Raw genomic sequence first — 109,269 nt, 5'->3', positions numbered from 1 at the left:
AGGAAGCTGGTCCTGAAGTCAGGTGCGGCCGCTCACCGCTTGGAAATAAATAATAGTCATGTAAACCAGTATAACTAAAACTAATATAATACTGCATGTTAACTATACTGGAATTAAAAGAAAAGAAAAAAAATCAATACTCGAAAGACGAGTCGATGGTGCTTTATTCAGGAAGCTGGCAACCTGGGAAGACGGCACAGGAAAAGGGAGGGGAGCTGAGTGCAGGAGAAGCAGGTGCCCAAGTGGTTAGTCATGGACCTGATACATGACCCTGAACAGACTGGCTGGCATCCACGGCAGCTGTCTTCGAATGGAGTCCCGCCTCTCTTCTGGGAAAGTCTGGTCCTTCACTCCTCAAGGCCAGTGAGCTGCAAACCTCAAAGAAAGCAAGCTAGTTCTGGTACAGATAAAGGGTCTGAAGTCAGCAAGCAAGGAGTGCATAAGCTTGAAGCAAGTTCACCCTTCCAGCAGGTCGGAGTGTTGTTACAATCCCACCTGGCCAGCCCCTCCGGAGAGTCAGAGCCTCGGGACCCTCATGGAGGTGCCCTCCTCGGGATGGGTCTCAGGCTAGCCTACATAGTGTCAGAGGTATGAAAGAGTCCTCATCTGGACAAGTAACACACACCCTCACTTATATCGTTCATTCATTCATTCACTCACAAACTATCATAGAAATAAAAAAAAGGACAGATTTGAATCAGTCCTGACCCTCGACTAGTTCAAGCAGTGGGAGAAGACAGACAAGCTTGAGCTTTATCTGAAGGCAATGGGGAGCCATGGAAGGTTCTTGAGCAGGAAAGGGGCAGGATCATATAGTAATCAACATGATCCCTCTGAGGCCAGTGTAGGGAAGAGCCGGAAGGGAGAGGCTGGAGGCCAAAAGGTCAGAGAGGAAACTGTTGTGACTTTGGGGAAAAGGAAAACCCAAGCCCACGTGGAGACAGCAGCCTTGGTAATGGAAGCAAGAGTGATTTAAGACACTTTCAGGAACTGAAAATGAAAGATAGGTGCGGTGGGTGGGGGAGGGACTACTGGAGTGACTCCCGGAGCCCCACCCCAACTTCACCCTGACTTGGAGCTCTGAGACCCCACCTCTGCCCTGAGCAGCAGAAACTCCACTTGCATCACTGCCCCAGAGCAGAGTCTTTCTTCCCTACCTGCGCCATTTCCTACCAGGGCCCAACAGCGAGATTCTTATCAATATTTGGACCAGAGAATGACAACATGTTCTAATTCAATGGTGGGAAGGGGCTGGTTTTAATCCTTTGTTTGGATCCACAGAGGGGTGGTGAGGGGAGGCTGTCCGTGGGCTTTCTTCTCCTTCCTGAAGCCAGGTCTCTGGTCAGGCATCAGGTCACATAGGCCCTCGGGGACCCAGGTGTCCTGACCAGCAACAGTAGTAGGTGCTGAGCCAGGTGGTGGCTGGAGCTTAGCTAAGCGAGATACTAAGTAGGCAATTGAAGCAACAATGAGTCGAAATGAAAGGTAACAACAAGGCCTTTAATCACACACTGCGATGGTATACTGTACAAGCAAGAAGCTAAATCGGAGAAAGCACCCCCGCTTTCCATTTCCTCCCCCCCAGAGAAAGGTGGTTGGGGGCTAAAGGGAAAAAAATATGATTGTCAAGGAAAAAATTATTTGTGACACTTATTAAGGAAAGGTAAAGACTGTATTTGGGGCCACAGGAACCACCACAATGGGGTGTGGCAGGAGGGGAGAGAGGCCAGTACTCCACTCTGAACACAGTAAGGAAAAGTGGGAATTTATCACCAAGGAGTAGGGGGTGGGTCAGTGGAAGGAGAATTACTGAGAGGAAATGACTGCAAGGGATGGGGGTGGGGAGCTAGGGGTAGCAAGTGCAGAGTCTGGGTGGGGAAAGTGTCTTCAAGTTTTCCTCCTCCTTCCCCCATCAGGAGGCCTCAGTGGAGGCACCTGAAGAACCCAGATAAAGAGAGGTAGGAATGAAGGCAGCTGGCCTAGGGTGCAAAGCATATGACCAGCCAGAGATGTCTGAGTCCTTGACGGGAGGAACTCCCTTCTGGGATTTTGATGCACTGGCTGTCACCAAGTCTGGAGTGGGGAGGGCAGCTTCCCAGCCCCCCACCCCCACCCGCAGGGGTCTGCCCTCCAGGGAAAGCCTTCATATTTGCCTATGATCAGGCCTGGAAAATCACATACATGCTTTAACCATGGGCTGACCTTCTCAGATGGTTCTGTCCATCACAGACCTAGGGAGGTCACCTGATGTGTAGTGCTGGGGTTGTGATCTTGGGATCTGAAGACATGAATGAGTACTCAGGGGTGGGGGTCTTGGGGTCTGGGGAGGAGAGAAGCATCCTCTTACGCAAGCTCCTGGCAAAGCGCTAATTATATTCCGAATTGACTCTGCACTACATGTTAGAAGGGTGTAGACTTGGGGCATCTGGTACAAGCTGGAGAAGATGAAAAGACTCAGACCCTGGAGTGTGATCCTGGGTACAACCTCTACAGTGTCCTCTCCTTCTATGAGCCTCAGGGCTCTGTACATCTTCCCCACCCTCTAGATAAGGAGATGAGTTCCCATCTCTGGGGTTCTTTCCTGGGGAGTTTTGGCTGTTTGTCATGTTCAGAGACAGTCTCATATATTGGAAGCCATATTTCTCTATCCTTTCCTTTTTTTTTTTTTTTTCAGTAATCTCTACACAGGGGTGGCTGGGTGGCTCAGTCAGTTAAGCATCTGACTCTTAATTTCCGCTCAGGTCATGATCTCACAGTTCATGAGTTCCAACCCCCTCATTGGGCTCCTCACTAAGAGTGCGGATTAAAGAAGTAATCTCTACACCCAACATAGGGCTCAAACCCACAATCCCGAGATCAAGAGTTGTATGCTCCACTAACTGAGCCAGCCAGGCGCCCCCATATTTCTGTATCCTAAACTATTTCCACTCGTCTGAATTTGGGGAAATCTGATGCTCAGAGACCAACTGGGGGCCCCTCCAAGAGGAGGTTCTCACTTTTTGGTTTTGATAGGGTCTGTGGCCAGAGAAGGATTATGATGTTTTTCGGATCTGAAGGTGGGTGTGGATGGGTCAAAGTCAGTCCAGAATGGGATAGGAGGCACAGGCCTCCTTCACTGTCACTGATGGAAGGATACAAATCATACTTACACCATCCTCCGGGGACCATGGTAGCAAGCAGAGTGTCTGACCACAGCCCCACTCAGACCTCTTCCTCAGACCTCTCTTGCCCTCACAGTTGTGGCCACCACAGCAGCATTGGCATCTCTGGGATGCAGAGAATAGTCTAGATAGATTCCCTTAACACTTTATGATTATCCTCTCCCAGCTTGGAGGGGGAGGCATCTGAGGGATGGTAGAAGGGGGGGATGTTTTCTGGATTCAATGAATGGTTTCTGTCCCCAGCTTCTCCCTTCAACAGGGAGACCTCTCTCTCCCTCAGGCCACTGCAGAGGAAGTGAAAGTGGAGCCCTTAACTCTCTGAACCACATTGTGTGTGTTGGGGGGGGGGGGGCAGGGGGTTTCCTTCCTCCTGTGCCCCAGAACCCTGCCTCTCAACTTCTGAAGACCAGTCCACTTCCTTCAAGAGAGATGTGGAGTTTAAATGTCTGTTTTCCCCAGATAGGTTTCTGGGAGACCCTCTTTTTTTTTTTTTAATGTTTAGTTTTGAAAGAGAGAGAGCTTGAACAGGATAGAGAGAGGGAGACAGAGGATCTGAAGCAGGCTCTATGCTGCCAGCAGAGAGCCTGATGTGGGGTTCAAACCCACAGATAATGAGATCATGACCTGAGCTGAAGTCAGACGCTTAACCGACTGAGCCTTCCAGGCACCCCTCTTGGAGACTCTCTTATGAAGATGGAGGAACAGAACACCAAGACACTCCTGGGAACAAATCCTCTCCATGTCAGACCCACCCTGGAGACCTCAGGAAGTACTGGCTGAACTGCTGAATTCGTCTGCAGGGATAGAGGTTGGGACTGAGCCTGGAGCCCTGACTCCAGCTCCAGACTTGAATCTGTAGCCTGGGTTCAGGGTGAGGTAGAACTTGTGACTGGGTCTTTACCTCTTCTCACATTTCCCTTGAGCTCTGCACATACAGAATCTCTCTCCCCCTTTCCCCCACACTCTTCCAGGTGCCACAATTCCTCTCCTCCATGGAGGCTCACTTAGCTTCCCAGTCTCCCATGGACAGTGCTCCATCTCTGAGGTCACAGAACTCTTCCCAATCTAAGCAAGGTCCCACATGTGCCTAAACACTTTGAATGTCTTCCTTGGCTCCCAAAGACAATGCCTCAGTCAGCTCCTGATATTCCATTCCTTCATTTATCTGACAGACACAGAGGCATATTTTTAAACCGTCTTTCAGGATTTGGGACACAGCTAGAATCAGGAAAGGGTGGTGAGTCTTGTTCTCAGTCCTCCAGAGCTCCATTTGGGTATTGGCCAGAGACTGAGCGAGAGAGAGAGAGAGAGAGAGAGAGAGAAGAAGAAGAAGAATAAGGAGGAGGAGGAGGAGGAGGAAAGAGGGGCACGTGGAGAGGAAGAGGGAGAGAGAGACAGGAGGGGGGAGGGAAAGAGAAGGGGGGAGGGGAAGGGGGAGGAAGAGATCAGCTTATTGGGGAGAGAATCCCTTCCTGTCTGTAAGAGGTGAGGAAGAGAATAAAGGTTTATCCCAGACAAGGAGGGATCTCTGAAGAGATTGGGGGTCGAGTTGGCCCCTAGAGGCAAGAAACCAAGGGCATGTGAGCAGTCCCACACGAAGGGTATGACTGACCCTAAGGCCCTAATTTTCTGGCGGTGGCAAGGAGTCTAGGAAGGGCAAAGCTAGACTGGAGCGGGGGTGGTGGGCACCTATCCCGTTCAAATCCGTCCGCAAGCCTCTCTCAATTCTCCCAGCACCTGCCCACCGGGGAGCGCGCTCTCCCGCCCAGACAAAGCTGGATGTGGCGCTGTCCGTGGTGCTGAAGCAGGATTCGGTCCCGAGTTCAGGAATATCTCTGGGCGGTGTGGAAGGGTCTCAGTCCAGGAAAGCTGCTGAGTCAGGACTGGGCCCACCTAGGAGTGAGAAAACCAGGGAGGAACCGGCCCCTCTCCCTCCTCCTTATTTGCCCCGGAGAATGTCTGGTGGGCTCTGCCAAGCCGCTGAAATCGAAGCTCCTAGCAGCCCACCTCTAGACATCGTGTTCTGTGAGAAAAATAAAGGCCCCTTGGGGCACCTGGGTGGCTCAGTCGGTTAATCGGCCAACTTTGGCTCAGGGCATGATCTCAGGATTCATGGGTCCGAGCCCCGCGTCTCGCTCTGTGCTGATAGCTCGGAGCCTGCTTCAGATTCTGTGTCTCTCTCTCTCTCTTCCCCTCCCCTGTTCATCTCCCCGCCCCCCCTCAAAAATAAATAAACATAAAAAAAGAAAGAAAGAAAGAAAGAAAGAAAGAAAGAAAGAAAGAAAGAAAGAAAAATAAAACCCTATTTATTAAGGTTCCTGAAAGTCTGCCTCGTAATTTAGAGCAAAATGCATTCCTCATTGATACATTATGTGGAAAGTGGAGATGATTCTTCCAATTCTATTTGAAGCCAACATGACATTTTCCAATGCATTTAAATCTGCAGACACCCCATAAGAGTGCCTGGTATGATGGACTTTTTTTCACTTTTGCTAATTCAAGATTAGAAAAGTAGTTTTATATTTATATTTTCTTTATTTTGCATTGGTGTGATTATAAACAACTTTTCCCATCCGTTTCTTTTTTTAATTTTTTTATGTTTATTTATTTTTGAGAGAGACGGAGAGAGACAGAGCACGAGCAGGAGAGGGCAGAGAGAAGGAGACACAGCATCTGAAACAGGCTCCAGGCTCTGAGCTGTCAGCACAGAGCCTGACGCAGGGCTCAAACTCACAAACTATGAGATCATGACCTGAGCTGAAGTTGGACGCTTAACCAACTGAGCCACCCAGGCGCACCGCCCCACCCCCCGCCATAGACTATTTTTTAGAACAGTTTTCATTTTACAGAAAATTGAGCAGATAGTACAGAGAGTTCCCATATATACCCACTTCTCATCACAGTCTCCCCTTTATTAACATCTTGCATTAGCATAATACATTTATTACAATTAAGGACTCAATATTGATACATCATTATCAACTAAAGTCCATAGTTCAAACTAAGGTTCTGTTAGTGTATTGTACAGTCTTATGGGTTTGGACAAAAGCATAATATCATGTATCCACCATTACCCTATCTTACATACATGTTATCATATATGCATGACATATACTCATCATATATAACATGCAAATATATTTGTGTATAATAAATACATTTTGTATAGTGTATTTATATATAGTACCCAGGTTTTAATGAGTTTTGATAAATGTATTCACCCCCCCCCCCAATCAAGATGTAGAATATTTTCATCACTACACACATTTCCATCATACTGCTCCCTCCCTGAGGCAGCCTTTACGGATTTCTATCGCCGTAGCTTAGTTTGGGTCACACTAGGACTTCATAAGATGGATTCATATTGTAGACTCTTTTACATCTGGCTTCTTGTGATGCCTGCATGCTATCGTATACATCAGTGGGTCACTTGTTTTATTGCTGAGTAGTATCTCAGGAGCAGGGAACCCAGAATCTACTGCTTCCTATGTCTGCCCTCAAGTTTTAGAGAACTGTTCCTGGAGCTTCTGCATACCTTGTACAGTCCATCCTGCTCCTCTGGGGCCTCAGCAGGCATGTCCTTTGGGCTTTATCTCTCAGTCTCTCTTGCTGACAACTCCACTTCCCCCAGGCTGGGTGAGCATCTGGTGGCTCCCATCAGAGCTGCTGGGAAGAGTCTGGCTGGGGTGTGAAGAGACCTGCAGCCTCGGTGATGTGGTCTGACCTGGGGGTTCTGCAGAGACACCAAAAAGTCCTGGAGAGGCAATACCCATATGGTCTCCACGTAAAATTTCCGGGCACCCTTAGGTAAAGGTCATTGTGCTAGACGGTGAGAGTAGTCAAGGCTCAAACTCAGAAAAATCAAACTCTACTACTAAGAAAAAGAAAGAAAAAAGAAAGAAAATACCAGGAGATTTGGACTAAGCTTAATGAAATTTATGATGATGACGAGTGTTGTGATGTAGTAACTCAGGCTAAGGAGGCAGCTCAATGAGACAACAATCAAGAGGGGCTTCCCGGAGGAAGAGGGACTTAAGCAGAGTAAGATGGACAAGTAGAAGTGTATATCTGATGATTTTGGAGTAGAAAAGCATGCTAGGAAGAAGGAAGAGCAGAGCAAAGACAGCTGTGGATCGAAATGGCCTTGGATTTTCAGGTTGTGGAAATTAATCCTGTAAGGCAAGAGGGAAGGAGTGTGTGTGGAAATGTGGAGGGCAGAGGTGAAAAGAGGAAAACTTGGCAGGATATAAATATAAGCATAAATATAAATATGTGTGTTTATACACACATACATTGTGTATTATATATACATTATATATAATCTCAGAGTTGGGAATGACAGCATTAGAAGTTGACTTATAAACTAAACTACAGGGGTAACTGGGGGGCTCAGTCAGTTAAGCATTCAACTGTTGATTTCAGCTCATGTCATGATCTCACAGTTAGTGGGTTTGAGCCCCACGTCGGGTTCTGTGCTGACAGCTCAGAGCCTGGAACCTGCTTCGGATTCTGTGTCTCCCTTTCTCTGCCCCTCGCCTGCTCACACTCTGTCTCAATCTCTCAAAAATAAATAAACATTAAAAAAAATTCAACAAGTCTTTCTTGGGGGCCTCCTGGCTCACTCAGTCGGTGGAGCGTGCAACTCTTGATCTTGGGGTTGTGAGGTCTAGCACCATGTTGGGTGTAGAGATTACTTAAAAATAAAATCCTTCATTTTTTTTCCTTGGGCACATGATAGGAACCTAATATTTGTTGAATGAATGAAATAGAATATTTTTCTCCAGTGACAGCTCATTCTTATTACGTAAAAGCACTGTTTCGAACATTTTGAATACGATCATTGTAGAGGCTGCTTTTAGGCAACAGCAACGGAATAGAGAAAGGGCCCACAGAGACCAACAGAGCATCAACTGAAAACAACCAGGCCCATCAGGGTGATGGGGTTTGGCAGTGGTGGTGGGGGTCCGGAGCTGATGGCCAAGAAAGAATTCTTGAGACGTCCTTGGTGCAAAAAGGTGACTTATTAAAGGACAGGACCCTTGGGCAGAAAGAGCCACACTGGGATTATGAAGAGTGACTGATTATATACTATGGAATTGGGGGAGGGAAGACAAAAGGGAGGCCTCCAGGACTTTCATGTGCTAAAGAGGACTCCTAAGATAAGGGAGGCCTTGCTATTGTTAAGCTAAGGTTGTTTTCCCTCCTGTAGGACATTAACTTTTGGACAGTAGGGGGTTCCTGGAGAAATGTTCTACTCTGTATTTGCCTCAAGTATTTGTCAATGGGCTGTAGGTTATGAGGAAATCTAATTTTACCTCCCATTTCCTTCTTGCCTTTGTTCCCCACATCACTATGGAGAGGAGGGTGATGTTGGGGCTCCAGGGAACTGAGTCTATGGGTTTCTGGAAGATTGCCTTTTTCTTGTAATTTACTAAGACATAGGTAAACTGATGGAGACTCCTGTCCTGCATGACTGTGCTCTCTATCAGTTAACCATTCATTTCCCCCTTTCCTTTGTTCTTGGGCAGCCGGGAGTCCCTGAGGGATATCACACATATCCCACCTGGCAGGGTGTTTGTGGGGTGAAGGCTTGCCTTCTGCTCCCACATCAAGGTGACCCACCTCAAAATATCCATAGGCCCTAACTAATCAATGGGTTACTTACAACCAGGCACAGTTACCAAATACCAAAAGGGGCTTCCCCCTTAAAATTCTTTTTTAATGTTTATTATTTTTGAGAGACAGAGAGCAAGCAGGGGAGGGGCAGAGAGAGAGAGGGAGACACGGAATCGGAAGCAGGCTCCAGGCTCTGAATTGCCAGCACAGAGCCTGATGCAGGGCTCGAACTCACAGACTGCTAGATCATTACCTGAGCCTCTCAACCGACTGAGCCACCCAGACGCCACACTTACCCCTTTAAATACAGCCCCCACCCACTACCTCCCTGCAGCCAGTGTCTCCCTCACTGTTTTTCCCCAGTTCCCTTCTAGTGTATTCATTAAACTTCTATTTCCTTTGTTCTGCCTTGGGTGGATTCTTTCACTACCCATGCCACCACGCGGCTTTCACACAAATCCGGTTAGGTACCCTGCCAAAAGCACAACTTTATGAAACAAGAAACTGAAGAACAGAGGGGTTAACTAACTTGCCCAAATCTGAACAGCTGGCTTCAAACGCAGGGAGTCCAGCTCCAGAATCTTTGTACTGGATTATTATACATACATTATACATAATACATAAATGATGTGGAAATATTGGGGTTTGGAGCTGATCACCAAGAATTCTTAAGATGTCTTTGGGGCACAAAAGGGTTTTTATATTAAAGCACGGGGACAGGACCCAAGGGCAGAAAGAGCTGCATTGGGGTTGTGAGGAGTGACTGATTACATACTTGGGAATTGGGAGAAGTAAAGATTGGGAAAGTTTCCAAAAGGATTTTCATATGCTAAAGAAGATGTTCGGGATCCCGGAAGTCTTAGCTACCGCAAGCTAAGATTGTTTTTCCCTCTAGCAAAGCAGTAACATTAAAACAGTCGGGAGTTCCTAGAGGAACATCCTACTCACCTGTCTCAAGTATCTGTCAATGGGCTGCAGGTTATAAGGAAATTTAATTTTATCTACTTTTCCTTCTGCCTTTGTTCCCCACAACAGCAAATGCCTACAGAACTTTGTAAATAAATAATTAGACAATGGGGACTGAGAAACAGAAAGAGAGGAATTACTTCTGAACACTAGGTCTGGCTTTGTCTCTCTCTTTCTGTCTCTACCATTTTCTTACCACAGCTGCAGCACACTGGGGAATGGCTCCTCTCTATCAGTCCTGAAGGGCCAGTCCCTGTGTTTGGTCTCCGTGATTGTCAGCAACTCCTGCCAGACTAAGCTGGACCCTTGAGAAGCAAGCCCCCAGCCTACCCAGTCCTCAGAGCCTGGGGTCCCAGCTGCCTCCAGGGGAATCTGGTGATGGATGGAGAGTTTGAGTGCCAGACTCAACACCCTCTGGGATCCCGTTTGCCTCTCACCATTAGCATCTCTGTTGCAGGGTGAGTTGTGGTAGGGAAGAGGGAGCAGAACACCTGGATTTTGAGCATTTATTTATTTTTCATTTTTTAAAGCTTTCTTTAAAATTGTTTATTTCTTAAGATTTTATTTTTAAGTAAACTCTACACCCAGTGCGGGACTCCAACTCACAACCCAGAGATCAAGAGTCGCATGCTCCACCGACTGAGCCAGCCAGGCACCTCCTGAGTGTGGAGTTTTAAATCAGTGTGAAAATACAAAGAAAAGGTATTTTTCGGGATATACAATGCCAGTGTCTCCTAGAAATACATATGCAAACAAGTAAGTAATACATCTGCCAAGGTGGGATGGATCCCAAGACTTGGTGAGGTTGCAAACGCCCTCCCTGGCTGTACGGAATGGAAGTCTTTGGAAAATGGCGGCCTCCGGTATCATAATCCTCATGGACGCGGCCATGTCCTTCCCTTGACAACCGCTGTAAGAAGATGAACCGCCGAATAGACTGTAGTGCGCCATGATAACTACTGGCAGGGCGTGGCCTCACGGCTTCTACTAAGCCTGCGCACCATTCAATCGCCGGAGCGCCAAGAAACGCCCACGGGAATCGAACCCAGGCCGGAAGTGGCCCAGCGCGGCCATTTCGCTTAGGTTGTTAACTGGGTCTAACCTGTCCGTCGCCTGCGTGGGACGCTGCGGTGATTTAGGATGTCAGCAGTGGACGTCCTGTGGGGCCAATGAGGGGAACTCGGCTCTGCGGTGAGTGTGACGGGCTCGGGGGACGAGTGGCGAGGGTCTGCGAGTGATGGGGTCTTTAGTGACGGGAGCTGTGGGGTAGGCGGCGGCTGCTAATCTGAGTTGGGTGATTGGCTCGGTCATTGTCAGTCTTTGCGTGTTTTCCGTGTGTGTAAGTATTTGGGGGGAACTTAAATTCCAAGTGTGGTTTAATACCAACTTTTATACTGTTGGTCCTTGACAGTCGTTCATTTGAGGACGGCGAACTGGCTTCTTGGACGGGCCTCAGGTGGCACTGGGGACGCTGGGGGAGTGACTCCCTGGAGGCAGTGATTGATGCAGGGGCAAGCGGCTTCAGGGATTGGGGGACTTGGAGGGCCCCATTGTAACATCGGGGACTAGTGTACTTGGGGACCTATAGAAATCAGTAGAGTGGGGCGCTGAGGGTAGCTTATGGGAGCCCATCGACTGGAGGCCTAGGGGATCTGTTGTGGGGGTTTCCAAGGCCTCTCCTTAGGTCCCTGTGGACGTGATAAGGGTCAGAAATTGACAGTGGAACAGATGGATGAGGATCTCCTATTGGGTTGCATTAATTGGAAGCCGGTGTTGGGGATTATTCCGGGTCCTGTGCAACTCAGTCCCTGGGAGAGAGACATTTCTTGGCAGCCTGTGGAGCCTGGCTGTGACCGTGTTGTGTCGGGGGAGGCATTAGGCGACCTTCTGGCCATCCTGTGGTTCACTCTTCGGGGATTTCTGGAGGCCCTTGCTGTCATGACTGCATTTGGGTGCGGCGTTGGAAGGCAATTTATTATGTATTGTCAAGACATGGTAGGTGATGGGGTCCTGATGCATGTCTGCAGGTTTGGGGGTGAAGGTAGGGGTTAAGTGCAGTAAACTTACTTTATTTTGGGAGGGAGAGGTAGAGAGCAAGCAGGGGAGGGGCGGAGAGAGAATCCCAAGCAGGCTCGGCTCGGTCAGCGTGTAGCTGGATGCTGGGCTCGAACGCAAAAACATTGAGATCATGACCTGAACCGAAACCAAGAGTCAGGCGCTTAACCGCCTGAGCCACGCAGGCGCCCCATAAGTACAGTAAATTTAAGTTTTATCTTTGTTAGAAAAGTCCGGGCTGTCTAGGGTGTTGTGGATGGGCACGGAAATGTCCAGAAGCTTAGACACACCACCGTGGCCGGCTCAAAGCCTCAGCTCTCTGAAGACAATGGGAGAAAGAGATGGTGTTTATGGAAGCTGACCGGGTAGGGGACCACGTGGGATAGAGGCAGCTGTGTGCAATTTAGGAGGCACACCTGGGGCGCTCAGTCGGTTAAGCATCTGACTTCGGCTCGGGTCATTATCTCACGGTTGGTGAGTTTGAGCCCCGAGTCGGCCTCTGTGTTGACAGCTCGGAGCCTGCTTCGGATTCTGTGTCTCGCTCTCTCTCTCTCTCTCTGCCCCCTTCCCCGCTCACTCTCTGCCTCCCTCTCTCTCGCTCAAATATAAATAAACATTGAAAAATAATGTTTAAAAAAAAAAAAAGGCAGAGGAAGGTCTGGTTCTCTTTCCTTCCTTCTGAGTGACCGCAAGGCAAATTATGTAACAGCACTCAGCTTCAGTTTCCTCATCCACAAAATGGGTAGAATCGTGATGGTAATGTTTAGTTGACAGGGTTACGTGCAAATAGAACCAGGTACCTGATAACCTTACTTAACTTGCTGATTTTTATCCAGCGTTCACCGCGTGCCGCGCAGGTGCTGGAGGCGTCGTAAGCCTCATCAGCACGCACCAGTTTCCCGTCGCCTGTGATAAAAACTTGCATTTCCATTTTGGAAACTGCAGTTAAACTAATATCTTCATATTCTCACAGCTAAAAGGTGGCAGAGCTGCAATTCAACCGTCCTCTAGAGCAAACTCTTACTGTGATTAGGATCTTGGGGCGCCTGGGTGGCTCAGTGGGTTGAGTCTCCGACTTCGGCTCAGGTCACCATCTCGCGGTCCGTGAATTCGAGCCCCGCGTCGGGCTCTGTGCTGACGGCTCAGAGCCTGGAGCCTGCTTCAGATTCTGTGTCTCCCTCTCTCTCTGACCCTCCCCCCAGTCGTGCTCTGTCTCCCTCTGTCTCAAAAATAAACGTTAAAAAAAAAGTTAAAAGAAAAAAACCTAAAAAAAAAAACTGGGATCTTCTGAGCTTTTATTCCATAGCAGTGGGGTTTTGGAGTGGTGGTGGGGGTTCAGAGCTGACGGCCAAGAAATCTTCAGGGGCGCCTGCGTGGCTCATTTGGTTGAGCGTCTGACTTCGGCTCAGGTCATGGTCTCGCGGTTTCTGGATTCGAACCCCGCGTCAGGCTCAGTGCTGACAGCTCAGAGCCAGCAGCCTGCTGCGGATTCTGTGTCTCCCTCTTTCTCTCTCTCTCTGCCCCTCCCCCGCTGGTGCGTGCATGCACGTGTTCTCTCTCTCTCTCTCTCTCTCTCTCTCTCTCAAAAATAAACATTAAAAAAAAAAATCTTGAGACAGAGGTCTTTGATACACAATGGTGATTTTATTAAAGCATGGGAACAGGACCCGTGGGCAGAAAGAGCCGCACTGGGGCTGTGACAGGTGACTGATTATATACTATGGAGTTGGGGGAGGGAAAGGCAAAAGGGAGGTTTCCAAAAACGATTTTCATGCGCTAAAGAAAAGAAGACTCATAAGATACTAGAAGCCTAGCTGTTGTTAAGCTAAAGTTGTTTTTTTTCTAGCAAAGCATTAAGACTGTAGGGAGTTCTGGGAGGAATGTTTCACTCTGGCCTCCATGCACTGCAGGTTATAAGGAAATTTAATCTTATTTACCGTTTCCTTCTTGCCTTTGTTCCCCACATCTTTATGCAGGGGAGGGTGATGTTAAGGCTCCAGGAGACTGAGTCTGGGTTTCTGGAGGTTAGGCTATTGATAAGATTGTCTTTTTCTTGTAATTTACCAAGACTTACGTAAACACGTAAACCCACGGGATTCCTGTCCTGCTTGACTGTGACCTCGGTCAGTTAACCATTCGTTTTCCCTTTTCCTTTGTTCTTGGGCAGCCACAGGTGCCTGAGGGATATCACATGTATCCCACCTGGTGGGGGTGGGGGTTGCGGATGTTAGCTTGCCTTATGATTCCACATCAATAGTATCTAGCATAGGGGCACCTGGGTGGCTCAGTCAGTTAAGCGTGGCTCAGGTCATGATCCCAGGGTCGTGGGATCAAGCCCCGCATCAGGCTCTGTGCTGACAGCTTGGAGCCTGCTTGGGATTCTGTTTCCCTCTCTTTCTCAAAATAAATAAATAAATAAACATTTAAAAAAAATTATGTCTAGCACAGTGGCCTTCCCCGAAGGACTCTCGAAAATACTTGCATGGAGCAAATGTTCGATGAATGACTGTGTGGGTGTTCCCTTTCCAGGACTTACCGGTGGCTCTGCAGAGCCCCCGGATCAGACCACACCAATGACGCTGCCGGTCTCCTTAGAAGCCCAGCCAGACTCTCCCCCGCAGCTCTGACTGAAGCCTCCAGATGCCCACCCAGCTTTGGGCTCCCGGGAAGAAAGGACTTGCCCACAAGAGAGACCGAGAAGTGAAGCCTAGAGGAGACATGACTGCTGGCGAGAATTTGCCCCAGAGGTCCCAGGCCCTGGGTTCAGAGGAGCAGGATGGACCATGCGAGGTAAGCAGGAGCCACTCCAGGGACAGTTTCCAGAAATTGAGGGCAGATACAGAAAGCAGCAGATTCTGGACTTTGTGTCGCTCAGACCATGTGCATCCGCCTGCTGAGGGCGGGCCACGGGGGCTGATGTCCCCTCGTTCACAGGCCATCTGTATTGTAGAGGAAACCAAACCGGGCTGATGGAGGGGAGGGTTGGCCCTGGGGCAGAGGAAGAGGAAAAGGTAGCTCCTGATCCAGGTGAGAAGCCCCAGCCACTGGCAGGGAAATGCGAAACTTCATCCACCACTGGGTGTGTCCGCGTGTTCTCAGCCGCTTGCCCCCTACCTGACTTCTCTTTACCTGCTGGCAGGGGTTTGCTTGGTTTCCCGTCTCCGCATGGTTTACAGGAACATAGCATACTAGAGCAAGAACTGCCTTCTAAGGACACGTGTGGGTTTTCCTGTTTTCACGATGAATAAAAATGCCAGAGAATAGTGTTTCTAAGTTGCCCCCAGATATTAATATTTAATATATGGAAATAAGAAAGAAAGATTCTTGGGTATACTCAAGACTTCCTAAATTACAAGTTAGTCTGTATTTAAAGACATTGTGTGTTGTTGTTTTTTTTTAATTTTTTTTTTTTTTAACGTTTATTTATTTTTGAGACAGAGAGAGACAGAGCATGAACGGGGGAGGGTCAGAGAGAGGGAGACACAGAATCCGAAACAGGCTCCAGGCTCTGAGCGGTCAGCACAGAGCCCGACGCGGGGCTCGAACTCACGGGCTGTGAGATCACGACCTGAGCCGAAGTCGGACGCTTAACCGACTGAGCCACCCAGGAGCCCCAAGACATTGTGTGTTTTAAAACAGTAATGGATGGCCATAATAATAAACCGTGTGTCACTGCCTTGTGATGGGTTTATAATCAGTTACAGAGAGATGTCCTGTTTTTTAAGTATAGTAAATGCATGGGTTATTACCACTGTGAACCAACATACTGTGAGAAGATTATATATTTCAATTATGTTTAAAATCCACTCCACCTGACAGAAACATTTGATAATAGAAAACATCAAAGAACATTAAAACTATTAAAAATAAATGCCGAGTAAAAATCATTTAAAAATTAAAAGATATTGCCGCAGATACTTAAAAGTCATTCTTTTTTAAAAAATGTTTATTTTGGGGGCGCCTGGGTGGCTCAGTCGGTTAAGCGGCCGACTTCGGCTCAGGTCATGATCTCGCGGTCTGTGAGTTCGAGCCCCGCGTCGGGCTCTGTGCTGACAGCTCAGAGCCTGGAGCCTGTTTCAGATTCTGTGTCTCCCTCTCTCTGACCCTCCCCTGTTCATGCTCTGTCTCTGTGTCAAAAATAAATAAACGTTAAAAAAAAAAAAAAGTTTATTTTTTGGGGCGCCTGGGTGGCTCCCTCGGTTAAATGTCTGACTTCGACTGAGGTCATGATTTCAGGGTTCGAGGGTTTGAGCCCCTCATCGGGCTGTGTGCTGACAGCTCAGAGCCTGGAGCCTGCTTCCGATTCTTTGGCTCTCTCTCTGCTCTCTCTCTGCCCCTCCCGTTTGCACTGTCTCCTCTCTCAAATACATAAATAAAAACTTAAAATGTTTATTTCTTTTTGAGAGTGAGAGTGTGAGCAGGGAAGGGGCAGAGAGAGGAAGACAGAGAATCCCAAGCAGGCTCTGCACTGTCCACACAGAGAGCCTGATGTGGGGCTTGAACTCCGAAACCATGAAGTCATGACCTAAAATCAGGAGTCAGACGCTTAACCTACTGAGCCACCCAGGTGCCCCCTAAAAGGCATGCCAAAAATGAAAAGGTAAAACACCCAAATTTCACCCAGAACTGTCCAAGATCTTTGTTGTGTGACTGTTAGTTTGCTCGGGCTGCCGTCACGAAGTGCTACAGCCTGGGTGGCATAAACAACAGAAATGTATTTTCTCATGATTCCAGGGGCTGGAAATGCAAAGTCAAGATGTCATCAGGGTTCTTCCTTCTGAGGCCTCTCTCCCTGGCTTGTAGATGGATGGCTTCTGACTGTCCTCGTGTGATCTTCCCTCTGTGGGGGTCTGTGTCTCATTTCCTTTCCTTTTTTTTTTCTTCTTTTTTTCCCTTAATGTTTACTTATTTATTTTGAGAGAGGGAGAGAGGATCCAAAGCAGGCTCCTCACTGGGGAGGAGCTCGATTTCATGAACTGAGATCGAGACCTGAGCTGAAATCAAGTCAGCTGCTAAACTAGCAGCTTAACCAGCTGAGCCACCCAGGTGCCCCTTAATCTTTTATCAGGACCCCCAGTCATACAGGATCAGAGCCCACTCTACTGACCTCATTTTAACTTGGTTACCTCTTTTATTTATTTTTTTGAACGTTTCTTTATTTTTGAGAGAGAGGTAGAGACAGTGCCAGCGGAGAAGGGTGGGGCAGAGAGAGAGAGACACACACACACGTACACAGAATCCGTAGCAGGTTCTAGGCTCTGAACCCACAAACCACGAGATCATGACCTGAGCCAAAGTCAGACAGACAATCAACTGAGACACCCAGGCTTTTAAAAGACCATGTCTCCATGGTACTGGGGGTTAGGACTTCGCCATAAGAATTTTCTTGGGTGCGGGGAGCTTGGAGGGGAGACACAGTTGAGCCCATAAACGGTGACAAACAGTACATCGTACGTAAATGCCTTTCCTTTTGCCTTGATATGTGTTGAACTGTTAAGAGCAGGATTGAAAGCGTGTTCAAGTGGGTGTTATGATACATGTTAGTTACTTCATATCGGCTCATTTCCTTTTAGATGATGAAAATAATTTTGCCGGCTTGCCCTGGTTTTCGTTTTGCCGTTTCAGTAGATCCTCCCGTTGCTAATTCAGATTTTCACTCAGCTTCTCTGTTCGTGTTAGGCTATTTGCCACCAACATTCGCATAGTCTTTTCATCGTGGTCTTCCCTCGGCTTCTGCCAATATTGTGTTGTTATTCTCTACTTTTTAAGCCTGTTAATCTGATCAAAAATAAATAGATGCCACGACTGCTTTAATTTGTATTTTTTACGTTGTTGTTGCTTTATTGGTCTTTTTAAATTGGAGTATAGGGGCGCCTGGGTGGCTCAGTGGGTTGAGTCTCCGACTTCGGCTCAGGTCACGATCTCGCGGTCCGTGAGTTCGAGCCCCGCGTTGGGCTCTGGCTGATGGCTCAGAGCCTGGAGCCTGCTTCCGATTCTGTGTCTCCCTCTCTCTCTGCCCCTCCCCTGTTCATGCTCTGTCTCTCTCTGTCTCAAAAAATAAATGTTAAAAAAAAAAAAAAAATTTTTTTTTAAATTGGAGTATAGTGACACAATGGTACATTGGTAACAAGTGTACAACATATTAAATTGACAAGTGCTGTCATCTGTCACCACAAGTGTTCCCCACGCTGTATCTTTTATCCTTGAGACTCACTGGTTCCATAGCTGGAAGCCTGTACTCCCCACTCCCCACCTTTGCCCATCTCCCCATCCTCCTCCCCTTCGGCAGCCACTAGTTCTCTGTGTTTATGGGTCTGTTTCTACTTTGCTTGTTCATTCGTTTTGTTTTTTAGATTCCACATACAGGTGAAATCATACGGTATTTGTCTCTGACTTATTTCACTTAGCGCAAGACCCTCCCGGTCTATACACGGTATATACACACACGTATGTCTAGCATTTATACGCACACCACATCTTCTTTATCCATTCACCTGTTGATAGATACTTAGGTTGCTTCCATATCTTGGCTGGTGTAAATAATGTTGCAATAAACAGAGATTACCTCTTAAAAGACTGTGTCTCCAAATACAGGCACACTCTGAGGTACTGGGGGTTAGGACTTCGACAAGTCCTAACCTTTTCAAGTCAGTGTTTCCATTTTCTTTGGGTAAATATCCAGTAGTGGAAATACTAGATTGTGTGGTATTTCTATTTTTAATTTTTAGGGGACCCTTCGTGCTGTTTACCACAGTGGCTGCACCCATTTACGTTTCCACCCACAGTGCATGAAGGTCCTTTGGTCTCCACATCCTTGCCAACACTTGTTACTGTCTTTTTGTTTTTTTGTTTTGTTTTTGTCTTTTTATATGAAAGTTGTCAAATTGGTTTCCATACAACACCCAGTGCTCATCCCAAAAGGTGCCCTCCTCAATACCCATCCCCCACCCTCCCCTCCCTCCCACCCCCCATCAACCCTCAGTTTGTTCTCAGTTTTTAACAGTCTCTTATGCTTTGGCTCTCTCCCACTCTAACCTCTTTTTTTTTTTTTCCTTCCCCTCCCCCATGGGTTTCTGTTACGTTTCTCAGGATCCACATAAGAGTGAAACCATATGGTATCTGTCTTTGTCTATATGACTTATTTCACTTAGCATCACACTCTCCAGTTCCATCCACGTTGCTACAAAGGGCCAGATTTCATTCTTTCTTATTGCCAAGTAATATTCCATTGTATATATAAACCACATCTTCTTTATCGATTCGTCAGTTGATGGACATTTAGGCTCTTTCTATAATTTGGCTATTGTTGAGAGTGCTGCTATAAACATTGGGGTACAAGTGCCCTTATGCATCAGCACTCCTGTATCCCTTGGGTAAATCCCTAGCAGTGCTATCGCTGGGTCATAGGGTAGATCTATTTTTAACATTTTCAGGAACCTCCACACTGTTTTCCAGAGTGGCTGCACCAGTTTGCATTCCCACCAACAGTGCAAGAGGGTTCCCGTTTCTCTACATCCTTGCCAGCATCTATAGTCTCCTGATTTGTTCATTTTAGCCACTCTGACCGGCATGAGGTGGTATCTCAGTGTGGTTTTGATTTGTATTTCCCTGATGAGGAGCGACGTTGAGCATCTTTTCGTGTGCCTGTTGGCCATCCGGATGTCTTCTTTAGAGAAGTATCTATTCATGTCTTCTGCCCATTTCTTCACTGGATTATTTGTTTTTCAGGTGTGGAGTTTGGTGAGTTCTTTATAAGTTTTGGGTACTAGCCCTTTGTCCGATATGTCATTTGCAAATGTCTTTTCCCATTCCATCGGTTGCCTTTTAGTTTTGTTGATTGTTTCCTTTCCTGTGCAGAAGCTTTTTATCTTCATGAGGTCCCAATAGTTCATTTTTACTTTTAATTCCCTTGCCTTTGGGGATGTGTCAAGTAAGAAATTGCTGTGGCTGAGGTCAGAGAGGTTTTTTCCTGCTTTCTCCTCTAGGGTTTTGATGGTTTCCTGTCTCACATTCAGGTCCTTTATCCATTTTAAGTTTATTTCTTTGTGAATGGTTTAAGAAAGTGGTCTAGTTTCAACCTTCTGCACGTTGCTGTCCAGTTCTCCCAGCACCATTTGTTAAAGAGACTGTCTTTTTTCCATGGGATGTTCTTTCCTGCTTTGTCAAAGATTATTTGGCCCTACTTTTGTGGGTCTAGTTCTGGGGTTTCTATTCTATTCCATTGGTCTATGTGTCTGTTTTTGTGCCAATACCATGCTGTCTTGATTACAGCTTTGTAGTAGAGGCTAAAGTCTGGGATTGTGATGCCTCCTGCTTTGGTCTTCTTCAAAATTACTTTGGCTATTCGGGGTCTTTTGTGGTTCCATACAAATGTTAGGATTGCTTGTTCTAGCTTTGAGAAGAATGCTGGTGCAGTTTTATTGGGATTGCATTGAATGTGTAGATAGCTTTGGCTAGTATTGACATTTTGACAATATTTATGCTTCCAACCCATGAGCACGGAATGCTTTTCCATTTTTTTGTATCTTCTTCAGTTTCCTTCATAAGTTTTCTATAGTTTTCAGCATACAGATCTTTTACGTCTTAGGTTAATTCCTAGGTATTTTATGATTCTTGGTGCAATTGTGGATGGGATCAGTTTCTTTGTCTTTCTGTTGCTTCATTATTAGTGTATAAGAATGTAACTGATTTCTGTACATTGATTTTGTATCCTGCGACTGTGCTGAATTCATGTATCAGTTCTAGCAGACTTCTGGTGGAGTCTGTCGGGTTTTCCATGTATAATATCGTGTCATCTGCAAAAAGTGAAAGCTTAACTTCATCTTTCCCAATTATGATGCCTTTGATTTCCTTTTGTTGTCTGATTGCTGATGCCAGAACTTCCAACACTATGTTAAACAACAGCGGTGAGAGTGGACATCCCTGTCGTGTTCCTGATCTCAGGAAGAAAGCTCTGAGTTTTTCTCCATTGAGGATGGTATTAGCTGAGGGCTTTTCATAAATGGCTTTTATGATGTTTAAGTATGTTCCTTTTATCCCGACTTTCTCAAGGGTTTTTATTAAGAAAGGATGCTGAATTTTGTCAAATGCTTTTTCTGCATCGATTGATGGGATCATATGGTTCTTTTCTTTTGTTAATGTAATGTATCACATTGATTTGTGAATGTTGAACCAGCCTTGTAGCCCAGGAATGAATCCCACTTGATCATGGTGAATAATTCTTTTTATATGCTGTTGAACTCAATTTGCTAGTATCTTGTTGAGAATTTTTGCATCCATATTCATCAGGGATATTGGCCTGTAGTTCTCTTTTTTTGCTGGGTCTCTGGTTTGGGAATCAAAGTAATGCTGGTTTCATGGATTGAGTCTGTAAGTTTTCCTTCCCTTTCTATTTTTTGGAACAGCTTGAGAAGGATAGGTATTATCTCTGCTTTAAATGTCTGGTAGAATTCCCCAGGGAAACCATCTGGTTGGTTATTGGGAGACAACCATCTCTTATTTGTGGGAGATTTTTGATAACTGATTCAATTCCTTCGCTGGTTATGGGTCTGTTCAAGCTTTCTATTTCCTCCTGATTGAGTTTTGGAAGTGTGTGGGTGTTTAGGAATTTGTCCTTTTCTTCCAGGTTGTCCAGTTTGTTGCCATATAATTTTTCATAATATTCCCTGATAATTGCTTGTATCTCTGAGGGATTGGTTGTAATAATTCCATTTTCATTCATGATTTTATCTATTTGGTTCATCTCCCTTTTCTTTTTGAGAAGCCTGGTTAGAGGTTTATCAATTTTGTTTATTTTTTCAAAAAGCCAACTCTTGGTTTCATTGATCTGCTCTACAGTTTTTTTAAATTCTATATTGTTTATTTTTGCTTTGATCTTTATTATTTCTCTTCTGCTGGGTTTGGGGTGTCTTTGGTGTTCTGCTTCTATTTCCCTTAGGTGTGCTGTTAGATTTTGTATTTAGGATTTTTCTTGTTGCTTGAGATAGGCCTGGATTGCAATGTATTTTCCTCTCAGGACTGCCTTCACTGCATCCCAAAGCATTTGGATTGTTGTATTTTCATTTTTGTTTGTTTCCATATATTTTTTTAATTTCTTCTCTAATTGCCTGGTTGACCCACTCATTCTTTAGTAGGGTGTTCTTTAACCTCCATGCTTTTGGAGGTTTTCTAGACATTTTCCTGAAGTTGATTTCAAGTTTCATAGCATTGTGGTCTGAAAGTATGCATGGTATGACCTCAATTCTTTTACACTTATGAAGGGCTGTTTTGTGACCCAGTGTGTGATCTTGGAGAATGTCCCATATGCACTCGAGAAGAAACTGTATTCTGTTGCTTTGGGATACAGAGTTCTAAATGTATCTGTCAAGTCCATCTGGTCCAATGTATCGTTCAGGGCCCTTGTTTCTTTATTGATCCTGTGTCTAGATGATCTATCCATTGTCGTAAGTGGGGTATTAAAGTCCCCTGCAATTACTACACTCTTATCAATAAACTTGCATATGTTTGTGATTAATTGTTTTATATATTTGAAGGCTCCTGTATTCAGTGCATAGAACTTTAATTGTTAGCTCTTCCTGATGGATAGACCCTGTAATTATTATATAATGCCCTTCTTCATCTCTTGTTACAGCCTTTCATTTAAAGTCTAGTTTGTCTGATATAAGTATGCCTACTCCAACTTTCTTTTGACTTCCAGTAGCATGATAGATAGTTCTCCATCCCCTCACTTTCAATCTGAAGGTGTCCTCAGGTCTAAAATGAGTCTCTTGTAAACAGCAATTAGATGGGTCTTATTTTTTTTTACCCATTCTGACACCCTGTGTCTTTTGGTTGGAGCATTTAGTCCATTTACAATCCAGTGTTATTATTGAAAGATAGGGGTTTAGAGTCATTGTGATGTCTGTAGGTTTCATGCTTGTAGTGATGTCTCTGGTCCTTTGTGGTCCTTGCAACATTTCACTCACAGAGTCCCCCTTAGGATCTCTTGTAGGGCTGGTTTAGTGGTGATGAATTCCTTCAGTTTTTGTTTGGGAAAACCTTTATTTTTCCTTGTGTTCTGAATGACAGACTTGCTGGGTAAAGGATTCTCGGCTGCAAATTTTTCCTGTTCATCACATTGAAGATTTCCTGCCATTCCTTTCTGGCCTGCCAAGTTTCAGTAGATAGGTCTGCCACTAGTCTTACGGGTCTCCCTTTATAAGTTAGAGCGTGTTTATCCCTAGCTGCTTTCAGAATTTTCTCTTTATCCTTGTATTTTTCCAGTTTCACTATATGTCGTGCAGAAGATCGATTGAAATCACGTTTGAAGGGAGTTCTCTGCGCCTCTTGGATTTCAATGCCTTTTTCCTTCCCCAGATCAGGGAAGTTCTCAGCTATGATTTGTTCAAGTACACCTTCAGCCCCTTCTCTCTCTTCTTCTTCTGGAATTCCTATGATATGGATATTGTTCCATTTGATTGCATCACTTAGTTCTCTAATTCTCCCCTCATACTCCTGGATTTTTTTAATCTTTTTCTCAGCTTCCTCTTTTTCCATAATTTTGTCTTCTAATTCACCTATTCTCTCCTCTGCCTCTTCATTCCGTGCTATGGCCGCCTCCATTTTATTTTTCACCTCATTTATAGCATTGTTTAGCTCCTTGTGACTATTTCTTAGTCCCTTGATCTCTGTAGCAATAGATTCTCTGCTGTCCTCTATGCTTTTTTTCAAGCCCAGTGATTAATTTTATGACTATTATTCTAAATTCTTGTTCCGTCGTATTGCTGAAATCGTTTTTGATCAATTCGTTAGCTGTCGCTACTTCCTGGAGTTTCTTTTGAGGAGAATTCTTGTTTCGTCATTTTGGGTAGTCCCTGTGGTGGCTCCAAACTGCAGGGCACTTCCCCTGTGCTGTGTGGAGTAACTTGTGTTGGTGGGCGGGGCTGCAGTGAGACCTGATGTCTGCCCCCAGCCCACTGCTGGGGCTACAGTCAGCCTGGTGTGTACCTTATCTCCCCCTCTCCCAGGGGCAGGACTCACTGTGGAGTGGTGTGGCCCCTGTCTGGGCTACTTGCACACTGCCAGGCTTGTGGTGCTGCTTCGATGGGATCTGGCGTATTAGCCGGAGTGGATCCGCAAGGTGCACAGGGGCGGGAGAGGCAGGCTCAGCGCGCTTTGCCTTCGGTGGTCCGCTTCGGGAGGGAGGCAGACCTGTCGGAGGGATGGATCCCCAGAAGCACAGCGTTGGGTGTTTGCGTGGTGCAAGCAAGTTCGGTGAGGGGAACAGGTTCCCTCTGGGATTTTGGCCGAGGGATGGGAGAGGGATGGCGTTTGCCAGGGCCTTTGTTCCCCACCATGCTGGGCTCTGTCCTCCGGGGCTCAACAACTCTCCCTCCCGGTGTCCTTGCCCTCCCCACTCTCCGAGAGCAGACCTGTTGACTTTTAACATTCCAGATGTTAAGTCCCGCTGGCTGTCAGAACACACTCGGTCCGGCCCCTCCACTTTTGCAAGCCAGACTCAGGGGCTCTGCCTTGCGGGGCGGACTGCCCCCCCACCACCCCAGCTCCCTTCTGCCAGTCCGTGTAGCGCGCACCGCCTCTCCACCCTTCCTACCCTCTTCCATGGGCCTCTCCTCTACACTTGGCTCCGGAGAGTCCGTTCTGCTCGTCTTCTGGCGGTTTTGTGGGTTATTTAGGCAGGTGTGAGTGGAATCTACGCGATCGGCAGGACGAGGTGAGCCCAGCGTCCTCCTACGCCACCATCTTCCTGTTACTGTGTTCTTGATACTAGCCATCCTGACAGGTGTCAGGCATATTTTTTGGGTGTGAATTAACTTTTTTCTTGCCGTTTGATTTATATTCTATGTTTATATTTTATATTTTTGTTTGTCTCGGCCTCTGGTTTTCAAATATATTTTATACTCATCACGCATATATGTACATTTCTAAGACATTTGGTACTTTTTCCTTTGCAGGTGGTTTTGGTTTTATTTGTACATAGAAAAGATTGTTTTGCTAGGCTTGTAAATAATAACAGCTGTCTTTGCAAGCACCACTGTGTGGCAGATGATGGAAATTGTGTGACACAGTATAAGCTTCCTCTCCTGGAAGGTCTGTCCTGTTCCACTTACCTCTCCTCCCAAAGACCAGCTGTTACATAGGCTTACACAGTGTTCCAGCTTAAAACAAACAAACAGCTGTCAGCATTGTCTCTTCTCCTTAGAGGCAATGAACTTTTACCCTATTAACTAAATATTTTGGTATTTACTTCCTGATCTTTTAATGACACTCTTACACAGCTGTGTGATACTGAGATTCAGGAGAAACGAGATATTTGGTCTTCATTCATGGTTCCTGGCTCACAGCCCCCCAGATCCTTGGAATTTTCCTGAGCCCTAAGCAGCAGGGGCATCTTCTGTCATAATGTTTGGTCTTGTCTTCAGTTCCTGGCAAAAAAGCCAAACCCTTTAGAGCCACAACCCTGGTGTGTGTCAGCCCCTGTCCACCACTATTGGGTTTATACAAGTAAGGGGAATTTTGGAAATCCCCTAAGGATGGTGGTTGCCAAGGGAACCAGCCCTGTGATTGGAGGGTCGGGGCTTCCAGCCCCACCTCTTCACCTCCAGAGATGGGGGAGGGGCTGCAGGTGGAATCAGTGACCCAAGGCCAAGTCAATCACAGCTATGTAATAAAGCTTCCAGAAACACCCAAGAGGGTGGGGTTTGGGAGCCGCCAGGTGGGGTGGAGGTGCCCCGAGAGTGGCTCACTGGAGGGGAGCATGGGAGCTTTAGCCCCCTTCCCGCACACCCCCTGCCCAGGGCATGTCTTCACCTGGCTGTTAATTCATATCTTTTACTATCTTTATAGTGAGTGATCCAATGGAGTAAATGGGTTTCCTTAATTCCTCGAGCTGCTCTAGCATGGTTTTTTGTTTTGCTTTTTTTTAATGTTTGCTTATTTTTGAGAGAGAGAGAGACAGCATGAATAGGGGAGGGGTAGAGAGAGAGGGAGACACAGAATCCGAAGGAGCTTCCAGGCTCCAGGCTCCAAGCTGTCAGCACAGAGCCCGATGTGGGGCTCGAACTCACAAACCATGAGCTCATGACCTGAGCCAAAGTCGGACACCTAACCCACTGAGCCACCCAGGCGCCCCTTCTCTAGCATGTTAATTGAGCCCAAGAAGGGGGTCATGGGAACCTCTAATTCCAGCCCCCCACCCCCTTGCTGATCAGAAGCACGGGTGATAGCCGGGGCTTCCAGGAGAGTGCCCTCACCTGTGGGATGTGACGCCACCTCCAGGTAGATGGCGTCAGAATTAAGTTGAGCTGTAGGCCACCCCACTGTAGGGATCCCGCCTGGTGGTGTGAGGGGATCCCCCTTCCTCCACCCATATGGTGGAACTTGGTCCAGAAAAAAAAAAAAAAAAAACACTACCTCAGAGTCTGCTTGGGTTGCCATTGAGCATCTTTATTTTATTTTTTTGATTAAAAAAAAAGTTTAATGTTTATTTTTGAGAGAGAGTGAGTGGGGGTGGGGCGCAGACACACACACACACACACACACACACACACACACACACACAATCCAAAGCAGGCCTTAGGCTCCAGGCTGGGTGCCATCAGCACAGAGCCCAATGTGGGGCTCGAACCCATGAACCTGAGATCATGACTTGAGCTGAAGTTAGAGGCTTAACTGCCTGAGCCACCCAGGCACCTGGCATCTTTCGCGTTCTTCCACCCGCAGCACTCACGTGCATGCCTTCATGCCTACTCTTCCTAGAGGGCAGCTTCTGCTCAGAGTAGTATTCCCGGTTTTGTTTTGTTTGGAAGTTTGTTTATTTTTGAGAGAGACAGACTCCCAGGCAGGCTCTGCATGGCAGCTCGGAGCCTGACGCGGGGCTCGAACTCATGAACTGTGACGCTCAACTGACTGAGCCACCCAGGCGCCCTCACAGTCCCTGTTGTAAAGGGAAATCGCTTCTCCTGCGTGGCTCCTTTACCCACACAGAACACGGCACCTCTGCCTCTCCTGGTCACCAAATGCGTGGAGATTCTTCCCCACAGCCGCTCATTTCCCTGGGATACCAGCTGGGTGTCCTCCAGTTTGTCAGTAGAAACTCCTGGGATGCCACGATTTGGTCACAGGCGAGGGGAAGCTTTGCTGCCACGATATGCAGACTGGGGAGACCACAGCCTTCGGCTGTGAACGGAAAGCCCACTCCAGAGGGGAAGGTTTAGGCTTAAATAGGCAAAACCCGCAAGTTTGTCCCCTTGTCGAGGGTGGTCAGACCCCAGACTTCAACCTCAGGAGCAGACGACAAGCAGGACCCAGCCCTCCGTTTCCGGCAGTGGCTCCAGGGTGTGGCGGCTGAGGAGGAGCACGATACCGTGTGTCTTCCCATGAATTTTGCTGAATTTTGTGCAGGCCCATGGCCACAGGCCATGCTGACTTTTATTCTTCAGGGTCATCTGGCCTGGTGAAAATTTCTGTTTTCTCTCCCTTGCCATGAGGGAACCCATCTTGTCCTTTAGCTGTTGCTGTCTGATTATTGGGGTCTTTTGTTCTCAGTGTTAAAAAAAAGTTTTTTTCTTGGGGCGCCTGGGTGGCTCAGTCGGTTGAGTGTCTGACTTCGGCTCAGGTCATGATCTCGCAGTTCATGAGTTCAAGCCCCACGTCGGGCTCCGTACTGACAGCTCAGAGCCTGGAGCCTGCTTCAGATCTGTGTCTCCCTCTCTCTCTGCCCCTTCCCCACTCATGTTCTGTCTCTGTCTCTCAAAAATGAATAAACGTTAAAAAAATTTCTTTTTTTCTTTAAGTGTATTTATTTTGAGAGAGAGCAAGCATGAGCAAGAGGGAGGGCGGAGAGAGAGAGGCAGAGAGAATCCTAAGCAGGCTCTGTGCTGTGAGCACAGAGCCTGGCGCGGGGCTCAAACTCATGAATTGGGAGATCGTGACCTGAGTAGAAATCAAGAGTCGGACGCTTAATCAACTGAGCCACCCAGGTGCCCCTTTTGTTATCATATTGAACTCCATTCTGGCACTGTCTAACCATAGATAGGGTCAGATCCCACAGGGTAAGGGCTCAGCCTACAAGACAGCCCCTCTTCCCCAACTTCAGATGCCAACCAAAACACCAGGGGCCTTCGGAGGTTCCCAGGATCCCCGCCTTGGGTTTAGTTAATTTTCAGGAGTAGCCCCCAGAATCCAGGAAACCATTATTACGATACCCATTTGCTGCAAAGGATATTAAGTAATAAGAATCAACAGCCAGATGAAGAGATCCATCAGGTGAGATTCCAAAGGAGCTTCTGTCCCCAGTCAGAGGCCCCGCAGGGTGCCCTGGGGACTGGATCTGGTTCTGCAGTCGGGAAGCTGTCCAGACCCCGCCCTTGTGGGTGTTTATGGAGGCTTCATGACACAGGCAGGGTGCACAAAATCATCGGCCATTGGCCATTGTCCACCTCCAGCCCCTCCCCCCTCCCTGGAGGTTGGGGGTCAGTTCTAACCCTCTAGTCACTGCTCTGGTTCCCCTGGCAACCAGCCCCCCATTCCTAAAACTCAACTCATCAACATAATAAGAGGACACCTTTATCACTCTTCCTCACTTAAGAAATTTCAAGGGTTTGGGGCACATGGGTGGCTCAGTCACTTGAGTAGCAAACTTTTGCTCAGGTCATGATCTCACAGCTCATGGGTTCGACCCTGCATCGGGCTTTGTGCTGACAGCTCAGACCCTGGAGCCTCCTTCGGATTCTGTGTTTCCCTGTCTCCTTGCCCTGCCCCTGCTTGCACTCTCTTTCTTTCTATCAAAAATAAAATCAACATTAAAAAAAGTTAAAAAGTTTTCAAGGTTTTTTGTTTTTGTTTTTGTTTTTAATTTACATCCAAATTAGTTAGCATATAGTGCAACAATGATTTCAGGAGTAGATTCCTTACTGCCTCTTACCCATTTAGCCTCCCACAACCCCTCCAGTAACCCTCAGTTTGTTCTCCATATTTATGAGTCTCTTCTGTTTTGTCCCCCTCCCTGTTTTTATATTTTTGCTTGCCTTCCCTTCATCTGTTCTGTCTTAAATTCCCCATATGAGTGAAGTCATATTTATCTTGCTCTAATTTCGCTTAGCATAATACCCTCCAGTTCCATCCATGTAGTTGCAAATGGCAAGATTTCATTCTTTTTGATTGCCGGGTAATACTCCATTGTATATATATACCACATTTTCTTTATCCATTCATCTGTCGATGGCCATTTGGGCTCTTTCCATACTTTGGCTATTGTTGATAGAGCTGCTATAAACATGGGGTGCATGTGTCCCTTCGAAACAGCACACCTGTATCCCGTGGATAAATGCCTAGTAGTGCAATTGCTGGGTCGTAGGGTAGTTCTATTTTTAATTTTTTGAGGAACCTCCATACTGTTTTCCTGAGTGGCTGCACTAGTTTGCATTCTCACCAGCAGTGCAAAAGAGGTCCTCTTTCTCCCTGTCCTTGCCAACATCTGTTGTTGCCTGAGTTGTTAATGTTAGCCATTCTGACAGGTGTGAGGTGGTATCTTTTTTTTTTTACAATTTTTTTAAATATATGAAATTTATTGTCAAATTGGTTTTCATACAACACCCAGTGCTCATCCCAAAAGATGCCCTCCTCAATACCCATCACCCCCCCTCCCCTCCCTCCCACCCCCATCAGCCCTCAGTTTGTCCTCATTTTTTAAGTCTCTTATGCTTTGGCTCTCTTCCACTCTAACCTCTCTTTTGTTTTTTTTCTTCCCCTCCCCCATGGGTTCCTGTTAAGTTTCTCAGGATCCACATAAGAGTGAAACCATATGGTATCTGTCTTTCTCTGTATGGCTCATTTCACTTAGCATCACACTCTCCAGTTCCATCCACGTTGCTACAAAAGGCCATATTTCATTCTTTCTCATTGCCACATAGTACTCCATTGTGTATATAAACCACAATTTCTTTATCCATTCATCAATTGATGGACATTTAGGCTCTTTCCACAATTTGGCTATTGTTGAGAGTGCTGCTATAAACATTGGGGCACAGGTGCCCCTATGCATCAGTACTCCTGTATCCCTTGGGTAAATTCCTAGCAGTGCTACTGCTAGGTCATAGCGTAGGCCTATTTCTAATTTTTTGAGGAACCTCCACACTGTTTTCCAGAGTGGCTGCACCAGTTTGCATTCCCACCAACAGTGCAAGAGGGTTCCCGTTTCTTCACATCCTCTCCAGCATCTATAGTCTCCTGATTTGTTCATTTTGGCCACTCTGACTGGTGTGAGGTGATATCCGAGTGTGGTTTTGATTTGTATTTCCCTGATGAGGAGCGACGTTGAACATCTTTTCATGTGCCTGTTGGCCATCCGGATGTCTTCTTTAGAGAGGTGTCTATTCACGTCTTCTGCCCATTTCTTCACTGGATTATTTGTTTTTCGGGTGTGGAATTTGGTGAGCTCTTTATAGATTTTGGATACTAGCCCTTTGTCCGATATGTCATTTGCAAATATCTTTTCCCATTCCGTTGGTTGCCTTTTAGTTTTGTTAATTGTTTCCTTTGCTGTGCAGAAGCTTTTTATCTTCATGAGGTCCCAATAGTTCATTTTTGCTTTTAATTCCCTGGCCTTTCGGGATGTGTCAAGTAAGAAATTGCTACAGCTGAGGTCAGAGAGGTCTCTTCCTGTTTTCTCCTCTAGGGTTTTGATGGTTTCCTGTCTCACATTCAGGTCCTTTATCCATTTTGAGTTTATTTTTGTGAATGGTGTGAGAAAGTGGTCTAGTTTCAACCTTCTGCACGTTGCTGTCCAGTTCTCCCAGCACCATTTGTTAAAGAGACTGTCTTTTTTCCATTGGATGTTCTTTCCTGCTTTGTCAAAGATTAGTTGGCCATACTTTTGTGGGTCTAGTTCTGGGGTTTCTATTCTATTCCATTGGTCTATGTGTCTGTTTTTGTGCCAATACCATGCTGTCTTGATGATTACAGCTTTGTAGTAGAGGCTAAAGTCTGGGATTGTGATGCCTCCTGCTTTGGTCTTCTTCAAAATTACTTTGGCTATTTGGGGCCTTTTGTGGTTCCATATGAATTTTAGGATTGCTTGTTCTAGCTTCGAGAAGAATGCTGGTGCAAGTTTGATTGGGAGTGCATTGAATGTGTAGATAGCTTTGGGTAGTACTGACATTTTGACAATATTTATTCTTCCAACCCATGAGCATGGAATGTTTTTCCATTTCTTTATATCTTCAGTTTCCTTCATAAGCTTTCTATAGTTTTCAGCATACAGATCTTGTACATCTTTGGTTAGATTTATTCCTAGGTATTTTATGCTTCTTGGTGCAATTGTGAATGGGATCAGTTTCTTTGTCTTTCTGTTGCTTCATTATTAGTGTATAAGAATGCAGCTGATATCTGTACATTGATTTTGTATCCTGCAACTTTGCTGAATTCATGTATCAGTTTTAGCAGACTTAGGGTGGAGTCTGTTGGATTTTCCATGTATACTATCATGTCATCTGCAAAAAGTGAAAGCTTAACTTCATCTTTCCCAATTTTGATGCCTTTGATTTCCTTTTGTTGTCTGACTGCTGATGCTAGAACTTCCAACACTATGTTAAACAACAGCAGTGAGAGTGGACATCCCTGTCGTGTTCCTGATCTCAGGGAAAAAGCTCTCAGTTTTTCCCCATTGAGGATGATGTTAGCTGTGGGCTTTTCATAAATGACTTTTATGATGTTTAAGTATGTTCCTTCTATCCCGACTTTCTCGAGGGTTTTTATTAAGAAAGGATGCTGAATTTTGTCACATGCTTTTTCTGCATTGATTGACAGGATCATATGGTTCTTTTCTTTTATTAATGTGATGTATCATGTTGATTGATTTGTGAATGTTGAACCAGCCCTGCAGTCCAGGAATGAATTCCGCTTGACCATGGTGAATAATTCTTTTTATATGCTGTTGAATTCGATTTACTAGTATCTTATTGAGAGTTTTTGCATCCATATTCATCAGGGATATTGGCCTGTAGTTCTCTTTTTTTACTGGGTCTGTCTGGTTTAGGAATCAAAGTAATACTGGCTTCATAGAATGAGTCTGGAAGTTTTCCTTCCCTTTCTATTTTTTGGAATAGCTTGAGAAGGATAGGTATTATCTCTGCTTTAAACGTCTGGTAGAAATCCCCTGGGAAGCCATCTGGTCCTGGACTCTTATTTGTTGGGAGATTTTTGATAACTGATTCAGTTTCTTCGCTGGTTATGGGTCTGTTCAAGCTTTCTGTTTCCTCCTGATTGAGTTTTGAAAGTGTGTGGGTGCTTAGGAATTTGTCCATTTCTTCCAGGTTGTCCAGTTTGTTGCCATATAATTTTTCATAATATTCCCTGATAATTGCTTGTATCTCTGAGGGATTGGTTGTAATAATTCCATTTTCATTCATGATTTTATCTATTTGGGCCATCTCCCTTTTCTTTTTGAGAAGCCTAGCTAGAGGTTTATCTATCAATTTTGTTTATTTTTTCAAAAAACCAACTCTTGGTTTCATTGATCTGCTCTACAGTTTTTTTTAGATTCTTTATTGTTTATTTCTGCTCTGATCTTTATTATTTCTCTTCTTCTGCTGGGTTTATGGTGTCTTTGCTGTTCTGCTTCTATTTCTTTTAGGTATTCTGTTAGATTTTGTATTTGGGATTTTTCTTGTTGCTTGAGATAGGCCTGGATTGCAATGTATTTTCCTCTCAGGACTGCCTTCGCTGCATCCCAAAGCGTTTGGATTGTTGTATTTTCATTTTCGTTTGTTTCCATATATTTTTTAAATTTCTTCTCTAATTGCCTGGTTGACCCATTCATTCTTTAGTAGGGTGTTCTTTAACCTCCATATTTTTGGAGGTTTTCCAGACTTTTTCCTGTGGTTGATTTCAAGCTTCATAGCATTGTGGTCTGAAAGTATGCATGGTACGATCTCAATTCTTGTATACTTCTGAAGGGCTGTTTTGTGACCCAGTATGTGATCTATCTTGGAGAATGTTCCGTGTGCACTTGAGAAGAAAGTATATTCTGTTGCTTTGGGATGCAGAGTTCTAAATATATCTGTCAAGTCCATCTGATCCAATGTATCATTCAGGGCCCTTGTTTCTTTATTGACCGTGTGTCTAGATGATCCATTTCTGTAAGTGGAGTGTTAAAGTCCCCTGCAATTACCACATTCTTATCAATAAGGTTGCTTATGTTTGTGAGTAATTGTTACATATTTGGGGCTCCCATATTCGGTGCATAGACATTTATAATTGTTAGCTCTTCCTGATGGATAGACCCTGTAATTAATATATAATGCCCTTTTTCATCTCTTGTTACAGCCTTTCATTTAAAGTCTAGTTTGTCTGATGTAAGTATGGCTACTCCAACTTTCTTTTGACTTCCAGTTGCATGATAGATAGTTCTCCATACCCTCACTTTCAATCTGAAGGTGTCCTCAGGTCTAAAATGAGTCTCTTGTAGACAGCAAATAGATGGGTCTTGTTTTTTTATCCATTCTGACACCCTGTGTCTTTTGGTTGGAGCATTTAGTCCATTTACAATTCAGTGTTATTATTGAAAGATAGGGGTTTAGAGTCATTGTGATGTCTGTAGGTTTCATGCTTGTAGCAGTGTCTCTGGTACTTTGTCTCATAGGATCCCCCCTTAGGATCTCTTGTAAGGCTGGTTTAGTGGTGATGAATTCCTTCAGTTTTTGTTTGTTTGGGAAGACCTTTATCTCTCCTATTCTAAATGACAGGTTTGCTGGATAAAGGATTCTTGGGTGCATATTTTTTTTCTGTTCATCACATTGAAGATTTCCTGCCATTCCTTTCTGGCCTGCCAAGTTTCAGTAGAGAGATCTGTCACGAGTCTTATCGGTCTCCCTGTATATGTTAGAGCACGTTTATCCCTAGCTGCTTTCAGAATTTTCTTTATCCTTGTATTTTGCCAATTTCACTATGATATGTCGCGCAGAAGATCAATTCAAGTTACGTCTGAACGGAATTCTCTGTCCCTCTTGGATTTCAATGCCTTTTTCCTTCCCCAGATCAGGGAAGTTCTCAGCTATTATTTCTTCAAGTACACCTTCAGCACCTTTCCCTCTCTCTTCCTCCTCTGGAATGCCAATTATGCATAGATTATTTCTCTTTAGTGCATCACTTAGTTCTCTAATTTTCCACTCATACTCCTGGATTTTTTTATCTCTCTTTTTCTCAGCTTCCTCTTTTTCCATAATTTTATCTTCTAGTTCACCTATTCTCTCCTCTGCCTCTTCAATCCGACCTGTGGTTGTCTCCATTTTATTTTGCAGCTATTTATAGCATTTTTAAAAGCTCCTCCTGGCTGTTCCTTATTCCCTTGATCTCTGTAGCAATAGATTCTCTGCTGTCCTCTATACTGTTTTCAAGCCCAGCGATTAATTTTATGACTATTATTCTAAATTCACTTTCTGTTATATTGTTTAAATCCTTTTTGATCAGTTCATTAGCTGTCGTTATTTCCTGGAGATTCTTTTGAGGGGAATTCATCCGTTTCATTTTGGATAGTCCCTGGAGTGGTGCGGGACTGCAGGGCACTTCCCCTGTGCTGTCTTGAATAACTTGCGTTGGTGGGCGGGGCCGCAGTCTGACCTGATGTCTGCCCCCAGCCCACCGCTGGGGCCACAGACTGGTGTGTGCCTTCTCTTCCCCTCTCCTAGGGGCAGGATTCACTGTGGGGTGGCGTGGCCCGTCTGGGCCACTTGCACACTGCCAGGCTTGTGGTGCTGGGGATCTGGCTTATTAGCTGGGGTTGATCGGCAAGGTGCACGGGGGCAGGAGGGGCAGGCTCAGCTCACTTTTCCTTTGGTGATCCGCTTCAGGAGGGGCCCTGCAGCACTGGGAGGGAATCAGACCCGCCACCGGAGGGATGGATCCGCAGAAGCACAGCGTTGGATGTTTGCGCGGTGCAAGCAAGTTCCCTGGCAGGAACTGGTTCCCTTTGGGATTTTGGCTGGGGGATGGGCGAGGGAGATGGCACTGGCGAGCTCCTTTGTTCCCCGGCAGACTGAGCTCTGTCGTCCGGGGCTCAACAACTCTCCCTCCCGTTGTCCTTCTCCAAGCAGAGCTGTTAGCGTATAACCTTCCAGATGTTAAGTCCCGCTTGCTGTCCGAACACACTCCATCCAGCCCCTCTGTTTTTGCAAGCCAGACTCAGGGTCTCTGCTTGGCCGGCGGGCTGCCCCTCTGCCCCGGCTCCCTCCCCCCAGTCCGTGTAGTGTACACCGCCTCTCCGCCCTTCCTACCCTCTTCCGTGGGCCTCTCATCTACACTTGGCTCCGGAGAATCCGTTCTGCTAGTCTTCTGGTGGTTTTCTGGGTTATTTAGGCAGGTGTGGGTGGAATCTAAGTGTTCAGCAGGACGCAGTGAGCCCGGCGTCCTCCTACGCCATCATCTTCTTCCTCAAGCCTTTATCGTGAGGTGGTATCTCATTGTGGTTTTGATCTGTATTTCCCTGATGATGAGTGATGTTGAGCATTTTTTCATGTGTCGGTTGGCCATCTGGATGTCGTCTTTGGAGAAGTGTCTATTCATGTCTTTTGCCCATTTCTTCACTGGATTATGTTTTGGGTGTTGAGTTTGATAAGTTCTTTATAGATTTTGGATACTAACCCTTTATCTGATATGTTGTTTGCAAATCTCTTCTCCCATTCTGTCGGTTGCCTTTTAGTTTTGTTGATTGTTTCCTTTGCTGTGCAGAAGCGTTTTGTTTTGACGAGGTCCCAGTAGTTGATTTTTGCTTTCGTTTCCCTTGCCTCCGGAGACGTGTTGAGTAAGAGGTTGCTGTGGCCAAGATCAAAGAGGTTTTTGCCCGCTTTCTCCTCGAGGATTTTGATGGCTTCCTGTCTTACATTTAAGTCTTTCCTCCATTTTGAGTTTGTTTTTGTGTATGGTGTAAGAAAGTGGTCCGGGTTCGTTCTTCTGCAGGTCACTGTCCAGTTTTCCCAGCACCACTTGCTGAGGAGACTGTATTCCATTGGATATTCTTTCCGGCTTTGTCAAGGATGAGTTGGCCATATGTTTGTGGGTCCATTTCTGGGTTCTCTATTCTGTTGCATTGATCTGAATGTCTTTTTTTTTTCAAGTGTTTTAAGAGCTCTGTGCCAGACAGCTGGAGCTAACCACAATATCACGAGTATGTAGTCAGATTGCAGGGTATTTCTAAAAAGTTTTAATCCCCCAAAATACAACATGCAGTGGGTGGTTAGTGGAGAGCCATGTACATCATGGGGAAAAATCATTAAGAACAGGTCTGCAGGTGACCTCTTTCCAATAAGGAGTAATTTCGCATTGACCTGGGGTTTGATGTTACAGGTATCGGTGTCATTTGAGGATGTGACCATGGACTTCAGCAGGGAGGAGTGGGAGCAGCTGGGCCCTGCCCAGAGATGCCTGTACTGGGACGTGATGCTGGAGATCTGCAGCCACCTCCTCTCCCTGGGTGAGCACCCCTCCCCCCCCCCCCCCCCCCCGCCAGAATCTCAGACAGACCTCGTCGAGATTTCCCTCCTTGTTGTGGGACGCAGTAGGGCAAATGAAGTATGTAATCTGTTTGCCTTTGATTTGTCCCCGTCTGGTTGTTCCTTTAGGGCCCTTTCGAATAGTACTTAGTTCCTAAGTAAAAGATGTTGACTTTTCCGAGGAGCCGATGCAGAGCTTCACTGAATGGCCTGTAAAGCCCAAGACCACATCCAAATCCGATATTCTTTCTCATGAACAGGGTACCCCATTCCCAGGCCAGAGATGATTTTCAGGATGGAAAAGGAAGAGGAGCCATGGATAAGGGAGGCTCAGCTCCCACATCAGTGGCGTCCAGGTGAGTGACTGTTTGTTACCTGGCAGATGCGTGGACATCTCTGGGCGGGGGGGGGGGCATTATTCAACCTGCCACGCTACCCATCCCCCGGTGGGTAGACCGCATGTCCCGTGCTCTCCCGGTTTCTACAACTAACGCTGTGATGGCCGTGGGGGCAGGCGTAAGAATTTCTCAGAGGTGACTACACAGGAGCAGGTTTCCCTGATCCCTGGACACAAGCGTACTTAGTGTGACTAAGTAAACCATAGACTCTTCTGATGGGCTACAGAATCCGTGCTCTGGCGTGAGAAGGCTCAAGGACCCACCCTTGTACGCCTCGCTTGCCAGCGTGGCCTTTATCAGGTTTCTCCTGGCCCATGTGATAGGCCATTGGGCTGTTTCTTGTTTTAACGTTTTTAGCTAATACCGAGTTAGAGTATCTCCTCATATCCATCATGATCGGGCTTTCCGTCTGTACGTTGCTTCTACATCTTGTTCGGTCCTTTTGTGTCCATGGAGTTTTCGTAAGGCCCTTTTTCTTTTTTATTTGCCCCCTGAATTCACTGGTTTGTCTTTTCTATGGTAGATATTCTTCCTTTTCCCCTAGTTGTGGCTCCTCCCCCTCAGAGCCCCAGGCTTACCCTCTGGTCATCCCTTCATGGTAATTCCCTTGAAGGGCCCTTCTCTTCACCACACCAAGCCTCAGGGTTTTTTTTCTGGTGATCTCTAGATCAACCCCTCCAGTTCCTGTGCCTAAACCCTTCTCTTACCTTATTCAGCGGTGTGGTGGACAATTCCTGCGGGATGGCTCACTTTTCTTATTTGCTGGAGATGAGAAATTGGAATCCTTACCAAATCAAACATTTTTCTCAGCCTTTTACATTTTGTCAGATTCTTTTTTTTTTTTTTAAGTTTATTAGAGCAGGTCACGTGGGTGGCTCAGGCAGTTAAGCGTCTGACTTCAGCTCAGGTCATGATCTCATGCTCATGAGTTCGAGCCCCACATCGGGCTCTGTGCTGAGAGCTCAGAGCCTGGAGCCTGCTTAGGATTCTGTGTCTCCTCTCTCTCTGCCCTTCCCCCGCTCACACTCTGTCTCTCTCTCTCAAAAATAAATGAAAGCATTAAAAAAGATAATAAAGTCAGACACTCAACTGACTGAGCCAGCCACCCAGGCACTTCACGTATTTCTACATTCAGATGTATCCAGAGAGTTTCATCGCTTGTGCTGTACCCAGTGTTCCTGTTTCCTTCCGTGTCTACTACAGAGATGGATATACATCAGTATAGACAGTATATACTGTCTGTAGGATGATCCTGTCTGCGTGGTCTGATTGATGTCTACTTTCCCTACTTAATCTTCGTTACATCAGTATCGAGCATGAGGAAACCATTCAGGATATAGAAATTACTGAATTTCTGAAGATGGGCAAAAAATAATACTTTTTTCTATTTTGGAAGGAAACAAAATACCTGCTGAGGTAAATTCAAAGACACCAAGATTGGGGCACCTGTGTGGCTCAGTCGGTGAAACGTCTGACTTCGACTCCCTCTCCTTTGCCCCTTCCCTGTTTGTTCTCTCTCTCTCTCTCCTGTGTCTCAAAAACAAAGACACCGAGATCATCATTAGACAGAGTGGGTAACAACATGAGATGTTAAAACCATCAGCCTTTTGGCATTAATGTTGTCTGTTTAATGGAGGCCAACTCAAAAAATACATATCAGGATGAAGGGTGTAGGGAGTGACTGCTTATGAAGGTCCAAGGCGATGGCATCAGCCCAGAGGAGTGGCATTGGGGTAACGTGAAGGACACGGTACTTGTAACTGCTCTGCATGGCAGCTGTGAGCTCTAAAGCTAAATTGGGGTAGAAGAGGTGAGAGTATGCTTGGATTTGGGAATAAGTTAGACTTTTTTTGGAAACAGCTTTGTGGGGTTTTTTTTGTTTTGCTTTAATATTTGAGGGAGAAAGACAGAGAATCCAACTGGTGGAGGGTTAGAGAGAGAGGGAGACACAGGATCTGAAGCAGGCTTCAGGTTCCGAGCTGTCAGCACAGAGCCCGACGTGGGGCTCAAACCCACAAACCATGAGATCATGAGATCACGACTTGAGCCGAAGTCGGACGCTTAACCGACTGAGCCACCCAAGTGTTCCTATTTGTTTTTTAAATGTTTATTTATTTTTGAGAGAGAGTGACCAGGAGAGGGGCAGAGTGGGGGGACAGAGGACCCAAAGTGGGCTCTGTGCAGAGAGCCTGATCCAGAGCCCTAACTCACAAACTTTGATTCTGTCACTTGAGCCCAAGTTGGGTGCTTAACCGACTGAGCCACCCAGGCGCCCCGGAACGGCATTATTAACGGTAAGCTGTCTTGGAGAATTATGGACAAGCTTTTCCGCATAGTGCTGATATTTTACATTGAGCATCTTCAGTAGTGATGTACATTTCATTGGGTTCTCCAAGAGTTTTATGATCTGAATGAACCGTTCAAAATGTTCAAATCACTCTCTGGGAACTCAAAGTAGAATGTCTTCAGAAAACGTGAAAGCCAGTGTTTAGGTAAAATTGCTATATAAGAACGCAAAATGGAAGAAAAAACCAAATAGCCTGATATAAAAAGTCAGGGACTCGAGTAGACGTTCCTCCAGAGGTGACATATGAGTGGCCAACAAGTATATGAAAAGATGCTCAGTATTAGGGTGAGGCAAAGCAAAACCACAGTGGTAACCAACTCACCCGCTAGACTGGCTACTGTTAAAAAATCAAAATAGTAAGTATTGGCAAGGATGTGACCCTCACACTGTTGTTGAGAATGTAAAATGATGCAGCCACTATGGAAGACGGTACGGTGATTCCTCAGAAAACTAAGCCTGGGGGAGCCTGGGTGGCTCAGTGGGTTAAGCGTCCGACTTCGGCTCAGCTCATGATCTCATGGTTCATGGGTTCGAGCCCTGCGTCAGACTCTGTGCTGACAGCTCAGCACCTGGAGCCTGCTTCAGATCCTGTGTCCCCTTCTCTCTCTGCCCCTCCCCTACTCGCAGTCTGTCTCAAAAATAAATACACATTAAAAAAAAATTAAGCATAGAATGACCATATGATGCAGCCAGCAATTAATTCCACTTCTGTATATATATCCGGGAGAATTGAAAGGATCTTGAAGAGAGATTTGCACACCTGTGTTCACAGTAGCTGAGAAGTGGGTGCAACCCAGTTGTCCATTGATGGGTGAATGGATTAAGAAAATGTGTGTACACACCATGCAATGTGATTCAGCCTTAAAAAGAAAGGTAAATCTGACCTATAATATGATATGGGTGATTCTTGAGGATATTATATGTGACAAACAGAGAAATACTATCTGATTCCAGTCACAATAGGAGGTTAGGAGGTGTCTAGAGAGAGTCCTGTTCACAGAGACAGAAGGCAGGATGGTGGTTTCCAGAGGGGGGAGGGGGAACTGCCATTTCAGTGGCATCGCGTCTGTCGCAAAACAAAAGCTGTGGAGGGGCGCCTGGGTGGCTCAGTCAGTTAAGCATCCGACTTCAGCTCAGGTCTTGATCTCTCGGTCCATAGTTCATAGTTGGAGCCCTGCATCGTGCTCCGTGCTGACAGCTCAGAGCCTGGAGCCTGCTTTGGATTCTGTGACTCCTTCTCTCTCTGCCCCTCCGCCTCTCATGCTGTGTCTCTGTCTCTCTCTCAAAAATAAATAAACATTAAAAAAAAAAAAAAATTTAAATAAAAGTTGTGGAGAGATGGGTTACACAACAGTGTGAACATGCCTGACACTGTTGCACTTAGAAAGGCTGAAGGGGTAAATTTTACACTATGCATTTTTTTTAACCACAGTTTTTTTTAACAGTTAACGCTAAAGACAAAAAGCATTCTCATTTTTTAAAAAAGTGAATGATGAGTGAGGTTTGGGGACAGGACAAAGGTCTGAGATACAGTTTCTCCAGGGGACTGACAGAAGAAATAAGATACGATGTTCTCTTCACAGTCGGTATTTAAATCTCAGGGCAGATGAAGGAATAATAAAATGCCGTCACTCTTTTTTTATTTCTTTTTTTAAAAATTTTTGATGTTTATTTTTGAGAGAGAGAGAGAGAGCACGAGTAGGGAAGGGGCAGAGAGAGAGGGAGACACAGAATCTGAAACAGGCTCCAGGTTCTGAGCTGTCAGCACAGAGCCCGACGCGGGGCTCGAACTCACAAACCATGAGATCATGACCTGAGCCGAAGTTGGACACGGAAGTGACTGAGCCACCCAGGCGCTCCTTCCTTTTCTGTTCAGCATCTCTTGCGTCTTGTGTTCTGTACTAGTCAACTGGATGAGCGATGACTCCTGTTCTTGGTGGATAAAAAACGGTACATTAGGTTAGCGTAAGGCTGAAAGTTCTACAAAGAGACCAAGGTTCAGTATAGTAATTTCTAGAATACGTTTCTCTCCTGTAAAAAGTTCAAAAGGCAGATGAGCAGGAAGCCTCACTTCTTGTATTCTCTGGGTGTCTAAGGTTTTCCCTCGCTGTTGCACTGTGCTTTATGACACTGTCCATCTGCGTGACTGGTGGAGTCTTTTGGGTTTTCCACGTAGTGTCCTGTCATCCGTGAAGAGTGCAAGTTTGACTTCTTTGCCAAGTTGGATGCCTAACATTTCGTCTTGTTGTCTGATTGCTGAGGCTCAGACTTCCAACGCTATGTTAAACAGCAGCAGTGAGAGTGGACATCCCTGTCGTGTCCCTGATCTCGGGGAAAGCTCTCAGTTTTTCTTTTTTTTTTTTTTTTTTAATTTTTTTTTTTTTAACGTTTATTTATTTTTGAGACACAGAGAGACAGAGCATGAACGGGGGAGGGTCAGAGAGAGGGAGACACAGAATCCGAAACAGGCTCCAGGCTCTGAGCTGTCAGCCCAGAGCCCGACACGGGGCTTGAATTCACTGACCGCGAGATCATGACCTGAGCTGAAGTCGGCCGCTCAACCGACTGAGCCACCCAGGTGCCCCAAGCTCTCAGTTTTTCTGTCGATGTGCGCGACTGAATGTGCACTGCATCCCAAGGCAGGTTCTGTGAGGCAGAAGGGGGGTGCGGGGTATTGAGAAGCTGTGGTCTTTCCCCCCGGGGCCGGAATTGGTGCATCACGTCGTATGCGTATTCCATCAGCCAAAACCATCTGCCAGTCACATCTCATCACAAAGGACATTGAGAACTGTTACGTAGCTTGGCAGGCATGTACCTGGTCATGGCTAACTTCTATGAAAGACAGTGACACAGATTTCGGGGGACAGCTTGTCCACTCTTCCAGTGTTCCTTTCCTGGGTTGTAAGTTCATTTCTAGGTTCAAGCAAACAGATTTCAGCTTCCTGGAGAGTTGCCTTTGGGCAGCGGTACCCTCTTGCTGCTTGGCCATGTCAGGGCTGGTGCCGTCTCCGTTTTCCAGACGACATGCAGGGCGGGTGGACTCACCAAATCCACCTTGCTTCTGACAAGCGGGGGGAGACAGGGGATGAGTCACGACTTAGATCCGAAAGCTAATGAGCTGGCCGCCGAGCCCCTCCGGCCTGCCCCGGCCGTTGCCCCGTGCTGCCCATGTCTGTGTTTCCTGGAGTCGTCCATAGGTGTGCGTATCTGTGGGTCTCTGGACCGTCTGCCTGCGGAAGTGGAGCCAGGCTGCCCTTGTTCGAATCTGACTCCCGCCAGAGCTCAGCGAGGTGACTGTGGTCGGTTCCTTATGCTGCACCTCCTCCTCCGTGAGACAGGGGTAGTAAGTGCCGTTACGCATGGAGGGGTGTGAGGGTTGAAGGAGTTTCTGTGGCACGATGTCGCACGGTCTGGCACGCGGTCGTGCCGTCCGCAGACAGGCTGACACGCAGTAAAGTCTGTGGCTGTTTCCTCGTCATCACCAGCCTCGCCCCCGTCATTATCCTGCGACTTGCAGTTTCTGTGTTCGGTCTCCATCCGCTCTCTGACGTGTCCTTCCTCTGTTAACTTGTGCCTACCTCTTCATCTTTTTCTCCTTCTAGAAGGGGAGTTTGGACTCAAAACCTCCCGACAGAAAATTTTTGAAAAAGCTTCGTTTTGCGACGGTAAGGAACTTGCGGCCCCGGGAGGCGGGTCACGGTGCTTCATCTTGGGAGATGTGAACCCCACAACGAGGGGTCCGCAGAAGCAAGGGAAACCTTCGCGGCACGGGGCTCTCCTCAGCAGGGAAACCCCGGATACAGAGAGAGACCTCGGGTGTAAAGACCCGGGAAAAATCGCTCCTGTGAGGCCCCATCTTGTTTCTAAACGTCGCTCATTTGCGAAAAGTTTGAAGCCCAACCTAGAAGGAAATCCTCAAAAGCAATGCGATGGCACAGAACACCTCGATGGGACTGTCGGCTCTGGCCGGCTACTCCCCCATAGCCCTTCCGGTCCTGGCTGCAAGAATGTTCGTCCAGGAGAGAACCCGTGTGAAGGGAATCCACATACGAAAGTCGGCAGCCGTAAGCCGCCACACGCAGAACATCGAGTTCATACCTGGGAGAAACCCGATAAATGTGCCGAATGTGGCAGGGGCTTCGGCCAGAAGCCACCCCTCGAGCAACAGAGATTCCACAGCGTGGAAAACCTCCAGGAGAGCGGGAGATGCACGACGAGCCTTGCTCCGCGGCCAGACCTCGGCGCGTATCTGCCCGCTCACGCAGGACACGTTCCGTACATATGTAAGGAGTGCGGGAAAGTCTTCGCTCAGAGGTCGGAACTGACGACACACCAGAAAAGCCACGCTAGACAGAAGCCCCACAAATGCCAGGAATGCGGAAAAGCCTTTTTCCAGGCCTTATCTCTCTTCAGACACCGGAGAACCCACACTCGAGGGAAGCTCTACGAGTGCGGCGAGTGTGGGAAAGGCTTCTCCCAGAAGTCCACCCTGGCCATCCATCGGAAGATCCACGCCGGCGAGCGGCAGTATGCGTGCGGCGAGTGTGGGAAGGCCTTCACCCAGAAGTCCGCGCTCGGCCTGCACCGGAGGATCCACTCGGGGGAGAAGGCCTACGCGTGCCTCGCGTGCGGCCAGGCCTTCGTGCAGAAGGCCCACCTGACCGTGCATCAGAGAAGCCACTCCGGAGAGAAGCCCTACAAGTGCAGCGACTGCGGCAGAGCCTTCGTCTGCAAGTCGCAGCTCGACATACATCGCCGCATCCACACCGGGGAGAGGCCGTACGAGTGCCGTGACTGCGCAAAAGCCTTCACGCAGAAGTCACACCTCAACGTGCACCGGAAGATCCACACGGGAGACAGACCGCACGTGTGCCGTGACTGCGGCCAGGCCTTCACGCAGAAGTCCCTCCTCAACACGCACCGGCGCACCCACACCGGAGAGAAGCCCTACAAGTGCAGCGACTGCGGCAGAGCCTTCGCCTCCAGGCCACAGTTCAGAGAGCACCAGCGGGTCCACACGGGCGAGAAACCCTACGTGTGCGCCGAGTGTGGGAAGGCTTTCAACGGCAGGTCCAATTTCCACAGACATCAGATGACTCACACGAGAGGGAAGACCTTTGCCTGCCACACGTGCGGGACCGCCTTTGGCCAGAAATCAGAGCTGACGGCACATCGGCGGACTCACGTCGGACAGAGGCCTCACGAATGCGGGGACTGTGGCAAATCCTTCAGTAAGAAACCACACCTCCAAGTGCGCCGGCGAATTCACACGGGAGAGACGCCCCATGCGTGTTCTCAGTGTGGGAAGGCCTTCAACGGCAGATCCAATTTTAATAAACACCAGACAACTCCTACCAGAGACAGACCTTATGAGAGCCGTTACCGCATGAAAGGCATTACCCAGACATCCGTTCCTAGTATGCATCGGCAATAACATAAAGTGAAACAAAGTCTAAATTTCTCGAAGGAAAAAAAAATCTCCCGAGAGTCTGATTCGATTGTATGTTACAGAATCCACGATTCAGAAGAACCCCCGGAATGCACTGCATTGTTGCAAAGGTACACCTTGTTTTATATGAAGGAAATCACTTAGACAGGAACATTTAAGAATGAGGGGAAGTGTCCATATTCGTACTAACCTCGTTAAGGATTATAAAACTCTTTTGGGAAGAAACCCGGACTAACCTTGAGAAAAGTGTCTCTGTAGAAAGTAGTACAAGAGGGGCGGGGCGCCTGGGTGGCTCAGTCGGTTAAGCGTCCGACTTCGGCTCAGGTCACGATCTCACGGTCCGTGAGTTCGAGCCCCTTGTCGGGCTCTGGGCTGACAGCTCAGAGCCTGGAGCCTGCTTCGGATTCTGTGTCTCCCTCTCTCTCTGACCCTCCCCTGTTCATGCTCTGTCTCTGTCTCAAAAATAAATAAACGTTAAAAAAAAAAAAAAAAAGCAGTACAAGATAAAATTTTGCCAGATTTTTGGATAAATGCATAAATGTGATTTTGTGATGTATACTGGTCTTCACGGGGCACCTCTTCTCTTACACGACTAGCCCAGCTCTCCCCTCCCCACTTCTTTCCACCCCCACCGCTTCTGGCGAGCATCTCCGTAAATAACCAGCGTCAACCTTTCGGTGTGGACTTTTTCCCATTTTTATACAGCCTCCTGGTCACTTCCCCCGAGTCAGCAAACTGGCCATCGGCCAAAGCGGGTTACCCACCCGGGTTTTTTGAATAAAAATTTTACCGGACACGGCCACGTTCATCTGTTTGTGTATGGCGGGCGTGAGTAACCCGTGGTGGAGCCCACGTGGCCCACAAAGCCGAGAATAGTTACCTCCGGCCCTTACAGGAGATTGCCAGCACCTGGTGTCCGCACACACTCATCCCTGTGCTCATAATCCTACACCTGTGTCGGAGCTCTGTCCTTGGTTCTGTCAGTATCGGATCCCGTCACAGGCGTGTGTGCCTCGTTCTTCTCGAGCTGCGACACGTCCGTTCGGTGGCTGCACCATATGCTGTAGGGTGAACACGGGCTCTAACATATTCAACCAGCCTCACAGGTTTTACTCTCTTCCCCACTTTTTTTTTTTTTTTTTTTTGCTACAAGAAAGAATAGCATAGTGTTGTCGGACACAGGCCCAGGAGCCAGGCACCTGTATCTGATCCTACGTCAGTTGGGCAAGTGTTTAATTCCTGGGTTTCAGAAGGACGATGCCAACCGTCCTTTTGTGAGAAGTAAACGGGTAGGTCCGTGTTAAGCACTTGGAACCAACAGATGCGTGGAAGTGAAAGGCGGGGGATTAAGGCTGGTGGGGAGAAGTGAGTAAAATCAGCTGTCCTTTAGTAAGAAACCAGGTGGGAGCTCTGGTCCCGGGGTTCTGTTCCAGCCTCCAGCAAACCCTCGGCTTGGCACTGGGGCTCCTAGGGCTGTGAAGTTGATGTCCGTGGGGAGGCTGGTGTGGACGGGCTGTAGCTCCTTGGAGAGCAGCCTGGAGCCCTAGGAGTTCATGCCATCTGCAGCTGACTGGGGCCAAAAAGCCAGGATGGGGGGAGGGGCAGCCACACGAGCCCAGGACCTAAGGACCGCCCAAGACAGAATATTCTATCTCCAGCCCCAGTTTACCTCTGGCGGCTCTGCTCCTGGCAGGGGTCCCGGCCCTCCGGCAAACAGGTGGTGGCTGGAGAACAGACAGGATGGTAAGAGGAGCGTCTTTGCAGCCTTACAGAGGGGAGGGCAGGGAGGCCAGGTGGCCTGCGCCCCCCACACCGTGGAGGGACCTGTGGCTCCCTGTGGGCTCCTCAAGCAGTACCCCCCTCCCGGGCAGCCATGTCCTCATCCTCATGATCCCAGCCCCGGTGGGAGTTGGGGAAGCCGTTTGTCCTCAGGTAGCGAATGGGGCACGGGGCAGACATGCCTCCAAGGAAGCCACAGTAGGGGAGCCTGGAGAGGCAGAGAGAGCTGGAAGCCGGGAGTTTCAGGCAACAGGGCCCTGGCCCTGACTTTCTATCCCTAAGCTTTATTTCTGCGTTCCCCCTTCTCCACTCACCCTGGTGATAACCTCTCCCCTGACCCTTCGGGTGTCCCCTTCCCTGATCTTGCGGTCGCCCTTCCTCTGCCTCTTCAGACGGGTCCTTGACCCCTGGGATATGCCCTCCTCTAAATCCTCTGACAGGCCCACCTGATGACCACTTGATGGCCCTTTCTCCCCAGATCCCTAAGAACACCCTTTCCTGCCCCCTGGCCAGCCCCTCCTTTCATACATTCCTCTTCTCTGGCTTTTGTCATGACCCCCTCTGTCTACCACTGGACCCCTGTGACACCTGCATCCAAAAGGAAGGTTCTTCCCTACCAGGATTTTCCCCGCCCCATCGTCCCAGAGTCGGCCCCAGGGATCAGGGCCTGGACCTTACAGATGGGCAGGGCGGCGTCCAGGGAAGTGCAGGGTCTGGCCAACCATCCCCCACAGGCGGCCCCCTCCCTCCATCCACTCATAGCTGGACTTGTCTATACCAACAGACACAAGGGTGGGGAAGATGTCACAGATGTAGAGGTCGCTGTCATCCTCTGGGAGGAGGTTCACATGGTGGAAGCAGGCAGTCTTATTCCTCTGTGCGGCCTCCCAGAAGCCCACACTGTGCAGCCTGCCCAGCGCTGAAGGCGGTATTGTGTACCTGGGATGGACGGAGATGCTCAATGCTTCCTCACCAGCAGGCAGGAGCGTGCCCCCACCTGCCAGGCCCCTCTTCTCCCCTTTCCAAGTACCATTCTCTTGCCTGGACTCTATTCCCACCAGAGCTGGCAAACCCAGACCCGTCCACAAGGGCACAGTTCAAAGGTTCCCTCCCATGGAAAACTTTCCTTGGATTCCCACCCCCATCCTGGGCAGGGTCACGATCTTTAGCCTCCCAGCTCTGCCTCCTTGGCCATGTTCAGGGTTCTCAAGGATGATCCCCTGCAAGAGATCATCTGAGGGAGGCAGAGATTAGGGTGAGCAGGGACCACCTACATTTAAGTTTGTTTGAGAGAGAGAGAGAGAGAACGCACAAGTGGGACAGGGGCAGAGAGAAAATCCCAAGCAGGCCCCACGCTGTCAGCATAGAACCTGACTCGGGGCTCAGTCCCACAAACCGTGACATCATGACCTGAGCCGAAATCAAGATTCAGACGCTTAGCCAACTGAGCCGCCAGGCGCCCCCACCATGACCACCTTAATCATTACCATCACCGTCATGTTCATCATCAGCGCTAATTAGCACTGTCAGCACTCTCTTCATCATCTCCAACACCATCGACACATCCCCTCCCTCCATCACTATTACCATCACCATCCTCACCGCCGACAGCAGCAGCATCTCAATCATCACCAACGGAATCACCATGATCATTAGCACTATCGTTACTGAGCACCTACCATGGGCCAGGCCTTGGCCTCGCAGCTTTGCAATGTCATTAACTCAACGAATCCCTCCTGCAGCCCAGTGATGGAGGTGTTATTATCATCCTTGTCTCATGAATGAGAAAACCGTGGTGCAGAGAAGTTCCCCAAGTTCATACATGATTATACTAAGTGACAATGTGATGGGTGGATGATGGATGGGTGGACAGACGGATGGACGGACAGATGGACGGACGGACAGATGACTGGTCCCACACTCTGACCACACAAGTAGTAATGGGCAAGGCTGGGATTCAAACAAACATCTAAGGGACTCCAAACCCAGTGCTTTAAGTGACCACTTGGCTTCACTGCCCAACCTGGCCCAGCCCTGGTCTCAGGGAGACTCAGACTCGGCAGGACTAAGCCTTTCAGAGAGTCATTTAAGCTGATCCCGCACTCGGCCAGTCTATAGCTCAGGCTCTGACTTCCCCCAGTTCAAGTTCTTCTTGGCTCATAAATCCAGCCCCACAGGCACTCTCTGGCCCACACGCTGTCAGCCCAGAGACTGAAGACTTCAGTGTTGACTCCACAGCCATGTTCAGACCCATCTTCTCACCTCCGGCCCTCCCCTTTCCGACTGCACCTGATTCACCATGTGTATGGCACTCTGTGGGAAGGGGTGCGGGTGGAAGGGCAGGTGCTGCTGGTGCCGGACTTGCCCGTAGTAGGGCACCGCAACTGTGTGCGGCCACGTCCAGCAACCAAGTGGCCAGTACTGGCCTCCCAGTTCCACCAGCAGGTTCTTTCCCACCACCTCCATCGTCACCTCCACCATCAGGTTCTCTGGGATCGTCCCCTTCAAGGGGCCATCTGAGAGAGGCAGGGATGGTCAGGGCCCTGTCCCACAACCCCCACAACCTAGCTGGGTTCAATCATGTCCCCCCAAAACCATGTCCACCAGAGCTTCGGAATGTGACCTTATTTGGAAACCGGGTCTACACAGATGTAGACATTAAAATGCGGAAGTATCGGATTGGGGTGGACCCTAAATGCAACGACTAGTGTCCTCATAAGAAGGCCATGTGAAGACCCGGAGAGAAGACGGCCATGGAGGCAGAAATTAAAGTGATGAGCATACAAGCCAAGGAAAGCCAACAGCCATCAGAAGCTAGGGGAGGGACATAGGACGGTTTCTCTCTGAGCATCCAGAAGGAACACCCTGCTGACATCTTGACCTTGGACTTCTGGCCTCCAGAACTGTGGGAGAGTAACTTTTTTTTTTTAAGGTTTATTTATGATAGAGCAAGTGCAAATGGGGGAGGGGCACAGAGAGGGGGACAGAGGATCTGAAGGGGGCTCTGCACCGATAGCAGCGAGCTCGATGCGGGGCTTGAACTCACGAATTGTGAGATCATGACCCAAGCCAAAGTCAGACGCTTAATCGACTGAGTCACCCAGGCACCCCAACTTTCTATTGTTTTAAGGATGCCTCCCCTGGGATGGTTCTCAGACCACCCACTCTCCCTACACTTAGACTGCCCTCCTCGGTTCCCTTTCACTGAGGGGGTTCGAGGGGTGACCCACCCAGCCCCCCACTGTGGCTCCTCCCCCTCTCCCTAGCAGCTGGTATTTTTGCCAAAGACGCCACACCAGTATCTCCTAGCCAAAATGCCCTTCTTACAGCTGGACCCTTCCCGAAACTCCCGACCCAGATACAAGTTGAGAGCTGATGACTGTTTAAAGACCCTAAGTTCTGGGGTGCCTGGGTGGCTCAGCCAGTTGTGCATCCAACTTTGGCTCAGGTCATGATCTCATGGTTCGCGAGTTCGAACCCCACGCTGGGTTATGCGCTGACAGCGCAGAGCCTGCTTCGGATCCTCTGTCCCCCTCTCTCTCTACCCCTCCCCCACTCTCCCTCTCTCAAAAATAAATCAATACAATTTTTTAAAAATAAATTTAAATTTTGTTTTTAATTACAAAAAAAAGACACTAAGTTCTGGGGTGGGTGGTTCTGATGCAGCAACACATGATCAGCAAAAACTCTCCATCACCTCTGGGGCCACCAGCCCTGTAACTTCTGCTTCCAGGTCCTGCCCTGCTCCCCAGGGAGTCCTGCCAGCCAGAGGCAGGGCTGGGGAGTGTGGGACGCCCCAACAAGCTTACTGATGTAGGGTGGGATGAGGGGGCAGCTGGGCAGGTCCTCCTTACTGGTGTCCACAGGGCGGGATCTGGCTGTGGATTCTCTCTCCTGCTTGCTCTCTCTCTGCACCCCACTTCAAAATAGACTTTAAAAAAAAAAAGGGGGTGGAGGAGGAAACGGATCAAGAGTAAAGGAACAGAGACTAACTCTGGGCGGTAACACTTAAATGGAGCCCTGGAGGACGAGGAGGAGGTGGAAAGGTCCAGAGGTGGGCAGGGGGAGGGTCAAGGGGCATTGAATGGTCACACACAGGCTGGTGTCCTTGTCAGTCAGTCCACAAGCACGCTTTTAGATGAAGCAAAACGTTATCTCATTGGATCTCAAATGTGGGGCAAGACACGAATGTCATCAGGGACAGAAAATCCTTAAAATTTTGGAGCCCTGAAACGAGAGTCCAATTTCAGCTGCAAACTCTCTGTTGTGGGACAGGCAGAAAGAGCTACCCACTGGCAGAATTTCTCTTCAGCTTTTCAGCTGGAAAGACAGCTTACAAAGGAGCGTTGCTGATAGAAAACCACTGCTGGATTCGGACACCCCTCCTTTCAGCAAAGCGAGAAGAAACAAAACCCCCAAACATGGCGGAAAAGCATCCCATTCACACATAGAAGACAACGGATCATCAAGTGCCTCTCGGGAACCTCAGCTGGATTTGGTGCTGCCCTTTGGGACCAAAACCAGTGTCTGAAGCATCCTGGTAGACTTGCCCCAGCAGCCATTTATGAATGTATTTGCTGGGCTCAAAACAGCAGGGCTCACCTAATGCCTGTTTCCCAGCTGGGAATGCTGCGGGTGTGGACGGTGCCGTAGTCCAGCCATGCTGGCTGGTGTCCAGCTGCTATGTAAACCGAGCAGGTGCCAACAGAGACTTGAAGGTGACTGCTTCCCCTTTCTAGGCAGGGGGTCAGCGGACTTGTAGGAACGAGGAGTTTTCCACGGTATATGTGCTCTTGGGAGCATGATTATTATTATTTTTTTTAATGTTTATTTATTTTTGAGAGAGAGACAAAGAGCAAAAGTAGGGGAGGGGCAGAGAGAGAGGGAGACACAGAATCCAAAGCAGGTTCCAGGCTCTGAGCTGTCAGCAACAGAGCCCGATGCGGGGCTCGAACTCACAAACCGTGAGATCATGACCCGAGCCGAAGTCGGACGCTTAACCGACTGAGCCACCCAGGCACCCCATTATTATTTTTTTTAATGTTTGTTTATTTTTGAGAGAGAGAGAGCACAAGTGGGGGAGGAGCAGAGAGAGAGAGTGGGGGTGGACACAGGATCCGAAGCAGGCTTTGCGCTGACAGCAAGCTTGATGCAGGGATTGAACTCACCAACCGTGAGATCACGACCTGAGCCTAAGCTGGATGCTCAACCGACTGAGCCACCCAGGCGCCCCAGACGTGATTCTTCACACAGGATTCGGCTGCATCTGGTGGTTTCTGTGGAGCCCGCAACTAAGCAAGCGTGGATACGTACCATCTGGTGTCAGAACACCCAGACCCACGTTTCCACACTTCCTCCTCCTCCTGCGGGACAGGAAAGGCTGCTGTCGGAAGTGTGGTTTGTCTCCTGGAGTGCCCAGTAAACATAACCCCTCCCTCTCCACAGGCACTGTAGAGCCTGCGAGTTTTGTAGACTATGAGCCATCATTTTCTCATTCCTCGTTTTATCACAAATCCCTATTGCAAGTACAGAGGTTATGACTTAGGACAGGGTATTACTGTTATTTGGGCTCTTGGTGGCAAAAATTTAATTGTGAACAATGATTTCTTTTATTTTTATTTTGAGAGAAAGAGAGAGACACAGAGAGGGAGGAAGAGAGAGAATCCCAAGCAGGCTTCATGCTCAGCAGAGTCCGACTCGGGGCTCGATCTCACGACCGTGAGATCATGACCTGAGCAAAAATCAAGAGTCAGACGCGTAAACAACTGAGCCACCCAGGCGCCCCAACTATGAGCAATTATTTTTTTAATGTTTATTTTTGAGAGAGACAGAGACAGAGACAGGGACAGAGTGTCAGCTGGGGAAGGGCAGAGACAGGGAGACACAGAATCCAAAAGAAGCCTCCAGGCTCTGAGCTGTCAGCACAGAGCACGACTCGGGGCTTGAACTCAGGAACCATTGAGATCATGACCTGAGCCGAAGTCAGATGCTTAACCAAGTGAGCCACCTAGGTGCCCCTGAACAATTATTTTTTTAAAAAAAGAACTTGGCAGCATAATTGTGTGACTATAGGTATGAAAGCCTAAGAGTGTGTTCCTGTTACTTCTTCAAAAAACAGAAAAGGATCCATTCCACTAGTGTTGAAAGGTGAACCAGCTAGGATAAAATCAATTGCATATGGTTTCCCAAAGTTACGTAAGATTTCAAGAAAAAAAGTCTGACGTCTTAAACAGCAACCTTCACGCATGTTATGTGACTCAAATTAGCACACCCACATTTTCCAAGTGACAGGTTTCCAAGTTTCATTTAATAAAGTGTATGTGCGTTTGGAGAAAGCAGGCTCTGTCTGGCTGCCATGTTGTGTCTGTACATCCCTTAAGAGCCTATTATGACCCAGGAGACCCAGAGTCTCCCCCAAGGAGTCTGGACTCTCTGGTTCCGCCCAGGAAGTAGTCCCTTCCTCCTGGAGGGTTCCTAACATACTCCCCGCCCCCAGCTCTGTTTTTGGAGTCAGGCTGAGGGTGGCTGTGGTTTGAGGATGACAATGCCTAGCGTTCTCTCTGCCCCAACCCACGTTCATCAGGTCCCTCTTTCACGAAAAGGGAGAGGGCCTCTGGCTGACCTGTCACACACACTACTGACCCTCCCAGGCCCACACTCTCCAGAAAACACATGGCCAACCAGAGGGAGGATGCTGAAACCAAGCCATCCGGAAGCCCCTCATTCCCAAGAAACTCTAACATTAGAAATGTGGTTCTTCTGTAAGAATGAAATCTATTTTCTTCTTCATGGGGAAGTTCTCTTTCGGGCTGGATCTGATAGGCTCAGACATACATGCCCCAGACCAGACTGTGTGTTCGCTCTAAAGCAACCCCTGAGCTTCCTGACGTACATGCAAGAAGGTGGGAAACGTATCTGTATGTACAGACCCTGTTTTGTCTAAAAGAGGTCTTCAGAGTGGGGGGTATACACAACTCCCCACACAGGACTGTACGTCTACTCTACTCCTCGAAGGTGACTCCTGGTCCATGTCGGGACATCCTGTATTCAGAACAACCAAAGCATTACAGCTTAGAGGAGCTAATTTAAAAAAAAAAAAAAAAAATTAACTGGAATGTTTTCAGGGACAAAGTTTTCAAGTGACACCGAATAAAACATTCAGGTAAAAAACTAATGATCCCCATTAGACATGGTGTGCATTTTTCTCTTAGGTACTTAAAGCTTATGTGAATCATGTCATAAAATAGTCATTCTATTAACAAACAATCCCCATCTCCTGTCACCTCATACAATGTATAATGACTTCTGGCTCTGAGTGACAAGAAAAAAATTTAGTGTTGAAAAATGTCAGATGTCAATTTAAATTTTTAAAAATATTTGTTTATCTATTCATTTATTTTATTCTATTTTTTAATACATTTATTTATTTTTGAGACAGAGAGAGATGGAGCATGAACGGGGAAGGGTCAGAGAGAGAGGGAGACACAGAATCTGAAACAGGCTCCAGGCTCTGAGCTGTCAGCACAGAGCCCGACGCGGGGCTCAAACTCACGGACCGCGAGATCATGACCTGAGCTGAAATCGGCCGCTTAACCGACTGAGCCACCCAGGCGCCCCTCTATTCATTTATTTTAAAAGAGAGAGAGAAAGAGTGCATGCATGTGCAGGGGTCGGGCAGAGAGAATTCCAAGCAGGCTCTGTGCTGTCAGCGCAGAGCCAGATGCGGGGCTCGATCCCACAACCCTGGGATCACGACTTGAGCTGAAATCAAGAGTCGGACATTCAACTGCCTGAGCCACCCAGGCACCCCAACAATTTCCCCTAATCTAAACCAACACTAAGCTTTTAGGGTTTATAAACTAATGTAATCCACAAAGGGAGTCCTGACCTTAACTGAACACTAACCCAGTGTGGATCCATTTCATCTTCAAAGTCACCCTTTGACTTCACAGATAAGGTCACTGAGGTCTAAAGTCACTCAGATGTAAGAAAAGAGCATGAATCTGAGTCTAGGACTGTGTGTGATTCCAAAGTTCTTTCCACTGCCTGGTTGAGGGTGTCTTGGGGGCTGAAGGTGACAGAGGTCAAGAAAGGCTTCCCCAAAGAGGTAGCATTCTGGGTAGTTCCAGAAGGGTAAGTAGGCATTCAACACCAATGCCAAGTGATGGAAAGGCACTCTAGGCAGAGGGAGAAGGAGTCACCAGAGAGCTTGGCACACGTAAGTAGCGGAGGTGATGGCAGCCAGACCTACGGAGCACTTACTGTGGCCCAAGAGCTGTTACAAGTATTCATTAAGTGTGCCCTCTTCTCAACCTCAGAACTACTGACATTTTGGGCATGTTAGTTCTTTGCTATTGGGGCTGTCCTGTGTGTTTGAGATTTATAACACTGCTGGATGCCAGTATGCCTCAACCCCAGGTGTGACAACCAAAACTGTCCCTGCCAAATGTCCTCTGGGGGCCAAAATCATCTCAGATTGAGAACCACTGCTCTCATCATGTGAAGGCTGTACCATTATTATTTCTACCTTACAGGTGAGAATATGTAAGCTGTCCACAGTTACACAACCAGGTTGGTAATCCCACGATCGGAACCAAGCTGTTCTGTCTTTAACCACAATACCACGTGGCAAGTTTCCTGCCTGGGCTTCATGCTCACTGGGGTACAGATCACAGTAGGGGACAAGAAAGGAGAGGTAAGCCAGCAACAGCTCAGCAAAGGCCTTGAGTACCTTGCCTGTTCTGTATGAGGCCTTGTGCCTAGACGCTGGGACCCAGATGCAAATCCAACTGAAGCCCTCTTTCAAGGAGCTCCCAACCCAAAGAGACACTGAAACAGTCACAGTCACAGCCCAAGGTGATGGGGCCTCTGACAAAGTGAGCCTAGAGGTGGCTTGTTAACGCAGTGCAAGGTAGGATGGGTCCCGTAGTCTACCTGGAAAAAGTACATCCACATGGCTACTCGGATGACAAACAGGAATCAGTGTGGTGGGGAGGAGGGGTGAGGGAGGGAGGGAGGGAGGGTCTTCAGGAAGAGAGGACAAAACGTGCAAACACCTGGCAGAAAAGTTACTTCGCTGGCGATTGTGGGGGACCTGCCAGAATCTCAGGGATGGGAGAGGCTAAAAAGTCACCAAGGGCATGGTTGCAAACACCAGGCTGAGGGATTCGACCTTACCCTGCAGGTGATGAGAGCTAGTCATCTGCCCTCTCCAGAAACCCCCAACACCAACTTACAGTCTTTTCCACTGGAATATTAATTAACATGTTGCAGCAAACAAAACATAAAAATGTTTGCAAAACATCCGTGAGGAATCTCTGCCCAAACTGTGCCAGCTTGCTGGTGAATGTGGCCACTAAGGACTACAGGGACTGGTCCCATTCTCAACACTCCCAACCACTGCCACCCCAGGGAAGTGACATAAGGGACCAGCACACCCCCACCCCAAACACTTATTAAGCACCAAGCACTGACCTTCATGCTTTATATGATGTTTTTAAATATACTTTTTAATGTTTATTTACTTCTGAGAGAGAGAAAAGGAGAGACAGAGCACAAGTGGGGCAGGGGCAGAGAGAGAGAGGGAGGGAGACACAGAATCTGAAGCAGGCTCCAGGCTCTGAGCTGTCAGCACAGAGCCTGACGCGGAGCTCGCACTCATGAATCGCAAGATCATGACTTGAGCCGAAATCGGTCGCTTAACCGACTGAGCCACCCAGGCACTCCCAAGCTTTACATGTTAACTCATTTACCTCTTTATCCCAACAACTGCTTTATCACCCCCACAGAGGACACTGAGGCACAGAAAGGTTCAAGGTCGCATGACTAAGCAAGTGGCGCAGGCTGGCTTTCACATCCTCTTGTTGCCAATGACATCTAGCCTTGAGGGTAATCCTTGTTATTAACTTCGCACTCAAAAGTATACAGGTGGTGTTGAGATCTACTCAAACATTTAATTAGAGAAACTTGCAAAGTAGGAGACTAAAACCAACACAGAAACACCTGAATTTGTATACTAGTTTTGGGGCAGAAAAGTGAATGTACATCACAGAAGAACACCACTCAGGCCAGCGTTCCTCGGCTTTGGCACTATCGTTTCAAACTGGATATTCTTTGCAGTGAGAGGCCAGCCTGTGCACACTGTATTCAGCACCACCCTTGGCCTCTACCTACCAAACACCAGTCCCACCCCTGCCCTGGTCCGTGGTTGTGACAACCAAACACGTCTCCAGATAGTGCCAAATGTTCCCTGGGGCACAAAACCACCCCAAACTGAGGACTGGCTTAAAAACTGTCCGTTTTGAAACTTCATCTCCTTTCTTGAAAAGAACTATTAGGCTTGGTCCCCAAAGAGAAGCCGACCTTGATTAGGAGAATTAAATGGGAGGAGAATAATGAAAGTTTACTGTTTGGCGCATACACACGTGCCATATTAACGCATTTATGTTCACAAACAGCCTGTGGGGCAGCCTCTGTTGTTAGGCGCACTTTACAGAGGAGGAATATGAGACGGTACGTGCCGAGCACATGCTACTTGCTCAGCGAGCGCAGTTCTTTCCCCCATGTCCTGGCTAGCGGCATTTGTAACCTCTGGGTTCCCGCAGCCCCTGACATCTGGTCCCTCCACATCAAGCTTCATCACCCTCAACTCCCCACCCAGGCATGACACTCCTGTGTCCCCGAGGGCAGGACCCGGCACACAGGAAACCTCAGGAAATCACTAACGTAGGAGCCCGATAACCAGGGTTCAACCCTCGCGACCGCCTCAGGTACTCAAATGTGCCCCAGCACCCGGGAGAGTGCTCGGTTTTTTGCTTTCGGAGGCTTGTGCCCTCGGAAACCCTCCGTGTCTTGGGGCTCACCTGTCCTCCATCTCGAGCTCTGCCTTCAACTCCACAAGGCTGGAGGTGCGCGCACTCGTCCGTGCGCTACACCTGAGCGTAGCCGCCCACTGGGTTCCGCCCCCAGCCCGGTACCCGCGTGGGGAACCGCAAACCGCCCGTTGTCGGCTCCGCGGACGCAAGGCGCCCCCAGCCCGCACCGCCGCGGCTCTGGGAACCCGCGCGCACCCACTCCCACGCCTGCGGGCGGAGCGCATAAAAGCCCACTTCGTGCACCGTGCGCCGCGCGCTGCAGCCCAAGCCTTGCAATGTGCGGTTGCACGCGCGGCCTCTCCCTTGCGTGCCCTTATCCCTCTCTTCCCCCCACCCCGACAACTCTCCAGTCGCACCATAAATTCTATCATACTTCCATAAGAGCAGAAAATCTGGAAAGCATTCATTCCTTCTCTAGCATAAAGTGCACAGTGTACGGCGGCACACAGAAATCAGACGGCCCACCTGTTTTTGCGCAGGCGCAGACGGGAGACGTGCCGACCGGGCCGGGAGCACTCTGGGAGACTTGGGCGGAGAGCGTGACGTCACGGAGAGGTTGGCAGCGTGTGCGCCCAGCTGGTCTCGCAGCTGAAGGCGATGAGGGCCAAGCCGCCGCGCCGGGACCTGGGAGTCGTAGGCGGGTAAACCCAAAGCCTTCTGGGAATCGTAGTCCCTCCACAGGCTTCCGCGTTTTCTCGGAGCCTGGACTTCCCAGCGCGGGTTCTACTCACGTGAGTTTCCCCTCCTCAGCAGGCCGATCTCGGCTCTTTGTCGTGCTGCCGTGTAGGAGTTGAGGGTCTCCATCTTACCTTCCCACGCATTCCGGTAGGCATCCCTGGAGAGATGGCACCGCTCTCCGCGAACCTCCAACGCCTGTGTCCGGTGCCCCTGCTGACCCGCTTTGGAGCCTGTCTAGGTTCTGATTCCTAGCTTCCACCCTCAACCTGAGGGCGGTTCGAACGCAGCCTCCTCTGCCTTGGTTACAATTTAGAGTGATCAGGGCTGGCCTGGGGGGTGTCAGGCGGCCCTGAGAGCCCAGAGGAGGCGCCAGACCCAGCTCAGGTTTCAGGAAAGACTTCAGAGCAAACAAAGGACCTCCAAATTACCATGCCCAAACAAAGTTACAGATTCTCTGGACTAAACCTACACCTCTCGCAATATTTCCCTATTCTTCCCTCTTTCCCACGTCCTCCCCATGAAATGGTCCCACTATCCTTGCAAGTGCTGAAGGCAGAACCTTGAAGTCGTCAGTCCTCTGTTTCTCTCATCTATTGCCTCGTTCAACCAAGTCTCGTGTGAGTTCAACCTACTCTATTTCCAGAAGGGATCCAGAATCTGACCACTTCTCTCCACTTCCACTTTCTCTACTCAGCCCTTAGCCACATTACGGCTCATGTGGACCATTCTAGGAGCCTCCTCCTGGTCTACCGGTGTCTGCCCTCGCCACTCTCCACTCTCTGTTCCCACGCAGCAGCCTGGGGCATCCTGTCAAAATATAAATCACATCCTATCACTCCACAGCTTCCAACCATCTAACGGTTCTCAGCTCATTCAGAATAAAATCCAACCTTTTCACCCTGCCAACCTCCAAGCCCCCGATCTTCCCTTGTCCTCACCTATAACTCACTTTCCAAACAACTGAATATAGGCCCTTCCCTTCAGGTCCTTTGCCTTTGCTATTAACTATCTGGAACATTCTTCCCACCCTGATCAAATTGCATGACTCCTTCTCATCCTTCTGGCCCCAGCTCAGAGGATAATTCCCTCATATTACTCCTTATATTTGTAAAGTGTCTTGGTTATTTACTTATCATGGGTTGGCTCCTCCCCTAGAACGTCGTGCCTGCAACCTTTCCTATTTTGTTCACTGCTGTTCCAGTATCGAACGCATTTTGGGTAGATGGGAGGCAATGAATGGATACCTGTTGAATGAAGGAATGAATGATGAAAAGCTTACGCTGAGACTTGAAGGTGCCAATCCTGCACATGTGCTGGGAGAGGGTTCCAGGCAATGGGTATATGCACTCTGGGCGCTATCCAGGCAGGCTTCCCGGAGGCATCGACCCCGCAATCCGGAATCCGCACGTAACCTGCCTCCCCTCTCTCCCTGTCCAGGGGCAGCCAACTCCTCCCCGCCCGCCCGGAACCCGCGATGCCCGCCCCGCAGTGCGCCTCCTGCCACGCGGCGCGCGCCGCCCTCCGCCGCCCGCGCTCCGGCCAAGCGCTGTGCGGCGCCTGCTTCTGCGCCGCCTTCGAGGCCGAGGTGCTGCACACGGTGCTGGCGGGCCGCCTGCTGCCGCCCGGCGCCGTGGTGGCCGTGGGCGCCTCCGGCGGCAAGGACTCCACGGTGCTGGCGCACGTGCTGCGCGAGCTGGCGCCGCGCCTGGGCGTCTCGCTGCGCCTGGTGGCCGTGGACGAGGGCATCGGCGGCTACCGGGACGCGGCGCTGGCGGCCGTGCGGCGCCAGGCGGCGCGCTGGGACCTCCCGCTCACCGTCGTGGCCTACGCCGACCTCTTCGGGGGCTGGACGATGGACGCCGTGGCCCGCAGCACGGCCGGCTCCGGCCGCAGCCGCGCCTGCTGCACCTTCTGCGGGGTCCTGCGGCGCCGCGCGCTGGAGGAAGGGGCGCGCCTCGTGGGAGCCACGCACATCGTGACGGGTGAGCGCGGGCGCCGCAGCCGAGGGGCGCGGGGCGGGCGCTGCAAGGGGGCTGGGCGCGTGCCCAGCAAGGGGTGAAGGAGACGCCGGGGGTGCCCGAAGTGGGGGATCTCCACGAGAAGGGGGTGCGCACGCCCGCTGAAGGTGCGTGGGCAGAGTGTGTGCGCGCCGGGGCTGGGCGCGGCAAGCTTTGAGTCACTGCCTTCGCTTTGGCCACGGAGGGGTGCAGGGGTGCTCTCCGGGGGCTGGGGCTGTGTTCCCTGCAGTTTCCAAAATGACATTCTCTGTGTCCCTTCACAAAAGGAGGCGAGTGAAGTGACACCACCCATCAGAAGCCATCTGTAGTCTGAAACGCAACTCTTTAGACCCCCCTTCTCTGTCGGCCTCTTCTCTCTGAGAACTTGAGAACTTACTCTCTCCCAACCGTTGCTTCAACACGTGATTGTTGACCATCTCCTCTGTACCAGACGCTCTGTAGCCTCGAGCAATACCTAACCTCGGTTACCTCATCTGTAAAACGGGGTTATTAATAATATCGAGGTCCCAGGGTCGTTGGGAATAAAGTGAGTTCTGTGTGAGGCACTTAGACCAGAGACTGGCAAACAGCAGACCTTACAGAGATGTTTGCCTCCTGATGCTGCCCAAGGCAGCCTCTGCCCCTGCCCTCCCGACATGTCCATAATTATAACCCGGTAAGTGCCGCTAAGGAAAAATCACACAGACTTTGCCAGTTTATAACAGGAGGACCCAGTGAAGGGGGAAGCCTGGAGTTAGGAAGTGGTTCCTGAGTGAGCCTGATCTGAAGGCCGCCTGAGTAACCAGTGAAGGGCAGACCCAGTTGTTGGGGTCTGAGCAGAGGAGGAGGCTGGTGCAAAGGCCCTGAGGAGGGGAAGTGTGGCCAACTGGAGAAGCCCCAAGAGGACCAGTGTCTGTCGGACCAGACAGACTCAAGTATAAGACGACAAGATGCAGAATAGGTAGACGTTTAGGTGACGTTTATGGTGACTGTTGAGGAAATACCGAAGCTCTCGCTGGCCTTCCTGCACGCGGTGACCCGCATTCCCTGCACTGGGACAGCAACACCTCCACTGACCGTTAGAGGCCGCTTTGACTTCTCCGGTGCCGGTGCCGTGTGACGCACACCTTCAACTGAGACTGACCCTCCTGAAAAAGCAACTGGCACAGGGCCTGGTTGGCGATAAGTGGGTGGCAAATGAGGGCACCCCGGGTTGCCTCCTGGAGGCCTGTGTGTCCCCTCTCGTTTCTCACTGTGCCCACCGCCCACCTCCACCGGCTGTCGCGCGGTGCCCAGGGGTCTCCATGGCCCTGTCCGGCCCTCCCTGCTGTTCTCCACGCACACCCCCCCCCCCCCCCGCCCCCATCTCTCTCCTGGTCCTGGCGTCCTGCAGTGTCTGGGGGTGGGGTGGGGGTCTCCAGCCCGGGTCGCCCACTCTGGGCCGCTCTCCAGGGCCCCTCCCCGTCCGTCTGGGTCCCTGCTGCCCCACGGCGGCGCCCGCATCTCACCGGCTCCCCGTCTCTCTCCCCCAGGCCACAACGCCGACGACATGGCGGAGACCGTGCTCATGAACTTCCTGCGGGGCGACGCGGGGCGGCTGGCCCGGGGCGGGGGCCTGGGCTCGCGGGGCGAGGGGGGCGCGCTGCCGCGCTGCCGCCCCCTGCAGCTGGCCTCGCAGAAGGAGGTGGTGCTGTACGCGCACTTCCGCCGCCTCGACTACTTCTCGGAGGAGTGCGTCTACGCGCCCGAGGCCTTCCGCGGCCACGCGCGCCACCTGCTCAAGCTCCTGGAGGCGGCGCGGCCGTCGGCGGCGCTGGACCTGGTGCACTCGGCCGAGCGCCTGGCCTTGGCCCCGGCCGCGCGGCCCCCGCCCCCCGGCGCCTGCTCCCGCTGCGGGGCGCTGGCCAGCCGCGCGCTCTGCCAGGCCTGCGCCCTCCTGGACGGGCTGCAGCGCGGCCGGCCCCGCCTGGCCATCGGCAAGGGCCGCGGGGGGCGCGACGAGGAGGGGTCGTCGGGGCCGCCACCCCCGCCTCCCAGCGACCCCGGCTCTGCGCAGGGCCCCGCCGCCGGGGGGTGCGGGGCTGCCTGTAAAGAGCGCTGCGAATAAACCCAAGGGACCTCCGCCCGGGCTTCGGTGCGAGGCTGGGAGGGGGACGGACGGGACCGGTCGCCGCCGACCCCGCAGAAGCTGGGGGCCGGGACTCCTGGGTCTGAGGGAGGAGGGGCTGGGGGCCTGAACTGGGTCTGAGGGAGGAGGGGTTGGGGGCCGGGACTTCCGGGTCTGAGGGAGGAGGGGGCTGGGGCAGGACTCCTGGGTCTGAGGGAGGAGGGGCTGGGGGCCTGAACTGGGTCTGAGGGAGGAGGGGTTGGGGGCCGGGACCCCTGGGTCTGAAGGAGGAGGGGCTGGGGATCAGGACTCCTGGGTCTGAGGGAGGAAAGACAGGGGCCAGGACTCCAGGGTCTGAGGGAGGAGGGGGCTGGAGGCTTGGACTCCTGGGTCTGAGGGAGGAGGGGGCTAGAGGCCTGGACTCCTGGGTCTGAGGGAGGAGGGCCTGTGGGGTCAGACTCCTGGGTCTGAGGGAGGAAGAACAGGGGCCAGGACTCCAGGGTCTGAGGGAGGAGCGGCTGGGGGTCAGGACTCCAGGGTCTGAGGGAGGAGGGGGCTGGGGCAGGACTCCTGGGTCTGAGGGAGGAGGGGGCTGGGGACCTGGACTCCTGGGTCTGAGGGAGGAGGGCCTGTGGGGTCAGACTCCTGAGTCTGAGGGAGGAAGGACAAGGGCCAGGACTCCAGGGTCTGAGGGAGGAGGGGCTGGGGGCCGGGACTCATGGGTCTGAGGGAGGAGGGGCTAGGGGCCGAGACCCCTGGGTCTGAGGGAGGAGGGGCTGGGGGCCTGGAGAAGGGGCTGGAGGGGCCAGTACTCCTGGGTCTCAGAGCCGGTAGGAATTAGGGGGCTGCTTGCCTCATACTCTGCCAGGTTCTGGGCATGCTCAGGAGAGTCCTAACGCTTCTGTAGGACCTACTATGTGTCATGTCTGCCTGTTGCACCATAAGCAAAACCGCTTCACTTGAGGGACTCTCATTTCCAGTAACCTTGATGTTTACCTTTGAGCAAAGGTGGGGGGGGGGGGGGCGGGTGGGCAAAAAACCCTCATTCCCGGCACCTGGTTGGCTCAGTCAGAAGAGCATTCGACTCTTGATCTCGGGGTCGTGAGTTCGATCTCACGTTGGGTGCAGAGATTACTGGAAGAAAAAAAAAAAAAAGAAAAGAAAACTTAAAAAAGAACTCTCCAAGGTGCCTGGGTGGCTCAGTTGAGCAACAGACTCTTGATTTCGGCTCAGGTCATGATCCATGAGCAAGGAGCCTGCTTGGGATTCTCTCTCCCTCTGTGCCCTTCTCCTCTGCTTTCACGCATGCGCGCTCTCTCTCTCAAATAAAAAACACAAAAAACCCAACTATCAGCTGTGGAACTTCTAGTATTGTGGGAGAGAGGCATAGACAAATCAGTATGCAATCTGACCTCTGATGATGTGAGCTATGTATGAATAACAAAGAGCTTAATGCAAAATGTGAAGGGGGCGCTGTTGCAGTTTGGGAGGTCAGGGCCTTTTTGAGAAAGTGACTCAGGAGAAGACCAAAATAAAGCAAGGGAGGTTTCCAGCCACGACAGAGTATATCATGCCAGAACATTTCCACTGGCCAACTGGAAAAGCAGCCAGGATCCCACAGAAAAGAGGCTCATTCTGCTGGAAGGGCCAGAAGCGGAAGCAGGCAGAAAACAGGGTAAAGAGGCTGGGGATCTGAGCAGAACTTTCAACGGTGTCATGGGACCAGACACAGAATTGGAGTGCAGAGCTACGTGGGCAGGGACTGGAAGGGCCAAAATCTGGGGGGAGGGAACAGTGTTGAGTCAGCCCGACACCTGCTCTTGTCCCCTGGGCAGCCTCATGAAACAGGATAAACACAGTCTGAAGTTCAGGGTCTCCTAAAAAGTAGAGGCCCAGTAAGCACCCGTTAGGACCCAAGTAGGGTTACAAATTAGAAGGGTCACCCGGAAGTAGGCCCGTCCACAAAAACACCAGAACCCAGCTTCAAACACACTCAATCCCAGAGCGGATTAAGAAGATTCCCGACTCCGAGAGCGCCTGGGTGACTCAGTCGGTTAAGCGGCCGACTCTTGATTTCAACTCAGGTCATGATCTCACTGTGAGTTCAAGCCCCACATCAGGCTCTGTGCTGACAGCTCAGGGCCTGCTTGGGATTCTCTCTCTCCCTCCTTTTCTCTGCCCCTCCCTCCCCTCTCAAAAATAAATAAATAAACGTAAAAAAGTGCAACAGCAAATATCAACCCGCTGGAAAGTGAGGAGAGGGAGGGTTTTCTGGACAGGGTGAGGGCAGAGTCAGCCCTGAGGAGCAAGGCACCCAGTGTTCTGTGAGAAATGCATTGTGTCTCTGAAGCTGAGTCCCCAGGATGAGTGGATTTTCAGAGGGTGACTAAGGAGAAGCTTGGACGTGCTCTGGCCAGCATCTCTGTCCCCTAGGACAGAATATCACGCCAGTCAATCCGCCGACTTCTGATCTCTGCATCTGAGGCAAGTCAGGGAACTACCTCCAGGGGGCGCTCCGCCCATCCTGCCAGACCTGGGGACCTCCCAGCCCAAGGGTTGGTGCTGTCCATGGTTCTGGAGCAAAGCTGGGTGAGTTCAGGAAACCCCAACTCTGCCAAGGACCCCAATCCATAGGTGCAAGGTCCCGAGCTCTAGGCCAGCAGGGCACCTAGGTCGCAGCAACTTCTGAAAGTCCGGGGCCTTCTTAGGAAGGAGAAGGCAGAAGAAGGGGTGGAGTGGACTGGGCTCATCTCTGTGCTTTTCCCCTCAACCCTCTTGTTGCCTTAACATGCTTTTCACCTTGTGGTGCCTGCCTGGCGAAGGAACAAGGAGGGACAAGGTCTTCTCTGAGGTTCCAGGTTATGTCATGCTGCTGGCCCTTGGACCACACTTTAAGAAGCACCCCTGTGCCCGGATCTCCCTCCAAGCAGAGGATTAGGAAAGAGATGGAGATTCACTGGAGGTCCTCACGTGCTGACTCAGGGTTGTACCTTTCTACATATTGCCCCGTTGAACCCTCACAACCAATCCTAGAGAACACTGGCTAACAATTCTCCTCATCCAGTGGGAAACTGAGACTTGATGTGATAAGCAACCTTTGCAGGGTCTCGCATCACTGATGTGCGTTTGGGGGCTGGGGTTGTGATCCACACAAATCTGACACCATAGATAGTGACTCCTGAACCCACTGTACCCTGGTCCCAGGAAAGCAGATGATGCACACTGGGAAGGTGTTTTATTTATAAGGGATGGAGACCATCAGACAATAGTCCGGGACAGATGGTGACAGCAGACAGCAGAAGGAGAGACCACCATGGGGTGGGGGGAATCTAAAGGTATCAAGATCGTGTCTTCAAGGACCAGTCCCCATGTCATCTTCTAACAATTTCGGGAGACTCTGCCCTAGTGGACATGCAACATGCTCGCTATTAGTGACAGAGTGGATTTCACTTAGCATTTGCCAGTGGAATGTCCCTAGAAGAGGAAGTTCTCCTGTGAACTTCATATTTTCGAGAAGCTACCAAGCTTGTCAGGCCTCCACTAAGAATTAAGATCTCAGTGTGATCTATAGAGAGGGTAGTCTTTGAGAATGTTAAGTCAGCTATGACGGAGCAAGGAACTGGGGAAGAAGCCGGGCATAATGGGGAAGAATGTGCAGAGATTTAAAACAAAACAAAAACCGGGCACCTGACTGGCTCAGCTGGTGGAGCATGAGGTTCTTGATCTTGGGGTTGTGAGTTCAAGCTTCGTGTTGGGTGTAGAGATTACTTTAAAATCTTTTTTAAAAACCCACACACATCATCTTACACCTGTCAGAATGGCTAAAATCAAAAGCAAGAGGGGTGCCTGGTTGGCTCAGTCATAAGAGCATGTGACTCTAGATCCCAGTGTCTTGAATTTGAGCCCCACGTTGGGTGTAGAGATTATTTAAAACAAGATAAACGTCAGAAAAAAAACAGGGGTGCCTGGGTGGCTCAGTTACTTAAGTGTCCAACTCTTGATTTCGGCTCAGGTCATGATCTCACTCTTGTGAGATCAAGCCCCATGTCGGGTTCGACACTAGGCATGCAGCCTGCTTGGGATTCTCTCTTTCCCTCTCTCTCTGCCCATCCCCCACTTGCATTGTCATTCTCTCTCTCTCAAAAAAAAAAAACCCAAAAAACAAAAACACAAGAAAGAACAAATGTTGGTGAGGCTGTGGAGAAAAAGGAACCCTCATGAGCTGTTGGTGGGAATGCAAACTGGCACAGCCATGGTGAGAAGACAGTATGTAGGTTCCTTAAAAAAATTAAAAATAGAACTACCATATGATCCAGTAATTCTACTGAGTATTTGCCCAAAGAATACAAAAACCACTATTATTTACAATAGCCAAATTATGGAAGAGAGAAGTGTTCATCCAGAGATGCGTGGGTAAGAAAGACGTGGTATACATGCACAATGGAATATTGCTCAGCCATAAACAAGAATGAAATCTTGTAATTTACAACAACATGGATGGATCTAGACGGAATAAAGCTAAGCGAAGTAAGTCAGCCAGAGAAAGACAAATACCATATGATTTCACTCATATGTGGAATTGAAGAAACAAAACAAATGAACAAAGAAGAAAAGAGACAAATTGAAAAACAGACTCTTAACTCTAGAGAACAAACAGATGGTTACCAGAGGGGAGGTGGGGGAGATGGGGGAAATAGGTGATGGGGATTAAGAGTACACTTATCCTCATGATGAGCACTGAGTAAGATATAGAACTGTTGAGTCACCACATTGTACCGGCTGAAATTAATATAACATTGTATGTTAACTATACTGGAATTAAGCTAAAAACTAAAGTAAAATAAAATAAAATATAAAGGAAAGGAAAAGAAAAGAAAAGACAAAATAGAAAAGAAAACCCACAGGCCCAAAATGGCATCACTTAAGTTAACACATACCTAACTGCAGTTTCAACCTCATATAACCAAGGCACAGAGTCACAAGTGCACCTGCTCCGAGGATCCCAAACAGACTGGGTTGGCCACTTGCTGCTGACAAAACGCGAAGGCAGAGACATAAGCGGAGGGGGAACAAGAAAGGGACTTACTCCAGTGAGGCCAACCCCGGGGAAGACGCAGGACTAACATCTCACTCTGTCTCCAGAGTGCTGAAAATATTCATAGGTTTATATAAGGAAAATGTGGGATGAAGGGCAGTGGGGACATGTGGTTGGGCAGTAAAGGTCAGGTTGATCACGGTCTTGGGATTAGTCATGCTGGGTCTTGCTGGCCCAGGGCAGTCTTTTTATTGCTTGAGGGAGTAGTTTCAGTTCCCAACGAGGGATGCTTTGCCTGCAAGGTCTTTTGCCTGAATGAAGAAATATGCTGGAAAGAAGAACTTAATTAGAAAGTAAGACCAAGGTCAAAGTGGAGATGATTAAAGTCCTTGTTCTCTCCCAGAAATACAGTCTTAACCTCATTTGTTCAGAGAGCTCCTCCTTCTACTTTCCCCCTTATGGGGCCAAACCGCCCCGCAGATTCTTCTGGGGCTTCGCTGTAAATGTTCACGTCTTTTCAGTGACACCCGCCCCTTCAGGGGGTTAGTGGTCTGGATCCTAAAGCATTGTCTTCAGTCTCACTAGATGCAGCAACGTATGAAACGCAATTATGTGCTTGTCGATCTTATATTCTTCCAGCTTGCTAAGCTCTCTTGTTCGTTCTCATCATTTGTATGTAGACATTGAACTATTTTATAGTCAGGAATTTTTTTAATCATTTATTTTTTTAAATTTACATCCAAGTTAGTTAGCATATAGCGCACTAATAATATCAGGAGTAGAATGCAGTGGTTCATCCCCTGCATATAACACCCAGTGCTCGTCCCAACAAGTGTCTTCCTTAATGCCCCTTGCCAATTTAGCCCATCCGCCCTCCCACAACCCCTCCAGCAACCCTCAGTATGTTCTCTGTATTTAAGAGTCTCTTATGTTTTGTCGCCCTTCCCATTTTTGTATTATTTTTGCTTCCCTTCCCTTATGTTCATCTGTTTTATATCTTTTCCTTATGTGAGTGAAGTCATATGGTATTTGTCTTTTTTTGACTAATTTCACTTAGCATAATACCCTCTAGTTCCATTCACATTGTTGCAAATGGCAAGATTTCATTCCTTTTGATTTTGCCAAGTAATACTCCGGTGTGTGTGTGTGTGTGTGTGTGTGTGTGTGTGTGTATACACACACACGCTATATATATATATATATATATATATATATATATATATATCTTCTTTATCCATTTATCCGTCAATGGACATTTGGGCTCTTTCTATACTTTGGCTATTGACAATCAGTGCCAATGAGTTGGCCACAAGGACCTCTCCATCCCCTAAATGAAGATGAGGTCACCTGCACAAGAAGACCCCTTATCTTTACCCCACACACAGGAGGAGAGCAGTCTTGCCTGAAACAATCCTTTCCTGTAGCTGATAACTTTTTTGCTCCCCTCCTTCTAGAAAAACTTTTCTTTTGTACGGCAATCAAAAGCATAGTGTCAGGCAGTTGGGATCAGAAAAGCTTGTTGAAGGCACCCGGGTGGCTCAGTTGGTTAAGCATCCAACTCTTGACTTCAGCTCGGGTCATGATCTCACAGGTCGAGCCCCGCATCTGGCTCTCAGCGTAGAGCCCGCTTTGAATCCTCTGCCCCTCCCTCACTCGCACACTCTCTCAAAAATAAATAAACATTTTTGAAAAAGAATAAAAACTCAACCAAGGAAATCTGGGCATGTAATTGGCTCTATTCAAAGGCTCATGAGTTTGGCAGTGTCCCTTCCAGTAAGGAGATGGGTGCCCTGAGGAGTTGTAAGTAGCAGAAGGTGTTTAAAGGCAGGAGGGTGTCATGAGGAAGTATTCTCAAAAGAAAGGAAGGATTTTTCCCCCCCAGATCGGGCCATCTTTTTGGGGGAAGATCTTACCCTGCAGGTGACCTCACCAGTGCTGATCAGGAAATTTTGGACTGACTGTTTAAAGGTCACATTTCTGGGAGAGGTTGAAACCACAGTGAGTCTTGGGTTTGCTGTTGTGGGGGCAAGTGCCTCCACTCGGAGCCCATTGTTTCTTTTCCAACAGTAGATAGCAGGGGTTGGGGGGGGTGGGGTTGGTGGACTTCAAATGCCAGGGGTGGGGAAGGATGTTTGTGATGTATTGTCTAAGCCTAGGGAGCCTTGAATGGGTTTGTGGAGGAGACTCAGGGTCAGCTCCCTGGCTGTTGGACGGATCCCTGTGGGGCCCATAAATGAGACAGGGAAGGGACTGGAGGTCAGGAGGTGATGGAATGTGCTGGAAGAATGGACAGATACAAGTGGGACGCGGAGAAGACCCCACAGAGATGATAAGATGCTGTATCGTGAAACCAAAATCCAGGCTGAGGGGCTGGTCTTTCCCTGGGGAGGCTTTGAAGGAGAATGACACCAGCCGGTTTCTACTGTGTGCCGGGACGGTCACCCTCAGCCCCAGGGTAACTTTCCAGCAGGACCTTTCTGTCCAAAGAAGACAGATCAGTAGGCACTGAGCCCCGTGGTGCGATAGGACCTCTGTTGGCTGATTTCTCTGTGTTAATTTCTTTACTGTTCACAACCACCTTTAAGGCAGAAGGCATGATCTCTGATTTACGGAACGGGAAACTGAAGCACGCAGAGATGAAGTGACTTGCTTGACAGGCTACGTTTGAGCCCAAATCTGCTCTACCCGGGGACACCCGGACAGTCCCGCTCTTTTATATTGCCACAGGGCTCCACGCGCTTCATCAGTTGGCGCCTGACTTCTCCTCTCCCCGCAGGGGCTGGGATTCCTGGCTCCAGGCGGCCCTCACTTGCTCATCCTGATCTCCGAGTACTCACTGGTGCTGGTGGCCTCCTGGTCCTGAGGTTCCCTCATCTTTATCTCTTGAAAGCTGAACGAGGCGTAATGGAGCTCCTGCTGCTCCCCCGAGGGAGGGGCATCCCCGGCAGGGGTCGTTTGATCTGGGGGGCTGTCTGGCCAGGGCTTCTTCCTGGAACCCTGAGTGAAAGAGAAACGAGAGAGTCGGAGAAGGAATGAGGCAGACGTGGTCCCCCTCAAGGGAGGTTGGGCTAATGGGACATTTGTTCATTCATCCTCCTATTCACACACATTTCCTACGAACCCAATGATTCACTCATCCATTTATTTTTTTAAGTTTACTTATTTATTTTGAGAGAGAGAGAGAGAGAGAGAGAGAGAGAGAGAGAGCAGGGGAGGGCCAGAGGGAGTGAGAGAGAGGGAGAGAGAGAACCCCAAGCTGATAGTGTGGAGCCTGATGCTGGGCTCAAACTCACGAGCCGTGAGATCATGACCTGACCCGACCTGAAGTCAAGAGACACCTACCCGACTGAACTACCCAGGTGCCCTTCACTCATCCATTTAAAATTCTGTAACGCTATGACTGATTAGGCCATACTGAAGGCTTACTAATTACATTTAATTCACACACACACACACACATACACACACACAGTATGAATGATACTTATTATTCCCATTTTACAGACATGGTAGACTGAGGTGGGAGGCCCAAGATTACTCATCTAGTAACAGACAGAGCCAGGAACCAAACTCAGGCCTGTTGTGTTATTGGAAATAAAAAGAGGAGAAAATATGTGAACAAAAATAGTGGCGATAAAATTGAATTCAAGAGAGGTAAACCATTCCAGCTGAAAGGGCCCACAAGCACAAGAAAAAAGACCAGGGAAACCTCACACCCCAATACAGTATAGTAAATTTTAAGAATATCAAAACCAGGGCGCCTGGGTGACTCAGTCAGTTAAGTGTCCGACTCTTGGTTTTGGCTCAGGTCACGATCTCATGGTTCGCGAGTTTGATCCCCGCATCAGGCTCAGCGCTGCTGGATGGAGAGCCTGCTTGGGATTCTCTCTCTGCCCCTCTCCTGCTCTCCCTCAAAATAAATAAATAAACTTAAAAAAAAAAAAGCTTTAAGAAGAAAAAAAAGAATATCAGAACCAAAGGGAAAGTGTAATGTGTTTTCAGTTTGGGTTTTCTTGTATTAAGACTTCTGAGGACTCGTGGGTTTGAGAACATTTATTTAATGCTCTGATCAACCGAGCTCCACCAACCGAGCCAGCCAGGCACCCCAACCTAGGATCCTTTACAAATTTTTTAAATTTTAACTTATTTTATTTTTTATTTTTTAAAATTTACATCCAGGGGCGCCTGGGTGGCTCAGTCAGTTGGGCGTCTGACTTCGGCTCAGGTCACGATCTCGCGGTCTGTGAGTTCGAGCCCCGCGTCAGGCTCTGGGCTGATGGCTCAGAGCCTGGAGACTGCTTCCGATTCTGTGTCTCCCTCTCTCTGACCCTCCCCCGTTCATGCTCTGTCTCTCTCTGTCTCAAAAATAAATGAACGTTAAAAAAAATTTTTTTTAATAAAAAAAAATAAAATAAAATAAAAATTTACATCCAAATTAGTTAGCATATAGTGCAACAATGATTTCAGGAGTAGGTTCCTTAGTGCCCCTTCCCCATTTAGCCCATCCCCCCCCCCCACAACCCCCCTTTTTAATTTTTTAAGTAGGTTCCACACCCAACGTGGGGGCTGGAACTCACCACCCCAAGATCAAGAGTCACATGGTCTTCCAACTGAACCAGCCAGGCACCCCTGCGATATTTGTTAAATCAAAAAAAAAAAAAAAAAAAACCCTGTTAAAAATAGTTCAATGTCTACATACAAATGATGAGAACGAACAAGAGAGCTTAGCAAGCTGGAAGAATATAAGATCGACAAGCACGTAATTGCGTTTCATACGTTGCTGCATCTAGTGAGAGACTGAAGACAACGCTTAGGATCCAGACCACTAACCCCCTGAAGGAGCGGGTGTCACTGAAAAGACGTGAACATTTACAGCGAAGCCCCAGAAGAATTCTGCAGGGCAGTTTGGCCCCATAAGGGGGAAAGTAGAAGGAGGAGCTGTCTGAACAAACGAAGGAACTGGCTGGTGTTCAGTCTTTAGTCACTTACTGCCCACAATCCGTGTTCCACAGACCTCTGTTTACCAGAGGCCAGAGTCTGAGTGTGCTTACTTCCCCCATCATTGATTCAGGGGAGTGAGTCATTTGTTGAAATATGGAATCTTGGGGCGCCGGGGTGGCTCAGTCGGTTAAGCGTCCAACTCTTGATTTCAGCTCAGGTCGTGATCTCACGGTTCACGGGATGGAGCCCCACATCGGGTTCTGCACGGACATGCGGAGCCTGCTTGGGATTCTCTCTCTCTCTCTCTCTCTCTCTGACCTTCCCCGACTCATGCTGTTGCATGTTCTCTCTCAAAATAAATAAACATGAAAAAAGAAAGATTCTCTCTCTCTCTCCCCCTCTCCCTCACTTCTCTCTCTCTCTGCCTCACTTGTGCGTGTGCGCTGTCTCTCTCTCTCAAGTTAAAAAAAAAGAAATCTCTTAGAAGAAAAATACATCCGCAGAGAATGCATGAGATCAGGTGTTTCTTCTTATGTATCTAAAGTCTAAAAGGATGAGTTGATTTTTGAAGGAAATGACACTATATTTGCATGAAATCAGCTGCTTTGATTCAGCAGCCATGGCAATGCTTTTAATTTTTAGTTTTTTTAATGTTTTACTTATTTTTGACAGAGAGAAAGACAGACTACGGGCAGGGGACGGGCAGAGAGGGAGCCACAGAATCCCAAGCAGGTTCCAGGCTCTGAGCTGTCAGCACAGAGCCTGACGCGGGGTTCGAACTCATGAGCTGCGAGATCATGACCTGAGCCGAAGTGGACGCTTAACCGACTGAGCCACCAGGCGCCCCAAAGCCATGACAATTTAAACCAAGAATATCACAAACTTTTCAGACAGTATCCATATCTCTGTAAAAGAATGGTTCAGCAGGCTTATGAATCATATCTAAGAATGCTCCAGCTACCAAACCAGCAAGACTCTAAATGACATCTAAGACCAATCTGTAATTTTTTTTTAATGTTTTCATTCCGCATATCAGTGATAAGTGATCAGAAAATGCACTTTTAAAAAGATGGCATTTATAACAGTAACAAAACTAGTATTAAGGAAGAAAACCGACAAAAGGTTCACAAGATGTGTTGAAGAATTTCTACATCTTTCTTGGGGAAAAAAAAACTTAAACTAATAGATAACCTGTTTTTGCAGACAAGGAGACTTGAGTTTATACATAAGTATATTCTTCCCAAGTTGATCTACAGATGCAATGTCATTCCAGCCAAAACACTAACAGGAGTGTTTTTTGGAACTTGATAAACCGATTCTAATATTTAATAGAACAGCAAAAGTCCAGGTATAGCCAAGACACTATTTAAAAGAAGATTAAGGAGAGGATCCTGCTCTATTAGATAGTAGGACTTAGTTTTGGGTCTGTAGATTCTATTGCCTCTATAGACAGTTCTGACTCGGGGACAGTAAAATCGACCACTGGAACAGAATAGAAGGCCACAGACAGAGGCCACGCATGTATAGACTTCTGATGTCTGACAGAGTAGATGGCACATCAGCAGAGACGAGAGAGAGACATTATTCCACACGTCGAGGAGGAACATACATAGATCAAAACTGCACACCACACACAAATCAACTCCGGGTAGATTAAGGCTTCACGTGTCCAAAGGAATACGTAAAACTTTTAGTAGAAACTATACTTGAATATCATTCTAATCTTAGGAGAAGAGAGACTTTTTTTAGGGGCACTCGGGTGGCTCAGTCGGTTAAACGTCCGACTCTTGATTTCTGCTCAGGTCATGATCTCGAGGTTCCTGAGTTGGAGCCCCGCGTTAAGCTCCGCGCTGACAGTGCGGCCCCTCCCCTGCTCATGCTCGCGTGCTCTCTCTCTCTCTCTCTCTCTCTCAAAATAAATAAACTTTAACAAATAGTTAAAAAAAATTAAAATTAAAAAAGAAAGATTGTCTTAAATGAAACCCAAAAGGCATTCAACAGAAAAGAGAAGATCAGGGGCACCCAGGTGGCTCAGTTGGTTAAGCCACCAACTCTTGATTTTGGCTCAGGTCATGATCTCATGGTTTGTGAGTTCGAGGCCCACATCGGGCTCTGTGCTGACAGGGAAGAACCTGCTTGGGATTCTCCCTCTCCCTCTCTCTCTGCCCCTCCCCTGCTCTCTCTCTCTCTCTCTCTATTTCAAAATAAACAAATAAAAACTTAAAAAAAAAAAGAAAGCTATGTCAATCTATCTTTAAAAAAAAAAGAACAGAGAAGATTAGTGAATATGGTTATATTGCAATTAAGAACTTATGTTCATCAAAGGTCACCTTTAAAAAGTGAAGACAAATTACTCACTGGAAGATATTTACAGTGCATATAACTGAAAAAAAGAAACCAGTATGAAAATGTATAAAGCTCTCCAATCAATTCAGTAAGAAAGTCAAACACCCTATGGGCTGCAGGGAAATAGGCTGCAGATGAGACCAGGAATTTTATTTTTTTAACATTTATTTTATTTTTGAGAGACAAAGAGAGAGAGAGAGGGCAGGGGAGGGGCTCTGAGAGAAGATCCAAAGTGGGCTCTGTGCCCAATGCAGGGCTCGAATTCTGAACGGTGAAATCATGACCTGAGCCAAAGCCGGACGCTTCACTGACTGAGCCACCCAGGCGCCCCGGGACCAAGCATTTTAGAGAGGAGGTGTTCATATGCCATTGAAGACAGAGATTTTCATGCTCCTTGACAACTAATGAAACGCAAATCAAAACCATAGCGAGAGAGTGAGACGACCCAAAAAATTGAGAAAACCAAGCACAGAGACTATATAGGTCAACAGGATCCAAGAGGCACAGACGGGTGTACACATGGATGCGATTGCTTTGGAAAACCATTTGTCATGATAGGAACATTCACACACCCTCTGACCTAGTAATTAAATTCTTACGTAATGTTGCCAAAAAACAAAAAACCGAACGCTCGTATGTGAATCCAATGAGATCTGGAGAAACCCAAATGTCCAGCAAGACGAGCTTAGGCAATAGACATGGTCATAAAACGAAACACCGTAAACAGGTAACTGCAGCTAACAACAGGGGTGAATCTCCAGGACCTAATCTGCAGGGTTGGTGAGTCCACAAAGGGAGCCGGAGAAGCGCGCACAGAGGGTGCCACCCTTTGTAGGTTCCGAAATAGTTACACGAAACAGCGCGTATCTCAGGTATACACACATATATGGGGTAACACTGGCAACGAAAGATTCAGAGCAGCCTTCCTGAGGACGGGGTCACAGAGCAACACAAGCAGATGGAAGTTACTGTCGGTGTCTGAGGTCTGAGGTCGGATGGCAGGTTCATCGTTGCTCATCGTATTATGGACAAAACGAGTACGTGCACGCAAACAATGCCTGTTCCAGGGACTGGCCATGAACAACGCATTCTGGATGACTCCACGTAGGGCAACACGGCCCCAGTTTCATAAAAGGGCAGAAGGGACATGGTGGACAGGGGCGGAGTGAGAGACAACTGCAGCCCCCGCCGGCAAAGACATCCCAAACACGACGAAATGCAGTGGTGTTGTGGGATGTGCCCCTCGAGACGGGGCTGGACACGGAGCTCTGGGGACGTAGAGGAGGGAGGCGTGGGCGTTGGCAGGGAAGGAAATGGCAAAGCTTTCCCAGAGCAGAAGATGTTGATACGTGAAGTGGGGTGACGGAAACGGGGACAGAAGGGCATTTCTGGTGGGAGGAGCTGTACGTGCAAAGGGTCCAAGCGGTAGGGGAGACCACGAGAAGGCCAGTGTGGCTGCACCATAGCCGGACCAGGGCTGGAGTGGCCATCAAGGGACACCTCCTGAAGGACTTCAAACATGGGACAAGGAATGTGACTTGATTCTCAAAGCACTGGGAACAAGCATCATTGAAACTCCAGAAGGGGGGTGCCTGGGTGGCTTGGTTGGTTAAGCGTCCGACTTCGGCTCAGGTCATGATCTCACGGTCTGTGAGTTCAAGCCCCGCGTCAGGCTCTGTGCTGACAGCTCAGAGCCTGGAGCCTGTTTCAGATTCTGTGTCTCCCTCTCTCTCTGCCCCTCCCCTGTTCATGCTCTGTCTCTCTCTGTCTCAAAAATAAATAAACGTTTAAAAAAAAAAAAAAAAGAAACTCCAGAAGGGCTGGAAGGGAAGTAGGGAAGAGTGGAGTAGGGAAGTCACCTCCCAGGTGACTGCTCAGGTGACCAGGCTGGGGCAGGGGCAGGGAAATGCTGAGGAGCTCCGTCTGGAGTCCCAATGGACAGGTCCAGAGCCCCCCACTGCACGAGAAGACCCCGGCATCACTCACCCAGGCGACTGTACCCATGACAGGGTCTTCATTAGCCATGCCCTCTCGACTCCTAGATGCTTGCTTCCTGCGGGCTTTTACCCTAAAAGGAGAAAGCAGCACACTGCAGCCACGAAGGCTCCCGTGGGCAGGCTGCCTGCTCCCCGGCCAATCCGCTGAGGTATCCGGTCTGGAACCAGACTCAGACCTTCCTGACAGGCCAGGAAGCACTCCATCCCCCTGGGTGACCAGAGGTTTGGCCAGACTGAACTTCCATCACGAAAGATCCGTCTAACTCAGAAAAACTTGTACACGCCGGGGCACCTGGGCGGCTCTGTTGGTTAAGCTCAGGTGGTGATCTCGCGGTTCGGTTCGTGAGTCCGAAGCCTGCATCGGGCTCTGTGCTGACAGCTCAGAGCCCGGAGCCTGCTTCGGAGTCTGTGTCTCCCCCTCTCTCTGCTCTGCCCCTGCTCATGTTCGGTCTCTCTCTGTTTCTCAATAATAAATAAACGTTAACATTTTTGTTTAAGTCCAGAAGAGGCAAATCTGGAGAGACGGAAAATAGACTGGTGGTCCCCTAGGACTGGGGGAGGATGGGGACAGGATGAAAATGAAGGAGTGCATTTCTTCTCTCGAGCTGCCCTACTCAGCCCTGTACTTCTGGGATGAGGGACCTCCCCGCACTCCCTGCGCCTCCCCGAACAGACTTACACACAGAAGACGAGGAGACACAGACACAGGCACAGCAGAGCCATGGCTCCCGCGCCGCCCACAGCTGCAGTCGCGGTTTCTGCCCGGGAGAGCGACTTCCCTGCGGAGAGAGGGAGACCGAATTGCAGGACTCAGTCTCTTGCCTTCCTAGCTCCTTGCAGAACTCACTGAAGGGCCTGCTGAGGCCCGAGATGGACCACCCTGTCCCACCAATCGCCCTCCGCCCCACGCCCACCCAGACCATCTTCTCTAGGATGCAGACTCCTTCCCCACCCCTACTCCCACCCCCACCCCCCACCCCCGGCTCTGCCCACCCTTCCCCCACAGCCCCCAGACCTGGCAGCAGCACCAGGACGGCGTCGGTGCTCTGGGCCCCGTGCTCATTCCGGGCCTCGCAGCCGAGTCTGAGGTCGGAGCCCAGCGGCCCCCTGAAGCTCAGGGAGCTGTTGGCCCAGGGCCCCTCGGAGCTGGAGGTGACGGTCCAGGAGGCGTCGCTGTGGTTCCCCTCCAACAGCCCCTCCCCCAGCCGCCAGCGCAGGGTGGGGGCCGGTCGGGCACGGGCGGAGCAGGTGCAGCCCAGCCCCTCGCCCTCCCAGGAGCAGGAGGGGCCGAGCAGCCGCGGGGGGCCTGCAGGGGGGTGGGAGGGGCAGGGTCAGCGGCGCCTCTGCTCCCCAGGCCCCGGGCATCCCCCCCCCGGGGGTCCCCACACTCACAGACCACAGAGAGACGCAGGGAGACGTGCTGGGAGCCCAGCGAGTTCTGAGCTCGGCAGGTGAGGACTCCTTCCTCCGCAGCCCCGACTTGAGTCAGCTCCAGGATGTGGGTCCTGTACACGGGGGTGGCATTCAGGGCAGGGGACCCCCGGAACCAGCTCAGCTCGGCGGGGGGGTTGCCAGCAGCAGCGCAGAGCAGCCGCAAATCTTGGCCCTCCCAGATGAGAAGGGATGAGGTGTTTTCCAGAATGCTGAGGGCTTTGGGGGAGAGATGTAGAGAGAGGAGAGAGAGGCATTGAGACAGCCGCTGGAGACCGGCAGTCTCCACGTCTCCCTCCGTCCCAGGATCTGGTTGGCATCTCCCTCGCCTTCCCTGGCCCACTGACTTGGGTCCAACAGGGCTCAAAGGCTGGGCTTTACGCCCAAAAGAGGTTGACCTCAAGTGTCCGGGCTTCGCATCTTCAGAGAAGGCTCAGTGCCCCCACTGGGACATGCCTGGACTGTTTGGTGGCCTCAGTCGGTGAACTCGGCAGGAAACAGGATGGAGGAGGCTGGGGTGGGAGGGGAGGAGGAAAACCACAGCAGCGCCCCGGAGAGGTGAACAGAGTGTGCCTGAGCACGCCACTTTTGCACCCAGGCAAGGTGGAGGAGGGAGGGTGGTCATCTTTATCCGTGCTCTTCCCTTATCTGGTCCCATTCCAGCTACGATCCCCATCCCACATGGTGGGAGCCGCCCCCCCCCCCCCATCCAAGGCCAGGTCCCAGCCCCCAAGAGGACAGTTCTTTCCTACCTGTGACATTGCTGAAGATGCTGATGGTGAGGTTGTGGGGAGCATCTGGGGTAGAAAGATACGGCTCTGCTTCAGAGGTGAGGATTGGGATGGAAGCTGACCCAGCACCCATGGAGGGGTGGGGAGCACTGGGAAGGTGTGGGGAGCACTGAGAAAGGGTAGGGAGCACTGACAAGGTGGGGAGCCCTGACAAGGTGGGGAGCACTTGGAAGGGGCGGGGAGCACTGGGAAGGGGTAGGGAGCACTAGAAACAGGTAGGGAGCACTGGAAAGGCATAGGGGAGCACTTGGAAGGGGTGGGGAGCATTGGGAAGGGGTAGGGGAACACTGAGAAGGTGAAGATGCCCGTCTTTGCTCTCTCTCCTTGCCCCACACCAGCTCAAACCCCACTGCCCTGAGGGACCCTGCCCTCCCCCCCAGCACTCACAGGAGACATTGAGCCGGATGGTTCTTTCCACGGTGGCCTGAACTTCTGGCAGTTTCACCTGACAGGTGAGGTTGGTGCCATGGTCCTGCGGCCTCGGGGTGAAGGCCAGCACCGAGGAGTGCAGGCTCTCGGGGTCCAGCGAGTCCAGAGCAGCCCCCACCCAGGAGAATGTGAGAGGTCTTCCCCCTCCGCAGGACCCCGGCAGGCTGCAGGCCAGCTCTGTGGGCCAGCCAGACTTGAGGGGCTCCGGGAAGTGGATGTCGGGTTCCTGTGTCAGGGCTGAGGAAGAGACAGGGAGGTGCCCGGGCCCCAGGGAGGTGGGGACCCACGGGGTGACCCTGAGAGGGTCCGGGCCTCAGGGCCCAAGCTGACCCCGGGCCCCGTTATCTCTTCCAACCGTCCCAGCCCCAAGACCCAGAGCAGGGAATGTTCCGGCGTCCTGTGCCTGCTCTAAGAGGGGGTGTCCACATCCCAGAGCCCTCCCCCGGGGCCCCTGCTGTACCTGCCACCCGCAGAGTCATCGTCGTATCTGTGTAAGTATATCTCACGTCTTCTCCTCTCTCCACTCGGAAAAAGTAGACTCCCTCATCACTCCTCATGGCGTCTCTGATTCTCAGGGAGCAGTTGTAGGCCCAGGGTTCCCCGATGAGGTGGAATCGGCCCCGGGCCTCTGTCCTCACTGCTCTCTGTGGGTTGTTTGTAGCCACCGGATAACGGTTGCTTGAGGTGTCCCTATCCCGGAACCAGTATATGTAGAGCATCGTCCGGGAATACCCCCACTTCCAGGGGTAGGAGAAGGAACAGGGCACGTGGACACACAGACCCTCCTGCACGGTCACGGATTCCTGCACTCGGAGCTGGTACTCTGGATCCTCCCCTGGGGGGACACGGAGGCTCAGCCGGGGCTCCAGCCCCTCCCACCTGCGCCCAGCCCTCCTCCCGAGGCCCACTCACCCCTGAACAGCAGGGGCAGCAGCAGCAGGGGCACCATGTCTGCACCGGCCAGGGCAGGAGCCCGGATCCAGGTCCTTCTGTCAGGGAGGGAAATGCCCCAAATGTGGGGTGAGGCCAAGGAAGCCCCAACAGGAAGCCGTGTGTGACAGAGCTGTGGTCACCACGGAAGCGGAACTTGGGCAGCACAGGCCGTGGGGGGGTTGGGGGGTGCGGTGAGTTGGGAACTAAGAAATTATTTTGTCTCATCTCTGCATCTGACACAGCCCGTGAAAATACCGAGGGCCCCGGAGGCTGGGGTGCTCATCCAGATGTGAATCTGAGGGTGGTCACCAGGCCAATGCCATTTAAGTCAAGAGTGAGGTGAGCAAAGGACAAGAGCAGCTGGGAAAGAGAAACAGGGAGCCTGTGGGCAGCCTCAGCCCCTTCCCCCAGCCCTTTCTCTTCCCAGCTCCCCATCAGCCTGTGCAACCAGGCGGGGCCTGCTTCGAGGAGTTTCGTGCAAGACCAGTGGGTCTTAGGTCCTCCTCATGCCCTACAGTCCCTTTTACCAAACCTGGGGCCCTCCGAGCCCCAGCCCCGGGACTTCAGCAGTCACGGGTGGGCGGGGACGCCCAGCCACTGCTCAAAGAATTTGCTGAGCCTACCAGGAAGTCAGCAGGACTCAAGCAACAGGAGGAAAATTTGCAACAGTTGTAATAGGCCACAAAGCACCTTGCCCAGGAAATACAATAGTTAGGAACTGGATGCTCCGAAAGAACAAAGGACGCCAACTGAATGACTTCTCTGCAGCCTTAAAGGATTTCCAGGCTGGGTGGAGAGGAGGGTCTGCAAAGGAAAAGGAGAAGATTGCCAGAGCGAGAGCCGCGTGTCTCCCTGCAGAGGGGAGGCCACGAAAGAGCAGCGCCTGTCCTTTGATGGCCACGACGAGTGGGTCCAGATGCAGAACCAGGGGGATGACGTGGCCACCTCGGAGCAGGATCTGGAACTGATTAAAGAGAGGGAAAGGGCAGCTCGGCAGCTGCAGGCTCACGCTCTGGACGTCCGTCAGAGGCTTAAAGATTTGCCCGTGAGGATCCGTGACCAAGGAGACCCACTCATAGCACGGAAGCCGACGGAGAAGGCCCAGGGGTGCGTGCAGACAGAGCCACGCCGGTCAGTTTCCGCAAGCTGCTTACGATCAGAAAAGAAAATCTCGCAAGAACGTCTGTATTCTGGTGCTTGTCCTGTTGGTTATCACTGTTCCCTTGGTACTTAGTATCTGACAGATTTATAAATGAAGCGATTGCCTCGGAGCTACCCTCTGCTTAGCTGTAGGGGGTCCTTCTGGAACAGACTGATCCGGGGAAGAGAGCGGAGGCCGGATCGTCATAATTGAGTTAGAAACTAGCTACCCGCTAGACAGTGTGTATCAATTTACACACACACTCTATTGATTTCTCAAATTAGGAGTTAATTTACGTGCATTTTGCTTGCTCTTGTATTCTGAGTGCCCTTCATCCCAAGGGCTTACTGGAATTTCCGTTCTAGATATTCTTGTTTTGACAGGTGACACTAGGGTCTTGTAATACCGCCCTTTTAGTGTAAACGAGATTCATCTTTTTACCAGCAACTGGGATAGAATTACTCTCTGGCACCCAGGATCTCGGAGTCTGGCAGAAACTATATAATAAGCCAGCACTTTTCATTATGGAACCTTTTCACTTGAATTTCTTTATCTGCTTTGAAAGATTTTTAGCAATGTGTTTTAAGAAACATTTATTTCTTTATTTTGAGAGAGCACGAGTGGGCACACGAGCAGGGGAGGGGCAGAGAGAGAGAGAATCCCAAGCAGGCTTCCCTGAGCTGAGAGCTGGACCCGGGGCTTGATCTCATGAACCTTGAGGTCATGGGCTGAGCCGAGATCAAGAGTTGGTCGCTTAACCAACTGAGTAGCTCAGGCACCCCTGAAGTTTTCTTTTTTTTTTAATTTTTGTTTTTAATGTTCATTTATTCTTGAGACAGAGACAGAGCGTGAACAGGGGAAGGGCAGAGAGAGAGGGAGACACAGAATCAGAAGCAGCCTCCAGGCTCCGAGCTGTCAGCACAGAGCCCGATGTGGGGCTCGAACTCACGGACCACAAGATCATGACCTGAGCCGAAGTCGGATGCTCAACCGACTGAGCCACCCAGGCGCCCCTGAAGTTTTCTATATTATCTGCTGGTGTCCATAGCAGCTCACCCATATGCACACTTCACTTTCTGAAGTGGTGAATTTAGTTAACAGTAAATGTCCCTTGGGGGACCACACAATGTTCCATCTTTTTTTTTTTTTTTTTTTTTTAATTTTTTTTTTCAACGTTTTTTATTTATTTTTGGGACAGAGAGAGACAGAGCATGAACGGGGGAGGGGCAGAGAGAGAGGGAGACACAGAATCGGAAACAGGCTCCAGGCTCCGAGCCATCAGCCCAGAGCCTGACGCGGGGCTCGAACTCACGGACCGCGAGATCGTGACCTGGCTGAAGTCGGACGCTTAACCGACTGCGCCACCCAGGCGCCCCACAATGTTCCATCTTAAAGTATGGGCACCAGCCGTAGAACAAAGCCCTGCGGGTAGCGTTTGGCTGACAAATCGTACCGCAGAACATCGTCCCCGTCTTCTATAATCAGAGAAAATGGCCAGCACTCACTCCCACGATCCTCTTTTTCCCTAGAAGCTCGTCTCCCATCACCGCTTAGCCTTCTCGATTCTTACCTCGATCTTCTTGTGGTGACCGATTTCTTCTTTCCATGCAGATCTATGGAGTGTGTTCGGTTAGGTATTCTGATGCGCCCGGGGCTTCCAGAATGGAAGAGACCCACCTCTGCTCTAGAGGAGGGTGGAGTCTAGTTGAAGTAAATACAAGGGAAGCATCCTGAGGGGACAGACGGAGCAGAAGGAGCACCTCCTCCACTGGAGGAGGGAAATAGACGCAGTAGGACCAGAAGGTATTGCAAGGATGGATTTCTGTTATCCCGTGAACATTGGAGTCGACGCCAGTCGCTCTTGGCGTTGAAGATCCAGTGAACAAAAGCGTGTGGCTTCTCTCAAGAAGCTTGCAATTCCGTAACGGGAAAGGACAGGACCCGAGATGATCCGTAGTCGCCTTCATCTAGAACAGGGGTCCGGAATGCGGGCATGTGGCCAAATCCGGCCAACCACTTTGTGTACGAGTCTGACTTACCCATCCGGTCGTGGCCTATGGCTGCTTCTGTGCTACAGTAAGAGTTGAAAAACCGTATGCGGAAACACTATGGCTGCAAATACCCTTTAAGGAAAATTTTGCTAAACTCTGATAGAAAATCAGATGAGGAAGTGGTGAGCCCCGGGGGAGAGGGGAGGGCATCTTCTGAGAGAGATCCTTCCCAGGAACCCATGGCGATAAGGCGACATTTGAGCACAGACCTCAAAAAAAACAGGAAACAAAAAAACCCTCCGGGGTTCATCTGCCTCAGTCTGGACAGACAAGGGAGATTTAGACACAGCATGCTTTTGGAAGGCAAACAGGAATGGTGTGGAGGGGTTTCATCTTGTTGCTGCTGCCTGGGGTTCTGTGGTCCCGGTGCATGGTGAATATTGCCATGGCCATGAAAAGGCCGACCTTTCCACCGTAAGGATTGTTGGGCATTTGATGGCAGGGAGATTGGCAAAGCTATGCTGAGGTGGGCTTAAAATTTTGTCCTTGTGGGGCACCTGGGTGGCTTAGTCGATTAAGCGTCCAACTTTGGCTGAGGTCATGATCTCATGGTTTGTGAGTATAAGCTCCAATTCCCAATCTCTCTCTCTCTCTCTCTCTCTCTGTATTCCTCGCTTACTCCCCACCCCCCTCCCCCCCCAAAAAAACTAGTCCTTGTGAACCTGGCAAGAAAGTAAAGAGTCATTTTTGTAAATAATACTGGTTTGGAATAGTGATATTAGACTTATGTTCCTAGGAACATATGAAGAGATTAGTTTCTCCTCCCATGTTTTAGACTAAAAAAAAAAAAAAAGAAGAAGTTTCAATAAAACATTGCTGTCTTGGGGCACCTGGGTGGCTCAGTCGGTTAAATGTCCGGCCCTTGATTTTGGCTCAGGTTATGATTCCAGGGTGGCGGGATGGAGTCCCGTCACGCTGAGCCTGGAGCCTGCTTGATATTTTCTCTCTCTCCCTCTGCCTCTCCCCTCTGATCGTGTTTAGTCTCTTAAAAAAAAAAAAAAAAAAAAGATTGCTGTCTTGTAATTAATCCTTTCTAAAGAGAGAAAGGGGAAAGTCCTAGAGATTCACTGTGACTCACCCTCCAGCTGAAAACCACTGCTGGTTCTGGAAAAGGATCATTTACCATTTCCTTATAACCATTCAAGTGCAGGCCAGGAAGGAAGGCATTTCCGGACCCGAATCCAGGGGAGGGGGGGAAGCAGGGGAAGGCTCAGGGTCAAAGCCCTTCTGCCCTGACGGGTTTTGGGAACACGGCATCCTCAAATGATTGTCTTTGCGGATCTGAGGGTCTTGTGGGACAGTGATGGCCCAGGCCGCGCAAAATGACGGATCAAGGGAGACCGGGACCCCACTGGGCAGGGACACCCCAAATCTGTGACTTTAGCAGAGAAGCAGCATTACCCTGCTGCCATGAAGGTCATGAGGCTCTACCTTTCAGGGACCCTTTCTGAAAGCACTGGGAGGGGCTCAACCTTGATAAAGCGTTCCTCAAATTGCACCATGATCATAAACACTTTAGACATTCCCGTAGCAAGCTGTAGGATTGAAAGTCAAGTTCTTGGGGCTCCTGGCTGGCTCAGTAGGAAGAGTGTGCCACTCTTGATCTCAGGGTCATGATTCTGAGCCCCACGTTGGGTGTAGAGGTTACAAAAATCAATACATAGAAACCTAATACACACACACACACACACACATATATAGATATATATATACACCACACACACACACACACACACACATATATAGATATATATATATACACCACACACACACACATACACACACATACACACACACACACACACACACATATATAGATATATATATACACCAGAGAGGTATCGCAAACGACTGATGAAAGGAGTCTCTAATGCTTGTGAGATATCTTATTTTTGGATTTTGAGCATTTTTGCTTTTGCAATTTGACATGGTGCATTTAAAAAAAAAAAAATCATATGTGGGGGCGCCTGGATGGCTCAGTGGGTTGGGCCTCTGGCTTCGGCTCAGGTCATGATCTCATGGTTCATGGGTTTGAGACCTGCATGGTAAATCTGCTGACAGCATGGAGCCCACTTGGGATCCTCTGCCCCCTTCTCTCTCTGCCCCTCCCCAACGCACCCCTCCCCCTGACTTCGGCTCAGGTCTCGATCTCACAGTTCAGCAGTTCGAGCCCCGCATCAGGCTCTGTGCCGACAGCTGTCGGTCTGACCAATCTCAAGCTGCGATGACCAAAAAGACAAGAAACGACAAGTGTTGACAAGGATGTGGAAAAGAGAGAACTGTTGTGCACTGTTGGTGGGAAGGAATGTGAATTGGTGCAGCCACTCTGAAACACAGTCCAGAGGTTCCTCAAGAAATTAAAACCAGAAATACCACATGATCCGGCAATGGACTTCTGGTCCATATCTGAAGGAAATGAAAGCACTCACTCAGAAACATATGTGCACCTGTGTGTTCACTGCAGCAGCATTTACAATAGCAAAGATCCGGGGACTCCTGGGTGGCTCTGTCGGTTCAGCGTCCGACTTCGGCTCAGGTCGTGATCTCCCGGTTTGGGAGTTCGGACCCCTTCGTTGGGCTCTGAGCTGACAGCCCAGAGCCTGGAGCCTGCTTTGGATTCTGTGTCTGCCTCTCTCTCTCTGCTCCTCCCCTGCTCATGCTCTGTCTCTCAGAAAGAAATAAACGTTAAAAAAAATTTTTTTAAGGGTGCCTTGGTGGCTTAGTCATTAAGCATCTGATTTCGGCTCACGTCATGATGTCACGGTTTGTGAGTTCAAGTCCCACATCAGGTGAGCATGAGCCCCGCTTCTTTCTCTCTCTCTCTCCCTCCACCCACTCTCTCTCTGTCCCTGGTGGGATTCTCTCTCTCTTCTCCTCTCCTCTGTCTCTTCCCCTTGCTTTTGTGCCCTGTCTCTCTCAAAAAAATAAAATAAAAATAATATCTTTAAAAAATATTTTTAAATGTGTAAGTAAATTGAAAAATATGTCATGTTAATGGGTTTAAAATAATACTGTATAAAAGTCAAGTCCACCTAAATTCATGTGCAGAATCAGAGCCATATATCAACCAATCCCCCGGGGTGATTTTTGAAGAACTTGATATTTTCATTATAAAATTTATATTGGAGTAGGGATCCGTGGCTGACTGAATCAGTAGAGCATGGGACTCTTGATGTCGGGGTTGTGAGTCTGAGCCCCACATTGAGTGTAGAGAATACTTAAAAATGAAAATATCTTTAGGGGCACTGGGTGGCTGAGTCACTTAAGCGTTGACTCATGATTTGGCTCAGGTCATGATCTCGCAGTTCCTGGCTTCAAACCCCACATCGGGCTCTGAGTTGACAGTGTGGAGACTGCCTGGGATCCTCTCTCTCTCTCTCTCTCTCTCTCTGCCCCTCCCCTGGGTGCACTCGCTCTCTGTCTCTCAAAATAAATAAACATTTGAAAAAATAAAGTCAAGTCCTGAGACCTAAGTCACAGTTCTTACTAAGACTCATGAAAAAACATGCATCTGCACACACCAGGGGGGGGCTAAAGTTGAAAAGCCTGGTTTTATCCAGTGTTGGACAGAATGCAGGGGACCCAGACCTCTTCAGACCCTGCTGGTGAGAATGTCAATGAGCACGGTCACTTTGCAAGACTGCCTGACAGGACGGCGGGTCCCCTTAGTCCACAGTTTCATTTTGTGCGGTTTCAGTTCCCCTGAGGTCAGCTGCGGTCTGGATGCTTTTTCCTTAGGACAACCAGAAGGTCAATGGCAGCCTAGCGCTACATCACAAGCCTACCTCATTCCCCTCCCTTCGTCTCAGAAAGTAGCGCTTGATCATCTGCATCGTCGCATTCAGAAGAAGGGTGAGGACAGCACAAGTGGAAATTCTGAGAGAGAGACTGAGAGATCACATTCACATATGTTATAGGACAGTATATTGTTACCACGGTTATGCTTTGTTATTACTTCAGCCGGTTCATATCTCACTGTGCTTTGTATGTAACTTTATGATAGGTTTGTAGAGAGAGAAGAAACATAATATATATAGGATTGTTGGTTCAGGCATCCCCTGGGGGTCTTGGAACATACGCCTGACACAAAACACCCTTGGGTTGAGTGCTGGGGATGCGGGGAAGAAGCTTTTGTTCTCACGCTGCGGGAAAGGACATCAGCTTGCCTGTGACAATCACGCATCACCCTCAGGAAGCCTCCCACGTATCATGCTGGGTTGGCAGCTTTGGGTTCTCTGCAGTGAGTAAGTGTGAGAGATCCGGTCACCTTCTGTGGATGTTAAATCTGAGAAGGATGAGGGGCGCCTGGGTGGCTCAGTCAGTTGAGCATCCAACTCCTGATTTTGGCTCAAGTCGCGATCCCAGTGTCTCCGGATTGAGCCCCGCATTGGGCTCCGCGCCGACCGTGGAGCCTGCCTAAGATTCTCTCTGGGCGCCTGGGTGGCTTGGGCACGTAAGCGTCCGACTCTGGCTCAGGTCATGGTCTCACGGTTTGTAAGTTCGAGCCCCACGTCGGGCTCTCTGTTCTCAGTGCAGAGCCTCCTTCGTGTGCTCTATCTCCGTCTCTCTGCCCCTTCCCTGTGCTCTCTCTCTCTCTCTCTCAAAAATAAACATTAAAAAAGAAAAAGAGTCTCTGTCTCTCTCTCCTGCCCTCTCCCACTCTCTCTCTAAAATTAGAAAAAAAAATTTTTTTTAATAAAAAAAGTCTGAGCAGGGTGAGGGATTTGCTGTGCTGGTTTGTACCATAAAACTGAAATCTGCCGCTGTAGCATAAAACTGAGATAAGACAGTCAGGTGCAGCACAACTTGCCAACGTTTCAGTGAGACAGAGGCCCTGGGAACGGAGTGGTAACCCCCGTGCCTGAGCATATGGTGCGTGCGGCCGGGCCGAGGTAGGGGGAAGCGATTCTCAAGGGCTCCAACCACCACAGCTGTGCACCACGGGCAAGAAGAGAGAAAACCCAGGGGGCTGTGCCTGCTTTCTCGTCTGGCTTCCACTGGGCGGCATTATCCGTCTCCTGTTCCCATTCTGTCTGGTTTATAGAACGGTTTCGTTTGGGTACGGAAGACAGAACACAAAAACGAGTATTTTGGCCATCTTGACCCTTTTGTAAAGTTATTTATTTTTGAGGTGGGGGAGGGGCAGAGACAGAGAGGGAGAGAGAGAACCCCAAGCAGGGTCCCCAGTCCATGCAGAGCCCAACACGGGACTCAGTCCCACAGCCTCCAGATCATGACCTGAAGCGAAATCAAGAGACGCTTAACCGACAGAACCACCCAGGCGCCCCTGGACCATTTTATTTTATTTTTTAAAAAATTTTTTTAACATTTATTTATTTTTGAGACAGAGAGAGACAGAGCATGAATGGGGGAGGGTCAGAGAGAGGGAGACACAGAGTCTGAAACAGGCTCCAGGCTCTGAGCTGTCAGCACAGAGCCCGACGCAGGGCTCGAACTGACAGACCGCGAGATCGTGACCTGAGCCGAAGTCGGACGCTTAACCGACTGAGCCACCCAGGCGCCCCATAGACCATTTTAAAGTATACACTTCAAGTGGCACCAGGGTGGTCCAGCGGGTTAAGGGTCCCACTTCGGCTCAGGTCATGATCTCACGGCTCGTGGGTTCGAGCCCCGCGTCGGGCTCTGTGCCGACAGCTCGGAGCCTGGAGCCTGCTTCGGATTCTGCGTCTCCCTCTCTCTCTGCACCTCCCCTGCTCATACTTTCTCAAAAATAAGCAAATGTTTAAAAACATAATAATACATGAAGTATACACTTCAACAGTATTCAGTACACTCAGCCTGTTGTGTAACCATCACCATCACGCATTTCGAGCACTTCCTCAAGTTCCCAAACTGAAACTCTGTACCCAATAAACACCAACTCCCCATTTCCCCCTCTCCCAGCCCCTGACAGCCGCCATTCTACTTCCTGTTTCTGTGACTTTGACCACGGTCCATGTATCTGACATTTTCTGTCTGACTTCTCTCCCTTAGCATAACGTCCTCAGATTCACCCACGCCGTGGCACGCGTTCGAAAGTTCCTCCGTTTCACGACTGAATAAGGTCCCATTGTGTGTATACACCTCATGTGGTTTATCCATGGAGCCACGGATGGACACTGGTCGGCTGGCAGCTATTGAGGAAGAAGGAGCTGCGAACACCGATGCACAAAGATCCGTCAAAGTCCCTGCTTTCCATCCTCTGGGCATCTATCTGCCTAGAAGGGAAATTGCTGGATGGAGCAAGGTTAGAACTTTGAAACATGCACACGGGGGGGCGCCTGGGTGGCTCTGGTGGTTACGCGTCTGACTTCGGCTCAGGTCATGATCTCACAGTTAGTGAGTTCGAGCCCCACATCGGGTTCTCTGCTGTCGGCAAGAGCCAACTTTGGATCTTCTGTCCCCTTCTCCCCCTGCCCCCTGAGCGTTCCCTCTCTCCGAAAACAAATACAGAAACTCAATAAAGTCTGGAAAAATTAAAATATTAAAAGAAACACAAACATGGTGGTGGGGATGTGAATTCACGTGACTATTGGGGAGAAGGCTTTCATGATATTCTCTGCAGCTGATTACACGCCTTCCTCGTGATGGAGCAAAGTGCTAGCGTTCCTTCTTTTTCAGCGAAACTTTCCTATCGGGGGCGCCTGGCTGGCTCAGTCGGTGGAGCCTGCAACCTTAGGGTCATGAGTTCACACCCCACGTTGGGCATGGACCCTACTTAAACAAATTTAAAAAATCATATAAATAAATCATCACAAATAAAAGCCAAACCCCGGCAACAAATGCAGTCACTGTATTTTTTTTTTTTAATGTTTATTTATTCTTGAGACAGAGAGAGACAGAGCATGAATGGGGGAGGGTCAGAGAGAGAGGGAGACACAGAATCTGAAACAGGCTCCAGGCTCTGAGCTGTCAGCACAGAGCCCGACGCGGGGCTCGAACTCACGGACCGTGAGATCGTGACCTGGCTGAAGTCGGACGCTTAACCGACTGCGCCACCCAGGCGCCCCTGCAGTCACTGTATTTTAGAATAAACAGATGGCAGGATGTCCTACCTACGATACTAATTAAAAGCAAAAACTGGGGTGCCGGTGTGGCTCCGTCGGTTAAGTGTCTGACTCTTGATTTTGGCTCAGGTCATGATCTCATGGTTTGTGGGTTTGAGCCCTGCATTGGGTTCTGGGCTGACACTGCGGAGCTTTCTTGGGATTCTCTCTCTCCCTCTCTCTCTCTCTCTCTCTCTATCCCTCCCCTGCTCTCTCAAAATAAATAAATCAACATTAAAACAAGCAAAAAGAATACCAAAACCAAAAATGAATTACTGATGCATGGAACAACATGGATACACCTGAAAAACTTAAAACTGAGAGAAAGAAGTCAGACCCTAAAGCTTGTGTAGTATCTGAGCCCCCATTCGTCGCGCACAAAAAAACCACGGGAGCTGCGGATCTGCAGGGACAGAAGAGAGGGAGGCCACAAAGCCCAATGCCTTCAGCTGGGCACTCAAGGCTCCAACATTTCTCACCCCGCCTTCTCTCCCACGGTGATCCCGTCTCTGGTGCTTCTGGAACTCGTGCCACGCGGCGGGCAAGGGGCCCTCCCCTTCATCTGCCAGGGCCGTCTCAGGTGTTGGCACATCTCCACCCTGACTGCCCGCCCACCGCTCACCCTCCCCACCTTAGTGGTGGAACCTGACCTCCAGGAGGAAGTGGAAAGAATCTGTAGGTTGAGCTTGGTGGGGGAAGCAAGGGTGTTGACACAGGTAAGCACTGATCGAGTTGCACTCTTTAGATTTGCATATTTTACTCTATTTAAGTCAGGCCCCCAAACACAATGAATACACGAAAAGTCTTGGTTAGAAACTGTTCAGCAAAAAAGAAGAGAAGACTAAAACATAATTTTGCTCTAGAAATTTCTATAGACATTAAATGATAAAATATGTCTCACTTTTAATCAAACTCGTGTATACATTTTTTTATTTTTTTTAATGTTTATTTATTTTTCAGAGAGAGAGAGAGAGAGAGAGAGACAGTGCGAGCGGGGAGGGGCAGAGAGCGAGGGAGACACACAGTCAGAAGCAGGCTCCAGGCTCTGAGCTGTCAGCACAGAGATTGACTTGGAACTCGAACCCACAAACTGAGATTATGACCTGAGCCAAGTCAGACGCCCAACGCACTGGGCCACCCAGGCGCCACTGACTTGTATTTATAAGTACACATGATGTTCTGGGGGTGCCTGGGTGGCTCAGTCGGTTAAACGTGCAACTCTTGATTTAGGCTCAGGTCAATGACCTCAAGGTTCATGAGTTCAAGCCCTACATCGGGCTCTGCACTGCCAGTGCAGAGGCTGCTTGGGATTCTCTCTCTCCCTCTCTCTTTCTCAAAATAAGTAAATAAACTTAAAAAATCCTGTGATATTCTCTTGCAATTATTATGAGGTAGGCGTCTTTCGAGTGGGAAAGACGTGTTCCTGACTCCACTGTGCATTGACGTCTACACTGAGCAGGAAATCTGGGAGACCAGAAAGTCGGGGGTTAGGCAGGTAACTTCTGGGTCATGAAAATAAGCCTGAATGAAGCTCATTCCCTTCGCAGGGGCAGGGCTGGGGATGGAGAGGAGGAGGGTGGGAGGGGTGACACCAGCAAGGAGGAGCAGGCTGAACAGAAGGAGACACCCACAGGCACAGACGGGGGAGAGGGGGTGCCCGTGGGGTGTGTACTAGTCAGATTGTTTGTTTCCTGTATCTTGTGACTTTTGACGTGTTAAAAATCTTGCCATCCCTGGGGAGACGGCCCCTCCAGGCCGGGCCGGGTCTTAAAGGTAGCAGAGGGCTCAGTCCCTTCAGAGCAAACCAACCAATCCCCAGCCCGTGTCCCCCAAACACCCCTTTTCTCTCACTCCCACGCCAGGCCGCCATTTCCCCTGCCCTAAGACACCCAGGACAGGAACCAGACACCTAGAGCCACCCCTCTAGGCCAAGGCCCCCCCAGAATGACTCAAACTAGCTGGTCCCGAGCTGCCCTCCCGGCCTGGCCTTTCCCACAGGTCTCTGTCGTCTCTGGCGAGGCCTCCCTGCACCTGCTTCTGCCCCTGCGGCCCTGAATGGCATGGCATGCCACAGCACCTGCTGAAACCTAAGTAGTCCCTTCTTCTGATGGCGTGGCCTCCCCACATTGTCACTCAGTCCGCTCTCCAAATTAAACTCCCAGGAACTGAGCAGGCTTGAGTTGAGAGCTTCCAGGAAGAAGCTGACCACGAGGGCCCCATATCTGTCCCTCTGGGCTCCAGGGCCACACCTCAGTCCCGTCTCCAGAAGGAGGGAGGCTCAGTCTGGACTCTCAGCCCCGCTTCCTGGCGGCCTCCACACCTGCAGGGACAACATGGGCTCAGATCAGAGAGTTGTCCTTTTCATTCTAACTCCAGGCGGGTGGGACAGCTGCGTCCCACCTGGAACTCAGGGACTTCCTGGAGACTGCCCTGGGGAGGGACGGGCCCGCTCACCTGGTGTAGTAGATCCAGGTGAGGCCATAGGTGAGGAGGAAGCCAGCCCCCATGAGGGCCCCTCTGAGCAGGGTGAGGACCAGGGGCCAGGAGCCCTCTTGCTCATCAGTCACACAGTTGCAGGAAGACGGGCTTCCTGGCGAAGCGGGGGACAGAGGATGAAGTCCTGCCCGCAGGCCCCAGGCCCTTCCACATCCCAAACACCCGGCCAGGCTGTCCACCCCCACAACCCGTGTTGCAACTCACTCTGCACAGAGAGGCTGAAGGAAATGTGTTGGGAGCCCAGCGGGTGCTGAGCCTGGCAGGTGAATTCCCCTTCATCTCCAGCCCCTACGTGGGGCAGCTCCAGGACCCCGGGTGCGGAGGGCTGGGAGGGGCTCAGGGCTTTCCCCTCCTGGGACCAGCTCAGCACGGCAGGGGGATTGCTGTCAGCCACGCAGACCAGCCGCAGGAACTGGCCTTCCAGGACCGGCAGCGACATACCGTTGCACAGCGTCTTGGGGACTGGGTAAGAGATTCACCACAAGGCGGGTGGAGCCGTGACATGAGTCCCTTCCGGATTGTGCCCGCAGAGCCAGAAGTGGAAAGATAGGGCCATGCCACAAGGGCTGATGGCGGGGCTACTCGTGGCTGATTAACGACCCTGGCGGTCAAGTCAGGCCACCAGAAAGAAGGGGGGCTGCGCTGAGGTGGGGAGGGTGAGCCGTGGGCGGGCAGCTCCTGTGGAGATGTGCCAAGACTTGAGGGCCTGGCACGTGAGGGGAGGAACACCTGCGCCTGGGCAGGGAGAACCAGGACAGACACCGTCCGGATGGATCCCAGTGGGAGAGAAGGCGGGGTGAGCCTTGAGGGCCGGACTGAGCGCCTTGAGCTTTGCCCTGAGGTTACTGGGAAGCAGTAGGGGCTGTAAGCAGGGGAAGTGCAGAATCAGCACTGGGTCTAGAGAGATCCTGCTGGGGCCAAGTGGGGAGTGCAGGGGAGAGATTAACCAGGAGGCAGGGAGGCTGAGGAGGAGGCTGAGGCGAGGGTTCAGGGTCCAGGAGCAGACTGGAGCTGGGTCTGGGGCCAAGGGCAAGAAGAGGGGAATGATTTGGGAAGTGAGGTCCTCGAGACTCCCCGACCCGTGGGGGGATGCTGGCAAGGAGGGGACTAGAAAGTTGTGGGAGGCACCAGGATAGGGTCAGGATAGGGATGGGGGCACAGGTGGAGACAGGGACAGAATGAGCAAGCCCACGAGAGTGCAGACAGAAAGAAACAGGGGTCCAGGCCGGAGCTGTGGGGAAGGGGAACATGAAAGGGTCCACCAGATCAGAGAGGCAGGAGAGCAGACAGCAACTCCAGCCCAGGGAGCAGAACCTGGAGAGTCAGAAGGTGGAAGGGAGGCTGCCAGGGAGCGGGGTGAGGGGAGGGGAGGTGTGGGGGGGAGGGGAGGGGAGTTGGTGCCCGATGGACACAGTTTCGGTTCTGTGAGCTGGAGGGAGCCCTGCAGACTGGTTGCACAACACCGCGAATGGACTGGACATTGCTGAGCTCTACCCTTAAACACGGGGAAGGTAGTAAGTGTTACCTATGTCTGTTTCACTACAAGTGACATAGACTTTGGGGCACCTGAGTGGCTCCGTCACTTGAGTGTCTGGCTCTCGATTTCAGCTCAGATCTTGATCCCAGGGTGGTGGGATCGAGCCCCGCGTAGGGCTCTGGGCTGAGCTCGGAGCCTGCTTGAGATTCTCTCTCTCTCTCCCTCTGCCCCTCCCTCCCTCTCTCTCTCTCTCTCTCTCTCTCGCTAAAATAAAACTTAAAATGAAGTTAAAAAACCACAGACCTTAAAACTAAGGAACAATGGAGAAGGTCAAAAGGAACCAACGTCCAGTTATAGAACAAATAAGTCACGGGATGTAACGCGCAGGCACGGAGACCGTAAGTAATAGCGGTACCCCAGACTTGAAAGCTGTTGGGGCGCCTGGGTGGCTCAGTCGGTTAAGCGTCCGACTTCGACTCAGGTCACGATCTCGAGGTCCGTGAGTTCGAGCCCCGCGTCGGGCTCTGGGCTGATGGCTCGGAGCCTGGAGCCTACTTCCGATTCTGTGTCTCCCTCTCTCTCTGACCCTCCCCCGTTCATGCTCTGTCTCTCTCTGTCTCAAAAATAAATAAACGTTAAAAAATTAAAAAAAAAAAAAAAAAAGAAAGCTGCTACGAGCGCAGATCTTAGATGTTCTCACCACAGGAAAAAAGAACAGTAACTAAGTGTGATGAGGGATGTTCACTGGACTTGCTGTGGTGATCATGTCACAATACATGCAAACACCAAATCATTACGTTGTATAGCTAAAAACGAACACAACAATACAACGTTATGTGTCGATGAGTCCTCAGCCAAAGTAAAACATAAATAATACACACAAACCAGAGAAAAGAAGAGGCAGCAGCCAAAAGCAATACAGGATCCAAGATGAGAGACGCTGGTGAGGTGGGTGGGGGGGCAGACCCAGACCACAGGGCTGAGGAGTGGGCGAGGGGTCTCGATCCCCAAGCCCTGAACCCTGAGCCCTGAGCACGCAGAGAACCAGTTCCTATCACAGCCCCAGGGAAGAGAGGATCTTTCCTGCCTGTGTTGTGTCCCTGCAGATTGTGGGTGGTCATCAACTGCGGTGTGGCTGAGAGGGGTGGGCTTTTGCCCTTTGTTCCAGAAGCCCCGTAAGTGAAAACCTTGGATGGGGTGTTCAGACTTCCCCCAATGTCCTCCGGGAAAAGGATCCCAGGCCTGGATCCCTCTTTCCCCCATTGCCCTCTGGGACCCAGCCCTCCCTCCAGCACTCATGGGAGACAGTAAGCCAGATGGTCCCTTGCTGGGAGCTGACCCCCCACCCCCACCCCAGGCCAGGCCCCAGCCCCCAAGAAGACAGTTCTTTCCTACCTGTGACATTGCTGAAGAAGATGCTGATGGTGAGGTTGTGGGGGGCATCTGGGGTAGAAAGATATGGTCCTGCTTCAGAGGTGAGGATTGGGATGGAAGCTGACCCAGCACCCCCAGAGGGGTGGGGAGCACTGTGAGGGGGTGGGGAGCACTGAGGAGGGGTAGGGGTGCATTGGGAAGAGGTAGAGACACTGAGAAGGTAGGGAGCACTTGCAAGTGGTGGGAGCACTAGGAAGGGGTAGGGGAGCACTGGAAAGGGGTAGGGAGCATTGAGAAGGTGGGGATGGCCGTCCTTGCCGTCTCCCCTCCCTCTACTCCCAGGACTGCTCAAACCCCACTGCCCTGAGGGACCCAGCCCTCCCCCCCAGCACTCACAGGAGACATTGAGCCGGATGGTTCTTTCCACGGTGGCCTGAACTTCTGGCAGTTTCACCTGACAGGTGAGGTTGGTGCCATGGTCCTGCGGCCTCGGGGTGAAGGCCAGCACCGAGGAGTGCAGGCTCTCGGGGTCCAGCGAGTCCAGAGCAGCCCCCACCCAGGAGAATGTGAGAGGTCTTCCCCCTCCGCAGGACCCCGGCAGGCTGCAGGCCAGCTCTGTGGGCCAGCCAGACTTGAGGGGCTCCGGGAAGTGGATGTCAGGTTCCTGTGTCAGGGCTGAGGAAGAGACAGGGAGGTGCCCGGGCCCCAGGGAGGTGGGGACCCACGGGGTGACCCTGAGAGGGTCCGGGCCTCAGGGCCCAAGCTGACCCCGGGCCCCGTTATCTCTTCCAACCGTCCCAGCCCCAAGACCCAGAGCAGGGAATGTTCCGGCGTCCTGTGCCTGCTCTAAGAGGGGGTGTCCACATCCCAGAGCCCTCCCCCGGGGCCCCTGCTGTACCTGCCACCCGCAGAGTCATCGTCGTATCTGTGTAAGTATATCTCACATCTTCTCCTCTCTCCACTCGGAAAAAGTAGACTCCCTCATCACTCCTCATGGCGTCTCTGATTCTCAGGGAGCAGTTGTAGGCCCAGGGGTCCCCGACGAGGTGGAATCGGCCCCGGGCCTCTGTCCTCACTGCTCTCTGTGGGTTGTTTGTAGCCACCAGATAACGGTTGCTTGAGGTGTCCCTATCCCGGAACCAGTATATGTAGAGCATCGTCCGGGAATACCCCCACTTCCAGGGGTAGGAGAAGGAACAGGGCACGTGGACACACAGACCCTCCTGCACGGTCACGGATTCCTGCACTCGGAGCTGGTACTCTGGATCCTCCCCTGGGGGGACACGGAGGCTCAGCCGGGGCTCCAGCCCCCCCCCACCTGTGCCCAGCCCTCCTCCCGAGGCCCACTCACCCCCGAACAGCAGGGGCAGCAGCAGCAGGGGCACCATGTCTGCACCGGCCAGGGCAGGAGCCCGGATCCAGGTCCTTCTGTCAGGGAGGGAAATGCCCCAAATGTGGGGTGAGGCCAAGGAAGCCCCAACAGGAAGCCGTGTGTGACAGAGCTGTGGTCACCACGGAAGGGGAACTTGGGCAGCACAGGCTGTGGGATGGAGGGGAGTAGAGCGGGGCTGAGAACTCATCTCCTCCTGCCTCCCTGCCTGTTGCAGGTGGAGCCCGGGAGTTACTGGAGATGGACCGAGGCCTGTCTAGACGGATAAGGCCCCAGAACGGTAGTAGCCCTTTCCTCGGGCACCATGTTTGCACAGGGAAGAGAAGGGAACACCACCTGGCTAGCTCCCTGGGATGGGAGCCCATGGGCGCTGGAAGAGATCAGACAAATGCATTATCACACGACGGGGCTCTAAGGAGAGGCTCCCAGGCTGAGAAGCCAGGCGGCATCAGGGAAGGTAAGTTCTCAGGGACAAATACATCAGGTAGACATCACTCGGTCCCCAGTAGTCCCTAGAGATGTGGTTGCCACCAGTGACCCTGTGGCCTCCTGACCCCTTGGATATGGGTCCCCCTTCCCACCACTGTCCTCATCCCAGACCGCCTCAGACTCTGGCCCTGGTGTTGATGCAGAGTTGACCCGAGAGCCGGGCATTTGGAGTGTGTGAGTTGAGGGCTGGAGTCACCAGGTTGGAACCCAGACAGCTATCTACCTACCACTTCTCCTACCACCTGCTCAACTTTGCCAAAATTAGTTAGCCTCGCAGTGCCTCAGTTTGCTCATCCATAAAATGGGGCCACTACTGCACATGCTATGTGACCTTAAATGAGTTCACGTGTATCAGATGCTTAGGGCAGTGGCTGGCACTGGGTATTTGTTCATCCAAATTCTGTTTCCTGGACATCTCCCATGTGCCAAGCCCTGTTTTACAGCTGGAGATGCTGCGTTTGGGAGTGGAGGTGGGGGTCCAGAGCCAACAGTCAAGAAAGAATTCTTGAAATGTCTTTGGTGCAAAAAAGTGATTTTATTAAAGCACAGGGATTTTTATTAAAGGCAGAAAGAGATGTGCTGGGGTTGTGAGGAGTGACTGGTTATATACTGTGGCCTTGGGGGAGGGAAAGGCAAAAGGGAAGTTTCCAGAAGGACTTTCATATGCTAAAGAAGACTCACAAGAGGGGCACTCGGGGGTGGCTCAGTTGGTTGAGTGTCTGACCTCAGCTCAGGTCATGATCTCAGGGTTTGTGAGTTCGAGCTCATCATTGAGCTCCACACTGTGCACAGCCTGCTTAGGATTCTCTCTCTTTCCCTCTTCCTCTCTCTCTCTCTCTCTGCCCCTCCCCCACTCACACTCTCTCTCAAAACAAATAAACCTGAAAAACGCAAAAGCAAAACAAAACAACAACCAAAAAAAGAAGACTCACAAGATACTAGAGGCCTTGCTATTGTCAAGCTAAGGTTGTATTTTCCCTGAGTAAGACATTAACATGAAAACAGTGGGGATTTCTGGAGAAATGTTTTACTCCACTGCCTCAGGTATCTATCTGTCAATGGGCTGCAGGTTACAAGGAAACTTAATTTTACCTACCATTTCTTTCTGTCTTTGTTTCCCACATCATTCCCCCCTGAACCATTTTGACCCTGAAATCTTTAAGATTGCTGAGGGTGGAAGGTCTCATCTGTAGTTTCCTCCAGCTGAACAGGGGCTAGAGATGTCCCCACCTATGGGTCAACATTGGTCAAGTGGGGTATTTATATACAATTACCAAAGGCAGAGGCAGCCATTCCGAGGTGGACAACATATATAAACCTCCTGGAGTAGAAAGGATCATCTGTCAGCTACAAGTTATAGCAGTATAGGAGTTTGGGCACCAGGCAGGGAGACACCAGAAACGACAACAAATTAGGGTTAATATTATTATAAGAAGAAGCCCGATAAAAACAGCCTTTGGTAGTTAATCTGAACTTTCCTCAAGGCCTTCATTGTCATTAGAAGAGACATTTGAGGTTTTCTACGGGTTCACAGGAATAAGGAGGTGCGTCAGCTGGCATACTAGATTCCTTTGAGGAAGGTACAGGTTTAATTCCTGATATGTGAGTCCATGAGGAATGTCCTTCTAATTTTACTGCCGTGGAAGGGAGTACATAATATGACCCGGTAGGAGTCCTTCCATTTTGGAGTTAAATCCCCTGTTGTATTAGACTTCCGATTGAAACAGGGTGCTGTCGAAAAAAACCCCAGACGCTGAATAGAAGTGAGGCAAGATTTTATTCACGGTCGGGCCAAACATGACCTCCTGATCTTAAGGAGAAAAGTGCAGAGAATGGCCCCAAACAAAGGCAGCAGTGAGCTTATATGGATTTTAGCAAGTCAGAATACGTCATTATTTAGTTAACCAATTATAATTTACAGCATTTCATGGTAGCCAATTATATTGTGACATACAGACGTTAGTTTTGGCGGGAACCTATCAATTTAAAGTTCTTTGTCCTAAGAGGGTTTAAAATGACCAATCATAGCTAGACACCTGAGATACCGTGGGGCAGCGAGTATGTGACTTTTTACATGCTGGCCTTGCCTAGGCCAGATCTTGGTAGAAGGGGTGGGGGAGGGTTTGCATCCTAAGTTATCTATTTAGCAAGCAGGCGAGGTCACAGAAGCGAGATAGGACAGTTAGTAATTTCCGATAACCCTAATAGGGAACTACATAAGCTTTTGTCTCAATTATTCATGGAAGGTGAGTTTAAGCCGAACTTATATCAATAAGCTTTCTGGTATCTTGCAAGTTGACCTATTACACCGATTCTTTAAAAAATTTTTTTTAATGTTTTTATTTATTTTTGAGAGAGAGACAGAATGCGGGCGGGAGAGGGCAGAGAGAGAGGGAGACACAGAATCCGAGGCAGGCTCCAGGCTCTGAGTTGTCAGCACAGAGCCCAAAGTGGGGCTCAAACTCATAAACCATGAGATCATGACCTGAGCTGAAGTTGGAGGCTTTAGTGACTGAACCACCCAGGTGCCCCGAGACTTTCAGTTCTTTAAATAAACTAGGTCTCCTGAGTTTATATGGGATGGGTTTCTAGTAACTGTCAGATCAGGTTTAGGGAGGATATGGTTTGCATATTCATTTAGAGATTTATGAATTAACCTGGCCTCAAGCAAATAATTTAACAGAGCATTATAGTCTTTACCTATTGATAGGTCTACTGTGAAGGAAGGCCTTTTGGAAGCAGACTGAAAACCTTAGTTTGGAGAGCCATAGCCAAATCAAGACTAATTCTTTTGTAAAACAAGTCCAGTTTTAACAAACTTTACATTGGGGCGCCTGGGTGGCTCAGTCGGTTGAGCCTCCGACTTCAGCTCAGGTCATGATCTCATGGTCTGTGAGTCCGGGCCCCACGTTGGGCTCTGTGGTGACAGCTCAGAGCTTGGAGCCTGCTTCGGATTCTGTGTCTCCCTCTCTCTGACCCTCCCCTGTTCTTGCTCTGTCTCTGTCTCAAAAATAAATGAACATGAAAAAAAATTTTTTTAAACACCAAACTATTCTTGCTGAGCTTATGTAAATAATTAGGCAGCTGAGGTAAATAATTATTTACATAAGCTCAGCAAGAATAGTGATTGGCCATATAGATCTTTTAAAATCTGCTTTGTTGGAACTTTTCATGAGGAATCTAATTTGAACTTTTAGTAGCCTCTCTAGGCCAGAAGCCAAGCCAAATACTTGCCATCAGACAGGCCTGTAAGGCCTGTAGAGTTGGGCCAACTCCTCTTTACGAGGTCCCCAAGATATCCTGAGGTTCCTGCACCTGCCAGGAAGTGACCTTCTTTACTCACCTGGTGAGGCTGCTGGGAACTCTATAAGCAAGGTATCAGGCCAACATTTCCAATGGACTTTATGACTCCACATTTCATAAAGTCAACCTTAGTTCCTTAAAGTCGTCTGGTTATATCTGAGTCTATGCATGTCTCTCAAATAGGACATTCCAGTCAAAGCCCTGGTAAAATAACCAACGTTTCTAATGGTGTCCTGTTACATGAAGAACAGATTCCTTTTTTTTTTTAAGTTTATTTATTTTGTGAGAGAGACAGAGAGAGCAGGTGGGGAGGGGCAGAGAGCAAGGGAGAGAGAGAATCCCAAGCAGGCTCTGCGCTGACAGCAGGCTCAAACCCACAAACCATGAGATCATGACCTGAGCCGAAACCAAGAGATGCTTAACTGACTGAGCCACCCAGGCGCTTCGAAGAACAGATTCTTACTGAATTTATGTGAATAATTATGATGGCCATGAAAAAAAGAACACTCAAGGGGAGTTTTTTGAATTTCAGAAGGTTCAGGTAGAGAGAAAAGTTAAATGCTTCGATTTGTTCACAAATGAATATTTTGTCACGTTTCTAAAGGGGTCACAGATACCTTAAGAGAAAGTTCCCTAACGTGGAAGGGCACACATTAGAGAACAGCAATATTTTAAACAGGAGTCACAAGAACTACAAATGACAAAAAGACTCAAAAACGGACAAGGTTAGAGATCTGAGGAGAGTGCGTTATGATGCAATTGACAGGGAAATTCAGTCGCTTCCGTGGCACACAACACTTCGATAATTAAGACTTATCAAGTGATGGCCTTATACCAAAATATATTAAAACTTTAGGAATTGCCTAGTATATCTCTAGAATAGTTATCGCATTTACCCAAATGTAACCCAAGGCTTATTGTTTGTTTAACCACGGTAAGGAAAAAAGATTGCAAAGGCAAATAGTTAGGGTTATATGGGTGTTAGCAAAACCTAGTTCCTTTAATACTGAGAATTGTTGACTGCGTCATCAAAGACCTGATAAAGACAAAATATAAAAACTGGTTTTCTGGGCAGACAAAAGAGGAAAAACAAAAACCTTTGTTTACATTTTCTTATCAAGAGCAGACCAACAATCCAAGAAAGCTTTTTTGTTTTTTTTTTTAGTGGAAAGAAAGCATAATTTCAATCTTATACCAGTGTACTTTTAAAATCCATTCATTTCAACTTTAGTCCTGACCACACATAAAATTCCTTTCCAAAGATTTCCCTTCATAAGCCTTTCACAAGAACTTTTTAATCCAGAGTTTCTTTATTTCCATCTATCTAACTACATTTAGCAGAATTTTAACTCTTAGAAACCTTCATCTCTAGTGAAAACTAGTAGTAACCGATTGTGAACTGTGATACCAGAATTCTTTGGATGGCAAACTCAAGTATTCTTAGTTTCTCCGTAATAAGTAAGAAACAAAAACGTTCAATAATCAATGCTTTAGTATTTTATCTCATTTGGAAAAGACTTAAATGCCCAATGAATTCAATCCCATTTATCATGCAAGCAAAACTTCAGAGTTTCAAGTTACCAAAGGCTGAAAGCGATCTTAACAACCACCCTTGAAAACCTTAAGACAGAAAAAATTAACTATCATTTTCAGTCATCTTTTTGCTGCCAAATTGCAACAGAGAAAACATGAGTTTGTTTGACCTTCAGTAAACCTAGGAAGACTAAAAGTTTCCTATTTAATGCTGATAACTCTAAAGGCATGTGTATCTTTTTTTTTTTAATTTTTTTTTTTAATTTTTTTTTGAGACAGAGACAGAGCATGAACAGGGGAGGGTCAGAGAGAGGGAGACACAGAATCCGAAACAGGCTCCAGGCTCTGAGCAGTCAGCACAGAGCCCGACGCGGGGCTCGAACTCAAGGACAGTGAGATCGTGACCTGAGCCGAAGTCGGCCACTCAACCGACTGAGCCACCCAGGCGCCCCATGTGTATCTTAATTAAACCAGCAAACTCAATTTAGATTAAACACCAAATCCTGTTCCACTTGGGTCCACTTAAAAGACCACCAACTTGTTCCCCGTGGTCAATTTTTACCTGGGCCACTGGTGGGGAAATCTGAAGTGGGTGGTCCAAGGCAGGTGCTCTTGCTCCTTGACAGAGAGGGGGGGAGGAGGAGCCAGTGGTGCCAGAGGCACCGAGGGTGGCATAGATACCAGTTACAGAGGCTGCACCGAACGTGGTGCAGAAATAGGAGGAGGAGGGGGAGGCAGAAGAGGCGAGGTGCTCCCAGAAGGCAGAGAAAGAGGCTTCCTGGTTCTAAACCTCATCAGCTCAGACAGGTGAGCAGACGCCATGTGTTGGTTTTTTTTTTGTTTGTTTGTTTGTTTTTTTTTTTTTCCACCAAAGTGGATATAGCAGTCCGTGTTGGGCCTGAGAAGACAGGGAATTTCCTGAAACAAAGGGAGTTTCACCAGCTGCTTGGGAATATTACTTAAAGCCCCCATCCCAAGGTAGACTTATCAGAGACAGTTGGTTCCAATTAAAGTTATTAGCTGGGTAAATGAATGAGGGAGAAGCCCCCACATCTATTAGGAGAAGAAGAGTGAGAGACAGATGGTATACTCTTCATTAGAGGTGGCCTGTATTTCCTCTAGCAATGTGGATTTATTCAGAGGAGTCCTGTTCAGATAATAAGAGGCCCTTAGCTCTCGGTCCTGATTTAGAGCCATAAAGGCCTGGATCTAGGGCACCTCCATTCATTTGCCCTGTTTCCTGCAGAAGAGATCTAACTGCTAGATCCTACTGAGGCCATGCAGTGTTACAGAAGATCAGTCCTTTCTCAAATTTTACAATCTGAGTTGTTTCCAGTGGGTTAAAAAAAGCATCCCAGGGGTGCCTGGGTGGCTCAGTTGGTTAAGTGTCCAATTTAAGCTCAGGTCATGATCTCACAGTTCATGGGTTTGAGCCCTGCATCTGCACTGACAGTGTAGAGTCGGCTTGGGGTTCTCTCTCCCTCTCTCTCTCTCTGCCTCTCCCCCACTAGAACTCTCTCTCCCAAAAATAAATAAATAACACTTAAAAAAAAAGGCATCTGAAGGGAGAGTCCTTGGGGACTTAAAGAAGGTCAGTTACTAAGAAAATCCCCCCTGACTCTTGGTGGTGTCCCACACAGCATATGTCAGAGGTTCCTGGTGTCAAAGCAGCCCAAGGCATCCCTGGAACTAAATTGCTATGATCACCACCTGCCATAAAGGCCCTGTAGAAGAGAGAACGGCCCTCCCCCTGCTTCCCCATTGCATTCTAGACTACAATGGATGCTGGCATAGGGACTGAGTTTGCCTTGCTGAGAAGGCTGTGAAGAACCCGTCATTTTTAACCCATGGAAAACACTGGAAAACTTTACAAGGTAAAATTACCCACTTATGTAGTAGAAAACAATGATGGAAAACAGTAGAGCTAGAAATCCATCATTATCTAAGTGACATTCCAACACATGTAGTCCTCACAGCCGATTTCCTAGCAAACAGTCTCTGACTGGGTTTTAATTCAGTCAGGTACTGGTTTTGGCCAGCTCTGCGGGAGGTCCCATGGCCAGAAGCTGCTAGACTAGAGATGTGGAGGGGATCACATAAGACCAACGAGGAGAAAATCTCACAAGGGAGTCTTAAGATTGGAAGCTATGCTAGTCACTTTGGTGGCAGTCCCGTGCCCAAGATGGACAACTTTGTGTAAGGACAGGAATAAAGAGAGGGCCTCAAGTTTCTGGGCCTTATTACCATTTCAGCCAGGCTACTAACTTCCAGCCAAAAGGCAGGCTTTCTCCTCCCCATAGAGTAGCCATGGGCTAGAGGACTGCAGCCCGAGCAATCGACATGAAAATGTTCCAATAAGACCACACTCCTTGAAAAGCCCCTGAAATGAGAGTAAAGGAAGAAAAGAGAAAATACTCAGCAAATTTGCACCGAAGCTCAGAGTCCAGATGCAAAGACTAGGAGTCCCACGTTGGACACCAAAAATGATGCAGTTTTGTAGCGATGGTTGGATTCAGAGCCAACAGCCAAGAAAGAATTCTTGAGATGTCTTTGGTGCAAAAAGGTGGTTTTATCAAAGCACGGGGACAAGACCTGTGGGCAGGAATTGCTGCACTGGGGTTGTGACAGGTGACAGATTATATACTATGGAGCTGGGGAGGAAAAGGCAAAAGAGAGGTTCCCAAAAGGATTTTCATTTGCTAAAGAAGGCTCCTAGGATCCTGGAAGCCTAGCTATTGTCAAGCTAAGGTTGTTGTCCTCTCTAGTGAAGCATTAACGTTACGGCAGTAGGGGTTCCTGGAGAAATGGTAGACTGTGCCTGCCCCAAGTCTTTGTCAATGGGCTGCAGGCTATAAGGAAATTTAATTTTATCCACCATTTCCTTCTGCCTTTGTTTCCCACATCACATACAATGGAATATTACTCAGCCATCAAAAAGAATGAAATCTTACCATTTGCAATGATGTGGCTGGAGCTAGAATGTACTACGCTAAGCAAAGTAAGTCGATCAGAGAAAGACAAATACCATGTGATTTCACTCATATGTGGAGTTTAAGAAACAAAACAGACGAGCATATAGGAAGGGGGGGAGAGAAGAGAGGGAAACATACCACAAGAGACTCTTAACAATGGAGAGCAAACTGAGTGAGGGTTGATGGAGGGAAGTGGGTGGGGGGTGGGCTAAATGGGTGATGGGTACTAAGGAGGGCACTTGGGGTGAGCACTGGGTGTTGTACCTAAGTGATGAGTCACTGAATTCTACTTCTGAAACCAAGATCGCAGGGTATATTAACTAAAATTATAAATAAATAAACAAACAAAAAACCAAAAGCATCTTGATTTCCTTTTGGAGGACAGCCATCGTCCCATTATCAACCTGATTCCCTATTCTATGGGTGAGTCTGTGAACCAACACTAACCGGTGGGCATATTTCATCACCGATAACCCCACGGTCAATTTATCGGCTCCTGGATGAGCCTATATCCATTTTCCTCTAACGAGTTTCCAGGACTTCTGGACTTCTGCTATACCTTCGGGAAATATAGCTGTCCTGTTTCTCCTGGGGTCTCTGAAAGGGTAAGATTCAAGCCTGGAGCTGTCAGAGCCCAACTGGGCTACAGCCTGCCTGAGAACAAAGCCAACAGAGGAGAGCAGAGCTACAGGGGTAGCAAATTTTTTTAAAGGATTTCGGTGACATCGACCAAGCTCTAGAACCCTCTGTGCCACAGGCCAGTGTATTTCAAAACCTTTCAGCCAGCAGAGTGTGTTACTGTGATTTATAATAAGAAATATATATTTGGTCACTGTCCCAGTTCCCGGCAGAAATGTCCTAAAACCCTTGGAGAATTTCCTTAGTGAGGAGAGCAGATAAAGGTTTCTTTTGTTATGCTAATGAGGTAACTTGGAAAGCACCTAAGGGGCGGAACTGGTTGCCAGGGGAAACAACCTTGCTCTTAGGATGTTGGAACTTTCTGGGGGCACCTGGGTGGTTCAGTCAGTTAAGCATCTGACTTCTGCTCAGGTTATGGTCTCACGGCTCTGTCTCCCCCTCTCTCTGCCCCTCCCCCACTTGTTCTCTGTCTCTCTCTCTCTCTCTCTCCCTCTCTCTCTCTCTCTCTTTCCCTCTCCGCCCCCCCCCCCCGCAAAAAAAAAAAAGAAATATTAACAACAACAACAACAAAAGGAATGCTGGGACTTTCAGTCCGAGCATGTTGACTTCCAGGGAAGGGAGAGAGGCTGGAGGTTGAGTTCAAACACCAGTGGCCAATGATTTAAGCATTCAAGCCTATATAACGAAGCCTCCGTAAAAACCCAAAAGGACAAGGTCCAGAGAGAGCTTTCAGATGCATGAACCAAAACACATCCGTGTGCCACCGTGCAGGGTCCCAAACTCACAGGCACAGAAGCTCCTTTGTTCAGGACATCACCCTATGTACCTCTTATCTGGCTATTGATTCCTAGCCTTCGATATTCTTTGTAATAAATTGGTAACCTAGTGAATAAACAGGTTTTCTGAGTGTGTGAGCTGCTCTAACCAATTAACTGAACCCAAGGAAGGGGTCTTGGGAGCCTCTGATCTACAGCCAGTGGGTCAGAAGCACAGGTGACAAGCTGGGACCCTTGACTGGCATCTAGGGGAAGGGGGTGATCTTGTGGGACTGAGCCCTTAACCTGTGGGATCCTAGGCTGTTTCCAGGTAGCCAATGTCAGAGTTAAGTTGAACTGTAAGACGCTCAACGAGTGTCCGAGAATTTCCTGGATGTGTAAGGAAAAAGACGTTGGAATTGGGAGAATTGTAGTGAGTTAATACTTTTTTTCCCCCCTCCATTAGGCCAGTTTGAACTGGGCTGATCTTACACGTACTCAAAAGGTCTAACATCCCCTCTCTGCTAACCATCGTGCCCAAGCCCGCTTACCTGCTCTGCCTCAACCCCTGAAGCTGCCAGCACCTTCCTGTGAAACTTGACTTCACTTTCACAGTTCATAAGCCTTCCATGGACTTCTTGGAAAGACACTGACATATGTTCATGCTTAAAAAAAAAAAAGTTAATTAATTATTTTGAGAGAGAAAGAGAGAGTGTGGGGGGTGGGGGGGAGGGGCAGAGAGAAAGAGAGAGAGAGAATCCCAAGCAGGCTCCCAGCTATCAGGGCTGAATCCCACAAACCATGAGAACATGACCTGAGCCCAAATCAAGAGTCAGATGCTTAACCAACTGAGCCCCCCCCGGGGTACCCCCTGAAACAGTTTTAATTCATTGGTCGCAGTTTAACATTTGGAGATCTCAGGGCGTCTGGGTGGCTCAGGCAGTTAAGCATCTGACTTCAGCCCATGTCGTGATCTCACAGTTCATGAGTTCGAGATCCATTTCGGGCTCTCTGCTGTCAGTGCAGAGCCGGATTTGGATCCTGTGTACCTCTCCTGCTCACGTGCTCTCTCTCTCTTTCTCTCTCCCTCTCTCAAAAATGAATGAACACTAAAAAAAATTCGGACATCTCTTCCAATAATCTGAATGTCCACCCTTTCTTGAACGTATTGATCCTCTGGCATTCCCATATGACAGATCAGCTAGGGCTGAACGGAATCTGCAGGGCCTTAATTGGCGACATTCTCCCAGCCAGTGCCGTGGTCTCAGTGGAACTGGGGCCAAAGCTCAGGTCCCAGTTGTCAGCATGTATGCCTGCCCCACTACTGTCCTTTACCACACGTCTGCTACCTCATTTTCTGTCCCTGCCTTTCTATTGTAGGGGTTTGATTTTGCATCTGCTGGGAAAATAGATGCCCTGACTCATGAAGCAAAAACTTCATTTCTCAGCCACGGATCTTGTTGAACCTGAGGCAGGGAAGCAATCAAAGTCCAAGTGTGCCCCCTGCCGGACAAAGTGCGCTCAGCACGCTTGGCCCGTAAACCATGGAGTGAATTCCTAGGATTCCCAATTTAGATGCCTAAAAAACGCTCCAGCTCTCTCTTCCAACACAATTTTGACAAATAATAAAGGAGAAAAAGAAAAGAGAATGAAAAAATTATAAAGAGGGGTGCTCGCCTGGCCCCGTCGGTGGAGTATGTGACTCTTGATCTCAGGGTTGTGAGTTCGAGCCCCACATTAGATGAAGAGATTACTTAAAAATAAAAGATTTTGTTAAAGAGTATTTATTTATTTATAAAAGAGTATTTTAATTTATTAACTGCAGGAAGCAAAACAATGGTAGGCTCTAGCAGCTTCCACTTATATGGAAATTGAAGAAAACTTATATGAGCAATGATAAGAAAGCAGAATACAGGGGCACCTGGGTGGCTCAGGGGGTGAAGCATCTGACTTCACCTTAGGTCATGATCTCACAGTTAGTGAGAATGAGTCTCGTGTCAGGCTGTGCGCTGCCGGTGAAGAGCCTGCTTGGGATTTCTCCCTCACTCTGTCTGTCTCTCTCTGTCTCTGTCTCTGTCTCTGTCTCTCTCTCTGCCTCTCCCCTGCTCGAGCAGGTGCATAGGCGCGCGCTCTCTCTCTCAAGATAAATAGAAATAAAACTTGGAAAAAAAAGAAAGAAAAATGCAAATGGAACTGGTAAATCGAGGGCGAACTATTAAGGAGAAAATGATGACAATGAAAAATTAAAATGGGACTTAGAAGGATAAAATACAAGACTCCGCACTCAGAAAATAAACACGAGTGGCATGGTTTCCAAGTTCGGGAAAATCACACAGGATGCGGGGGAAAGAGCCAAAGGGTGAAAATAATGAGAGGGACGGTGACAGCTCTGGAGGAACCACATTAGAGAACTCTGTTCAGCTCCTTGCTAATAAGTAAAACACGTGGGATGAATGGATGACTTTTCAGAAACCTAAGTTGCAAAAATATTCCCAGGAAGAGATGAACATGTTAAATAGATTGGTCGCGATGAAATAAACTGACAGAGGGGCACCTGGGTGGCTCAGTGGGTTAAGCATCTGACTTTGGCTCAGGTCATGATCTTGCAGCCCATGAGTTCCAGCCCCGCGTCGGGCTCCGTGCTGACAGCTGGGAGCCTGAAGCCTGCTGCAGATTCTGTGTCTCCCTCTCCCTCTACCCCTCCTCTACTCATGCTCCGTTTCTCTGTCTCTTTCAAAAATAAATAAACATTTAAAAAAATTCTTTGGAAATAAATGGACAGAAGCAT

At 49.3% G+C, this 109,269-nt stretch overlaps 4 protein-coding genes, 1 long non-coding RNA gene, 1 other non-coding gene and 1 pseudogene across 9 annotated transcripts; 4 read left to right on the top strand and 3 right to left on the bottom strand.

The window, feature by feature from the left end:
- Positions 1–10,780: 10,780 nt before the first annotated feature.
- On the top strand, positions 10,781–44,800 carry ZNF175 (zinc finger protein 175). The gene is made up of 5 exons (XM_042918261.1): positions 10,781–10,934; positions 14,328–14,588; positions 36,138–36,264; positions 36,544–36,639; positions 42,631–44,800. The coding sequence occupies exons 2-5, from the start codon at positions 14,439–14,441 to the stop codon at positions 44,460–44,462; spliced, it is 2,205 nt and encodes a 734-aa protein (XP_042774195.1). The 5' UTR covers positions 10,781–10,934; positions 14,328–14,438; the 3' UTR covers positions 44,463–44,800.
- On the top strand, positions 24,824–24,948 carry LOC122209227. The gene has a single exon (XR_006197507.1). It is a non-coding gene; the product is annotated as a small nucleolar RNA SNORA28 (small nucleolar RNA).
- A 330-nt stretch (positions 44,801–45,130) lies between the features above and the next one.
- LOC122207909 lies at positions 45,131–47,277 on the bottom strand. 2 transcript variants are annotated; one of them, XR_006197055.1, is made up of 3 exons: positions 47,035–47,277; positions 46,147–46,201; positions 45,131–45,538 (listed from the first exon to the last, which is right to left on the bottom strand). It is a non-coding gene; the product is annotated as an uncharacterized LOC122207909 (long non-coding RNA). The 2 variants fall into 2 exon arrangements; XR_006197056.1 differs by having other exon boundaries at positions 47,039–47,277.
- Positions 47,278–57,731: 10,454 nt separating this feature from the next.
- Positions 57,732–62,068, top strand: LOC122207908 (cytoplasmic tRNA 2-thiolation protein 1). 2 transcript variants are annotated; one of them, XM_042918263.1, is made up of 3 exons: positions 57,732–57,861; positions 59,246–59,790; positions 61,338–62,068. In XM_042918263.1, exons 2-3 carry the CDS (start codon positions 59,283–59,285, stop codon positions 61,910–61,912), a joined length of 1,083 nt encoding a protein of 360 aa, XP_042774197.1. In that variant the 5' UTR covers positions 57,732–57,861; positions 59,246–59,282; the 3' UTR covers positions 61,913–62,068. The 2 variants fall into 2 exon arrangements, with proteins under 2 accessions (XP_042774197.1, XP_042774196.1); XM_042918262.1 differs by having other exon boundaries at positions 57,732–57,955.
- A 6,597-nt stretch (positions 62,069–68,665) lies between these two features.
- Positions 68,666–80,098, bottom strand: SIGLEC5 (sialic acid binding Ig like lectin 5). The gene is made up of 9 exons (XM_042920324.1): positions 80,071–80,098; positions 79,343–79,789; positions 78,841–79,119; positions 78,415–78,459; positions 77,624–77,881; positions 77,247–77,537; positions 76,911–77,010; positions 76,221–76,302; positions 68,666–69,944 (listed from the first exon to the last, which is right to left on the bottom strand). Exons 1-9 carry the CDS (start codon positions 80,096–80,098, stop codon positions 69,753–69,755), a joined length of 1,722 nt encoding a protein of 573 aa, XP_042776258.1. The 3' UTR covers positions 68,666–69,752.
- Positions 80,099–80,158: 60 nt separating this feature from the next.
- LOC122208868 lies at positions 80,159–81,593 on the top strand (annotated as a pseudogene).
- A 9,753-nt stretch (positions 81,594–91,346) lies between these two features.
- LOC122207991 (sialic acid-binding Ig-like lectin 14) lies at positions 91,347–96,934 on the bottom strand. 2 transcript variants are annotated; one of them, XM_042918484.1, is made up of 7 exons: positions 96,752–96,930; positions 96,299–96,673; positions 95,797–96,075; positions 95,422–95,469; positions 92,754–93,011; positions 92,508–92,643; positions 91,347–92,373 (listed from the first exon to the last, which is right to left on the bottom strand). In XM_042918484.1, exons 1-7 carry the CDS (start codon positions 96,786–96,788, stop codon positions 92,304–92,306), a joined length of 1,203 nt encoding a protein of 400 aa, XP_042774418.1. In that variant the 5' UTR covers positions 96,789–96,930; the 3' UTR covers positions 91,347–92,303. The 2 variants fall into 2 exon arrangements, with proteins under 2 accessions (XP_042774418.1, XP_042774417.1); XM_042918483.1 differs by lacking the exons at positions 91,347–92,373; positions 92,508–92,643 and having other exon boundaries at positions 92,823–93,394; positions 96,752–96,934.
- Positions 96,935–109,269: the final 12,335 nt, after the last annotated feature.

This window comes from Panthera leo, chromosome E2, assembly GCF_018350215.1.
Source record: "Panthera leo isolate Ple1 chromosome E2, P.leo_Ple1_pat1.1, whole genome shotgun sequence".
Lineage (NCBI taxonomy): Eukaryota > Metazoa > Chordata > Mammalia > Carnivora > Felidae > Panthera > Panthera leo.
The sequence above is the reverse complement of the archived record's forward strand: the minus strand, read 5'-3'. Positions and strand labels throughout refer to the sequence as shown.

Excerpts from the sequence above, each read along its gene's own strand:
- ZNF175 (XM_042918261.1), top strand. The coding sequence starts at position 14,439 with ATGCCCACCCAGCTTTGGGCTCCCGGGAAGAAAGGACTTGCCCACAAG. Across the intron at positions 14,589-36,137 it reads AGCAGGATGGACCATGCGAG|GTATCGGTGTCATTTGAGGA; the intron begins GTAAGCAGGAGC and ends TTGATGTTACAG. Across the intron at positions 36,265-36,543 it reads CAGCCACCTCCTCTCCCTGG|GGTACCCCATTCCCAGGCCA; the intron begins GTGAGCACCCCT and ends TCTCATGAACAG.
- LOC122207908 (XM_042918263.1), top strand. The coding sequence starts at position 59,283 with ATGCCCGCCCCGCAGTGCGCCTCCTGCCACGCGGCGCGCGCCGCCCTC. Across the intron at positions 59,791-61,337 it reads AGCCACGCACATCGTGACGG|GCCACAACGCCGACGACATG; the intron begins GTGAGCGCGGGC and ends TCTCTCCCCCAG.
- SIGLEC5 (XM_042920324.1), bottom strand. The coding sequence starts at position 80,098 with ATGAGCACCCCAGCCTCCGGGGCCCTCG. Across the intron at positions 77,882-78,414 it reads CATCTTCAGCAATGTCACAG|CCCTCAGCATTCTGGAAAAC; the intron begins GTAGGAAAGAAC and ends TCTCCCCCAAAG. Across the intron at positions 76,303-76,910 it reads TGTCTCCTCGTCTTCTGTGT|GGTAAAAGCCCGCAGGAAGC; the intron begins GTAAGTCTGTTC and ends TTCTCCTTTTAG.
- LOC122207991 (XM_042918483.1), bottom strand. The coding sequence starts at position 96,788 with ATGGTGCCCCTGCTGCTGCTGCCCCTGCTGTTCGGGG. Across the intron at positions 96,674-96,751 it reads GCTGCCCCTGCTGTTCGGGG|GGGAGGATCCAGAGTACCAG; the intron begins GTGAGTGGGCCT and ends GTGTCCCCCCAG. Across the intron at positions 93,395-95,421 it reads CTTCTTCAGCAATGTCACAG|TAACCTCAGGGCAAAGCTCA; the intron begins GTAGGAAAGAAC and ends ACTGCTTCCCAG.